Here is a 143,740-nt window from a genome sequence, read left to right as displayed (position 1 = left end):
GAATTACTCTACCCTGAGTGTTCTCTCCATAGACATAAATACTGTATCTCATGGTTCGCTCTTTGAAGATGCACTCTTGTCATGAGACATGGACACTCTTTCTTAATTTATCTTTCCACGATGGCATAAATACTCTACCAACCTCCTGCTCAACCCTATTGCAAGGGTTTTGAGAAAGACGTGAGGAGAGAAGATGGGAGGAATGAAGGAATTCATTGAGAAAGAAGCGTGCATGAGTTAGAGAGAAAAGTAGGGAGTCTGACCTTACAATATTAATGAATTGTCTTCTTAACAACTTATCTAAAACTACCCAGAAACACTCTTTCCTAATGGAATACTTGACCCATTTGCTAAGAAATATAATATTTTTCCCCGGTTGTCAAGGTTTTAGTTACCGTGGAAACAAGAGGGTAAACAAGGTAAGGAGGGAAGATAAGTGCCAGGTGTTAAATCTTATGGATTAACACCACAGAGGAGGAGGCAAAATGTATTACTTTGTTGTTGTTCCTTCCCTACATCAGGTCAATGGGTCTAAAGTTTTTAACTTTATCGCCAAAATACTCCCAAAGAAGACAAAGGAGGAAGCTAAATGGATCGCTTTGTTATTGTTTTATAGTTCACTTACTCTGACCCTACCTCAGGTCAATGGGCCTGCCTTTGGTAACTTTATCGCCAGAAATACTCCCAAAGAAGACAAAGGAGGAAGCTAAATGGATCGCTTTGTTATTGTTTTATAGTCCACTTACTCTGACCCTACCTCAGGTCAATGGGCCTGCCTTTGGTAACTTTCGCCAGAAATACTCCCAAGAAAAACAAATGGATCCCTTGCATTGTTTGGTCAAACCCACAAACTTTTCTGACCCAATGTTAGGTCCGATGAAATCATTAGGTGGTGATTGGCTAGTGACAGCAGGATGACCTCATTGATTACCTCATGTGTTGTTGACAGGGCGAGTCGTTGGGTCAAACACTCTATCCAGTCTCCTCCACCCTGTTCCTCTGTCTGTATGTCTAGAGAACGGGATCAGTTACAGCAGAGTCTAATGTGATTTATGGCAGTGTGCTGATAACTTCCTTCTCAACTCACTGTTTGGGGCTTTGGGCCCAGCTGACTGGTCAAACTTTCACTAAGACGGTGTGAGACGCACATACACATACAGTACATGTCCAGAGAGCATGCTCACACACATGATACGTATGTTTGAATACACATGCAAGCACACACGCACACACGCACACACACACACTGACACACACAAACACACACACACACACACACACACACACACACACACACACACACACACACACACACACACACACACACACACACTGGCACAAACCCACACCGTATTCCCTCTCCACCCGCAAGTACTCATACATCCTCAACCACACACACACACACACACACACACACACACACACTGACACACACACACACACACACACTGGCACAAACCCACACCGTATTCCCTCTCCACCCGCAAGTACTCAGACATCCTCAACCACACACACATACACCCCCAACCTACACACACTCCCTGTGCTACCCAGGCCCAAAGCCCCTAGACATTCCTTACAGCTCTCTATAATTGACCCAAGCCCCTCAGCTCCCTCTGGAATGACAGGCAGCAGTAGAATGTGTTCCAACTAAAACCTCACCTCACCTCACCCATTGTAAACAGACTGACACACACTCACGTTCACACCTCTGAAATTGCTCTCCTCACTTCCCCATCCCACCCAGGGACACATTGCCTGTGTCCCAAATGGCACTGTAGTCATCCTATAGTGCACTATTTATTGCATATTGCACTGCTATTGACATAGTCAAAGGTAGTGCACTATATGGGGTAATATAGGGGATAATTTGAGTCACAAGCCATTCTCACTGGACCAACTTCGATTCTCTCCCTGTCTTTATCCCCATTCCCTCCCATGCCCCTGTATATCCAACACATTGAAGCAACAGCTGCTTAACGTGGCCCTATCTATCTACCCCCCACTACTACCCCTCATACTTACACTTGGCTTTTCCCACAGTAGTTGAATCCCCCTACGGATCATCCCACTCTAGAGTGGCTGCGGGGATTTCCCTTGTCTCCAAGTGGAGCCAGATAAAGATCTGAGAGCTTCCACAGGTTCCTTATCTCCAACAGGGAGGCTCCGGCTCCATACTGCAGCTCTGGAGCTCTGCAGCCAGCAGCCATTTCAAAGGGATCCAGTCCGCAGTGTTGTTCACTCAACAGTGTTTACAGTGGCTTGTGAAAGTACTCACCCCCCCTTGGTATTTTTGGTCCTGGCTGGTTTGCCTCTGTCACATTCTAGCTGTGATAAGGAAGGGTTTGAGAGTGTTGTGGATGTGATGAGAGGTTTGGCCAGTAGAGGGTGCTGTTTTGTGTTTGTATTGGAGGATACGATTGGAATGGATACAGTCAGGGTATACATGCTGGCTTGAAAAAATAAAACAGATAAAATGGCTAACTGGGTGATTCCCGATACTTTTACCTCTGTGTTGCTTTCTAAGAGAACATTAACTGATTGAAATACTCTGCTTGTTGCAGTAGATATCTCTTGACTGGGAAATTCAAGGGGAGTTCTCCAAGGGATTCGTGACTGGGATTTACTGAACAGAAATGTTGATTCTCCCCTTTCTTTCTCTGTCCTTCCTTCCATCGACCCGAGTAGAAGAGAAGTACACGACGGTGCAGCCGTACGCCAGCCAGGGGAAGGACGAGATCGGCTTTGAGAAAGGGGTCACCGTGGAGGTCATCCAAAAGAACCTGGAGGGCTGGTGGTACATCAGGTGAGCATCACCTCCTCCCATTTGTCCTTACTGTGGAGGGACCTTAGCCATTGGAAAACATTGCTCCGGTTAAGAATTCACACCTATTAGTGATTTTATGTTGGATGGGTCCAGTTCCAATTACAATTAAATCCTTCACTCACTTCAACAGGACCTACAGGCTAGGGAAGTGGGTGAACGACCATATTGGAATCGGACCAAAAGTTCATGTACATTTTCTCACACTCTAATGAAATGAGTCCCCAGAGAGAGCGTTTCTATCATTATCTTCAGAGATGTGATCGAGGCTGAGGTCCATCTCATCTGTTGAATGTCGTCGTAAGCCATTAACAGATGTGGCTCGTTGGAGATCCGGTGAATGTGTTGTGTGTGACCTGTTCGGTGGAAGAGCGACAGAGTGTGTTGCATGCTCAGTAAATGTGCATTTCCTGGCCTGTTGTTTGTAGCTTCCTCATGGCCCCGAAGGCCTTGTGAGCTCTACTCTCCACTCTCCAGCTGATGATTACCACATGCTACTCTGGACTCTGCTCTGGCTTAAAGAACAGTCCTGTTACATCTCTCCTGTTACATCTCTCATATGTAATCCACAGACCACAGGCAGCCGGAGGCACCTAGATAGGGGAGGACGGAATCAATTGAATGGTGTCGCACACATGAAACGCATGGTTACCTTGTGTTTGATAACATTCCCCTGACTCCCTTCCAGAAATTAATATGAGCCGTCCCCCTGCTCAGAATCTTCTATGTGTATGAGGACATCTAGTGGTCGTAGACAGTCAGTGGGAGAATAAACAAAATAAAGACTCCCTCATGTTTTACTGCTGATGTACCAGTGTTATTACTGACAGGCATAAAGTGGAAGTAATTACACTTTGACGTCAACACACAATGCACTTTTTGACCGGTAAGGGTTACTATTTGACTGGTAAGGGTTACTATTTGACCGGTAAGGGTTACTATTTGAATGGTAAGGGTTACTATTTGACCAGTAAGGGTTACTATTTGACCGGTAAGGGTTACTATTTGACCGGTAAGGGTTACTATTTGACTGGTAAGGGTTACTATTTGACTGGGTAAGGGTTACTATTTGACCGGTAAGGGTTACTATTTGACCGGTAAGGGTTACTATTTGACGGTAAGGGTTACTATTTGGTAAGGGTTACTATTTGACCGGTAAGGGTTTATTTGACCGGTAAGGGTTACTATTTGACTGGTAAGGGTTACTATTTGACTGGTAAGGGTTACTATTTGGTAAGGGTTACTATTTGACCGGTAAGGGTTACTATTTGAATGGTAAGGGTTACTATTTGACCAGTAAGGATTACTATTTGACCGGTAAGGGTAAGGGTTACTATTTGACCGTAAGGGTTAATTTGGGTTACTATTTGACCGGTAAGGGTTACTATTTGACCGGTAAGGGTTACTTTTTGACCGGTAAGGGTTACTATTTGACCGGTAAGGGTTACTATTTGACCGGTAAGGGTTACTTTTTGACCGGTGAGTAAACTTCCATTCTCCTGCTAGGTACCTGGGGAAGGAGGGCTGGGCCCCGGCCTCATACCTGAAGAAGATGAAGGAGGACTTCTCATCCTCGGGCAGGAAGAAGACGCCGACAGGCCCTGTGGAGATCATCGGCAACATCATGGAGATCAGCAACCTGCTCCAGAAGAAATCCAGCAGTGAGAAAGTAAGGTTTTAAGATTTCACTTTTAACTTAAGATTTAATTTGATTGAACATTTAGCTTTTTATTTTTTTATATTTTTTTTACCCCCTTTTCTCCCCAATTTCGTGGTATCCAATTGGTAGTATCGCTGCAACTCCCGTACGGACTCAGGAGAGGTCAAGAGCCATGCGTCCCCCGAAACACGACCCAAGCAAGCCGTACTGCTTCTTGACACAACGCACATCCAACCCGGAAGCCAGCCGCACCAATGTGTCGGAGGAAACCGTACACCTAGTGACCTGGTCAGCGTGCACTGTGCCTAGTGCGCGATGAGGCAAGGATATCCCTGCCGGGCCAAACCCTCCCTAACCCAGACAACGCTGGGCCAATTGTGCGTCGCTCCATGAACCTCCCGGTCGCAGCTGGCTGCGGCAGAGCCTGGGCTCAAACCCAGAATCTCTGGTGGCACAACTAGTGCTGCGATGCAGTGCCTTAGACCACTGCGCCACCCGGGAGGACCAGCTTTTTCATTTTTTTAAAGCACTTTTTTCTATTTTATTAGCTTTTGTTTGATTTATGTCTTGTATTGTATAGCTTTTCTTTTACTGTGAAGTGTGTTGCTGTTTGAAATGCATTTGAAATAAAGTTTGATTTGATTCAAAGGATGTCCAAACGGATGGAGATTCCACCAGTCCTGAGCGCCACATCTCCAAGAGTGAGATCAGCCTGCCCATGCCCTATGCCCCAGGTTACAACCCCAGCCCCGACCACGGCCCAGGTCCCAGTCCTGGGGTGAGTTCTGGATCTGGGATGGGTACCTCCAGTCCTAGCCTGGGCCCTGGTGCTAGTGGCCCTCTACAGGACAGTAAGGGGAAGACGGAACCTGGTTCCCCTGCTGTAGCACGTGTCGCTCCACACAGAGTGTCGATAGGTGAGTGTCATCGATTATGGAGTTGTATGGTGATTCAAATTAGACCATTTACTCGGCTAATATCTATTTGACTAATATTTGGGTGCTGGGATATATTTGTGTGACTAATATTTGGGTGTAATAAAATGCAATAAAAACATATATAGTGCTGAGTGATATAACATTTTGATTGGGGTTTTACAGATATACTAAGGTTTGTACTCGTCTGTTATGTGTGTACAATAGACTACTAATTGCACTTCTATCATTTCTACATTTGACAGTAAATGAGGCTAATCTATGGTTCCATTCATTAGGCTCTCCCAACCTCCGACAAAAACCCCCTCCTAGAAGAGAAACAAATCTGGTAAGTCACTTTCAAATACAGTATGTATCAGAAAACGTTTTTTACACATAAACATAGAACATTGACCTCAAGATTGCTTCTTTTTCTATTCCTCTTGTTTGTGCAGGGCTTCCAGTTACCCAAGCCACCAGAGCCCCCTACTGTGGAAGCGGAGTACTACACCATCGCAGAGTTCCAGTCCTGCATCTCTGATGGCATCAGTTTCCGTGGAGGACAAAAAGCTGACGTAAGCACCCAGAATCATAGAGATACAGTATCTATACAGATATTTAGTTTCTGGATGGATGGATAGGCTACCGTCTATATGATCTATCTCTATGTTCAGAACTGCTGTACATATGTCGGTATTGGAATCTGTCTGAGCACATTAAATATTAATGACACCTGACAGCTCACCAGCGACACAACTGCTGAAGCTGCATAGATATGGCCTTGACGGTCTGTTCATTTTGATGATGCTTGCAAAATACTGCATAGAGGCCAACTGGATGTCAGGGTGGACATTTGACGTTAGAAGAAGGGAGCTTTTGTTTTGATTTCTCTAACCGTCGCACCAAGAATGTCACATTCGTCATAACGAGGAGACCAAGGCGCAGCGTGAGATGAATACACTCTTCTTTATTTAAACGAAGAACACTAAACAAACTAACAAACCGAACGTGAAGCTATAAACACAAGTGCTGACGTGCAACTACACATAGACAATAACCCACCAAACCAAAATGGAAAATGGCAACCTAAATAGGATACCCAATCAGAGACAATGTTGCTCTGATTGGGAACCAATTCGGGCCACCATAGACCTACGTTTACCTAGACAAACCAAAACCCCATAGATATACAAAAAACCCAAGACAAGACAAAAACACACATACCACCCTCATCACACCCTGACCTAACCAAAATAATAAAGAAAACAAAGATAACTAAGGTCAGGGCGTGACAAAGAATGATACCCAGAATATGTAGGATGTAGTATTTTAATTTGAGCAAGTTTGGTACAGCAGGAAAATAATCCTGTAACAACAGGAAATTGGGATTATTATGTGGATTATAATTAATATACACTTTTGTAAATTTGAAATTTGAAAGTGGAAATTTCCCTTCAGAAGCCTTTTAAAATCTCAAATACACTACAAGTTTTAAATGTCTTACGTTGCAGGAAAGTTGTCCTGCAACAGGGTGATCAAATGAAGGTCCAACATCTGTAAATGGGGAGAATGATGGTGTGATAGTGGAGGAGATGTTAGAGGAAGGGAGAGAACAGCAGTAGAGAAATAGGACACTATTACTCTGACCCTCTCCCTATGCATTATAGATTCCAAGTTCTCCTGCAGCAAGGTGATCAAATTAAGTTCCTACATCTGTATAACCACAACGCTCAAGAGATCTACATGTATGAGAAACATTGTCTGCTTCCAAAATGGCACCCTATTCCCTTTATAGTGCACTACTTTTGACCAGGACCCATTGTTATAAAAATGCTATTTTCAAAAATACTATTTTCATCAGTGTGAAGTTCAAGTGAGACTGAATGTTTATAGTAAAGCGATAGTTCCATCAAGTGTGTATCTGACTGTTGGTTATCTTCCCACCTGTCTTCTCTGTAGGTTATAGAGAAGAACTCCGGGGGCTGGTGGTATGTCCAGATCGGGGAGACGGAGGGTTGGGCCCCCTGCTCCTACATCGACAAACGTAAGAAGCCCAACCTCAGCCGACGAACCAGCACGCTTACCCGCCCTAAAGTCCCGCCCCCAGCTCCACCCATCAAAAAGCAAGACTCAGAGGAGACGCCCTCACCTTCACCCAGTCACTCCATCTCCTCATCGTCCAAAGCCCCAGAATCCCCTAGTCGGGCCGCAGTATACGAGGAACCGGAATACGACATTCCCGCCGTTGGATGCGAGGGCGAGTCGGACACAGATTCCCTGAAGGGAGAGACAATACATCGCCCCCTGGAGGTGAAAATCAACAATGTGGTCTATGAGAAGTACCGTAGTTCTCCTCCGGTCTGCAAGACCTCCCCTGTGATTATCAGCTATAGAAGAAGGTCCTTCAGGTCCGTTGAAGAGATGGCCAAGGAGGAATGTATCTATGAGAACGATGGCTTCAGGCGCAGTAGTGGTGATGAAGGGGCTTCGGCCAAAGGCTGCGGTGGTTCCAACTCCCCAAGGATCTACCACTCCTCGACTGTACCCCGCAAACCCTCAGGGTCTTCACCTCTAGCAGGGGGAAAGCCATTGCAGAAGATCGCCCCGGAGCTGAGCCGAAGCCAGTCCTTAGCCAAAGCCGACACCAGCCCCAGGTCGTCCTCAGACGAATCAGGTAGAGGTTCCAGGAGACCTCCAGGCATCAGGACGGTGGAGCAAAGGATAGGTCAGAGCCCCTCCACCAAGCTCAAGCCCTCGGTGAGGCCTAAACCTCTGCTCACCACCAAGTCTGAGCCACAGTGCTCCGAGAGGATGGACATCACTTCCCTGAGACGCCAGTTGAGGCCCACGGGACAACTCCGGCATACAGTCCATGGGCTCAAAGACACAGAGACGTCCTCTGTCATCTCGTCGGAGGACTCCCATTCTTCCCGCAACAGCACCTCAGACCTCTCTTCCATCTACTCCAAGGGGAGCCGGGGAGATTCTGATCTGGAGGGGTTCAACCTATACCGGACCACAGACGCCTACGACAAGGTCCAGGAATCAGAGCTGAGCTTTCCACCTGGGGTGGAGGTCGAGGTCCTGGAGAGGCAGGAGAGTGGCTGGTGGTACATTCGTTGGCGGGACGAGGAAGGCTGGGCGCCCACCTTCTACCTGGAGCCCATCCACCAAGGGAGGGACGGCGGTGGGTCCGAGTCTGACGGGCAGCGCTCTGGGTCGGGCAGCGGCACCGGGAGCAAGTCCAACAGCCTGGAGAAGAATGAGCAGCGCGTGCTGGCGCTCAACGACATCAACCTCCAGGGACTCACCAACCACCACCAGGTACACAACACGCCAGGGGGTCTGAGATCGAGGAACATTCCCCCCATCCCCTCCAAGCCTCCGGGCGGCTTCTCCAAGCCGGCTGTGCTGGTTAACGGAGCTGTGAGAATGAGGAACGGTGGGGTGAGACCGCAGTCCGCCGTCAGACCCCAGTCCGTGTTCGTGTCTGTGCCACAGCCCGCCATGGACAGTCAACACTACATGACGAGTTCCCTGAGGCGGAACGAGTCATTGGCCGCCCACAACCAGTACCGTACTGACCAGTACCGCTCCGGTTCCGCTACCCTCGGCGTGCGCCGTAACTCCTCTTTCAACGCAGTGCGTGCGCAACCCGTCACAGTCGAGACCCGATTGAGACCCTCAGAGCGCTCTATCACCACCAGGGATTCTTCGGCGGAACGATTTGGCGCCGGTGGCGGGACGGACGCCTTGAGCAGGGTTGGGGTTGTTGTGCAGCGTAATGGTATCCCCGTAACCACAGTCAGGCCCAAGCCTATCGAGAAGAGCCAGCTGATCCATAACAACCTGGGGAGGGAGGTATATGTTTCCATCGCTGACTACCGGGGGGACGATGAGACCATGGGCTTCCCTGAGGGCACCTGCCTGGAGGTTCTAGACAGGAACCCCAACGGGTGGTGGTACTGCCAGGTCCAAGATGCCCTGCACCCCCGCAAGGGCTGGGTCCCCTCCAACTACCTAGAGAGGAAGAAGTAAGGGCCTAATAATAATAACAATGTCCCCCTTTGATGTCACTAAGAATATTGGTGATGACATCACTCCATAAGAATGTTACCCCACAAGAGCTACCACAAGCAATATGCTCCAAATATGTAAACAGAAGATTGATTCTGAAAGACTTTATGTAAAAAAAAACAATATGTTGTTTTAACCGTATAATGAGAAAGAGACACTTTTATTTCTGGCTTACTAAAGTGTACACGTAAAAGACTAAAAGTTCAGATTTTTGCGTGCGATATGGGATATAACGAGAGACTGAAAACAGGGTTGGCCACCCCCAGTGTTAGAAACACAAAGAAGTTTTTGGCACTTTGGAACGATTTGACACGACACCTTCTAGAAGGGGTTTACATTAGAAAGAGAAGATGGCTGGGCAATGATGGCAAGCCTTATACCTGCCCTTGTGACTATAATGCCAAATAGGTGCCTTTCGTAGATGATCAACTGAATGGGGGTTCGAAGAAGCGGACGGAACACATCGGTGAATCAACGTCATTACCAAATGTATTACTGTGCCATAGGCCTATGAGCATGAATACCACCAAAATTATTTTTGTAACGTTCAAGAGAATCACTTGAGTAGGAGTGTTTAAGAGCGTTACCGAGTGAATAGGATCAATCTAGAGTGTTCAGAATCAAATAAGAAAAAAACAGGAGAACAGGAGAGATATCAGCGACTCTCAGTGAGTCACAATTGACTCACTGAAAATGACTAATTGTTTGATGATCTTTTTTAGACATTACTGTATGTTTTGTTCTTTAATGTCTTTGTGTGTCTTTCTGTCTGTCCTTAGAGATGTATTTCTGCTTTCTTGTGTAACACTCCACCGACAGCCCAGAATTGGAAAGAGTCCAAGTTTCCTCTCTCGGATATTCGATTCTCTGAAGTTTCACTGATGGAATATCTATGTTGAGGTACACGTAATTAGACAAACTTTGTTGTGTCACCCCATTTTTGGAGTCCCAACTTCTTATTCTATATTTTCAACCAAGCCTACAATATCTTGCACACAAATAAAGCCTAAACTTGTCAAGCTTGAAAACTAATCAATCACTAATTTTTTTAACCTACCACCAAGATATTACTTTACACAATAAGTTTTAGTATTGTCTGTCTGTATTAGTCCCAGACAAATATATTTGTATATATGCTTTACTGTATACAGTAAAGCAACCGCACTTGCACAGAAAATAAGTACTGGAAATATGGCTTCATAATGATCTTTGAATCCCAGGGATATATTTCCATAGCCTCGAGCCCGCAATGTGATCAAACCAAAGCAGAATATCATTGCATTGGCTATTTTGTATCTTTACTATTGTAACGAGTGCGCTGGGAGTCAGGAGGCAAGTTCAGGGAGTGTGTTTTAATCAATAAATGTAACATAATACAAAACACAAACAACGCACCTACAAGAAACAGAAACAATGGGGAAGGAACCAAAGAGAGTGAAATATATAGGGCAGGTAATCAAGGAGGTGATGGAGTCCAGGTGAGTGTCTTTATGCGCTAATGCGCATAACGATGGTGCCTTAACGAGCAGCCTGGTGACCTAGAGGCCGGAGAGGGATCACACGTGACAACTATTTATTTATGGATACAAATAGCCCAAACTAGTGTATTCTAAAAGATAACTAAATCGAAGTTTAAAAACTGAAGAATAAAAAAAATCTATATTTTGATAACATCTGGACTCAGTTAATGTTCTGAACCCACATGAAAGTATGTTGAAACATGCGGATATTGCTGTGCAGTATTGGTTTATGTGATATGCAATACAATTTATGTTCACTTCCTTGCTTTAAAAGTAGTTTGGTATCTACTGGATTTAGAATAGTACTGCAGGACTATTTTGAGTTATTACTATTTACTTATACGTTTTCCCCAAACACAAAACTGATATTACTTCAAAACGATCCCCAATTGAAAATCCAAATGAAGTACTATTTCAACTGGCTGGTGTTCAAGACTGCTGAAATATTTTTCTAACAGTGTGTGACATTTTTTCATGACATTTTCTGCTGGACAGTATTATAGTATTAAAGTATTGTACCTGCTAGATCGCAGTTATATCTGTTTTAGCCAACCATAGTTGTTTTTTGTTGTTACAGTGTGATCACACATAGACAATAATGAAGATTGAAGTTCCGTTTTTTGTGAATTAATGCACTTTAACACTTGTTTACAGTGCATTAATGTAAAGATGCAGTTGAAATACTCAGCATATTATTTATTGATTTAAAAAAAAAAACTATTTAATAAGAGTATTTTTTTACCTCAAGTTTTTCAACTCCTGTCTTTTCACAGGAAAATATCTCAGTCATTAGAGGATGCCAAAGCTCCTCACAATATAATAATTGGATACTGTACATGGTACTCTCTTGTGGGAGATGAATGCTACTGCAACATACTTTTTCCATGTTGCCCTACAAACCGGCAGTTACAATGCAATACCAAATGCACTGCTGGTCAGTGAAACTACCAACTACACAATGCCTGTACATAATTGAATGTTTTCAAATATTAATGCAGCTAAGAGTTGTTGTTTTTTGTAGTTTGTAAATTTTTTTGTTCACTATATTCTATTTGGCTATCTTTTTTTCCAACCTTCTAAATGACTTTTTTCCCCCCCCATGCTGTGTGCTGCAACTAGCAAAATCATGGACACTTCCTTTCTCCTTATTGGTCTGTACGTAATGCCTGATTCAAATCATATTTATTTTTGACCTAATGTTTATACCTCCCATTTGTGGTTTGACAATCAGATATGTATCCACTGCCTCACTAGACTGGACTAGACCTGTCAACCTAGTACAAAAGTCAATAATGTGTGATATACTGTATCATTTTTTCGACATTTCTACAGTCTATTTGGTATGAATTTCAAGCCGTTGCATACAGATCTATAGAAGCTGAAGTTAATTCTGCATCACAAATGGAGGGTATAAAATGCTCTTTATCTCACCCATCATATCCCATGTAAAGCAATGGAAATCAATAATTAGGTCTATGTCAAGTACAACTACAGTTGATACAGAACCCCTAACCCATCTCCCTCCTTCCCCTCGACGAAGGCATTATGTAAACGTGTTGAATCACCCATAACATTTCGCTTCAGCACATATTAATGCATATCGCTGTTGTTTAATTGAGTACAATTTACATGGCTTCTCTGCCTGCGCTTGCAAATTACAAGGGAATTGTAATGTGTCAAGCTTGACTTTTTCATATTTAGTATTATGTATTTTTTAAATATTTCAACAACAAAAAAATGTGTTCAATGTTTTGGTCAAAATGCTACATTTTGTCTTATTTGTTTTTCGTTTTCACCCCATTGTATTTGAACATCTTTCAGAAATGTAATAATGAGGAAATGTGCAATAGAAATAGGCATCTTTAAAAAGCATAGCTATAGAAAAACATGATCAACATGACCTCCTCTTTCAACATGCCTAAGGATATATGATACAAAAAGATATTGTATATCCCTTAATCCATTCAAGCCATCGGTCATGTAAACACCTTTAGGTCATCATTTCAGGTCCACTGCTTTTTTTCATATTAGCCTTTTTCAAAACAGCAACAATCTAATGGCACTAAATATACTCCAATCCCATTGGAGGTGCTTACTTCCATTGAGCTACAGCACAACATGTTGTGACATGATGGACATGATTTTTAACCAATGGTCACGTAAGAATCCCTTCTGGTCCTTCCTCCTGGCTAGCGTGTGTGGCTAGTGGACTGTGAATGTCACCGGCAGAAGCCAATGACCCGGGTTCCGACCTCGTTAACATCTAGCTGTTCTCTACCACAGATCCACAGCGGTAAGAGTTGTGTCAGCATCGAGGGCCTCTAGGTACTCACCAGACTGCCATCGAGCTGTCACGTTTGTGCCTGAACAAAATGTTTTTGTTCTTGGAGTATCTCTCTCCTCCAACTACTGTACGCAGATGCCTCCATGCCATTTGAACACAAGCCATGCCGGCCTCTTTCAACCCCCTTGCCATGGCAAAAGTGACATTTGGAACCATCACAGATGTCAACCGCGTAATGTAAACTGGGAGAGAGACTGTTAACCGGTAGTCTTGTAGGGAAACAGTGATGTGTACTACAGGGCCATCGTAGTTTAATCCATCCGCTTCCAAACCTATACCTACCACCAAATATAAGAAAACACCTTTTTTTTAATGTATCTCCATGTCCTCGATTAAGCCCCATGGGAATTCATTTCAGACTTGACCATGTTCCCGAATGTTTAGAATCTTCTGAGGAGAAAGAGAGAAAATACTACATGGGTTTGGTTCTTTGTCAACAGATTACAACAGTGATGTTCTTGAGGTCCACTAAAACTGGTTGGTTTAGAAGTTTCCTCTACAGATGATTTTCTTTCACTTATCCCCACATAACAGTTAAGGTGCTTTGGAAGGTCTCAGTTCATTTCCTTTCCCCTCCAGTGGGTTTTATAGGGAAGAAACACACACACCCTTGAGTTTTAACTTTGGTGGAGAGTGCCACAGATTTGTGGTAAAGTAGCACCCATGTACGGGGCGACACACACACACACACACACACCGACGAGGGATGCCATTCATGTCAGAGGGAATAGATTAGAGCCTCTACCATATTTGCGAACTCAGCCAAGTGAGACAGTCCCTACTGACGCCACACTGCCTTGACTCTCTGCCCCCGCCTCCTTTCTCTCTTTTTATTTGAACAAATTGACGGGCCTTCTCGAGCGTGACCTTCCCTTAAGCCTAGTAATCCTAGATAGCACCAGCCGGAATGTCCTTTTTCCTTCCCGGATATTTTTTTCTACTCTTCCTTTACTAGTGCCTCCTTGCTCACTCTTTGGCCTTTTCCACCAAACTTCCGCCATGTTCTTTTTCTTTCTTTCGCCTCAACCAAAGCTAGCAGTTCCCAGTGCCGAAAGCTAGTCACTTGAAGAATGAAGAGATTGGATGTGTTGAGTGTATCTAGTGTATGAGGTTTGGGTCGTAGAAGCATGTGATGTGAGATATAGTGTGTTGGTGTGTTTGAGAGAGGACGTGTGCACTGTGATGAGATGGATTGCGTGCAGGTGAGGTCAGGAGAAAGATAGGAGGAGGTCAGGGATGAGGTTAGTTGTGTGTGGGATGCGTCGGGAAACCTGAGATGGATCAGATTGTGGATCGTAGATGACATGGCAAGAATGAGAGAACGAGACAGAGATAGGGAACAAGAGAGAGTGAGAAAGAGAGACAGGAGCTGGATAGAGTTGTGGACATTGTGCTCCTCTGTTCATGCTGACTGGACTTCTATTAAAACCAGCAGCAACAGCTTCCATCAGAGACAATGAATAACACTGCATCATACTTCCTCCTCTTCTCCCATCTCCCACAGCTCGGGCTAATGAACTATCCAATGTACGATGCGTGGCTGTGAAATCTCATTATCAAAACACCATTTTAATTGCGGTAGTTAAAGGTTTGAAGGCCAGTAATTCTCGCGCCGGTGGCGCCCTGATAGCGGGGTAGCACAGCCACGAGGGGCTAATCTAAAACAAATGAGATTGCGGCTGTCGAAGATGGATAGATGCTCTCACTCTTTGTCGCTCTCGTTCTGTCTCTCTACAGCTTTTTAGCAGGGTGGCATATTAATCATGTGTCTGATTTATTCAGCTTTATATAATTTGCTGTGGTGAAGCTTCAACTTCTGTCTGGTGGCTTATTCTGTCCTGGTGTGAAGGGAGAGGCTGGAGAGCCAGGTTAATGAGAGAAAGGGTAGGAGATGTGATGATTTGAGAAAGTTAGTAGTAAGTGTTTGTGAAAGGGGTGTGAGGTGTTTAACTTAAGGGTTGTTTTTAGTAGGTATTTTTAACAACTTTTTTAGAGTGAATTTTTTATGTTGTTTGCTCATGAAGGAAGTCAATGAATGAAAGAAAAGAAGAAGAACAAGAGGGATGAAAGCTTACTCAGTGCTAGAACTGATGGTAACGCTTCAGACAGGTGGAATGGGACTGCCGACTACGCCAAGTGTTACTTAACACAACAGGTGGCGTTGGGGCATTGCTTAGAATGCTAATGTATTGCATGGCTGAGGAATAGTGCATGCAGGTTCTTTTTTGTGTTTCCTGCTGTGCTGAGACTCTCACTGTTTGACTTCCTGTTCTAATTACTATTTTATACTCTCTTTAATTAACCCTCAGACAGATACATCATGTCATATCACTCTTAGCAATAACTGCTCACACTGCTTAAAACTACCTTCCTTTTTTTGTATGGGTACCAATATGGAACATATTTATTGCCACATCCATATTTTCTGGAGGGAGGATTTGTCAGATAAAGATGTGTGTCATTTCAGGGGTCACCGAATAATTTTTAGTTGGCGTAGTCAAACGTCTTGTTATTACCTAAGATCAGGCCTTCATGAGCATTCTCTGATGCCAGTTATAGTCTAATTCCTATTTACAGTAGAACATTGTGTGGCAAGTCTCCAACACTGTCACAAAAACCTAATTTGTAGACAAGGCCTCAAACCAAAGTTATACTCTCTAAACCTATGCTCTGTAAACCATCTAGGTCCTTATACCCAAACTTGAAACAAGAATGACCCACTACCAGTATGTCAACTCTGTTACATCATACCACCAATGCTTCGAGTTGGACCAAAGGAGTTGCTATAATATCTGTTTTTCTCTCTTTTTTAAAATTTGCATTATTCTTATGCAACATTTGTGTTCAACTCTATAGAGACAACTATAGAGACTCGTCCTGTTTTCAAAAGAAAGGTGTCGTGGGAGGATGGAGTTCAAGAGAAACGTGTTTTCTGATTCCTTTTGTAAATGTCACTGACGTGAGTCATTCGGTGTGACAAAATCTAATGTTGTGTGACAAGGCGATAAAGAAGCAGGACATGTCAGGACATGTCATGATTTTACAATTTGCCATCAGTGAGTCAATAAGTGTATGTGAAAGTACAGCAAATGTACAAATAATCGAATCAGTCTACTCTTCAACGGGAAACATAGGAATTGGTCTGTGTGCCAGCGGTTCGTTTTGAAAACAGGGCCGTCCCTTTTTACCGTTTTCATTTTGAAAACCTTTTTGTTGTTGTTGTTGTCTTGTTCCTGTTTACATTGTATCTTGCATTGCCCCTAAAGAGAAACACTATTAAATGTATTATCTTTGTTTCATTCATGTTGCCTCTCTGTTTTCATTTGTCAGCCTGAACACTCACATGCCATACATTACGAAACAGAATATTTACAGCATTATTAAATGTTTCAGTCATTTAGCACTTTTATCCAAGCAACTTACAAGAGTAAATATTCATACTTTTCCCCCTGTACTGGTCCCCAGTGGGAATAGAACCCACAACCCTACGGTTGCCAGCACCATGCTCTACCACCTGAGCCACACGGAACCAACGGAGCTGATGTGACTCCTACATTCATATTTAGATTTATTTATAACTTTTACATACTGTAGGCGACAGTCATTTTCTGGAACGACACATATACCTTCATTTGTTGTATGGTATAAATCAGAATATGTATAATTAGACTTGGATTGTACAATTGAACAACCCTGTTTTTAGATGTATATTGTATGAGTTACGAGAGAGAATTGTAAGGGCAGCAAATGAAGACGAACTAGTATTGGTAGAGCCCTCCCTACCGCTAAGGAGAAAGATGGAGGGGGGGGAATCTATATACATGTAAAAAGATGTATCACATACACCTAAATGAACACGAAAAATATGCACACCTACCTCCCCTGAGGACAACCATCGAACCCCCACCGGTTACAAAACGCTCGCTTTCAACAGAACATGTGCAAGTTACCCTCAGCATCTAAAGGTCAGAGCATTCATCACATTGATCATGGGTGGTTGCGGGAGGTGTACAAAAAAAATGTAACACTCAGACTAACAACCTGTGAGAGGAGAAATACATAGAGGCATCATGTCCAACATAAAGACTGTATTGTAGTATGTCAGGAAGGTTCTAGAATGACAGGTATCAAATAAAGACTAACAAACACTTAGAGGCCAACAGTGTTTCTGCCACCTTTTGGTTGCACATAGACCATTGGGGAATATTTCAGAGAGGTATTGAATTAAAGGTCTCAGTGCTTCTGTTCATTCCATGTCACTGTCATCTTCAGGTGTGACGGTGATGGCATATTTAAGTGTGACAGTGTCGACAGCTGAGGAAAGCTCCCATAGGACGACCCATCCCTAAAACTGATTCTCATTGGTCAGTGGAACTATTTCTATATATCCACTAGATGGCAATCTTGAACTAGTCTGTTCTCCTCAGCCTTAGCCGGAGGAGTCAGACAGGAGGTTGAGCTCATGGTTTGCGGTTTTTGGCTGTTTATTTGTGAAGGTCTTACCTCAAGGGTCTTTGTAATGGAGGACTGCATTATGTATTCAAATTATTATTATTTTTTAACACATGGAGGTTTAATCCATCATCACAGAGTATTACCTATCGACATTAACTATGACCCGTCATGGTATAACAGAGTCATGGGATACTAATACATCTTGATGACAGATTTTATATATATATCGTCTAGAATATTATCAAACCTCATACCTGCTCCTAGCTATTACCATGTCTTACATGCTATTAATCCACTACTGACAGACATATTGGGGACATCAGAGGGATATTTGGATGGGGTGGTAGCTTCCTGCAGTGATTGGAGCCCCTGACCCTAAGCCTAGTGTCCCCCGGAGGACCCCGGTTGAACATAAACCACCTAGGCAGCTGGGGCCGTCCAAAACACATGATGTAACAGGTGCCACAAATCACATACCACTGAAAGCACCAAGTTCCACTGGACCACAGAAGGTCAGGGTTGTGTAGGTCTGGGTTAGCCTCTCTATTTGGATTCCTGTGTGTTTTACGACGATGCTGACGCAAACTGTGTTCATGATCCATGCAATCGGCGTGGCTGGGGGATGGTAGTCATCTTAATCAATGGATTGTGTCATTATTTGAAACCCTTGTTAGTGAACAGCTAAAATTGTTTTTATATACTAACTCTGTTTTATCAATGGACCAATCGGGCTTCAGGAAGAAGCATAGCACAATAACAGCAGCCATGAAGGTTTTTAAATAATATCACTCAAGCCCTTGACGAAAAAACAGCAATGTGTCTCGCTTTTTATTGATCTCTCTAAGGCTTTTGATACAGTTGATACTAAAGCAGAGAGTGTCGCGCGTTAGTCTTTCGGTGCACGCAGTTGCATGATTTGCTAACTACAGTTATAGTCGGAAGTGTACGTACACCTTAGCCAAGTACATTTAAACTCCTTTTTTCACAATTCCTGACATTTAATCCTCGTATAAAATCCCTGTCTTAGGTCAGTTAGGATCACCACTTTATTTTAAGAATGTGAAATGTCTGAATAATAGTAGAGAGAATGATTTATTTCAGCTTTTATTTCTTTCATCACATTCCCAGTGGGTCAGAAGTTTACATACACCCAATTAGTATTTGCTAGCATTGCCTTTAAATTGTTTAACTTGGGTCAAACATAGCATTCCACAAGCTTCACACAATAAGTTGGTTGAATTTTGGGTCATTCCTCCTGACAGAGCTAAGTCAGGTTTGTAGGCCTCCTTGCTCGCGAAAGCTTTTTCAGTTCTGCCCACAAATTTTCAATTGGATTGAGGTCAGGGCTTTGTGATGGCCACTCCAATACCTTGACTTATTTGGCCTTAAGCCATTTTGCCACAACTTTGGAAGTATGCTTGTAGTCAATGTCCATTTGGAAGACTCATTTGCGACCAAGCTTTAACTTCCTGACTGAGGTCTTGAGATGTCGCTTCAATATATCCACATAATTTCCCTACCTATGCCATCTATTTTGTGAAAAGCACCAGTCCCTCCTTCAGCAAAGCACCCCCACAACATGATGCTGCCACCCCCGTGCTTCATGGTTGGAATGGTGTTCTTCGGCTTACAAGCCTTCCCCTCTTTCCTACAAACATAATGATGGTCATTATGGCCAAACAGTTGTATTTTTGTTTCATTAGACCAGAGGACATTTCTCCAAAAAATACGATCTTTGTCCCCATGTGCAGTTGCAAACCAAAGTCTGGCTTTTTATGGAGGTTTTGGAGCAGTGGCTTCTTCCTTGCTGAGCGATATAGGACTGATTTTACTGTGGATATAGATACTTTCATACCTGTTTTCTCCAACAAGGTCGTTTTACTGTGCTGTTGTTCTGGGATGGATTTGTACTTTTCGCACCAAAGTCCATTCATCTCTAGGAAACAGAACGCATCTCCTTCCTGAGCAGTATGACGGCTGTGTGGTCCCATGGTGTTTATACTTGCTTACTATTGTTTGTAATGATGAACGTGGTACATTCAGGCATTTGGAAATTGTTCCCAAGGATGAACTAGACTTGTGGAGGTCTACAATTATTTTTCTGAGGTCTTGGCTGATTTCTTTAATTTTCCTATGATGTCAAGCAAAGAGGCACTGAGTTTGAAGGTATGCCTTGAAATACATCCACAGGTACACCTCCAATTGTCTCAAATAATGGCAATTAGCCTATCAGAAGCTTCTAAAGCCATGACATCATTTTCTGGAATTTTCCAAGCTGTTTAAAGGCACAGTCAACTTAATGTATGTAAACTTCTGACCTACTGGAATTGTGATACAGTGAATTATAAGTGAAATAATCTGTCCGTAAACAATTGTTGAAAAAATGACTTGTGTCATAAAACAAAGTACAGTGCCTTGCGAAAGTATTCGGCCCCCTTGAACTTTGCGACCTTTTGCCACATTTCAGGCTTCAAACATAAAGATATAAAACTGTATTTTTTTGTGAAGAATCAACAACAAGTGGGACACAATCATGAAGTGGAACGACATTTATTGGATATTTCAAACTTTTTTAACAAATCAAAAAACTGAAAAATTGGACGTGCAAAATTATTCAGCCCCCTTAAGTTAATACTTTGTAGCGCCACCTTTTGCTGCGATTACAGCTGTAAGTCGCTTGGGGTATGTCTCTATCAGTTTTGCACATCGAGAGACTGAAATTTTTTCCCATTCCTCCTTGCAAAACAGCTCGAGCTCAGTGAGGTTGGATGGAGAGCATTTGTGAACAGCAGTTTTCAGTTCTTTCCACAGATTCTCGATTGGATTCAGGTCTGGACTTTGACTTGGCCATTCTAACACCTGGATATGTTTATTTTTGAACCATTCCATTGTAGATTTTGCTTTATGTTTTGGATCATTGTCTTGTTGGAAGACAAATCTCCGTCCCAGTCTCAGGTCTTTTGCAGACTGCATCAGGTTTTCTTCCAGAATGGTCCTGTATTTGGCTCCATCCATCTTCCCATCATTTTTAACCATCTTCCCTGTCCCTGCTGAAGAAAAGCAGGCCCAAACCATGATGCTGCCACCACCATGTTTGACAGTGGGGGTGGTGTGTTCAGGGTGATGAGCTGTGTTGCTTTTACGCCAAACATAACGTTTTGCATTGTTGCCAAAAAGTTCAATTTTGGTTTCATCTGACCAGAGCACCTTCTTCCACATGTTTGGTGTTTCTCCCAGGTGGCTTGTGGCAAACTTTAAACAACAATTTTTATGGATATCTTTAAGAAATGGCTTTCTTCTTGCCACTCTTCCATAAAGGCCAGATTTGTGCAATATATGACTGATTGTTGTCCTATGGACAGAGTCTCCCACCTCAGCTGTAGATCTCTGCAGTTCATCCAGAGTGATCATGGGCCTCTTGGCTGCATCTCTGATCAGTCTTCTCCTTGTATGAGCTGAAAGTTTAGAGGGATGGCCAGGTCTTGGTAGATTTGCAGTGGTCTGATACTCCTTCCATTTCAATATTATCGCTTGCACCGTGCTCCTTGGGATGTTTAAAGCTTGGGAAATCTTTTTGTATCCAAATCCGGCTTTAAACTTCTTCACAACAGTATCTCGGACCTGCCTGGTGTGTTCCTTGTTCTTCATGATGCTCTCTGCACTTTTAACGGATCTCTGAGACTATCACAGTGCAGGTGCATTTATACGGAGACTTGATTACACACAGATGGATTGTATTTATCATCATTAGTCATTTAGGTCAACATTGGATCATTCAGAGATCCTCACTGAACTTCTGGAGAGAGTTTGCTGCACTGAAAGTAAAGGGGCTGAATAATTTTGCACGCCCAATTTTTCAGTTTTTGATTTGTTAAAAAAGTTTGAAATATCCAACAAATGTCGTTCCACTTCATGATTGTGTCCCACTTGTTGTTGATTCTTCACAAAAAATACAGTTTTATATCTTTATTTTTGAAGCCTGAAATGTGGCAAAAGGTCGCAAAGTTCAAGGGGGCCGAATACTTTCGCAAGGCACTGTAGATGTCCTAACCGACTTGCTAAAACTATAGTTTGCTAACAAGAAATTTGTTGTATTACCATGGAGCATTGAGATTTATTTTAAACTGCAAAATCCTTACACACCACTGCATGTTATATACCAGGGTTGGCTGGCCTTCTCTAGTCAATTGTAGGCTCAGTCACTGGTATACTTTTATTTACAAAGCCATTTTGAGTTTACTACCATTTCATTTGGGCATTTTTATTGTCCAGAAGGATGATTTGAAGCTGATTCCCTGACCTGTCAATGTTTTTAATTGTATGATTTTGTTATACTCTTGTGAATTCTATGTTTTATTACTAGATTACCTGTAGTTTGGCCAAGGCGCTCTTGAAAAAGAGACAATGAGCCCTTCCTGGTTAAAGGTTAAATAAAAAAATAAAAAATGACATTTACAGGATGAATTAAAATCAAGAGTATGGATATAATAAATAAGAATTTGTCATCAAGTGTATGTTATAGTTGGATATGTATGGGAGATAATCCAATCATATTAAGATGGATATTGGTGATGTGATAGAAAATATAGAATTAGTCTGTAATCAAATGTATTTAATTTATGTTCTATTTAAGTTTTATGAGAAAAGCAGGCACAGACACTTCCTTGAAACACGTATGGAAAGTTTATTGACACAATCGTCCGAATCACATTTAACAGAGCTCACAAACAGATCACTTGGAAACGAGTTTTCAGATAAAGACATGTTTGCAAAGTATCTCAAACAATGGATGAGTCACAACATAGAACATATATTCTTCTATATCATAGAAAATAGGAGCAATCGTGTTTGACCTAGCCTATGTTACGTTTCTATGTGTAGCGTTCTGATCGACCCCTGAACTCTGTCTAAATGATGGCCTAGGAGATTAAAAAATATATATATATTTTTCAGCTTGTCTTCTATTGGTCCCAAAGTTCACTAACTAGGACGGAGTGAACAAACAACTAAATGACAGAATATAAAGTATATTTCCCAGGTGAAACCTGTCTAGTGATATCTGAAGAAGGGGTTTTCTAAAAATGGAGGAGGGTAGAAGAAGAAAGCAAACACCCAAGTACAGTAGGATCTGAGATCCAAACACTTCAATGGGAAATAGATACAATACAGGGTCGACAAACAATCAGGAGAGATACCAAAAATATTTCTGGGGTAAATTGGTATCACACCGCAACTCGTTGGTGTTATAGTTAGGGTCTTGAGTTTTCCAGGTCACCAGTCCAGGAACAATTCTAGGCCCTAGTCATAGTATCTGTGTGGAGGGCTGAACTTTAAACCACTGAGTACTGACATGAGTCAGACCACTTCAATTAATCCTGTATGTAGTAACTCAATAAATACGATAGGCAGCAATGTAGGTGCCTTGTTGATTTTTGCATGATATTTAACTTTGACATTATTATAGGTTGTCAATGCCATTTATGACATGACCGTATGTCCAATGACTATTGTTTACATTAGTGGTTGTAGGTTCAATTCCCTGGATTAAGGGGCAGTAAAAAAACACGGTAAAAAACCTGTTTCAAACAAGAGGAAATGACGTGTGTTTAGCACAGAATTTGCAAATGACGAGGTGGATTAACACATACATTTTTTATTGGGTTTCGGATTTCGTCGGACACTTAGTATCAGCACAAATATTTTTCTGCGATAGAATATGCCAGAGATTACCTATAGACTACCTATAGACCATTTAAAAAGTACAATCAGGATTCTTATAAAGTGACATTTAACATCGCCATACAACGACGGCCTTTAAACTATATACTTGGTAAGGGCTATAAAAACAAACCTGGTTTGGACTCGAAAGGAGGCATAAAAAAACAACGTATAAATTACAAAATAATTCAGCGTCTGAATATTCAGGGTTTGTAAAATGATTCATCTGTGCTTGTCTTGTACTCAAACGCAACAAGGTGTTATGATTGTATACTGCAGGTACAAGATAATATCGTTCCTGGCTCTAGGATACTTGATTATTTCATGGTTTCAATCAACCAGAAAACAAACATTACAATCATGACTATCAATCAACAACAAAAAAGCTGACAAAATATGTTTTTCTCTCTCGATACTACCAACCACACCAAGAAAACGATTTGCCTCATTTGAAAACATAAATTAACATTCAAAATGTGAATTAACACTTCAAGCAGTAGCGTATAATGTCATAAAAACACAAAGTTCTGTTTGTGAGTGTAAAGAGGACGTATACGAAACATCTGTCAGTATTTGTCCCAAACACAGAGAGCTGGCAAATACCGTCACAGCATTACATTCCAGATTCAATTGTCGATTATCTATTAATTACACCAAGATGCAAGATAAACGTGTTAAAAAACGGCCTTTTCAGCTCCCGGCAGAAAGCTATGGCATATAGCTCCATGACACACAAGCGTGATGGGAATTTCAATGGGATATATGACACATACTGAAAGGGGAAAATTCTTACTTTTACAAAATCACATTTTCAGGTCGTCTTGCATTGATGTAATAATTTGACTTAAGTGGAAATTACGATTCCCCCCAAAGTGATAAAAGTCATATGGGGTAAGTGACAACATGTGTAACCAACTGTCTATCAACGTATAACATTGAGGAACTCCCATCTACCTCTCATAACCCTACATTAATGTGTGCAACTGTGAAGGGTATTTGTTGCTGGTTGAAGCACTATGCAGATGTTAGAATAGTACCGTGATAGGGCTTAGGGTTGTGTACATATTACTGACCGTATGTGATGCAAATGACCACTGACCAGTAAGTATTTTGAGTTATAAAAATAAGTTGGGGTCAATTCAGTTTTGTTTCATGTGCTTCTTATCCTCTGAGTTTATCCTCTGAAGTCCTGTTTCGGAAAGCTTTTCTTCGGACACACAACATCGTATTTGGTATTTTAGTAAGGGGTCATGGTGAAAAATCTGAATAGAAACAAGGTATTATTTATCACACATCCGCATGTAACAAATGAACTGTTCATAAAATAAGGCAGGGGGCTGTGTCACGGATCGACGGTGGACGGTATTCCATGGCAACAATCACAGTGCATTGGGCTGGTGTCTGCGTAAACTGTCACCATTTTGGGGCGTTAAACAGCTGGACCTGAGGAACACCCAATAAATGTACTTTCACTTCCTGCTTCCAAGTCACATGATGTGGGTACAAATTCTGGGATTGGATTGGGAGCTGAGGCTGCCAGTGACATTGTTTTGATGGTTGTTTAAATGTATTGTGTAAAATAATCTGTTTCTTCTCCTTTCTAGATGGGGCATTTCCGAGAGCGCAGTACTGACTTCAGTGCCACACACGACACTGCAGAGCAAGCAGATAGCGAGCTAGCGCAACAGGACAGCTACCACCAATGAATGTGCTATAGAACTACCACACAAATACATTTGGTTGAGAATATATGACTTACTATATAGGAGCAAGAGGTGATACAGCCCTCCTTCACACGTCATATACTTACGTCCCTATACTTCACAACTTTATACAACTGCAGTCATCTTCCTATTGATTAATCCTAATCATATCCTACTGCAGAAATGCATCCCTTCCCGGTCACGATGCTTGAGCAACAAATAAGTCCTCTCTTTTCCTCTGCAGTTTGCCTAAGTAACACACAGACAGAAGTTGTGCCATACTGAGACGTCATGTTAATAAAGAACTATCTGTAGACAAGGGCGGCTATTTTCCTGTTGTTTTGTTTTTCACAGACAGAGTTGAGTCAAGTTCAAAAAGCAAATGTTGGAAGTTAACAGTCCTTCTGCTCTTCAACATAGATAGATCACCTCAAGACCAAAAACGTTGAATTGAAACCACCTCGTTTGCTCCCATGCAAATGAGCAAACTCGCGGCAGTTGTCTGGAAGTGGCTTCTCTTTCCTCAAAGTCTGAAACTTCCTGAATCCTTGGAGAGAGCAAGAAGAATGACAACTTCTAGTTGAGAGAGGAAGCGCTCGCCGCGGTTGCAAACCCCCAAGCCACTTCAAAAGCCGTCACACACTGCGTCAGAGAGGGAAAGTGGAAATGTAAGAGACCTTTGCAGTGCAGGTCTACTAACTGTACCAGCCAACAAAAAAATGGGTTTTTGAAACAAAAATCAAGATTCTTCCTCAATATCCATCACACAAAAGTACCAGAGTGAACTGTCCATTGTCCATTTCCGTGATCTTAAAAGTTTATCAGTCTTTCCTCAACATCTTCCTCCTCTCCCCATTAACTTATGCCTGTGGCCCTCAGTTACGGGGCCCTTAGCTTCAAAGGCCCCCTACGTGCTACGGTAGGTCTTAATGATGTCTTTGATTTGTCTCCTGCAGATGGGGCAGCAGGCGTTGGACATCTTCTTGAGTTTGACGCCGCAGGTGTAGCAGAGACACATGTGACCGCAGGCGTAGATGACCGTGTCCACGTGGTTCTCGTAGCAGATGGAACACTCATCTCCAGTCGGCCACCCGGGCCCTCTCCCGCTGCCTGATGGGAAGGTGGGCGACTTGGGGAGGCTGATGGGCGAGCTGGGGGTCGTTCCTGTTAGGGGGGAGGTAGAGACGGAGGGAGGGAAGGAGGGAGAGGGAGAAAGAGAGAGACATTCTGCATGTACACTACAGGTCAAAAGTTTTAGAACACCAACTCATTCAATGGTCTTTCTTTATTTTTACTATTTTCTACATTGTAGAATAATGAAGACATCAAAACTATGAAATAACACATGGAATCATGTAGTAACCAAAAAAGTGTTAAACAAATCAAAATATACGTATTCAAATAGCCACCCTTTGCCTTGATGAGAGCTTTGCACACTCTTGGCATTCTCTCAACCAGCTTCACCTGGAATGATTTTCCAACAGTCTTGAAGGAGTTCAACTGAGCACTTGTTGGCTGCTGAGCACTTGTTGGCTGCTGAGCACTTGTTGGCTGCTTTTCCTTCACTCTACGGTCCAACTCATCCCAAACCATCTCAATCTGTTTGAGGTCGGGGGATTGTGAAGGCAAGGTCATCTTATGCTGCACTCCATCACTCTCCTTCTTGGTAAAATAGCCCTTACACAGCCTGGAGGTGAGTTGGGTCATTGTCCTGCTGAAAAATAATTTATAGTCCCAATAAGCCCAAACCACATGGGATGGGGTATCGCTGCAGTATTGCTGTGGTAGCCATGCTGATTGTGTGCCTTGAATTCTAAATAAATCACAGACAGTGTCATCAGCACAGCACCCCCACAACATAAGACCTCCTCCTCCATGCTTTACGGTGGGAAATACACATATGGAGATCATCCGTTCACCTATTCTGTGTCTCACAAAAACACGGCGGTTGGAACTAAAAATCTTCAAATTGGACTCCAGACCAAAGGACAAATTTCCACCGGTGTAATGTCCATTGCTTGTCACAACACCACTGATTGGTTATCTTCTGTAAACCATCCCTACCTTGTCACAACACCACTGATTGGTTATCTTCTGTAAACCATCCCTATCTTGTCACAACACCACTGATTGGTTATCGTCTGTAAACCATCCCTATCTTGTCACAACACCACTGATTGGTTATCTTCTGTAAACCATCCCTATCTTGTTACAACACCACTGTTATCTGGTACAACACCACTGATTGGTTATCTTCTGTAAACCATCCCTATCTTGTCACAACACCACTGATTGGTTATCTTCTGTAAACCATCCCTACCTTGTCACAACACCACTGATTGGTTATCTTCTGTAAACCATCCCTATCTTGTCACAACACCACTGATTGGTTATCTTCTGTAAACCATCCCTATCTTGTCACAACACCACTGATTGGTTATCTTCTGTAAACCATCCCTATCTTGTCACAACACCACTGATTGGTTATCTTCTGTAAACCATCCCTATCTTGTCACAACACCACTGATTGGCTCAAACGTATTAAGAAGGAAAGACATTCCACAAATTCACTTTTAACAAGGCACACCTGTTAATTGAAATACATTCCATGTGACTACCTCATGAAGCTGGTTGAGAGAATGCCAAGAGTGTGCAAAGCTATCACCAAGGCAAAGGGTGGCTATTTGAAGAATCTCAAAAATAAAATATATTTTGATTGGTTTAACACTTTTTTGGTTACTACACGATTCCATGTGTTATTTCATAGTTTTGATATCTTCACTATTATTCTACAATGTAGAAAATAGTAAAAATTAAGAAAAATCCTTGAATGAGGAGTTGTTCTAAAAATTTTGACCAGTAGTGTATGTACTGATGTAATGGATCTAATCTACAGTGTTGATCAATACATTCCTTACAATAAATACAGTACAAACCCATTTTACCACTGTTGTTCTACTATGAAGGCAGCCTCACATTATGTAACTCCAACAGTAGATGAGACATTGTGTCCTCCCGCTGCACAGCATGAGAAGCAATGTACCGAACAGACTCACCACCCAGGACATCTGCTACCTAGTGTCCCCCTCTCCTCTCTTAACCCCCTGCAGTGGGTTTGATAGTTTGATTAATAGAGTGGCTCTGAAAGGTACAGACCTCCCGCAGAGCCACCACAGTAGGCCGCGGAGCTGGGGCCTCCCAGGCCTCCGTTAAGGACCGGGTCGGAGCTTCCACTACCCAGGGCCAGGGCTAGGGCACTGGGGGTGTGGGGGGAGGAGGAGGGAGAGCTGGGGTTAGAGGGAGGCCGCGCTGGCTGGTCCCCAAGATGTGTGGAACCTGGAGCCAGAGAACAGACAGAGAGAAAAGAGATGGTTATGAAAGCATATAGAGTTCAAATATAGGCACCCCAACTATAGGCACCTCAACTATAGGCACCTCAACTATAGGCAGCCCAACTATAGGCACCTCAACTATAGGCACCTCAAATATAGTCACCTCAAATATAGTCACCTCAACTATAGGCACCTCAACTATAGCCACCTCAACTATAGTCACCTCAACTATAGGCACCTCAATTATAGGCACATCAATTATAGGCACCTCAATTATAGGCACCTCAATTATAGGCACCTCAACTATAGCCACCTCAATTATAGGCACCCTCAACTATAGGCACCTCAACTATAGGCACCTCAACTATAGTCACCGCAACTATAGCCACCTCAACTATAGTCACCTCAACTATAGGCACCTCAATTATATCCACATCAATTATAGGCACCTCAATTATAGGCACCTCAACTATAGCCACCTAAATTATAGGCACCTCAACTATAGCCACCTCAAATATAGCCACCTCAACTATAGCCACCTCAACTATAGCCACCTCAACTATAGGCACCTCAACTATAGGCACCTCAACTATAGCCACCTCAACTATAGGCACCTCCAATATAGCCATCTCAATTATAAGCAGCTCAAATATAGGCACCTCTAGTACTGTAAGTGGACTATCCAGTAGGTTCTACATTGAAGAATGATCCTATATCATAAAGAACCGAGAAAAATAAAGATTATTATTACTATTTTGATGTATTATTATAATTTTTTTATTCATTTAAAAAGAATCTCTGGTAATATTATATATATAATTTTTTCCCCCCTTTCTCGAATCACCATTACAATACTTTTTCAATACTGTCATTATTGGTGTCGTTTTCTCACCTGGTTTTAGCAACAGTGGCCTTGTTCATTCATGCTAATAAAGCTTATTTGCATCTGAAAGAAGAGTTGGTATGTTATGAAGACATGGGCCTACAAAGATCAGAGGGGGTTTTCTCTAAGTGTGCTATACCATAGACAGATGAATGATCGTATGATCAAGTGAATGGCTTTTCAATAACTTTTGGGGATTACTTGCGTGAAGTTTAGGGAGATATGTGAGGGGTTTGTCACGTTCCACTCTTTTTTTTTTTAAATTTATTTTACATCCCCTGTTTCTGTGGTGAAGGCAGGGAAACAAATGGAAATTCCAAGTCCACGTTTAAGAAGCACATATTAGGATGCCAGTGACGCCTGAGGTGAGGGGTCATGTTTCAGAGACCCCAGCCCCAGTGTGATTAACATGACATATTGGGTTCCAAAGTCACGGACATGGACACATTACGTAAGTCGGAATGCGACCCTGGCTGCGTCAGACATACAGTACATGCCTGTACATGGATGAAGAGGATACGTCAGACATACAGTACATGCCTGTACATGGATGAAAGAGGATACGTCAGACATACAGTACATGCCTGTACATGGATGAAGAGGATACGTCAGACATACAGTACATGCCTGTACATGGATGAAGAGGATACGTCAGACATACAGTACATGCCTGTACATGGATGAAGAGGATACGTCAGACATACAGTACATGCCTGTACATAGATGAAAGAGGATACGTCAGACATACAGTACATGCCTGTACATGGATGAAGAGGATACGTCAGACATACAGTACATGCCTGTACATAGATGAAAGAGGATACGTCAGACATACAGTACATGCCTGTACATGGATGAAGAGGATACGTCAGACATACAGTACATGCCTGTACATAGATGAAAGAGGATACGTCAGACATACAGTACATGCCTGTACATGGATGAAGAGGATACGTCAGACATACAGTACATGCCTGTACATGGATGAAGAGGATACGTCAGACATACAGTACATGCCTGTACATGGATGAAGAGGATACGTCAGACATACAGTACATGCCTGTACATAGATGAAAGAGGATACGTCAGACATACAGTACATGCCTGTACATAGATGAAAGAGGATACGTCAGACATACAGTACATGCCTGTACATGGATGAAAGAGGATACGTCAGACATACAGTACATGCCTGTACATGGATGAAAGAGGATACGTCAGACATACAGTACATGCCTGTACATAGATGAAAGAGGATACGTCAGACATACAGTACATGCCTGTACATGGATGAAAGAGGATACGTCAGACATACAGTACATGCCTGTACATAGATGAAAGAGGATACGTCAGACATACAGTACATGCCTGTACATGGATGAAGAGGATACGTCAGACATACAGTACATGCCTGTACATAGATGAAAGAGGATACGTCAGACATACAGTACATGCCTGTACATAGATGAAAGAGGATACGTCAGACATACAGTACATGCCTGTACATAGATGAAAGAGGATACGTCAGACATACAGTACATGCCTGTACATGGATGAAAGAGGATACGTCAGACATACAGTACATGCCTGTACATGGATGAAAGAGGATACGTCAGACATACAGTACATGCCTGTACATGGATGAAAGAGGATACGTCAGACATACAGTACATGCCTGTACATAGATGAAAGAGGATACGTCAGACATACAGTACATGCCTGTACATAGATGAAAGAGGATACGTCAGACATACAGTACATGCCTGTACATGGATAAAGAGGATACGTCAGACATACAGTACATGCCTGTACATAGATGAAAGAGGATACGTCAGACATACAGTACATGCCTGTACATGGATGAAAGAGGATACGTCAGACATACAGTACATGCCTGTACATGGATGAAAGAGGATACGTCAGACATACAGTACATGCCTGTACATGGATGAAGAGGATACGTCAGACATACAGTACATGCCTGTACATGGATGAAGAGGATACGTCAGACATACAGTACATGCCTGTACATGGATGAAAGAGGATACGTCAGACATACAGTACATGCCTGTACATGGATAAAGAGGATACGTCAGACATACAGTACATGCCTGTACATAGATGAAAGAGGATACGTCAGACATACAGTACATGCCTGTACATGGATGAAAGAGGATACGTCAGACATACAGTACATGCCTGTACATGGATGAAAGAGGATACGTCAGACATACAGTACATGCCTGTACATAGATGAAAGAGGATACGTCAGACATACAGTACATGCCTGTACATGGATGAAGAGGATACGTCAGACATACAGTACATGCCTGTACATAGATGAAGAGGATACGTCAGACATACAGTACATGCCTGTACATGGATGAAGAGGATACGTCAGACATACAGTACATGCCTGTACATGGATGAAAGAGGATACGTCAGACATACAGTACATGCCTGTACATGGATGAAGAGGATACGTCAGACATACAGTACATGCCTGTACATAGATGAAAGAGGATACGTCAGACATACAGTACATGCCTGTACATAGATGAAAGAGGATACGTCAGACATACAGTACATGCCTGTACATAGATGAAAGAGGATACGTCAGACATACAGTACATGCCTGTACATAGATGAAAGAGGATACGTCAGACATACAGTACATGCCTGTACATAGATGAAAGAGGATACGTCAGACATACAGTACATGCCTGTACATGGATGAAAGAGGATACGTCAGACATACAGTACATGCCTGTACATAGATGAAAGAGGATACGTCAGACATACAGTACATGCCTGTACATAGATGAAAGAGGATACGTCAGACATACAGTACATGCCTGTACATAGATGAAAGAGGATACGTCAGACATACAGTACATGCCTGTACATAGATGAAAGAGGATACGTCCGAGAAATGATGTTTGTATCTGAGGACCAAGTGGTTCCTTAATAACATTGGTTTGACGGTTGGTTAGTTAAATGGTTGCTAGTGATTGAGTAGAAATAATTTATATAGACTGAGGAAGATTGAGTGTCGCTATTGATTTTTTTAAAGGGGGATCACCTAATCAAAAGTGATACTACACCAAATAAAAACGTAATTTATTTCTAGACTGTATTTATGTAGACATACTGTAGTAGACATATTGTAGTAGACATATTGTAGTAGACATATTGTATGCATTCAGGCATTGTTAGTCTTGCGCTGACCCGCAGGAGTTGTAATATGAGACCAATTGTTTTATTTTTGGTTTAAGTAGGCACTAACAGAATGACTATTTAATGTTTAGTAAATTACTATGAAAATTGTCTGTCTTGTTGAGTGTACGTGTCATAATTAAAAGAGAAAAATTATTAAAAGATTTGCAAATTCGCTTGGAACAATGGAAATGGTTATAGTCACCATTCGGCCCGAAAGCCACACCATCCAAAAACAGGGACATCATCAGCAACAACAGCAACAAACAAGCCACAATGAACTACAATGAACCCTTGAACATTTCAATAACATGTTATTTTAAGACACAAGGGATGAAAGGAGGAATAGTTCATCAAAGCCTATGGGGACTGTGGTAACTGGGAGTGACCTCCATGGTCTTTCTCAGCTCACTATGTCTGTTTTTCTGGATGGCATGACGGAAGAATGTGAAAAATGAGTCGTCTGGTGTGTGGCCCATGGTCCATCATTAAGACTGCCGTCAGCTGACAACATGGCGACCGGCCACCGTTTCTGGCATCTCTCTGGGAGCGATTGATCTATGGCCAGATCCAAAATGGCTGTCTTTCTATGCTCACGAACACTGGAGAGGCTGTCGACTAGGCCAGTGGTTCCCAAACTTTTTCGCTTACTGTACCTCCAACTCAATTTACACACTCGTTACCCACTCGTGCATTTTATCAGTCGGCCTATGGTCTCATGAGTCTTCACAAGTACACCGTGTGGATAGGCCAAGTACCCCCAAGGGTCCTAGTACCCCTGGTTGGGAACCACTGGACTAGGTGGCCATTTTGGTTCTGCGATAATGCCAACATAATGCCTTGGGACCCATGTTGGCTGTAATACTGATCTCTGTTACCTGATGACTGACTGGCATGGAGCATTACGTCATGTGGTAGGCTGCACTGTACAAGTCTTGTGGAGTCTTTGAGGTTTTCTAAATGGGGCTGTATGTGCTGGTATAGTTGGAGAGGAGGGTTAAGACCTGGGCTGTTTGTTTGTCTAGAGGGTTGCTCTGGTGCCCCTAGGCTCTTGGTGCCTCAGTGTGTGTGTGTGTGTGTGTGTGTGTATATGTCTAAGTGTGTGTGTGCGTGTGTGATGTGTGTTTGTGCTGTGTGTTATTAGATGGTCATTTGTAGAATGTCTATGTATAACGCACACTCCCATAACTACCCTTAGTTTGTACGGACACACCCTTATCCTCCTTATAAACTACCCCTACAACTACTATTCAGAGTCCCCCTACGATCACACTACTACTACGCTGACAGGTCCCCCTGTGGACTCTAACCCAGAGGTGTGGTGGTGGTGCCGAGCCTCTCGCTGTCCTCCATCTCTCCCATTTTAATCCCCTATCTGGCTTGTCCTCAGCAGCTGACCTAGGATCAGTGGAGCCCGGCCCTGATCCTCCTGTTCACTCCCAGATTAATTTAGAGAGGGACTGTGGACAGCTGTGGCGGCTCACTCTCCGCTTCCCAAATGGCACCCTATTCCCTATGTGGTGCACTACTTTTGACTGCACTACTTTTGACCAGAGCTCTATGGGCCCTAGTAAAAAGTAGTGCACTATATAGGGAATAGGGTGCCATTTGGGACACAGAAGTTTATTAAGAAGAGTATGTTTGTCCAGATCCTCTAAAGCAGTCTGCTATGGGAGGATTCTGAGGAATGTGGGCTATGTGACACTGAGACTGGGACATACTTTGACTCAACAACACTGGGTCACACACTGTCGCAGCACCTTGATGGGGTTGTGGCTTCAAAATGGCCGCTTGGCCCTACAGTCATGGTTGTGACTGAGGATGTCCTTTGTTGTCATATAGTGAGTGACCTTAGGTCATCATAGTCTCTACATCTTAGAAGAGGAGTGTGGGAAATCCTTCTAGGGATCTGTTCAGTGGTAGACTGATGAATAGGAGGAGGGGAAGATGGGAGGAGGAAAAGAGGAGACTGGGGTTGTAAAAGTGGTTGCTTATCTTTCTACATCCATTGAGCTTTCTGAAACACGATATCCAAAGAAACTTTAAGAGCTTTGAGAGGTTTGGCGACTGTATATGGGTGGTCTTTAAGTTTGTTGTCAGGACCATTTTCTACATTTAGGCTCTCAATGGTTATTTGTCAAATCTATATATAGGATAGTATATACTGTATATATAGTTAAAGCTGCAATATGTCACTTTTTGGGCGACCTGACCAAATTCACATAGAAATGAGAGTTATAGATCTGTCATTCTCATTGAAAACAAGCAGTAGATCAGATGTGGTAGACAAGTTCTATGTGCAATATTTCTATGCTTCCTGTGCTTTGTTTTATTTTTTGTGTCTATTACTCACACCAGTTTCAATCAGCTGAAAACACAATATTTTTGTTTATGGAAATGATATTTCACAGCGGTTTAAATGGAACAATGATTCTCTACACTATACATACTATGTACTATACATACTTGCAGGCATGTGGAGAGTGTGTGTGAGAGACAGGATATTATCTGGCCCGACATGAAGTGAGTGATTTTATCAGTGCTCTGGTGCTGGACAATCTTTTGCAACATCCAGGTGTTTATAGCCCTAACATCTTAACATCCAGGTGTTTATAGCCCTGACATCTTAACATCCAGGTGTTTATAGCCCTGGCATCTTAACATCCAGGTGTTTATAGCCCTGGCATCTTAACATCCAGGTGTTTATAGCCCTGACATCTTAACATCCAGGTGTTTATAGCCCTGACATCTTAACATCCAGGTGTTTATAGCCCTGACATCTTAACATCCAGGTGTTTATAGCCCTGACATCTTAACATCCAGGTGTTTATAGCCCTGACATCTTAACATCCAGGTGTTTATAGCCCTGACATCTTAACATCCAGGTGTTTATAGCCCTGACATCATAACATCCAGGTGTTTATAGCCGTGACAGCTTAACATCCAGGTGTTTATAGCCCTGGCATCTTAACATCCAGGTGTTTATAGCCCTGACATCTTAACATCCAGGTGTTTATAGCCCTGACATCTTAACATCCAGGTGTTTATAGCACTGACATCTTAACATCCAGGTGTCTATAGCCCTGACATCTTAACATCCAGGTGTTTATAGCCCTGACATCTTAACATCCAGGTGTTTATAGCACTGACATCTTAACATCCAGGTGTTTATAGCCCTGACATCTTAACATCCAGGTGTTTATAGCACTGACATCTTAACATCCAGGTGTTTATAGCCCTGACATCTTAACATCCAGGTGTTTATAGCCCTGACATCTTAACATCCAGGTGTTTATAGCCCTGACATCTTAACATCCAGGTGTTTATAGCCCTGGCATCTTAACATCCAGGTGTTTATAGCCCTGACATCTTAACATCCAGGTGTTTATAGCCCTGACATCTTAACATCCAGGTGTTTATAGCCCTGACATCTTAACATCCAGGTGTTTATAGCCCTGACAGCTTAACATCCAGGTGTTTATAGCCCTGACATCTTAACATCCAGGTGTTTATAGCCGTGACATCTTAACATCCAGGTGTTTATAGCCCTGACATCTTAACATCCAGGTGTTTATAGCCCTGGCATCTTAACATCCTGTTGTTTATAGCCCTGACATCTTAACATCCAGGTGTTTATAGCCCTAACATCTTAACATCCAGGTGTTTATAGCCCTAACATCTTAACATCCAGGTGTTTATAGCCCTGACATCTTAACATCCAGTGTTTATAGCCCTAACATCTTAACATCCAGGTGTTTATAGCCGTGACAGCTTAACATCCAGGTGTTTATAGCCCTGGCATCTTAACATCCAGGTGTTTATAGCCCTGACATCTTAACATCCAGGTGTTTATAGCCCTGACATCTTAACATCCAGGTGTTTATAGCACTGACATCTTAACATCCAGGTGTCTATAGCCCTGACATCTTAACATCCAGGTGTTTATAGCCCTGACAGCTTAACATCCAGGTGTTTATAGCCCTGACATCTTAACATCCAGGTGTTTATAGCCGTGACATCTTAACATCCAGGTGTTTATAGCCCTGACATCTTAACATCCAGGTGTTTATAGCCCTGGCATCTTAACATCCAGGTGTTTATAGCCCTGACATCTTAACATCCAGGTGTTTATAGCCGTGACAGCTTAACATCCAGGTGTTTATAGCCCTGACAGCTTAACATCCAGGTGTTTATAGCCCTGGCATCTTAACATCCAGGTGTTTATAGCCGTGACATCTTAACATCCAGGTGTTTATAGCCCTGGCATCTTAACATCCAGGTGTTTATAGAACTGACATCTTAACATCCAGGTGTTTATAGCCCTGACATCTTAACATCCAGGTGTTTATAGCCCTGACATCTTAACATCCAGGTGTTTATAGCCCTGGCATCTTAACATCCAGGTGTTTATAGCCCTGACATCTTAACATCCAGGTGTTTATAGCCGTGACAGCTTAACATCCAGGTGTTTATAGCCCTGACAGCTTAACATCCAGGTGTTTATAGCCCTGGCATCTTAACATCCAGGTGTTTATAGCCGTGACATCTTAACATCCAGGTGTTTATAGCCCTGGCATCTTAACATCCAGGTGTTTATAGAACTGACATCTTAACATCCAGGTGTTTATAGCCCTGACATCTTAACATCCAGGTGTTTATAGCCCTGACATCTTAACATCCCTGCTATCAGATGTTGGTATCTGTAGGGCGGTGTGTGTGTATATGTGTGTGTGTGTATGTGTACATTAAGGCCCCTTTCATAATATTGAGTTGTACCCCCCTTTGCCGTCAGAACAGCCTCAATTCGTCGGGGCATGGACTCAACAAGGTGTTGAGAGCATTCCACAGGGATGCTGACCCATGTTGACTCCAATGCTTCCCACAGTTTTGTCAAGTTGGCCGGATGTCCTTTGGGTGGGGAACCATTCTTGATACACACAGAAAACGGTTGATTGTGAAAACCTCAGCTGCATTGCAGTTCTTGACACAAACCGGTGCGCCTGGCACCTACTACCATACTCCGTTCAAAGGAACTGAAATCTTTTGTCTTGTCCATTCACCCTACATACACAATCACATAAACAATCCATGTCTCAATTGTCTCAAGGCTTGAAAAATATGATTTAATCTCTCTCCTCCCCTTCCTCTACACTGGATTTAACATGTGACATCAATAAGGGATCATAGCTTTCACCTGGATTCACCTGGTCAGTCTATGTCATGGAAAGTGTGTGTGTGTGTGTGTGTGTGTGTGTGTGTGTGTGTGTGTGTGTGTGTGTGTGTGTGTGTGTGTGTGTGTGTGTGTGTGTGTGTGTGTGTGTGTGTGTGTGTGTGTGTGTGTGTGTGTGTGTGTGTGTGTAGTAGTAGAGGCTAGAGAGATCATGTTCACTGTAAGCACAGACCGTGCTGGATGGATGATACTAACTCACGTCATATGCTGCCCTTTATCGCTCATTAAAGTCCAGTGGTGAGTGTGTGTGTGTGTGTGTGTGTGTGTGTGTGTGTGTGTGTGTGTGTGTGTGTGTGTGTGTGTGTGTGTGTGTGTGTGTGTGTGTGTGTGTGTGTGTGTGTGTGTGTGTGTGTGTAACTGCTAGGGAAGAGAAGGACATCAGAGTCACTAGACAGGGAGAGTGAGAGAAGGTGAGAGAGAGAGAGAGGGAGAGAGGGGGAGAGAGAGAGAGAGAAATGGAGAGAGGGGGGAGAGAGAGAGAGAGAGAGAGAGAGAGAGAGAGAGAGAGAGAGAGAGAGAGAGAGAGGAAGAGAGAGCGAGAGAGCGACGTCAGGAAATGTGAATAAACGGCCAACCATGCCAGACCCAAGGATGTTTCAATGTTTCAGTCTGAAGGAGGGAGAAAAGAAGGAGGGAGAAAGAAAGAAAGAATTACAGTGGCTGGAGTAGCTGTGGGTGGCGGGAGAGACTTGAGCGTGAACGAGCTGACATTCTAATGGAATCTATAATGTATGGGGAGAGGGTCAGAGTAATAGTGTCCTATTTCTCTACTGCTGTTCTCTCCCTCCCTCTAACATCTCCTCCACTATCACACCATCATTCTCCCCATTTACAGATGTAGGACCTTCATTTGATCACTCTTTTTGCAGGACAGTTTTCCTGCAATGCAGGACATTTAAAACGTGTAGTGTTGATTATAATCCACATAATAATTCACAATAATTTGTTCTTTCATTTGCTTATCCAATCATCCATTCACTCATTTATTCATTACTCTTAATCATTCATTCGTGAACTGTTCAATCATTAATGAATTCATTCATTCGTTCGTTCATTCTCTCTGAATATCAAATTGTTGCTTCTTAGTGGGCACGCTAGCTAGGAGCCCTAATACTTGACCTTCGGTGTTCACTCACCATACCAAGGGCACTCCCCCACTAGGGGAGCTCAGGAATTAGTGGACCTCATGTCAGTGCACAACACACACAGCTTAAGCCAGTTTAAAGGAGCACTCCCAAATGTATACGCTGCCCCACGGGACACATTCAGGTAAACCTGAAAGCCTATAAAAACACATTCAGACCTGCCGTCACATAAACAGGTAAGACACTTCCTAAGGTTGAACAATTGGAACATAAAGGTGATTTACTATCTATCAGGGTCAAAAGGAATTCCTAGATTTGTTCGGTTGAATGATTGTAGTGCAGAGTCTCTAGAACGGTCGCTTCATGTTGCCGTAAACTCCTCGTAAGGTGATCCGTCCTAAAAGAAACTCTTGTTGTCAACAAGAGAACTTCCTTGAACTCCTTGAAAGAAACGGACGTGGTGCTCTAGCCAAATGTTTTTAAAAGCACGTGTGATGTACTAGTACAACAGACAATCAGAACAAACCACAACACCATAACCATCTCCCTATGCAGCTAACGAGTTCCTAGTAAAAAAAAAAGAGCGGTGAGAAGACCCATAGGGGTGCATTTCCTGTGCAGTTTTCATGTAGGCCCATAGTATTGACCGTTGGCTTAGTGCCACTGCGGTTGCCCAATCTATCAATACCCCAGAGCCACACTCCAGCCTCAGAATGTGTGTGGTGTGCGCTGCAGTCCTAAGTGTAATGTATTGATGTGGCTTTCATTGATCGCGCTGTCAGCCACCTCCCTGTGTGTCTCCAGAGTGCCTAAAGGAGCAGACCAGATCCAAAATGGTGGCTGTGTAATGTAATATAATGAGAACAGTGCTAACAGGGCGGCATGAGGGCATGTCGATGCCTCGCTAACTGCTGTGACCTCCATGGCTGCATGGAGAATAAGCGTGTTAGTATGAGGGCAATTTACAGGTGGGCAAACAAGCAGCACTTAATGAAAATACCATGTTAGCATTATATATCAGCACTGTAAGGTGTAGTTTATGTAACTCTCTCTCTCTCTCTCTCTGTCTCTCTCTCTCTCTCTCTCTCTCTCTCTCTCCATCCCTCCCTCCTTTACTTCACTGAGAGGATAGAGGGATATATTTAGCCGGAGCTTGATTCGTCCTAAGAAGCAAAACAATGATGACACGTTGATGAGGTTGTGCCTGATTTGGTTGTGCGGCTTCGTAATTGGACTGCTAAAATAAGACAGGCCATCAACCTTCCCAGTCCTTCTACATGATACACCTAACAAAGATGTGTCATTTTTTAATTTCCGCTTGTCCAATCTCCGGAAACGCTCTGCCAAATTTTCATTTGCATGTAATTATGGCTCAATAAAAAAAGCCATTATGTCATAGAAGGATATAGGAGTGAACATTCGCTGTTCTTTAGTTTTGACCGTTTGTCTGCCCTTTTCACAGACTATGTAAAGAGGGATCTTGTGCACCAGTTGGCTTGATAGGGGGCCTACAGATGTAGGATCTACATTTGATCATTTGATTTTTTAATTTCCACTTTGAGATTTCACACTAGATTTTCTTCGTATAACCCACATAATAATTAACATTTACTGTTGCTGCAGGTTGATTTTCCTCCGTGGCAAACTCGCTCAAACTAAGATCCTACATCTGTAAGTCCCAAAAAATATAAAGAGCGCAGCAATTCACCTCTCAAAAAGTCTAAAAGCACAGTTGTAGCTACTTTAGGCACACCTGCCTGCCACGGCAGAAATACATTATGTTTGGCATATTGCAAATGAAGCGTACGGCTTCCCGCTCACCCACACATCGTTCCCACTTCATGTTCATTATCTGTATTTAGAGTGTGTAATCAAGCATGGGGGCTCTCAGCATACTGCTGAGAGGTAGCGTGTGTCCCGCAGCGAAGACACGTTTCCTCCGCTGTGAGTAGGTCGCAAGCACATGCACACATATGCAAACACACACACACATACACACCATACAGACAGGAGAAGACGTGTTGCGGCCGCTAGGTTGCAGGGCCTGGCTCCCAGACGCCTCCTTTCACTTGTTCCCTCTCTTCCTGTTATTTATCGTGGCAGGTCGTGAGACAGCGTCTACTTTGCTCCCCATCGATACCTTCAGAAGTGCATTTGGATCTGACTTCCTGTGTCAAGACGCTGTATTGAAGCACATGACATAAGTGCACATCTCTGAGCTCTGTGATGCGGGTGGGGCCCTAAATCCATGGCTTACGATCGATCATGAATGGATAAACGAAAAAGTTTATACCATGTCAGATTCAACCTTCCTAGGGCCTGTAGTACTGTAGACACTGTAGTATTAAAGGCCAGGACCTGACCATGTGACTTGATCAGGAAAAGTCCCCTAGCCCCTACAGTCCATAGCTAGGGCCTGGAGTTTTCCCTAGTCAGGTAACATAAATAGGGAAAACTCCTGGCCCCACGCAGAGCATACAAGTAATAGTAGAGAGAAGTACTCTAAGTACACGTAACTGCCAAATTAAAGGAAACACGTGCGGTGGCCCAGCGGCCTATTAAGACAAGTTAGGTTAGTGTTTCCTTTATTTTGGCAGTTACCTGTATAACATAACAGTCATTCTGACTTACCCAGTATCCTGAGTTGAGTGACAGCTCCGTGCAGACCAAAGAACATCCATAGGGGCCGGGAGTTGTCCACACACACTTGCATCCCTGCGTTGGTGCCATTGTGGCTCAAGATCACCTCCCCTTCCTGGTTGACCAGGAAGCCCAGTATATCACTGCTCTGGAGCAGCGTGGGCACTCGGCACACGGCCCAGAATTCCTTGCGGTCGACTAACGCCTCCGGGTTGTAGGGCAGGTCGCTAGGGCGCAGCACAGCGGGGTCGCATGATGTCACGCCATAGGACAGCGATCCCGACCTAGCCGGGCTCGACTTGGTCACCTTGATAAACACGGTCTCGCCGGTACGCAGTGGCCGGTCAGTGAAGACAAGCGTTCGCTCCTCTCTGGCGTGCTCGGATCTCGCCACCGTCTGCTCGTCGAGCGTCTTGATGTGGGCACCGCGGAGGGCGTGGAAATGGAGGTCGCTTTCGAGGGAGTGTGGGAGGACAGAGGACTGCTGGGTGTTGAGGGAGTTCTGGGGGATGGGGCAGGAGGCGGAGGGAGGGGCCAGGTGGAGATGGGCGTGGTTATGTGGGTGAGCTGGGCCAGAGCCGTCCACTTGCTGCAGGTTGAGGTCACAGAGGCTGACAGAGAGGCGGGATTCATCTGCCTCGCGGCGGAGAGAGGAGGAGCGTACGGTGGTGAAGGAGCGGGGACGGAGGAAGTCGGGAGGGACCATCTCACTCTCTGGAAGAAAAGAAGAAGGGAGAGAGAGAGGGAGAGCGAGGGAGAGAGAGTGAGAGAGCGAGAGAGGCAATTTTAGTTTCTATAATCATTGTAAATTGTGTTGAAATATAAAGAGAAAGAGAGACCATCATATCTAAGAAAGAGACGAAGAGATAAAATGAGGGACAGTCAACTAATAATTATACTGCAGTGTTGCAGTGTTGTCATTTGTTAGTGTTAGAATTATTTGACAGTTTATACAGCCGTTTCTGTCGCAATGTATTGTTTTGCCAACCTTGGAATATTCCTTGAATTGAAAAGAGAGAGAAACAGAGAGAAACAGAGAGGAACAGAGAGAGAATTAAAGGAAGAGAGACAAGCCAAGCACTAAAGAAAAGGCTGAAATTGGCTGATGTCACAAACTAGTACGAGATGTAGGATATTGCTAATTAGCTGGTACAGCAGCAGAGGAAAGTGTCATTTAGCTTGTTTAAAGATGTAGAAATTAATTTGGAGAAAAAAAAACGACAGATTTGGTTGAGTGCTTTAATATCAGTAGGGAGCAGAATCAGCTCATTTCACACGAGGACAAAGTGCTTAATTAACCAGCCTTGGATGATACCAAGAAAGGAATTAGTGTTTGTGAGACCGTGTGTGTGTATGTGTGTGTCTGTGTGTGTGTGGAGCTCCCTCCTTCTGCATTCCCAGCAGTCCATAGTACAGTATCATCCCTCTACAGTGAGCCATTTATATCTGCCAACACATGTCCCCAGTTCACACAGTAGGGTGGGTAGTAGTGGCGCACACACACACACGCACACACACACACACACACACACACACACACACGCACACACACACACACACACACACACACACACACACACACACACACACACACACACACACACACACACACACACAGGGAGAGAATGCCCTGCTTATAGTCCCCCCTCCCCACCCCAACCCTGCTGGGCAGCTGCCTGCCTGAAAATAAGGTCTCTAAATGTGTAACCCCCTCTACTCCCCATCAGCCCAGCATTGGGAGAATTAGCCCTGGGGTGTATTCAATAGGAGCCAAAAATAACCCAAATGGAAGCAAATGGAACGAAATGGGGAGGCACCTACAGTACCTGAATTTGTCAAATAGAAACTCACGTTTTCGTTGCGAAACGTTTTCCGTTTGCAAGTGTTTCCTACGGTTACGACTAATGATTACACCCCTGGCGGCGCTGAAGAGACATCCCCATCACTCAGACAGAGAGAGCAGCAGGAGGGGGAGAGGCAGGGGGGAGAGGGGAAGGGAGGGACAAAGAAGAGGGACAGTCATTGCTCAGAGGGTGTAAGTGGATAAGGAAAATGAGTGACCAGACTGACTACCTTGTTGATGGAGAGAGAGAGAGAGATTGGGGAGATGGATAGCAAGGTAAGCGGGGGAGGGAAAGAGAAAGAAAATGACATTGTTGACCATCTCCTCTGAGAGGGCAGAAGATAGGGAGAGAGCCCATCACTCAAAGAGCGAGAGAACGAGACAGAGAGAAAGCGGGACTACCAGAAAAGGATAGCAAGTGACCACCTCTTTTGAGATAGAAGGAGACCCCATCATTCAGAGCGAGGGAGCGACAGACTGACAGAAAGAGAGAGAGAGAGAGAGAGAGAGAGAGAGAGAGAGAGAGAGAGAGGATAAAAGCCAGCATCCACCAGTCCTCCCAGGAGAGGTCTAGTCTGCAGCCAGGCCCATTTTACCCACTGCTCCCTCTGAGGCCTGTCCCAGAAAGCCTTTTAGAGGCCAGGACCAGCTCTGGACATAGATAAACCTCTTACCCCTTAATTACTACTCTCACGAGGCCTACCAGACAGCCTGCCTGAGTGTGAGTGTGTGTGTGTGTGTGTGTGTGTGTGTGTGTGTCTGCTAATAACAGCAGTGAAACTACAGAGAGCTAAAATCTCTTAGCCTGTCCCATCTGTAAGGGCTGAAAGGGACCCTGGCCAGAGTGGGATTATCTTCCATTCGAAAAAATTTAAATGTATTTTGTCCTAATATGGACACCGTACAAACGTTAATGCCTGGCAAGTCAATGTAGTGCATTTGAATGTGTGCCAGCAAACCAACTGCTGTCCATTTGTGAGCTATTCAGCATTTTGGTGTACATTCCTTTGTCTACATAAATGTGATGAACGGTATGACATTTAACTGTGTTCACAACAGCCAGAGAACCTATGCTGTCAAATGCGGTGAGGAAAGTCTAATTGAGAACCGGTTGCGACCCGTCAGGCTGACCAAGCCGGCTAGATTATCAGACCTTCGTCTTTCTTGTTGTTCACTAAGAAGATTATGTCCAGATTGTACAGGGAACATGAGAGATTTCTGTTTTAGTGCTGGCTGCAATACATGTTAGAGTCAAACCAGGATCCAACTCTTACCCAATACCAGATCATTCAATCAAACCTCACTAAATAATTTCAAAGAGGAACTGTAAGGGAACATTTCAGTGGCCTACTGAGAGGCAATAATTGCCTTCCTATATTAATTTTACATTTGAGTAATTTAGCAAGAGCTCTTATCCTGAGTGAATATGTTTTCACACTTTTTCCCCTCATGGGAATCGAACCGGCAACCCTGGGGTTGCAAGCGCCACACTCTACCAACTGAGCCACACTTGCTCCCTTCACATACTATACTGTGTGTGATTGACAGATGACATAATTAGGGTTTTAGGTGCTCATTCAGTCTATCAGAAGACCAGAGGACAAAGACACCTTACAGTGTGTGATCCTCCTGTTTGGTAGTGCTGATTCAACGTAGCTCATCCTCCAACTGCCATCCCTTTGATCAGTTCCCGCCTTTAAATCCAAGATGGCAGCTCAGTTTGCCTCAAAGTCATGTCAAGTGTCAATTAGCATTAGTGGCTAATGCACAGACTGCTCTGGAAACGGACTGTATTCCTGTTTCTCAGGACTACGGGACTTTAATTGTTCTATTTGATCTTTGTTGGGAGAACAACATGGATGGAACAGTGGCTTGAAAAAAGGGTGCACTCGTCTCAGTGACTGCTAATCGACCATTAAACTAACAGCCCAGAAAGCACGCAGTGCAGTTAGCACTGTTAGCGCCAATCTGATGCTTCCCACTTCCTCTACCCTCCCCTACTGTAGTGTCCAATAGGCCCTTAGTGGATGCCGCAGACCGGCTAATGTAAAGGAAGAAAATGATCAAAATCTATTTCCATTTCATAAAACTTTTAATTTCCCAAACAGTCGAACGCAGAGGGTGCTACCGGTCAATTAAGTATTTCCTAACGAGGCGAGGAGACAAAAGCACTTGGCAACATACTTAAGCCAAATGATTGGGGAAGGAAAGGGATTCTCCCTTGGCGGTGGGAGTATGTGTGCTGCTCAGGCATACTAACTTCTAACATCCCCAAAGCCAGCCCTGATTCCAATGCTGGATGAACTCTCACTCTCTAGACCAGGGATGGACAACTGGGGCCCGCGGACCAAAAATAAAGACATGTACAGTACCAGTCAGAAGTTTGGATACACCTACTCATTCACATTTAAAAAAAAACTATTTTCTACATTGTAGAATAGTGAAGACATCACAACTATGAAATAACACGTATGGAATCACGTAGTAGCCAGAAATATTATATTTGAGATTCTTCAAAGTAGCCGCCCTTTGCCTTTTTTGTTGATTTATTTCACCTTTATTTAACCAGGTAGGCAAGTTGAGAACAAGTTCTCATTTACAATTGCGACCTGGCCAAGATAAAGCAAAGCAGTTCGACACATACAACGACACAGAGTTACACATGGAGTAAAACAAACATACAGTCAATAATACAGTATAAACAAGTCTATATACAATGTGAGCAAATGAGGTGAGAAGGGAGGTAAAGGCAAAAAAAGGCCATGGTGGCAAAGTAAATACAATATAGCAAATAAAACACTGGAATGGTAGATTTGCAGTGGAAGAATGTGCAAAGTAGAAATAAAAATAATGGGGTGCAAAGGAGGAAAATAAATAAATAAATACAGTAGGGGAAGAGGTAGTTGTTTGGGCTAAATTATAGATCGGCTATGTACAGGTGCAGTGATCTCTGAGCTGCTCTGACAGCTGGTGCTAAAAGCTAGTGAGGGAGATAAGTGTTTCCAGTTTCAGAGATTTTTGTAGTTCGTTCCAGTCATTGGCAGCAGGGAACTGGAAGGAGAGGCGGCCAAAGTAAGAATTGGTTTTGGGGGTGACCAGAGAGATATACCTGCTGGAGCACGTGCTACAGGTGGGTGCTGCTATGGTGACCAGCGAGCTGAGATAAGGGGGGATTTTACATAGCAGGGTCCTGTAGATGACCTGGAGCCAGTGGGTTTGGCGACGAGTATGAAGCGAGGGCCAGCCAACGAGAGTGTACAGGTCGCAGTGGTGGGTAGTATATGGGGCTTTGGTGACAAAACGGATGGCACTGTGATAGACTGCATCGAATTTATTGAGTAGGGTATTGAAGGCTATTTTGTAAATGGCATCGCCGAAGTCAAGGATTGGTAGAATGGTCAGTTTTACGAGGGTATGTTTGGTCAATTTTACGAGGGTATGTTTGGCAGCATGAGTGAAGGATGCTTTGTTGCGAAATAGGAAGTCAATTCTAGATTTAACTTTGGATTGGAGATGTTTGATGTGAGTCTGGAAGGAGAGTTTACAGTCTAACCAGACACCTAGGTATTTGGAGTTGTCCACATATTCTAAGTCAGAACCGTCCAGAGTAGTGATGCTGGACGGGTAGGCAGGTGCAGGCAGCGATCGGTTGAAGAGCATGCATTTAGTTTTACTTGTATTTAAGAGCAGTTGGAGGCCACGGAAGGAGAGTTGTTTGGCATTGAAGCTCGTCTGGAGGGTTGTTAACACAGTGTCCAAAGAAGGGACAGAAGTATACAGAATGGTGTCGTCTGCGGAGAAGTGGATCAGAGACTCACCAGCAGCAAGAGCGAAATCATTGATGTATACAGAGAAGAGAGTCGGCCCAAGAATTGAACCATGTGGCACCCCCATAGAGACTGCCAGAGGTCCGGACAACAGGCCCTCCGATTTGACACACTGAACTCTATCAGAGAAGTAGTTGGTGAACCAGGCAAGGCAATCATTTGAGAAACCAAGGCTATCGAGTCTGCCGATGAGGATGTGGTGATTGACAGAGTCGAAAGCCTTGGCCAGGTCAATGAATACGGCTGCACACTATTGTTCTTATCGATGGCGGTTATGATATCGTTTAGGACCTTGAGCGTGGCTGAGGTGCACCCATGACCAGCTCTGAAACCAGATTGCATAGCGGAGAAGATGCGGTGGAATTCGAAATGGTCGGTGATCTGTTTGTTGACTTGGCTTTCAAAGACCTTAAAAGGGCAGGGTAGGATAGATATAGGTCTGTAGCAGTTTGGGTCAATGACAGCTTTGTACACTCTTGACATTCTCTCAACTAGTTTCACCCGGAATGCATTTCAATTAAATGGTGTGCCTTGTTAAAAGCTAATTTTGTGGAATTTCTTTCCTTCTTAATGCGTTTGAGCCAATCAGTTGTGTTGTGACAAGTTAGGATGGGCATACAGAAGATAGACCTATCCATATTATGTCAAGAACAGTTCAAATAAGCAAAGAGAAATGACACTCCTACCCATCTCTCCGATTTGGTCCTGCCGTACATACTGTACCTACACGTACGCTACGGTCACAAGACGTATTGTCCCTAGAATACAGCTGGATGCAGGGCTTTCTCCTACAGATATACATTTTCATGGAATGATCTGCCTATCCATGCGAGAGATGCAGACTCGGTCTCGACCTTTAAGTCTTTACTGAAGACTCATCTCTTCAGTAGGTCCTATGATTGAGTGAAGTCTGGCCCAGGGGTGCGAAGGTGAACGGCAAGGCACTGGAGCGACAAACTGCCCTTGCTGTCTCTGCCTGGCCGGCTCCCCTCTCTCCACTGGGATTCTCTGCCTCTGACCCTATTCCATGCCGTCCCTAGGATGGGTGTGTCACTTGAGTGGGTTGAGTCACAGATGTGCTCTTCCTGTCTGGTTTTGCGCCGCCTCTGGCTCGTGCGGTGGAGGAGATCGTGGGGTATACTCAGCCTTGTCTCAGGGTAGTAAGTTGGTGGTCTGTTGATATCCCTCTAGTGGTGTGGGGGCTGTGCTTTGGCAAAATGGGTGGGGTTATATCCTGCCTGGTTGGCCCTGTCCGGGGATATCGTCAGACGGGGCCACGTGTCCCCCGACACACCCCTGTCTCAGTCTCCAGTATCTATGCTGCAATAGTCTATGTGCCGGGGTCAGTTTGTTATATCTGGTATAATTCTCCTGTCTTATCTCGTGTCCTGTATGAATGTCAGTATGCTCCCTCTAATTCTCTCTCTCCTTTTGTCTCCCCTCCCGGAGGACCTGGGCCCTTGGCCCATGCCTCAGGACTACCTGCCCTGATGACTCCTGGCTCTTCCCAGTCCACCTGGTCGTGCTGCTGCTCCAGTTTCAATTGTTCTGCTTGCGGCTAGGGAAACCTGACCTGTTCACCAGACGTGCTACCTAGTCCCGGCCCTGCTGTTTTCGACTCGCTCTCTCTCTCTCTCTCTACCGCACCTGCTGTCTCGACCTCTGAATGCTCGGCTATGAAAAGCCAACTGACATTTACTCCTGAGGTGCTGACCTGTTGCACCCTCTACAATCACTGTGATTATTATTTGACCCTGCCGGTCATTAATGACCGTTTGAGCAATCTGGCCTTAAATGGCCATGTACTCTCCACCGGCACAGCCAGAAGAGGACTGGCCAACCCTCAGAGCCTGGTTTCTTCCCAGGTTCCGGCCTTTCTAGGGAGTTTTTCCTAGCCACCGTGCTTCTACATCTGCATTGCTTGCTGTTTGGGGTTTTAAGCTGGGTTTCTGTACAGCACTTAGTGACATCAGCTAATGTATAAAGGGCTTTATAAATACATTGGATTGATTGATTGATTAAATGTTTTTTTTCCTTCATCAATCTACTACACCCACTACCCCAGAAGGTGCAATTTAGAAACGTGGTTGTGAATCAGCAGTCACTCAATTAGCCCACGTCAGCAAAACATTTTTTTAGATTGATAAATTAACGGTCAGCTATCTTAATTTGTGGTAAGTATGATCGAATTATTGACTGGCGCGGGGCCCACTGATTATCAGATATCATATTGAAAACTGCAAACATTTGCCTTCACCCTATTGACAAAATGTGTAGAATTTCAGGAAATGAGTTATAAAATTGCTAAATCTTCTCCCCTCCCCATGGGGAAAAAAAGTGTAACATTCAAGAAAACTGTCTTTACAACGGCAACAGGGAATGAATGTTAAACCGTAGTTTATTTCTCTTTGCTGTTTCTAACTTTTTTTCTAGCGGGGGGGGGTGTATGGATGCGGCTGCGGCCCCTCATGTATTTACTGTAGTGTTCTGTTGTCCTGCCCTGCTCTAGGCTCACTCAAATCAAATCACCAGGCTCTTTGAGAATGACATCATGGCATCATCAAACGTAGCCGAGAGTGGCGTGTGGCTTTCTTTCATTACTGCAGAGCTCTGTCCTAAATTGGATTAGGGTTGGGGATAGACGTTTGGCATGCCGAGGAATAGCTGAGGAACCCACGGACACGGGAGAGGCACGGAGGAATGGAGTTTGGGAGGAGGGCATGATGATGACACGACTCAGGGGATAACGGGATTTAGGAGAAGAGACGGAGGGACGTGAAAGGAGAGGGTGGGATAGGAGGAGAGGAGTTGAGACAATGTCAGATTAGGAATGCTGAAAGAGGGGAGCAGCCCACCTATTAATTCTCTCCTCTCTCTCGCTCTCTCTCTCTCTCTCTCTCTCTGTCTCTCTTCCAGTCAAGTTCAGTGACGGTACACAGTGTGTCTACTGCATACCATATCTCCTGATTTGAGTCACTCTGTGAGTCAACAGTCTCCACTGAATGCAGAATATGGTGCATGATCTGATCTTACACTAGCTCTGGCCCAGGGTGTTCGCACGTTCCTCTACTTAGGGTAAAAAATGTGTTAGTTGAGGGACTTGCTAGTGCCGTGGACAAGAGCTAGTCTTACTGTATAACAAATACAGCAATCATCATGAAGATTGTACCATGAGATTCGATAACGGTAATTTTTTTCTGCCGAGCTGAATGTTGACATTCATGAACAAAGTTTCAAGATGTTAGGCTTTGGCCCAGTTCTTCATGAAAGGAGGTCTCAGTTCTCAGTTCTAAACGGCAGTGCATGTTTACCTTGTGCCCCTATTGAGACGGAGAGAGGGAGGGGAATATGAGAGGGAAGATAAAAGAGTGAAGGATGCTGTGCCTATGCTGAAAATGTGGAGTGTGTGTTTGTGTATGTTTGTGTGTGTAAGTTTGCGTATGTGTGAGTGTTTGCGTGTAACTGCACCAGCTGCTGCCCACTCATCATGGTGCACCTGCTCTTTAAGCTAGAGACAAACCCCTTTGTCCCCATTGGTCCTTGTCAGATAGGCTGCCCACAGATGTGCGTTCTCATTGGCCGATTGGCCGAGGGCACAGATTTGCAATTGCAGCTCTCTGAAAGAAGCTTCAAACAAAGTGGGCACTCTGGCCTCTCACTGACACTCTCTCTCTCTCACACACACACACACACACACACACACACACACACACACACACACACACACACACACACACACACACACACACACACACACACACACACACACACACACACACACACACACACACACACACCATCCCAATCTAACCATGTTAAGGAAACTAACTGTAATGGGGACACAAAGCGAGGCAGCTGTAGTCAATACACTAGGAGAGAGGGGGGAAGTATTTAAAATCCAAACACATTCAATTGAGAACCAAATGCAGCACTTGTTGGGCAAAACCAACAAGTATACAAAATGGAGGAGGGGAGGGGGGTGTTTGGGCTCTTTCTCTGAGCGCTTCATTGGGATTGCCAGTGAAGCTAGCAGGCTACTAATGCTGTGTGTGTGAGGGGAAGAGGAGGGAGAAGAAGGAGAGGGATAGGCTGGCTGGCTTAGAGGCTTTGCTAGCTTTCCACATGAAAAAATATTATAGTATTTACTGTAGTATACAGTAGTACTTACAGTTAACTATAGTATATATACTGTAGTAAAATAACTGTAGTATATACTATAGTAATTAATGTAGTGTTTTGATGGATTGTAGTATACTGTAGTATTTATTGTTGTTCTTTTGTGGACTGTAGTATACTATAGTATTTACTGTAGTGTTTTTGGGGACATTACTGTAGTTTTTACAATAGTGATCTTGTTTTATTATCTTTGACATATAAGTGGAGGCTTTCTCCTTAAGAAAACCTACTAGAGAAATACTAAGAGGATATTTTCTATAACCTGTAGGGAACACAATATATGGTCTTTATGTGGCATGTAGGTCTCTTACTTATGGATGGTATATATTGCGATATGGTGGAGGGGAATGGGCAGGGTATATGCACATTAACTACTGTAGTATTTAGTATAGTTTAAAAAGTGTAGTGTTTTTGGAGACTGTAGTGTTTTTGTGGACATTTCTGTAGTATTTGCTACAGTGTTTTTCTTGCAGATAATACTGTTGTATTTACTATAGTATTCTACAACATTCTATGGTAAGTACTACACATGATAGAGGGTTTCCACAGTGTGTAGTATTTTTTATGTGGGTTTAGCAGAGCGAACGTGCCAGGGCCCGTCCCTGTGAGAGGGGGGATTTGCAGTTATACATCTGGTCTCTCTCTCTCTCTCTCTCTCTCTCTCTCTCTCTCTCTCTCTCTCAGAGCTTGGCTTTATTTACAAACTCTCAGGGATTCATAAGAAGTGAGAGACTGATGGGAGTGGAGGATTGGGACGGGGCTGAAAGGAGGAGAGGAGAAGTGGAGTACGGAGGAAGGAGAGAAGCTCACAGCTGTGTTCTTTTAGAAGTAGAGCTGCACAGCTGAGACGGGTGGGGATGGATGGGGAGGAGAGTGCTCATGTTTGAGATGGTTCCCAGGAGAGACTAAGTGATGGAGAGATAAAGAGGGATGGAGAGAGGTGGAGAGAGAGAGAGGTGGGTGAGAGAGGTAAAGAAGTGTGTGTGAGAGGGATAGAAAGAGAGAGAGTGATTGATTGAGTGAGAGAGAGAAAGAAAGAGGGGTACAGTGAGTGAGTGGATAGAAAGAGAGAGAAAAGAGATGAAGTGGAGAGAGAGAGAGAGAGAGAGAGAGAGAGAGAGAGAGAGGGGCAGCGAGGGAGGGTTCGAGGGATGCTTGGGATGGTGCCGTATACCCTGATACTCCCTGGCTTTGGGCCAGTCGCTCCCTCGCCTCGCCGGCAGGTCGATTTCGAACCCCCAGGCTGGAAAGATCAACAGCCTTTTGGGAGGCAACACACGCCACATGGCTCCAAAACAAAAGCCCAGGCACAAATGCTCTCCATAAGTCACAAAAGCCCCAGAAGCCCCGGTCCCTTAGGTCATCGGCAAAATTCAGCATGTGCAACATCTCTCAACCAATCAGTGGTCAGGGCCTAAGCATTAATAGATGAATAAATCCATCATAAGGTTCTTATATTAAAGCCTCTCTCAGTCAGTTTTCCTCCTGCTCGACTGCTCCAACCAGACCGTGGCAGGTCTGGGTTCAAGTACTATTTACAATTTTTCAAATACTTTTGAGTGTTCGTTCTCAACTGCCTGGAATGCAAGATGGGCAGGGTTTGCAGTATTGGGGCTATTCTGTTGGTTCCATTAAGCCAGTCAAACTCAATTAAGCACAGATAAAGTTAAGCACAGATAAAGCATTTGAAGTTACTTTGAGTAGCATTTGAACCCAGGTCTGGATTGTGGTGGGTACAGAGCTGTTATTTGGCTAATCAATTATCGGGTCAAAAGGGGGGAATTAATTCCAGCCAATGTAAGGGACTGCCTTTGACTCGGATTGAATGTATTGTCTTGCAATCTTCTATGCATCACCTATATGTTTAGACAGGTGTCACGTTCGTCATAACGAGGAGACCAAGGCGCATCGTGATAAGAATATATTCGTCTTTGTTTACACAAAGACCACTAAACAAACTAACGCCACGAGTGCTGACAGGCAACTACACATAGACAATAACCCACAAAACCAAAATGGAAAATTGGCAACCTAAATAGGATCCACAATCAGAGACAACGATAAACAGCTGTCTCTGATTGGGAACCAATTCAGGCCACCATTGACCTACAAATATACCTAGACAATACCAAAACCCCATAGAAGTACAAAAACCCTAGACAAAAACACATACCACCCTCGTCACACCCTGACCTAACCAAAATAATAAAGAAAACAAAGATAACTATAATAAGGTCAGGGCGTGACAACAGGGCTATATAAATTGTGTTGTTTCCCACACTTTCCCACTGTACGGTGTCCATTTTAGGATGTGAAAGACATGAAGTACAACGTCAGGAAGGACAACATAAATCTTGGCATTACACCTCTGGTGTCTTCCCACTGGGCACAGACGACCAGTTCAACATCTAGTTTGGATTTACATTTGGTTGAGATGTCAACTAATGTGAATTAAATCCGGAAACAACAAAACATTTCACCGTGTTATTGGATTTAGGTTCAAAGTTTGGTGAAAAAAAGGACAACATTCCTTTACGTTGAAGACTTTTTCCCCAAATCCAATCAGTTTTCCACGTTGATTCAACGTCATCACACTGAATTATTTTGTTGAAATGACGTGGAAACAACATTGATTCAACCAGGTCTTGCCCAGTGGGTTTAATCGACTTCAAAATGTCCTACAAAATAGGAAATTAGTATTAAACTCAGTCAACATAATCTCAAATTGGTTTCACTGCCAAACCATACAGAATATTTTTTCTCTGTCTATCCAAACCACTGACCAAACAATGACCTTGACTTCTACAGTACATTTGACATTTATGTCCATAAACACAGCCAGACAATTAATTTGTATTTTGAATGCGGAGACCGTTGTGACATTCAAACTGCTCTTTCTACAATACATTTCCAGTTTGAACGCTTAAAACCACAAAGTTACAACATCATTTATCCTAGCGCGTATTATCCTTGGATCACCTGATTTGACCAGGGGACTTATAAGTGCACCTACAGTATTAGCTAGGAATTAGACCGTTCGGCCAAGTCAAACCTCAATGCCAGTCAAAACACGAAAATAATCAAATAACCATTTCACAGACAGGAGTGTGTTTTCCCCTCAGTGGATCGTAACCAGTAACCTCCGTGGTCTGTGTCTATGGTTTTGGGTAACGTTTGGATAACGTCCCTCAATAACTTCCAATGTTCCAAATGACTTCATGTTACCGCAGACATAAGATTGGACCAAGAACATAGTGGACGATTGGTCCAAAACATGGCAAGGAACCAAGGGTCCAATAATCTCGACTTCAGTATCCATCTTCTCTGTGCAATACCTTGATAATAACAATAATAGGAGATGTTTTTCATATGGGGACATATTGCAGATATTCCTTGAGAAAGTCCTTACTCCAGTGACACGTGTCATCTATATGTTTGCGTTTCAACCTTGGCCGACCTCTCAGCAGTTGTAAATCTTTTCTTGTTGCCATTAGAATCGTCATTAGTTTATATACAGATGTGGAATCTGAATTTGATCACCCTGCTGCAGGAGAACGTTCCTGAAATGTAAAACCTGTAGTGTATTTGAGGTTTAAAAAGGCTTCTGAAGTTTGTAATTTCCACTTACAAATTTCAGACCTGATTTCCTCTTATGAAAAATGCACCAGCCCCTACAAAAAATGTCCATTCATTATAATCTGCATAATAGTTCACATTTCCTGTTGCTGCAGGATTATTTAGCAAATTGTCTCAAATTAAATACCATCTCTCGGTAGTTACTCTCTCAGTATCCTTAGGGTAAAAGTAAGTGAGAAAACGTTGTGAGAGTAAAGCAAAATAGTGAATTAGCTTGCTTTCATGGATGTTCTTCTATGCTAATGCCTCTCTTCTCCCACTCATTTATTCTCTCTCTCTCTACCGCTCCTTCTTTCCTTCTCCCTTTCTCTCTCTCACTTTCTCCCTCACTCCCACTTTTTCACTCATCCCATCATTCTCTGTCCCTTCCTCTCTCTGTCTCTGTCTCTCCTTCCCTCCCTCTCTCCCTCTCTCTCTCCCTCCCTCTCTCTGTCTCCCTCCCCCTCTCCCTCCTCCCTCTCTCCCTCTCTCCCTCTCCCTCCCTCCCTCCCTCCCTCCCTCCCACCAGCTCTCCTTCTAATCATTAGTTTGTGCCACTACACAGCTGCACCACGACATATCACATATGCATCTTGGAACGAGCCAGCAAAACCCAGCCCAAGCAGACTGGTTCCATCCAGATCTCATATGTCATTAATACTTACGTTAATAGAGTAATTCTCTACAGCTGGTCACAAAGGTTTAAACTGTGTTAACTCCAAACAGGGACACAGTCAACTACACTGCAAGAGCCTCTACGTTTGTCTGCGATGTCTGAGATTATCTGTACTGTATATAAAAGTCCGATAAGGACAGGTCTACAGTTGAAGTCGGTAGTTTACAAACACTTAGGTTGGAGTCATTAAAACTTGTTTTTCAACCACTCCACAAATTACTTGCTAACAAACTATAGTTTTGGTAAGTTGGTTAGGGCTTCTACTTTGTGCATGACACAAGTCATTTTTCCAACAATTGTTTACAGACAGATTATTTCACTTATAATTCACTGTATCCCAATTCCAGTGGGTCAGAAGTTTACATGCACTAAGTTGACTTTGCCTTTAAACAGCTTGGAAAATTCCAGAAAATGTCATGGCTTTAGAAGCTTCTGATAGGCTAATTGACATAAATTGAGTCAATTGGAGGTGTACCTGTGGATGTATTTCAAGGCCTACCTTCAAACTCAGTGCCTCTTTGCTTGACATCATGGGGAAATCAAAAGAAATAAGCCAAGACCTCAGAAAAAAATTTGTAGACCTCCACAAGCATTTCGCTACACCCGCAATAACATCTGCTAAACACATGTATGTGACCAATCAAATTTGATTTGATACCTCAGCACAACAAATCATACGCGAAAGGTGCTGTATAACCATGAAGAGACGTCAGGTTTCTAACCTGCTGCCAACCAGACAACAGAGAAATATGAAAGATTTGAATATGTTTCCAAATCAGACCTGGCATATTTTCATTCTTCACATCTCTCCTAACACACACACACACACACACACTCTACAAGGTTCGGACAACCTTCTAGACATTGTGACACCTTGTCAGAGATAAGCGACATTTCTCTGACACATTCGCAAAAGACATAAACAAAAGCACCCATTTTTCTCACAACCTCATCCATCAAGCTTTCACAGCTTGTGTTCTCCCGTGTCAAAACTTTGGGCTCTTTTTTCACTGTTGCCCCTGCCGACATCTATAGAAAAGAGCACATTCCGCAATCACTGGTGTTTTGCCCTACAGTATAAACAATACATTGAGCCAAAATGGGAGAAAGTAAAATCTACTTGTATTGAAAACTTTTTAAACAGGTCAAGGAGCAGCTCGGCTTTTGAATGTCCTAGAGTATTCTCTGAAAACACACACACGCTTTGAAAATGTTCTCAGGGCCATTTGAAAAGTAACAGAATGTTCCCTTGCTTTGAAATGTATATTTACCTTCTGATTTTCTATCGGAGAGAGAGAGAGAGAGAGAGAGAGAGAGAGAGAGAGAGAGAGAGAGAGAGAAGGTTAGGCTGACCTGTCATTGACAACTGTGTTAATTTGAGATATTCCATAATTCATGTAGTATATTTATGTTGTGTTACTTTGAGATGTTCTATAATCCATACAGTGTGTTTATACTATGTTACATTGAGGATAGTTCAGACAGTGTTTATGTTGACGCATAGTGAAAGACAGTACTTACTGCACTTCAAGTGTACTGGAGTGTATTAAAACCTCTAGTGACTCCCCGTCCCGGGTGCGGGAGCGTAATCATCGACTGACTAATAAGCATAACGCAACGGACATGAGTATTCCTAGAAAATATCCCTATTCATGAAAATCGCAAGGGAAATATATTGAGACACAGCTTAGCCTTTTGTTAATCACCCTGCCATCTCAGATTTTCAGCTAGCAGCAGGTAACTTGGTCACGGAAATCAGAAAAGCAATCAAATTAAATTGTTTACCTTTGATGAGCTTTGGATGTTTTCACTCACGAGACTCCCAGTAAGATAGCCAATGTTCTTTTTTTACCAAAATATTATTTTTGTAGGCGAAATAGTTCCGTTTGTTCTTCAGGTTTGGCTGAGAAATCGCCCGAAATTGCAGTCACGAAAACACCAAAAAATATTCCAAATTAGCTCCATAATATCGACAGAAACATAGCAAACGTTGTTTATAATCAATCCTCAAGGTGTTTTTCAAATATCTATTCGATAATATATCCACCGGGACAATTGGTTTTTCAGTAGGACCGATTGGAATAATGGCTACCTCTGTATTTTACGCAAGAATCTCTCTGGGAGCATCAGGTGACCAGTTGCGGAATGTAGCCGCTTACAGGTATTCTTCAACATAAATGCGTAAAAATATGTCACAATGCTGTAGACACCTTGGGGAATACGGAGAAAAGGTAATCTGGTTGATATCCCATTCACTGCTCAATAGGGACGCATTGGAACCCAGCGCTTTCAAAACATGAGTCACTTCCGGATTGGATTTTTCTCAGGCTTTCGCCTGCAATATCAGTTCTGTTATAGTCACAGACAATATTTTTACAGTTTTGGAAACTTTAGAGTGTTTTCTATCCTAAGCTGTCAATTATATGCATATTCTAGCATCTTGTCCTGACAAAATATCCCGTTTACTACGGAAACGTTATTTTTCCAAAAATGAAAATACTGCCCCCTAGTTAACTACATAAATTCCCTAAGACAACAACTGAACAGTCTGTGTGTGTGTGTGTGTGTGTGTGTGTGTGTGTGTGTGTGTGTGTGTGCGTGCGTGCGTGCGTGTGTGTGTGTGCGTGTGTGTGAGACAGAGTCATTGAATATTGTTACGGTTAGAAGAACCTAAAATGTCTCTTAACTGTCACACTGTGTTTTGAAGTCAGTCTCCCTGCTTCATTTTCACTTTGGTGCCCCACTCTGATTAAGGTTCCACTGTGACCTCCTCACAGCACGGCCTGGCCCCCCTGTTTTCGAAACAGCAGCTGGAACTCCTCAACCTCTCTACCCCAGTTCTATGGACCTACATGTGTGTGTGTTCATACTTGTATGCCTCTGCGTCTGTACGTGCATGAGCACACGTGAACGGTGTGTGACAGACAGCCATGAAGCATTTATATTTATGAAACAACCTTTTTACCCTGCTGGATGTAAAGCCTCTGAGGGGACATCCGGCTCATTATTCTGCCCCAACCCAGAAGACATTGCATTTGCCCAGTTAAAGATGCACTACGCAGATATCGGCATTTCCTGGTTGCTAAAATTCGAATAGTTTACCTAATTTCAGTTTATGTGACAAAACAAGCAGTCGTTGTGTAGAGAATCACTGTACCATCTACACCCCTGTGAAATATCTTTTCCATAACCCAAAATATTGTCTATTCAGCTGTTCGAAGCTGGTGTACAAAACCTAAAGTAAAAGACCCAAAAACGAAACTTCGGAATGGGAAGCATAGAAATAGCACACATAGAACAGATCTACAGCTTCTTAGACTTGCTTTCAAAGGGAATGGAAGATCTATAACTCTTTCTATGTGAATTTGGTTTAGTCGCCCCAAAAAGTTACGTATTGTAGCTTTAAAGGCCTGAAACCGTAAATCAGTTCCTACCTACACTGTAATAGTAGAAAGTCTCAATACACCATGATTGTGTCACGAAACCATGAAAAGTCGTGCACCTAAGCTGAGATCTGGTGTTTGGAGGGGCTTTGAATGTAAACCCAATGTAAGTGTTTTAATACACAGAATGTTCTTTAAAACAGAAACCAAGTACCCTGAAATACCCAAAGTGGTTCATCACCTGAATATTGGTGTTTTTGAGAGAATGTGTGAAAACACTTCTTAGGGTTTCAGTGGATGTAAAAGGCAGCGTCAAAACACGAAAACTTTGTTTCTCATAAAATCAACGGTTTATAAATGCAAGTGGTTTATAGCCTAAATATTGGTTGATGATAAGAGACTACGGAGACGACAAAATCTCGAAACGCCAACAAAAGTTGATTTAAAATGCTTCCCCCGAAAGTTCTGCTCCTGTTTGTTGGTAAGTCCAGCAGACATGTAAAATACGACCATACAATACATTATTCAAAAAGGTACTAAAAAGTACAGGAAAAATATGGAATTGTGGAATTCCACCTTACATTTTCTTCATTAGACAGATTGGGAAAAGGACAGGCAGAACAGATGGTACATATCATTGGAATGTTACCCGCTGAACCACACAGCCACACTGTAGGAAATTACTCTGTGGTGAATTGAAATTGTTTGGCGGTAACGCACCCGGGTTAGTCACCCCTCTCCCCAACGAAGACCAGGTATAACTTCCCTGCTCCAACCCTTCATTCTGTTTATCCCACCGATCTCTATCCCCTCTAAGCATTTCAGAACTGTCTCAATAAAGTGTCAAAATGGATGCAAGTCGTTTCAATTATTCACTATTTCCATTTGACCAAAATAATGTACAAATACGTCCAACTTAATATGTTGTTGAAAATGTGTCTTTTATGAGGATAAACAAAGAAAGAGAACATTGAGTGATTGAACTCATTGGAAGTCTTTGGTTTGAATCACCTTGCATTTCCTGTCTTGCCACTTGACTCTGTTTTCAGAGGATTGTGGGTAATTCAAACAATTTGGACTTTGTGATTTTTTTTTCTCACACAATGTCGTGTGCATGTTTGAAGAAAGAAAACTCTACGTTAAGCTTGATGTGTAATGGATCATGACGAGCAGTTATCAAAACCGTCAGGCAAAATGAGGTTCAACGAAGACTGCACCCATTCCCACATTCATTATTGTTAATGAAAGAGGTAAAGGCAGAATCCTCAAGTTCTTGCAGTTCAACCTTCAGTTGGGTCTGACAAAGCCTGCCAAAATTGTATAGAAAGGCAAGTTCTCAAATATATAAAAGAACGTTAAACATTAAGACACTCCAGAAAAAGTGATCTACATCTGCACTAGACAGGATTCAAAACATCATAATGGTGTTTAGAAGCGTTAGAGAGAGGAAACTACACCAAAAGAGAAGGGATCTAATTCTGCACTCAACAGAACTTGAAACACCAAAATAGTGTTTTAAATCTTTTCTGTGAGTGCTCCCAGTCCCTGGCAAAGTGTTGCACAATGCTTGATTTAGTGGTGTTACAACACACCATGTAATATTTCAAAACACCTCAGGATGATGTGATTTAATACTCCAGCAAAGTTAAGGTTCCGTCTCCTTCAAGATGGTGGCGAGCTCATTGTTACAAAGCACTTCATTTTAACAGTGTTGGGTCAGTGCCTACCCAGGAGGCTCTAGCAGGAAGTGTCACGCTATCACCTTTCCCAAATTCCAGCGCCATTAAAGATATGGACTTGTTTATGGCTACATATATTGCCGGGGAAGGTGAGCTTAATGGTGCCAAAAAGGAGAAGGCAGTTAAGAGAGATGATAGATTGACAACCAGGCAGGCAAGCGCATCTACATTTCTATGGTCGTCATTGACGGTGTGTGTGTGGTGTGTGCGTGTGTGTCTATCTAAGACTGTGTGTGTGTGATGTGTGTGTCTCTCTCTCTCCATCCATGTGTGTGTTTGTGGAATGAAACTGTCACCCTCAGAGTAGCTAGATGTATCTAGCCTATAATTCTGCCTGTCTGGGTTTCATTAGCTAGAGCTGGGATCTTAAACTATGCTCATCATCCAACTGTAGGGTGGAAAACACTAAATCACACTATGCCATGTGCAATAATATCCCCAAAGGCTTTAAGACTAGTGTTCTGTGCTGACCTCAATACAAAATGTATTTTAAAAAACATGTACATTTGCATTTTTGCTAAAAATGCATTTAATGACTCAAAAAGCATATACAGTGCTTTCAGAAAGTATTCACACTCCTTGATTTTTTCACATTTTGTTGTGTTACAAAGTAGGATTAAAATGTATTTAATTGTCTTTTTTTGTGCGTAGCTCTATTCCGTTTTTTTTTGCCATAAAAAACTCCCTAGTCCTTGCCGATGACAAGCATACCCATAACATGATGCAGCCACCACCATGGTTGAAAATATGAAAAGTGATACTTAGTGTTGCGTTGGATTTGCCCCAAAAATAACGCTTTGTATTCAGGACATAAAGTTTATTTCTTTGCCAAAATTTTAGCAGTTACTTTAGTGTCTTATTGCGAACAGGAATGTTTTTATTCTGTACAGGCTTCCTTCTTTTCACTTTGTCAACTAGGTTAGGATTGTGGAGTAATTACAATTACAACATCCTACATTTTATCCTATCACAGCCATTAAACTCTGTCATTGTTTTAAAGTTACCATTGGCCTCATGGTGAAATCCCTGAGCAGTTTCCTTCCTCTCTGGCAAATGAGTAAGTAAGGATACACCATCCAACGTGTAATCAAAGAGATATTCAATGTCTGCTTTTTATTTATTTTTACCCATCTACCAATAGGTGCCTATTATTGCGAGGCATTGGAAAACCTCCCTGGTCTTTGTGGTTGAATCTGTGTTTGAAATTCACTGCTCAACTGAGGGACCTTAAAAATGGTTAAACAATGTAATTGCACACAAAGTGAGTGCATGCCTTCTTATTATGTGAGTTGTTATGTAAATGTGTACTCCTGAACTTATTTAGGCTTGCCATAACAAAGGGGTTGAATACTTATTGACTTTTCATTTTTTTAAATTAATTTGTGAATATTTTGAAAAACATAATTCCACTTTGACATGATGGGTTATTGTGTGGAGTCTAGTGACATAAAAAGGCTGCAACACAACAAAAAAAGTGGAAAAGGTATAGGGCTTGCTGAAATGCATGTAATGACTGACAATGTTCCAGAAATGAATGGCTGTGACATCTAGGCTACAGGGTGGCCAAAGTGTTTAATCATTTGGCTTCCTAGATTACCCTTTACATATTGATCGATGCAGATCATTGTTTGGCCACCAAGCCAAAACTTTGTCAGTAGCTAGGTTTCCATCTCATTTTCCCACCAGAGATGTGTTTCCATCAAACTGACTTGTTGCGGATAATAGTCTGTGTGTGATAATGTAGTGCACATAAACAAAATAACCTTTGCTGTTAAATTCCAATGTACCAAATAAAAAATACAAGTTAAATGGGTTTCCATCGCCTTTTCAACTCTACTGTACCGATGGTTTTGTCACAAAAACTGCTGCGTTATATAGAAAATGTGCCCACTCTGGACTTGGCACATGTGCTCCTCTAGCCAACAGCTTGCAGATACAGTACGGGTAGGCTACATGATGAGATCATTATGGATAAAGAGCGATAATATTTATATCTGTCAAAGGGCAGCCAAGCATCGATAATCTAGTTACCAGAACAAGACCCTCGATATTTATTGGAAAGGAGCATCAAGCTCATCACCTTGCACTTTCACCACCTTGTGAAGTTCATCATAACTTATCTCATCTGTAGCCTAATAAACTGCATTCTTTCCCGAGTCGTAGTGGGAGGACCGCACAACATATCATCGCGTGACTACAAGTTTCCTTCTATATGATGGTTAATATATCAATATTTGCGCATGAAGTCGTTTCCACCACTATGTCTCCCAAAAATAACTTTGCAGACACAAAAGATCCCACCATGTCGAACGAACAAATTGTCTTTCGGCATTTATAAAATTAGACCAGCATTTCATGTTTCCATCGGCCCGTTTGTGACTGTTTTCATGCATCGGGTAATTCATCCGCATGAATTGGTTGATTCGAAGCGTGGGCCGTGACAGCCTTTCAATTGTGATGGGGAGTAAAATCATTTCACATCAAAGGGATGCAGAAGGCACTCATTTCGTGGAACGACCCAGTACACGTTCATTTTATTACATTTTTTATTTAACCTTTATTTAACAAGTCAGTTAAGAATATTTTTTTTTATTCACAATGATGGCCTAACGAAAGGCAAAAAGGCCTCCTGCGGGGACGGGGGCTGGGATTAAAAATTAAATTATAGGACAAAACACACACCACGACAAGAGAGACAACACAACACTACATAAAGAGAGACCTAAGACAACAACATAGCATGGCAGCCACACGTGACAACACAGAGTGGTAGCAACACAACACGACAACAACATGGTAGCAACACAACATGGTAGCAGCACAAAACATGGGACAAACATTATTGGGCACAGACAACAGCACAAAGGGCAAGAAGGTAGAGACAACGACACATCACGCGAAGCAGCCACCACTGTCAGTAAGAGTGTCCACGATCGAGTCTTTGAATGAAGAGATGGAGATACCACGGTCCAGTTGGAGTGTTTGTTGCAGCCCGATCCAGTCGCTGGCTGCAGCGAACTGAAAAGAGGAGTGACCCAGGGATGTGTGTGCTTTGGGGCCTTTAACAGAATGTGACAGGCAGGACGGGTGTAGTATGTTAAGTTCAATGCTCTCGTCAACTTTGCTTGTTTATTTGTCATGATGCACAAAAAAGACACAGAGTCACTACAGGACTGAGAATGTATCACGTTTGAAGTCATTTAAATGTTAGTGCTGTTGGTATGTAGTTAAGGCTGTTAAGAAGAGATAGACAGAGAAGATAGACAGAGAAGGTTTGTCATGGTTGTCAGAGAAGGTGCCCGTCTGTCTGTGTATGAGGAATGAAGCTGCCAACACCAGAGTAGCTAGATTTATTCATCCCATAATTCTGCCTGTCTGGGTTTCATTATCTAGAGCTTGGATCCTAAATTATGCTCATCACCCAACCGGAGGTGTGGAAAACACTATATCACACTAAGCCATGTGTAATAATCGGAGGCCTTGAAGTTGTTGCTGGGTGCAACCGGCGTCATCCTGTCATCCTAACCTTTTGTGCTGACCTCAACACAACCCTGGGGACTTTAACCGATGTTATCGAATGACAAAATGCACTTTGTTTTTAGAAGTAGGCATGTGTATTCACTTTGGTGGTAAGATGGTAAATAACGGTTTCTATGTGTTTGTGAGTGTGTGTGTGTGTGTGTGTGTGTGTGTGTGTGTGTGTGTGTGTGTGTGTGTGTGTGTGTGTGTGTGTGTGTGTGTGTGTGTGTGTGTGTGTGTGTGTGTGTGTGTGTGTGTGTGTGCGTGTGTAATTATGGGTTTTGAAATAGCTCATATCTTGCAACAGAGTTTGTTTTTCAGTGATTAAGGATCGTTTACGTTCATTTAATAAATCTTTCGGGGGTTGGAATTTGATTAAACAGAACAGACAGTTTGAAACCTATTCTAGGTTCGTAACAGTAGTCTGTGGGAACACCAGGATGACTAACAGATGCCTCAGGTACCTCTCTATCTGTGCCGTTCCCAATAAGCAGAAACCTGTGATCAGTTAAACATTTCCTTAGCCTAACCGTAACCACTATCAGGTAAAGCTAAATCTGACCTTAGATGATTACCTCGGGGGCATGTTAGACTTTACAGTAGCAGCTAAACAGACGTGTCCTGGCGCATGTACAGTGCAGTGGAGCCATTAAGTTAAATGAATAGAATATGTAACATAATGTGTGTCGGCAGGCTTGGGGAAAAAAAGTGATTTGGTCTGACAGATACCACCTCTGATAGGGAATATGAAGTGAAGGCAGCCTGGAGGTTTGCGTGTGGTAGGTGGAAACAAATATAAGGCCCACGTTCATTCCTGTCACGTGAAATTTCACGAAGCCCTAATAAGGTAGAATGTTCCATGTAAATCCTTATAAGAGATTACTGTGCCTAAATAAGAATGTGTAGGCCTACAGTACTGAAGGGGGAAAAAATAGCTGGACTGCTGCATGTCTGTGTATACAGAGAGATAAGAGGACGCTGGTTTTATTGTAAACACGATGTATATATTTTGGATGTAGCTGGAAAACTAAAGCAGGAAAATAAAATCTTTCCCAAAGTAAAAAAAACAAACATCTAGGGAAGAAAATGTTAGGACTGTTACAGTTCAGATGTAAGCGACCAGTATGTTGAGGGCAGATGTTAGTCAGAAGGCCCCCTGAGGACCTATAGGAGCTCTGCACCCTAGGCTGCCCTGGCTATAGCCTGACTGTAAAAGGCTGTGTGTTGATTTAACTAGGACTGAAGAGAGTGATTGTAACAGCACTCCGAGCAGCATACGGTTTACCAAGACGCCAGGGATCTCCCCAAGTGACTTATAGAAGAGAGTTCAAACTGTCCAAGTATTGTAGGAAATATACTTTTAGCCAAAGGAACACACATGATTCTTGACATTTTAATCTTTTTTGTTTGTTTTGTTAACTTTTTTCTCTCCCCCCCGATGCTATTCTTGCTTTCCGGCGTCACGGTAATGCGAGACGACAATGTGAACTTTGGGCCAACAAATTGTGGCCCCGTTGTCTGACGTTGCTACTCTCAGGAGTCCGTGCTAGTCTGTTCAGGAATACAGCTAGGTTTCTATCGCTACTTGTCATCACTGCCTCCCGTCAAGACTAGGAGTGCAGGGGGACTGGGGGGGGATTCAGATAAAATGACTCCAACATCACACCCCTCTGCTATCCGAGACAGGAGATACCACTGTACTCCTGTCAATTGGCACGGCTCGCAATTAGGATCAAATGGTCTATCTGTGGAACATGTGACCAACCCCCTTGTCTATTTTTATCATAAGCGGGATGACAACATTGGCACATTGAATCCCTAGAGAACAGAAACATGCACACTATGCCATAGGCCCTGGGTACATCAAAGCATTGGCTAACGCTAGGTTATCGCATGCTATGTCTATCGCTATGGTATGTATGCTAAGCCTTGGCTAACGCTAGGCTATCGTATGCTATGTCTATCTCTATGGTATGTATGGTAAGCTGCATTGCATGCCTCGATAATGCACAGCAGGGCAGTTATTTTGCAGCCCATGTGCTATAGTGGTGCAGACATACTAGGGCCAAATGTTAGTCATATATAGATAGCATTTGTAAAGACCTTGTCATCAGATCTTAGAGTGGTTCACATCAGGTTAGAATAACTATCACTAACCTCATCCACCTTAAGAAAATATATTTCATTCCCAGTCAGGAGACACTATGTTTACAGTAGGTAAACATGTTACAATACCTGACATGACTTTGGAGTGGACAAAACGCACCATTACATTCTGTATGACCATAAGGTGCTCACCGTAAAGGCATGGGTGATCACCAAATGCCATAACCTCCTAATTCTCTCATTGTCCATCACCGTACCAAGAAGCTAGAAGTGAGGAATGGTATGGAGATGTATGTGTAGGTGTGCATGCATGCTTTCTTAACATACCTAGCAGTTGCACTCCACGGGTCAACCCATAGACATCTATCAGTCCCCACAGCGGTTCTCCTGTTCTCACCCCACTGAAGAACAACATCGGGTTGGACTCATTGATTCTATAGAAGACCCGGCCCTTCTTGTCCACCCAGAAGGCGATGACGTTCCCTTCGTTGGCGAACTCCTCAGGTAGTGCCTTGGCCCAGAAGCCACTCTGGGAGACCAGGTCAGGACAGGCATACTTGGGCAGGCTGTCTGGGTTGATACGGGACGGGTCTTTAGCCGTGAAGCCCAGACGGAGAGCTCCGCTCCAGCAACACTGCTTCTTAGTGATCTGTGGAAGGAGGACAGACTATGATAGGTCGATGGTCTTACAGCAGTTTGTCGTAGCATAAGAGTGTAAAGGTCTAGGATTGTACTTCATAAGGAAGTCTAAATGTTGCCTTGAAGTTTGAAGGTTCCCTTTGTGTATTGTCTGTCAATGAGATTCCATTTTGTGACCGAGGCCTATACAATGCTGACAGGTTGCAAAAGAAAGCAAGTAATGGGCCTATTTGGTTTGTTGAGTGAATGGCTTGCCTTGGTTGTATAACTGTACTAGGGTTTCCGTTAGTAAAATATGGTGGCAGACCTTTGACAGGCAGCATTTTAATTTACCAGACATTGCAGCATTTTCATTTTCCCGGACATTTAAGACATTTAACGGACCAATATGCATTGGGTGCGTAACCTGATTAGGGCGTCCACCCACAGTGACAGAAATCCCATTTAGATTATGGCAATTCATCTCAATGTAGATTTAGCTTAAAATATTGATACGTTATTATTTCTTCACATTATAAGCGCAGCAATGCGCACAAGGCAGTAGGAAACATGCAAATGTTTGTTTCATAATGCAATTAGCAGGAAAACACAGTTGTCAGAAGCGCACAGAGAAAAATATATACAATACAACATGAGCGGAATAGGCTACTGGTTTCAATGGCATATGGAAGTCTTTATAAAATAATTGCCTGTACGTTTGGTTGGATTTTGGCTAGGCTACTTCGAAGCCAGGTAAGACATGCCTCATAATATGCACTGCAGTAAAACGTTCAGGTTTCAAACAGTTAAGTATATGTTTTCAAAATTCATACTGCCTTCAGCTCATTGCAAAGTGGTGTGTGACACACTAATGCCTGCCTAGTTGCCTATGCACTTGACTGGCGAATGGGAAGCGCAAAGCAATTACCAGTTGAGAAATAAAAATAGTAGCTCTTTTTAATCGTGGCCATCAAAACTGTTTTTAACAGGCGATTGCATTAAGAATTGTTGCACAATGATTGGGCTTATAAAAGCACGTTTCACTTCAGCACCAACGAACCAGCTGTTTGATGAGCTGTAGCAGAAAATCTCACGCTACAGCGACTGGTATTTCAATGGCTCCGGACATTTGAGTGAAAACCTCGCTGAGCCAAAAAATGTTTTAGCAGCTTTTCTTTATTTTCTACAGGTTAACGGAAACCCTGAACTGTACCTAAATAAAACTAATGCAAGACAAAAGCCTACATTGTCTTGAGGTTTAAGTGTACTTCAGAGCAGGGGTTCCCAAACCTTTTTCACTCAGGCCCTCATTGCAGCATCGGGAACATCATGCGTTCCCCCCCAGCGAGCGAGCCAAGTCTATTTCTGTGGGCACAAGCACTGTTCTCTTCACACCCCTCTTGTTGGCGGAGAGAAAATATTGCAGGTTTAAAACGTATTTCCTGCAGTTCTACACATTTTGTCATAGGGCGAGGAAAGCATTTATCAGTTTTAAAGATCATTTTCTTTTAATTCTATATATATATATATATATATATATATATATACAGTGGGGCAAAAAAGTATTTAGTCAGCCACCAATTGTGCAAGTTCTCCCACATAAAAAGATGAGAGAGGCCTGTAATTTTCATCATAGGTACACTTCAACTATGACAGACAAAATGAGAAAAAAATCCAGAAAATCACATTGTAGGATTTTTAATGAATTAAAAAAATTTGGTTATTTGGTTTCATCTGACCATATGACATTCTCCCAATCTTCTTCTGGATCATCCAAATGCTCTCTAGCAAACTTCAGACTGGTCTGGACAAGTACTGGCTTAAGCAGGGGAACACGTCTGGCACTGCAGGATTTGAGTCCCTGGCGGCGTAGTGTGTTACTGATGGTAGGCTTTGTTACATTGGTCCCAGCTCTCTGCAGGTCATTCACTAGGTCCCCCCGTGTGGTTCTGGGATTTTTGCTCACCATTCTTGTGATCATTTTGACCCCACAGGGTGAGATCTTGCGTGGAGCCCCAGATCGAGGGAGATTATCAGTGGTCTTGTATGTCTTCCATTTCCTAATAATTGCTCCCACAGTCCCACAGTCTTCCCAGCCTGGTGCAGGTCTACAATTTTGTTTCTGGTGTCCTTTGACAGCTCTTTGGTCTTGGCCATAGTGGAGTTGGGAGTGTGACTGTTTGAGGTTGTTGGACAGGTGTCTCTTATACTGATAACAAGTTCAAACAGGTGCCATTAATACAGGTAATGAGTGGAGGACAGAGGAGCCTCTTAAAGAAGAAGTTACAGGTCTGTGAGAGCCAGAATTCTTGCTTGTTTGTAGGTGACCAAATACTTATTTTCCACCATAATTTGCAAATAAATTCATTAAAAATCCTACAATGTGATTTTCTGGATTTTTTTTTCTCATTTTGTCTGTCATAGTTGAAGTGTACCGATGATGAAAATTACAGGCCTCTCATCTTTATCTTTTTAAGTGGGAGAACTTGCACAATTGGTGGCTGACTAAATACTTTTTGCCCACTGTATGTATATATATATATATATATATATATATATATATATATATATATATATATGAATATATATATAAATAAATAAATAAAATACGTTTAGGAACCACTGCTTTAGAGCACTTGGCTGAATTAACTGTTGTGCTTGCTGCAATTCACTCATCACTGTTTAACCAACACCCAGTAAAGCCACAACCACTTGCCCTGGAGCCATAAGCAGTATTGACCCAGTGCTTTGACTGTGTTGACATGCTGGCTTGTTAGATGGAAAGCTGCTAAGCCTATTTGGGGAGACACAGGAACAGGAGGGGGAAGCAGCAGTAGACTAAAAGAAGGATTTACCTGGACAAGCTCATAAGCTAGATGTGTGTGTGTGTGTGTGTGTGTGTGTGTGTGTGTGTGTGTGTGTGTGTGTGTGTGTGTGTGTGTGTGTGTGTGTGTGTGTGTGTGTGTGTGTTCGCATCACCATCCTGACTTAGTGTGTTTACATTATATATACCGTGCATACATCAGATACTGTACACATCAAAGCTAGTCTCACCTATTGTACAGATCCGTGTTAGTATCTCTCTCCGTATCTTGCGTCACCATCTTTGGAGCCTATGGTGTCATCATCCCACCATGTATAGAACATCCTACAAATGTTCCCTACAACTGGATGTTCTGGTGCCTCTCTGGCAGTTCAACATGTTGATATGGGACCTCGTTGAGGGATGGGCTTTTTTGTTGTTCTTGAAAATGTTCATAAAAATCAACAAATAAAATGAATCTACCGTTGTTAGAATACTTTGAACACTGTAAATAAACCTCCTTGGGTGTGGTGTTGTGTCCATCTAAATCTCGACATACCTTGATCCGGACCTGCTCGTACAACGCTACGGGTCTGTTGCTGAAGGTGATGGCGTTACAGAAGCTGGCCTGCCTCTTGACAGTCCTCTGGGCCAGGTCCATGGCGATCTGGGAGCCCTTGGTGTTCGGGTGGAAGAGCAAGGGACTTATGGCCAGGCCTCTCCTCTGGCCCCCACCCACAACGCCACACTGCTGGATGGGCAGGCAGCGCTTGGGCTTGTGGTGGCATCGGTGGGTGGTGGAGGGGAACGGACCGCCCAGAGAGTCTGATGGATAGACAGAGGGGTGCCATCAGAATGATATTCAACCCCTTCTAATCCTTTATACAGCATGGGTTTGTGTTCTATGTTGCTATGCGTCTTGTACTGTATGTAACACTCATCACCACGCATGAAGGTCCCTACCAGGAAATATCTAGGATTAAATCTAGATAGATAATTTAGTCCATTAGTGCCTCACTAGGATCATCTGCAATAGGGAAGCTTCAATATAAGTGTGTGCCTGAGTCCTGACTACTGGTAATAAATAAGATGCAGAGTGAATGAATGTGTTTACCAATGACTCAGGGAGCAGGTGGTGGTTCTAAAAATGGGTCCCCAGTCACCTACTACACTGCAGCAGCCAGCCATGCTCTCAAAGACACACGTCTCGTTTCAATTTCATGGCTCCTTCAACTGTTCTGGCTATAATGTGAGATCTTTTTCATGTCATGTGAATGGGACATTTGCCTGTTTTCCCCCCATGAAGTTCCCTCACAGAAAATAAAAGTTGTTTGAATTGAATTGAATATAAATACAATCATTAGAATAGGCGTAGTTCTTGCTCGGCTTTAGATGAAGTTGGATGATTGTCACATATTAGAATGTGTAAATTGCCCCATGATGCCGATCTAAGCACAAGGTCACGTTTCCCCATGTTTATGGCAAAGGTTATGATTTAGGGAGGCTATAGCTGATCCCAGATCTGTGCCTATGGGGGACCGTCTATGGATTTCTAGGCCTCTTCCTACTAGTTCACCTCTCACTACAATCTGACTTGTCTGATTCACATAAACAGCAGTTGCTCAGTAATCCTGTCGGTCCTCCAGCGAAAACCAATTGCCCATGCTAATGTTTAACGTTTTACAATGTTTGAGTAGGAAATGACATTTCCCTCCCTGTTCATTGCTTTGTGCCTGACCTTATGACCTTAGGACTGGCAAATACAGTCAGTGGTTGATGTGCACCATCGCTGACCCAACATGATCATCCTGTTGTGAGTATTGATGCCAAGCCTGAGTCCGTGACAACGTGGCATTCTCAGTTAGGATAAAGCATCATTACTGTACAGTGTAGGATATAATACAATACTATTATAGTGTCCATGTTTATAGTATAAACCATGTATAAATGAACTTTGAGTTTAATTGAATATTATTTATTGATATAAGGAGGGGGGGTGTCCAATAACCTCGTATTGTCTTGGGAAAATGCATACAGTTCATCATGTGACTCATATAAACAAGTACAGGGAAGTACAAACGGACAGGAAACTACAAACTACATGATTTAAATCTAGTAACGGAATCCAAATAGATATTCTGGCGCATCATTAGGAACTGCAATACTAGGAAAGTTCCAGTACGGTACAATATATCATATGACTCATATAAACCAACTCAGGGACGCACAAACTACATGAGTTGATTACTATCTGCAAATATAATGTAAATAGAGAACCTAGTGCATTAGGAACAAACCATAGGATTTCACTTCTATCTTGTGCAGCCACATCTGTTATAACACATCAGTAGCATCTGCAACGGAAAGCTTCAGTATTATCATGACTATTAGGAATTACATCTAGATAGATAATTTAGTCCATTAGCGCCTCACTCACATCTGCAATAGGGAAGCTTCAATATGAGTGTGTGCCTGAGTCCTGACTACTGGTAATGAATAAGATGCAGAGTGAATGAATGTGTTTACCAATGACTCAGGGAGCAGGTGGCGCTTCTAAAAATGGGCCCCCAGTCACCTACTACACTGCAGCAGCCAGCCATGGTCTCAAACACACACGTCTCGTTTCAATTTTATGGCTCCTTCAACTGTTCTGGCTATAATGGCCTACACTGTGTACAAAAAGGTAGGAATACCTTCCTACTATTGAGTTGCACTCCCTTTTGCCCCCAGAACAGCCTCAATTCGTCAGGGCATGGACTCTATAAGGTGTCAAAAGCGTTCCACAGGGATGCTGGTCCATGTTGACTCTAATGCTTCCCAAAGTTGTGTCAAATTGGCTGGATGTCCATTGACCATTTTTGATACACACAGAAAACTGTTGAGTGTGAAAAACCCTGTAGTGTTATAGTTCTTGACAAAAACCGGTGCGCCTGGTACCTACTACCATACCCCGTTCAAATTCACTTCAATCTTTTGTCTTGCCCGTTCACCCTCTGAATGGCACACAAACACAATTCAAGTCTCAATTGTCTCAAGACATAAAAATCCTTCTTTAACCTGTCTCCTCCCCTTCATCTACACTGATTGAAGTGGATTTCGCACTACAGTGGGTAGTGTGAACGGCCCAGTACATCACTGGAGCCAACCTTCCGGTCATCCAGGACCTCTATACCAGGTGGTGTCAGAGGAAGGCCCTAAAAATTGTCAAAGACTCCAGCCACCCTAGTCTTAGACTGTTCTCTCTGCTACCGCACGGCAAGCAGTACTGGAGCGCCAAGTCTAGAGGCTTTTAAACAGCTTCAACGCCCAAGACATAAGACTCCTGAACATCTAATCAAATGGCTACCCAGACTATTTGCAGTGCCCCCCCCCTCATCCCCTCTTTACACCACTGCTACTCTCAGTTGTCATCTATGCATAGTCACTTTAATAACTCCACCTACATGTATATACTACCTCAACTAACCGGCACGCTAACTCTGTACCGGTACCCCCCTGTATATAGTCTCGCTATTGTTATTTTACTGCTCCTCTTTAATCACTTGTTACTTTTAACTCTTATTCTTATCCGTATTTTTTTGAAGCTGCATTGTTGGTTAGGGGCTCGTAAGTAAGCATTTCACTGTAAGGTCACTGCATGTCACTAATAAAATTGTAGTTGATTTGATTGGATTTAACAAGTGAGATCAACAAGGGATCATAGCTTTCACCTGGATTCACCTGGTCAGTCTATGTCATGGAAAGAGCAGGTGTTCCTAATGTTTTGTAGACGCAGTGTACATAATGTCATGTGAATGGGGTATTAGCCTGTTGTGCCCTTTCAATTAGCTAACTGTGTTTTGGTTCTATTCTATATTCAAATCAGGGCATCTTGGTTGTCCTCACCAAATTGTACAAAGCACAATAACCCAGCTCTCCTACTTTTTACCATTGATAACCTCAACAAAGGCTGCAATAGCAACTGAGGTTCTGGAAATCACCGATAAGGCCTGTATACAGCGTTCTACATAACAGCTAGCCTACGTCCCAAATGGCACCCTATTCCCTACACAGTGCACTACCTTCAACCAGAGCCCTATAGGGTACTGTCACGGTCGTCGTATAGAGGAGACCAAGGCGCAGCGTGGTAAGCGTACATAACTCTTTTAATGAAAGAACAAACACTGAACAAAACGTGAAGCTATATGGCTAGTGCAGACAGGCAACTAAATATAGAATAACAACCCACAAAATACCCAAGGAAAATGGCTACCTAAATATGGTCCCCAATCAGAGACAATGATAAACAGCTGACTCTGATTGAGAACCAATCTAGGCAACCATAGACATATAAACCCCTAGACATACAAAACCCCTCGACATACAAAAACCCTAGACAATACAAAAACTAAACAAACCACCTCGTCACACCCTGACCTAACCAAAATAATAAAGAAAACAGAGATAACTAAGGTCAGGGCGTGACAGGTACGGCCAAAATGAGTGCACTAAAAAGGAAATAGGGTGCCATTCGGGAGGAAGACACTACTTTATCAATAGATACCCACTCCCAGTGATTAGCCTATACAACCACTTACTCACTCACGCCCCATAATCAAGCATCATGTCCTTTGTCTTAGCGTTGGGGCAAAGGGAGAGCATTCATTGAATGGGGCATACATGGTCGCAGCAGATTGGACAGTGTGTGTGTGTGTGTGTGTGTGTGTGTGTGTGTGTGTGTGTGTGTGTGTGTGTGTAGTGTACAGTATGTGTGTGTCAGGCCAGATTGAACTGAATGCATTAGCGACAACTAGCGAAAGGAGAGCCGCAGCTGTTGGTTGAGGGAAACAGGGGTTAAGTGTGAATTCACGTTCCTTAGCAACCCTCAATCCCTGCGTCAAAGGCTAGATTTGCGGGAACGGCTCAGGCTTGATACGGACAGATGCTATTTGTTTGCTAGCAGACAACAGATGACTGATAATTGCATTTTAGTGCTATGGTTTATCAGGACAGCATTGTAGGCTACAGTAGGATCACTAATATTTCCAAACTCATCTCAGCCTATCTGAATGAAAGTCATTTTTCCATAAAGGATTGCTGTGTTTTATGCTTATTGAAAGGCTGTCTGTCAATGCTTTGGAGCTATGCCTACAGATATAGGATATTAATTTGACCAGTTTCTAACGCAGGTTGGCGTTTCTTGTCATGAGTCTTGTCCTGGAGGCAGAACGGAGCGATTTCCTTTAAATAGCCCAGCAGTTAGCTTTTTGGTCTGAATTTAAAGAGGTGCCCCAGTCTCATCTGACATCACAGATTCCCATCAGCCCAACTCCTAGAATGCCCTACTAAAAAAAACACTCATTTGCTCAGATTTTGTTGTTGTTTGTTTACCCTTTACTGTCTATACTTTACTGTCTATACTTTACTGTCTTCATACTTGGGATATTGCTTTTCAACAGTAACAGTTCTAACCATCGCTGAAGGACATTTTTAATGATAAGGTTAGGCATTAGGGACAGTTTGAATGATGAGCGATGTTTGAACTTCTACTGTTGAAAAGCAATATCCCAAGTAGAAATCGAGTAGCAGTGTGGTGTTGTGACTTTCTAGCTGTGCCAGCTAGTGAACACTCCGCAGAGCTGCCTCCAGAAGAATATTCATGATGAAAAATGCTAACCTGCGTTTCGCAGAAAATAATCCTGCAGCAACAGGAAATGTGAATTATTATGTGGATTATAATAAATGGATATTTTCATTGTAGGGGTTGATGCATTTTACATTACGGCAGATTAAGTTAGAAATGTAAAAGTGGAAATTACAACCTTTAGAAGCCTTATTAAACTTGAATAAACTACAAGCCTCCATTTCCTGCTGTACAGGAAAATGATCATAAAGTGGTCAAATGAAGATCCTACATCTGTACCATCGGAGGGATGTTATTCAGAATGACCAACCTTCCCAGAGAATTCCACTTCCACACGAGTGGTGCAGTGGTCTAAGGCACTGCATCTCAGTGCTAGAGGCGTCACTACAGACCCCGTTTTGATCCCGGGCTGTATCACAACCGGCCGTGATGAGGAGTTCCATCTTAACTGGCTTGCCTAGTTAAATAAATACAACATTCCCAATGCCTGCAATTTGACCTCAAGTAACATCTGTGGAAGGATGGAAGCATAGTGGGTGACAAAGCCGATGATTACGAAGCTCCAAGTCCGGTCATGTGTAACAGGTCCTTCCACCTCATACATACATACTGTTGATAGGATTTCACATGCCTAATTTGTGCTCTCGCTGTCATTGGTTACACTCTTAGAAAAAAAGGTGCTATCTAGAACCTAAAAGGGTTCATTGGCTGTCTCCATATGAGAACCCTTTGAAGAACCCTTTTGGTTCCAGGGAGAACCTTATTGGGTTCAATGTAGAACCCTTTCTCCAGAGGGAAAAATGACCTGTAACGAAAAAGGGTTCTCCCATGGGGACAGCCAAAGAACCCTTTTTTCTGAGAGTGTAGTTTTAGAGTTGAGGGTACAATTCCTACAGTATAATAGTGAGATGAAAAAGCCCAATTATGGCAATTGTTTCGGTGATGTTCTGTGTGCGCACATAGTTCACACATGGAGCCACTCTCCTATTCAAGCTCTGCATTGAAACATTGTTTATAATGATGAATACCTCATTTTGATTCCATTAGCCAAAGATGATTAATTAGCTGTTAGCGAGCTATTTTCGAAGGCGAAAAGCGAGCTAGGAGCCTAAGTTAAGTGTCCAATTTGATTGATTTCTTTCTGTACACAAAAGAGGTAACTCTATGAATCAGGTAGAGAGGAATGCAAGACACAAGGGGTATTTAAATGAAATAAAAAGTTATTTGTCACATGCTCGATAAACTAATAGTGAAATGCTTACTTACGGGCCCTTCCCAACAATGCAGAGAAAGAAAATAGAGAAATAATAGAACGGAATAACACGTAATAATAAATACACAGTGAGTAATGGTAACTTGGCTATAGAGTCAATGGGCAGGGATACGAGGTAATTGAGGTAGATACTGTGTGTACAAATACCGTGCATTTGGAAAGTATCCAGACCCCTTGACTTTTTCCACATTTTGTTACGTTTCAGCCTTATTCTAAAATGTATTAAATCATTTCCCCCCCTCATCGATCTATGACAAAGTAAAAACAGGTTTTAGACATTGTTCCAAATGTATTAACAATAACAAAATTGAAATATTACATTTACATAAGTATTCAGACCCTTTACTCCAGTCTGTGACCCTTCGCCCCAGTCTGTGGGTCTGAATGCTCTGGAGCAGGTTTCACTCAAGGATCTCTCTGTACTTGGCTTGGTTCATCTTTCCCTCGATCCTGACTAGTCTACCAGTCCCTGCCGCTGAAATACATCCCCACAGCATGATAGTGCCACCACCAGGCTTCACAGTAGGGATGGTGCCAGGTTTCCTCCCGATGTGACGCTTGGCATTCAGGCCAAAGAGTTCAATCTTGGTTTCATCAGATCAGAGAATCTTGTTTTTCATGGTCTGAGAGTCCTTAAGGGGCATTTTGGCAAACTCCAAGAGGGCTGTCATGCCTTTTACTGAGGAGTGGCTTCAGTCTGGCCACTCTACCATAAATGCCTGATTGGTGGAGTGCTGCAGAGATGGTTGTCCTTCTGGAAGGTTCTCCCATCTCCACAGAGGAACTTCTTCCATTTAAGAATGATGGAGGCCACTCTGTTCTTGGGGACCTTCAATGGTGCAGAACTGTTTTGGTACCCTTCTCCAGATCTGTGCCTTGACACAATCCTGTCTCGGAGCTCTATGGACAACTCCTTCCACCTCATGGCTTGGTTTTTGCTTTGACATGCACTGTCAACATTGGGACCTTATATGTTTGTGCCTTTCCAAATCATATCCAATCAATTGAATTTACCACAGATGGACTCCAGTCAAGTTGTACAAACATCTCAAGGATGATCAATGGAAACAGGATGCACCTGGGCTCAATTTCGAGTCTCAGAGCAAAGCGCCTGAATAATTATGTAAATAAGGTATTTCTGTTTCTTATTTTTAATACATTTGCAAACATTTCTACAAACCAGCTTTCATTTTGTCATTATGGGGTATTGTGTGTAGATTGATAAGAAAAACAATTGATTAAATCCATTTTAGAATAAGGCTGTAACTTAAGAAAATGTGGAAAAAGTCAAGGGGTCTGAATCCTTTCCAAATGCACTGTAGGTAAGGATAAGGTGCTCCTATCAGATCATGTAGTTGCTCCAGCAACGTGTCCAAAGATGGTGTCTGTCACACACACCAACACAGGCATGCACACACACACACACACACACACACACACACACACACACACACACACACACACACACACACACACACACACACACACACACACACACACACACACACACACACACACACGGTGACCGTCATGGCTTTAAAATGGCTCTATTTAACCTTCTAGTCCGGAAGCTGCATCCCATAACACAGCAACATCCTCATTAGTGTGTGTGTGTGTGTGTGTGTGTGTGCATGTCGGTGTCCATTTAAAATCCTTACATGACTGCTCTCTCCCTCTCTCCCAAAGGTCAAGGATGTCTCTTTATGGATAAACATTGTGCATACTGTGGTTCTCCTTCCGTAGCCTGGAGAAGTGTGTGTGTGTGTGTGTGTGTGTGTGTGTGTGTGTGTGCGCGGGCGCGCGTGCGTGCGTGAGAACTTATTTCGCTAATGACCTCACAGTAATGACAAGTCTAATCCCTGTCGGAACACACACGGCTTCTGTGTGACTAAGACATGTCATCCTTCAATGAACATCTTTGTAAAAGTGTAAACTAATCTTCCTGCTGTAGTTGTATAACTAGACTGAGTGGGCTGCGTCTCAGTTGACTGCCTATTCCCTATTTAGTGCATGTACTGTATACATCTATGTAGGGAATAGGGTGCCACGACACACCCTTGGAGCAGTGTGAGGGAATGTAATTCTTATCTACATACTGCACAGGTTACTGACAGTATAATGGCATAGAATGTGAATAGTGTTCCATCAGCTAGGATAAATATTCAAATATTTGTTCAGGAGAACAAACTGACGTTGGATTAATGACTTCCTGGTTGTATCTTAGCATCGGGCACTTTCAGTTATAACTGTCATTCATATAATAGCACTTGAGTCCTCATTATGGTATTGCCCACATAAAACAGAATTAGTCCTCATAATACTATTGTCTTCATAATACACATGGGACTAGTCATCATAATGGTATTGTCTTCTAGGCTTGGGCGGTATACCAGACATCGTATACCGGGGTACTTGGAAATAGCCACGGGATGGTTTCTCAATACCGTTGAAACTATTTAGTTGAAGTTTTTCATAGTACATGGCCTCACACATGAATCCAAATAAAAATATTTGTAGCTACTTTTTGAAGTAAATACCTGCAGTCAACTTGTGCAATACGTTAGAAGATAAAACAGATCACGTTCCTCATTTCACCTGTCACATTCATTTGTTTCCGAAAGTCGTTTTCATTGCAAAGTACCAGCGTACTGTTAGCTAGCTAGCTTACGTTAGCTGGCTGGCTGGCTAGCTAATGCTACGTGCATGAGCTGTGCAGTAATAGTATTTGTATCTTTGAAAGCCATGTGCATTGCTAGTTATAGCCTCATGTTAGCTAGCTAACATTGAACCTAGTTGATTAGCTTTAGCTACCTGCAGATTTATGCATGGTGCATGATAGTATGGGTTGGCATTATGGGTCTAAAAAAGAAGACTCCACTATGCAAGTAACCATTTCAATGTACCGTTTACAACTTCTGTTTCCTCTATATGTGACAAGTAAACATGGATTCTACTTGATATAGTATCTGTTTACCAGAGACGGTCATGTGAAGAAGAACACCAAAGTCAGATTAGGATATAGACCAAGGATTAGATCAAGTGTATTTTTTACTACTACTTTTTGCTACTACTCTCACCACTTTTAGTCTTAATCTTTGGTTGTTTACTACACTAGCTGATACACTCTGTTTAGTACTGTCACGAACCTCGCTGAAGAGGTTGCCTCTTCCTGTTCGGGCGGGGCTCGGCGGTCGTCGTCACCGGCCTATTAGCTGCCATCGATTCCTTTTTCCGTTTGTGTTGGTTATTGGTTAATTGGGTACACCTGTTTTGTATTAGGGTTTGTTTGTAGGGTATTTAAGGGCACTAGGCCCGCTGGGTATTTGTGCGGGCTTGTTAATTGTTACTCTATGTTTGATGGTGTGATTTGTTTTGTCACGCCTGGTCAAAGTATTTTGTGTTTATCTTTATGTATTTGGTCAGGCCAGGGTGTGGCATGGGGTTTTGTAATTGTGGTGTGTTTCTTGGGGTTTTGGTGGGTGGTATTGGGATTGTACTTGTGGGTTGTATTGTTTTGTCATATCTTTATTCTCCGGTCTATTTTGTCCTGTTGTTTTGGACTGGCAACTTATATACGCCCTGTGTGTTGGCGTGATCGTTTTGGTTGCACCGGTGAAATAAATTTGATAAACGACAGAACCCTGCTCTCTGCGCCTGATTCCACCCACCACTCATAGTTATTCGTAACAAGTACACGGCCTCACAAGTGAATCCCTAAAGACATGGGTGGGGCTAAGGCTTAAGAGGGTGTGAACGATGCTAAATTGGTGTAGATAAAGAAAAGCTCTTCAGTAGGTGTACCAACCCATTTACGGGCCATTTTCTAAAAAGTGGGTTTACAAGTTGATCAACTTTCAAAGAATAATTCATTTCCCATAGTTCCCCAACTACAGTGTATGATATACCATTTTCTAGCTCTGAGCCTCTACTTTTTTTATCAATGTAAAAAACACCATTTCAAATTTTGCTACATAGGGAACGAATCAAGGTGGTGGGTCACATATGAACATTTGGTTACCGCCCAAAAACCTATTGTCTTCATAAAACACATAGTACTAGTCAACATAATACTATAATGTCTTCATAAACACATAGTACTAGTCAACATAATACTATAATGTCTTCATAAACACATGGTATTAGTCCTCATAATACTATAATGTCTTCAAAAACACATAGTACTAGTCAACATAATACTATAATGTCTTCATAAACACATGGTATCTGTCCTCATAATACTATACTGTCTTCATAATACACATAGTACTAGTCCTCATAATACTATGTGTTCATAATACACATAGAACTAGTCATCATAATACTATAATGTCTTCATAATACACATAGTACTAGTCATCATAATACTATAATGTCTTCATAATACACATAGTACTAGTCATCATAATACTATAATGTCTTCATAATACACATAGTACTAGTCATTATAATACTTTAATGTCTTCATAATACACATAGTACTAGTCATCATAATACCATAATGTCTTCATAATACACATAGTACTAGTCCTCATAATACTATGTCTTCATAATACACATAGTACTAGTCATCATAATACTATAATATCTTCATAATACACATAGTACTAGTCATCATAATACCATAATATCTTCATAAAACACAGGGTATTAGTCCTCATAATACTATTCTCCTTATAATACACAGTTACGAGTCCACAAGAAAACGGGTATTGTGTCATACTATTGTCATACAATGTGCCAATCAAAGCATAATGAAGCCATAAACAGAATCGCTGTGGCAACATAGGGCAAGCAGGATTCTAAGAATGCAGGGACAATGGAGCTTGCCAGGGTGTCTATCAGCAACTGAGACCCACAGCAAAGCAATAAGAACCTCCCTGCTCTCCTCTTCATTGAAGTGTGGGCTGGGTGTTAGCCTAGCAGTTAAGAGGTTCAGCAAAGGAACCCAAAATTTTGCAAAATCTTCCAGAGATCTGGGACCAACACACAGACATGCACGAGCACGCACACACAGGCTTGAACGAATGCACACACACACACACACACGAATGCACACACACACACACTCTGGGCAGACGTTTAGCCTTATGATCGACCCACAGACACTTCTTATTTCACCAGAGCAGCACCAGGAATAGAGGATTTGAATGTCTGCTTACAAATACAGGAAATTGGGGGATTGAAAAAGTTCTATACAATTTGTGTTATAGACAAACAATTTGTGTTATAGACAAACAATTTGTGTTATAGACAAGCAATGTGTGTTATATACAAACAATTTGTGTTATAGACAAGCAATGTGTGTTATATACAAACAATTTGTGTTATAGACAAGCAATGTGTGTTATAGACAAACAATTTGTGTTATAGACAAACAATTTGTGTTATAGACAAACAATTTGTGTTATAGACAAGCAATGTGTGTTATATACAAATAATTTGTGTTATAGACAAACAATTTGTGTTATAGACAAGCAATGTGTGTTATATACAAATAATTTGTGTTATAGACAAACAATTTGTGTTATAGACAAGCAATGTGTGTTATATACAAATAATTTGTGTTATAGACAAACAATTTGTGTTATAGACAAGCAATGTGTGTTATATACAAATAATTTGTGTTATAGACAAACAATTTGTGTTATAGACAAGCAATGTGTGTTATATACAAATAATTTGTGTTATAGACAAACAATTTGTGTTATAGACAAGCAATGTGTGTTATATACAAACAATTTGTGTTATAGACAAGCAATGTGTGTTATATACAAGCAATGTGTGTTATATACAAATAATTTGTGTTATAGACAAACAATTTGTGTTATAGACAAACAATTTGTGTTATAGACAAGCAATGTGTGTTATATACAAATAATTTGTGTTATAGACAAACAATTTGTGTTATAGACAAGCAATGTGTGTTATATACAAACAATTTGTGTTATAGACAAGCAATGTGTGTTATATACAAGCAATGTGTGTTATATACAAACAATTTGTGTTATAGACAAACAATTTGTGTTATAGACAAACAATTTGTGTTATAGACAAGCAATGTGTGTTATATACAAGCAATGTGTTTTATAGACAAACAATGTGTGTTATAGACAAGCAATGTGTTTTATAGACAAGCAATGTGTTTTATAGACAAGCAATGTGTTTTATAGACAAACAATGTGTGTTATAGACAAGCAATGTGTTTTATAGACAAGCAATGTGTTTTATAGACAAGCGATTTGTGTTATAGACAAACAATTTGTGTTATAGACAAGCAATGTGTGTTATAGACAAGCAATGTGTTTTATAGACAAGCAATGTGTGTTATAGGCAAGCAATGTGTGTTATAGACAAGCAATGTGTTTTATAGACAAGCAATGTGTGTTATAGACAAGCGATGTGTGTTATAGAGAAGTAACTTGTGTTATAGACAAGCAATGTGTGTTATAGAGAAGTAACTTGTGTTATAGACAAGCAATTCCATTTTCTGGAGGCTGGAGTTGCTAGTGTTCATGTGTGAATGACATATTGGTAATATAAGTTAGACTGAGGTATACGAGGCTGAGGTTACAAAGTGTAAATGTGTAAACAACATATTGGTAATATAAGTTAGACTGAGGTATACGAGGCTGAGGTTACAAAGTGTAAATGTGTAAACAACATATTGGTAATATAAGTTAGACTGAGGTATACGAGGCTGAGGTTACAAAGTGTAAATGTGTAAACAACATATTGGTAATATAAGTTAGACTGAGGTATACGAGGCTGAGGTTACTAAGTGTAAATGTGTAAACAACATATTGGTAATATAAGTTAGACTGAGGTATACGAGGCTGAGGTTACTATGTGTAAATGTGTGAATGACAGCTGCTATGACAGAGATACAGATCAAGTGGATAAAACCCAACACTATCCTCCTGGGTTTACAGGTAGGAAGAGATTACTGCCAATGATACTGTAGCTATGGCTGCCTTCTGCTCTACTGCTCTTCTAACTGGGCGCCAGCACTTATGTTTGTGGTAACCTGGGCTACCTCATCTGCTGCTAGGCAATGACATGACAACACCATTGTTTTGCACTTGATAGACGCATGGCTCGCGAGTCGGGACTGAGCAGATGTTCAAGATTTTCAAGATTAAAAGAGGAAAACTATTCCTGTGCGCAATTCCATAGATAACACACGAAAAAATATATACAAAATATACTACTAACACAAGCTAAATTTAGCGTCATTGCTAGCTCCGTTCTCAAATAGCCTTTCCCTCTGCTTCAACCGAGACTGTGTCAGCTGAATAATTTAGACATCCCCGTCATGGCGACCTGAGAGTGCAAGGTGAGCTGTCCAACTTAATAAAGACCTCACGTCGTGACTCTCGTCTCGCTAAGTCGTACACCTGAGCTCACCCATGTTGCCACATTCCCCCAGAGAACAGTGTTAAGCAGCTGCAATCAATAAGTAATCACCATTTTAGCTTCGATATGGTGTAGTATGACAATATAATGACTCTATGCTCCTCCACAGTAGGTTTGTAGAATGCTTTGTGGAGGAGCCTGATGAGAGTATATTGATTGCAAGCAGGACGCTATTTTTACTGACGCACATGTAGGCATGCACACGCACTAACACACACACACACACAAAGTTGTTATGCGCCGCCTCAAAGGTGACCTGTCAAGTCAAGAGGAATATGGGGTATGTGACAACAGGGGTATGTGCATTGTCACAAAGTGTGTATGTGTGTGTGTTGCTATGTGTGTGTTGACTCACGTTAACCCAGTCTGAATCCACAGGGAGGGAGACACTGGTGGCACCCACCAATGCCGCTTGACCCCCTAGACATGTGTTCCTGTCACACCATGGCAAGAGGCCATGACTAAACACACTGGGCACTACTCTGTTAGTAGACCCTGTCTTACTGCTGGGGTGGCAGGGTGGTGGTTAGAGCATTGGACTAGTAACCGAAAGGTTGCAAGTTCAAATCCCTGAGCTGACAAGGTACAAATCTGTCGTTCTGCCCCTGAACGAGGCAGTTAACCCACTGTTCCTAGGCCGTCATTGAAAATAAGAATTTGTTCTGAACTGACTTGCCTAGTTAAATAAATAAAAATAAACTGCTCCCTCTCTTCTCCTACTTGTTTCTTTCTCTCTCCCTATTTCTTTCATGTTCTCCCTCTCTCCCTCTTTGTGTCTCTCTCCAGTGACTTGAGACAGATGATATGCGTAATACCACTTTAGCCTTTAATCATGAACAGCCTCTGCATGATGAGTGATCTGTGTGCATTTCTTCCGTCCCATGACTATATCCAAATGACATTTCATATTCGAAAGGACAAGGTGAGATACGGAACCTTGATAAGCCTTTCACATCAATCAGCAGCTCGTATTTGGAGACTGAACTTCCTATAGAGGATCTCTCTCTCTCTCTCTCTCTCTCTCTCTCTCTCTCATGCACCGGGGTGAAAGGCTGGCCCACTTTGAGTTGATAAAGAGCCTCAACAAGTGCTCCCAACACATTCAGCAGAGAACTCAATTACGCAATCAAGCCGCAACACAACATTGTCCTGATGTGTTCTGCTACAGAACTGACTTTCCTGCAGCAGAACTGGACTTTTCACCACTTCACACTAGCCTTTACACCGAAACTCACTCACTTAAAATCATACTTCCGGTTAGATTTCAGCTAACTCCTTTCATATAGAAACAGCAAGTGCAGTGTAAAACCAAGAAACTAGGCTAGTAAACATGGACTCCTCTCCCTCTCTCTTTAAGGCCTTTGACCTTGATCCTACAGTGAGAAGCCACGCACACACACCTACATGCAAACACACACACACGCGCACACACAGTCATTCTGCTGTCCTGTCCTGTTGTCTCAGGCGCCACTGTGTCCTTATCTACCTAATCGGATTCATCAATGGGCTTTGATTAGACCTAATGATCAGGTGGTCTGACTCCTGGGAGGCTGTGCGGGACTTGATGTCAGTATGGTGGAGGTAAGCCACTCCACAGCTACAGGTCCAGACAACTAAGTCAACATGTGTTATCTAGACAAGGCCTTTAGTAACCTGATCCAATGCATCGCTGCAGCATTGTGTTTTTATGAACTGTATATTGTATGTATTATGTTACTTGGATGGATGTGACTGTACGTGTTATTACACATCTTCTGACCTACATGTGTGACAGCCCATAGACTTGAATAATAGAACACGTAGCTTATGCTCACTGATAAACGATACGGCGTTCTATTCATTTTCTGAATTACAGCCTTGCAGCAATTGACTTGTTTCCCCTTGCACTGAAGGGTCCAAGCGCAATGAATACATGTCATGTTTATTGTTAAAATACCATTTCATAGGCCCACGGAATCCTTTAAAATGTTGTTCTTCAGAGACATTTACTGTAATTCTGAGACTTGGCAATAAAGCTATGCACAGGATGAGCTAAGCTGTGATAGCATACATAAACACAAGTTGATTTATTGATTGGTTTGGTTGGCCCACTAACAGCACAGCTGGATATGACTGACTTCCCCCAGTGCAGAGTGTGGGAAACCCCCACACCAACGTGAGACAAAGAGGGGCTTGGGAGGGTGGGGGAGGAAAACTCCCACACCAACATGAGACAACTGAAATACACCGAGGAGCTTGGGGGGAAACCCCCACACCAACGTGAGACAACTGAAATACACCGAGGGGCTTGGGGGGGAAACCCCCACACCAACGTGAGACAACTGAAATACACCGAGGGGCTTGGGGGGAGGAAATCCCCACACCAACGTGAGACAACTGAAATACACAGAGGGGCTTGGGGGGGAAACCCCCACACCAACGTGAGACAACTGAAATACACCGAAGGGCTTGGGGGGGAAACCCCCACACCAACGTGAGACAACTGAAATACACCGAGGGGCTTGGGGGGAAACCCCCACACCAACGTGAGACAACTGAAATACACCGAAGGGCTTGGGGGGGAAACCCCCACACCAACGTGAGACAACTGAAATACACCGAGGGGCTTGGGAGGGGGGGACCCCACACCAACGTGAGACAACTGAAATACACCAAGGGGCTTGGGGGGGAAACCCCCACACCAACGTGAGACAACTGAAATACACCGAGGGGCTTGGGGGGGAAACCCCCACACCAACGTGAGACAACTGAAATACACCGAGGGGCTTGGGGTGAAACCCCCACACCAACGTGAGACAACTGAAATACACCGAGGGGCTTGGGGGGGAAACCCCACACCAACGTGAGACAACTGAAATACACGAGGGGCTTGTGGGGAGGAAACCCCCACACCAACGTGAGACAACTGAAATACACCAAGGGGCTTGGGGGGGAAACCCCCACACCAACGTGAGACAACTGAAATACACGAGGGGCTTGTGGAGAGGAAACCCCCACACCAACGTGAGACAACTGAAATACACCGAGGGGCTTGGGAGGGGGGGACCCCACACCAACGTGAGACAACTGAAATACACCGAGGGGCTTGGGAGGGAAACCCCACACCAACGTGAGACAACTGAAATACACGAGGGGCTTGTGGGGAGGAAACCCCCACACCAACGTGAGACAACTGAAATACACCGAGGGGCTTGTGGGGAGGAAACCCCACACCAACGTGAGACAACTGAAATACACCGAGGGGCTTGGGAGGGAAACCCCCACACCAACGTGAGACAACTGAAATACACGAGGGGCTTGTGGGGAGGAAACCCCCACACCAACGTGAGACAACTGAAATACACCGAGGGGCTTGGGAGGGAAACCCCACACCAACGTGAGACAACTGAAATACACGAGGGGCTTGTGGGGAGGAAACCCCACACCAACGTGAGACAACTGAAATACACCAAGGGGCTTGGGGGGAAACCCCCACACCAACGTGAGACAACTGAAATACACGAGGGGCTTGTGGAGAGGAAACCCCCACACCAACGTGAGACAACTGAAATACACCGAGGGGCTTGGGAGGGGGACCCCACACCAACGTGAGACAACTGAAATACACCAAGGGGCTTGGGGGAAACCCCCACACCAACGTGAGACAACTGAAATACACGAGGGGCTTTTGGAGAGGAAACCCCCACACCAACGTGAGACAACTGAAATACACCGAGGGGCTTGGGGGGGGGGGCGCAACTTTCCTCTCTTACAAACTGCGTCTACAGTTACTATCATCAACAGAAGGCGACTGAGAAAGTACGCAAACGATGGCATCAACGTGGAAACGGATAAAGGGATGATAGACGAATATTGACATCAGCAGGTTTTCCTATGAATTGCTATAAATTATTCACCTGCATTCAATACAGAATATATCCAATCGACCCAAAGGAAAAACCTCAATGTTTGTATTTCTACTATAACACTGATCAAAGGGAATAGTCTCCTGTAGCCTAGCCAATGTATGCACATGTCTATAATGAACTGTCTCCAGTGTGACACCTGTGTGACATCAGAATTTGGGTAGCCTACCTGATACACACGCAACGTTGTTTTACGCGACAGGAATTGCACTCTCCAACTATTCTCCATTGCATTGCATATTGAACGAAACGATAACCTACAGTGTGTACAGTATAAGCAATGGTGACGTGATCCATGTGTATCTAAACGTTATTTTTCCTTACCGTACAAGGCATTTCGCGTTATCTGGCCTCCCATGACTACAATTCCAGTCGGCAGCCCTTATATCCCGGCTCTCAATATTCAAACACTTGCGGTATTGATGCACATTCCAACGCCGACAACATGATTGGAGGCTACATCCAGAACGGTCGATTCTTTCTCCCGATTGGAATATAAACACAGTGCACTCCAGCTTCCCTAAGCACCAAGCAGAGCGGTAGTGAAGGCGGCTCCCCCATTCACTGTGCGCCCTCAGCGCCTTGAGCCCCACTCACACACAGACATTTACATAAAAGGTGGAGTCATTACAATGTGTTGTTAACGCGCTCGCTGCCAGTTTCCAACAATCATAAAGGATATGAGTAACATTGACACTTTGACAATTTCATTGTAGGCTATACAGAGGAATAGAATAGAATCGAACATTGCATTGCCTTCCAGAGAGGATGTGTCTTGCAAATCATTTTACAGAACTGTCAATATAAAATAAAGATGGGCATAGTATACAATGGAGAGTGTGGACATAGGCAGACTATGTGAGAGCTATAGGCTATGCTGGAGCGCTAGTTCTATGGGCTTATTTATCTCTCACAGTGTCCTCCCGTCTCTCTCATGAGTAACCGCACTATGTTTGGGTCCAGAGTGGGGCAGAGGAACCAAGCGGTCACATTCTTTACCCTCAGCACTCTGCCTTTCACCTCAAATGAGTCCCGTCTGCTTCCTGGTGTGCCTCGGTGCCCCTCTGCCCCTGGCAGACAGCCTGGGTTACCCCTCAAGAGTCACGCCTCTGACTTAAGCTGTCATCGCGTATCCACGGTGACATCGGAGCCCCTCCGCCTCGGAGTAGTTTACATTAGCCTCAAGGATGTTCGCTGCTTAGATATCTCTTAAGGGTGATAATGGCTTTGTGAATAACTAGGAGTGACATATGTAAGTGATATTGGCAAAAAGGGTGAATGAAAAGGCTTATGGGCTGAGTGTTTCTATCGGGGGTTAAATTGGGGTGGGCGGTGGGGGATCTTGGGAAGGCAACCAACGTGAAGAATAGTTGAACCGCATATAGGCCCACTATCTTGACCTTCTGCGTTGTACAATGAATGGAAAATTCCCCTCCAATCACTCATTCCCGATTCACACGTGGCAACACTATTATTATCGACTGAAAAAAAGAAGGACTAGCGAACGAACCATATAGAGCCTATTAAATGACTACTGCATTCTAGTTCCTAATTCTATGGAGCCAACACTGTTCAAAATAAGACATTTATGCTGGGGAATTCTATTCATTTGACCCAGTGAGACATGGCATTGTTGTGTGAGGGTGGTGTCATAAAGGTTCCATCTGGAGTATTCAGAGGAGAGGGATGAAAACAACTGGTTAGCTAAGCCCTTCTTGTTTTGAGTTGAAAACATTGCCATTGAATCATACTGACAATAATATTGACCATTTCCCCCTTTAACGATTCCGGCTACGTAACCATAACAAACACTTGAGGCTGGATGGTGGCTTCAATCTAAACTAAATCAGGGCCGCAAACCGAAGGTTCGTTTTTTGTAGATCAGGTGGCATACTCACACATGGTGTGCACATTTTGAATATAAACATAAATGCATCGAGTCCGATTCAATTGGTGGAATGAATTGGAGAGGAGTTTTCAATGGCCTGGATGCTCCCACACGACCACTGGGCCTAAATAAGTAAGAATGGGTGTGTGTGTGAGTGAATGAATGAGGAAAACTGCTGTTGTCTGACACGGCTTACTTTCAAATGTTCGTCACGTCACCAATTGACCAAAGTCTACACCAGGTGGTAATGCTAGTACCTAGGGTGATCATGCCAAGCTTGACCCCAACCAAGTTCCATGAGTGGACTCGGACGGACTTCCTGCCTGCTTTCCCCGAAGGCCATCATGTCTTCTTAAAGAGCGATGCTAAATGTAGCCTAATTACAGTTCAACACCGGTTCAACACTTCCTTTAATTTCCTGACATTCATGAAGACACGCTCGGCAAAAACACTTCTGTCCCTTGGCTTCCTGTTTTTAAGAACAGACCTCCTCCATGCGTGCCATCTTAACCTTTTAAGCGATCCTCTTTGACCATGGCCCGCAGTCCTATATCTGTTACATGACTAAGTCTGTAAAGTTGGGTTCTTTGTGAATCCAGGTGTAGATACTGTATCCTTATGTAACTCACTAAAATAAATAAAAGTGGTCTGGTTCTGGGATGTGGACCTACAGTCACACTCATCTGGCAACTGCATGGATCCCCCCCCCCACACACACACACACAAACACACTTACTCCAACAGAAACACACTTTTATTTTAGTGTCTTTGGGAAAGCTTTACGCTCCTTATTGTCTTGACTCAAAGGGAGAGCCCTGACAGCCCTGGCTCGTTCCATTAGTAAGTACCCCAGCTGTCCTGGTCCGTCCTATCCCACAACATATTTTTGGGCTACGTCCTGTTTAGCCTCAGCAATGGTTGCCAAACACACGCACGCTCACACACACACACAGCGTTTAGGATTTACGACTACTCCATTGTGTGTTCGTTATCTGTGGTTGCACCAGACTACAGGCGGTGAGAATTGTTTGTCCATAATAACGGGAATATGGGTTGGAAAAACTGTCTTCTGTACATCTGTCATTCTCAAATAAAACTAAAAGGAAGAAAGAATCATTAATAATAGGTCTTATCTCTTTGTTGAGTTTGATTAGTTTCTGCCTCTGTTTATTATCCAAAAGATATTGAGGTTGTGTCTCAGGTCAATGTGATTGACTGTACCCTAGTGATTGATTTCAAATGGATACTTCCTATGGGAAATTAGCCTTAGTGTAGACAAAGGTGCAAGCACAAACACGCGCGCACGCACATACACGCACATGACCTAAAGGGGAACATGAACAGTGTTAAGTTACACTGTATGCTAACAGAATGTCAGTTGATCATTAACTGTCTGGTTCCTAGTTATGCTACAAGAACAAACACGTTTGTTGGCTTCTGGCAGTTTGGTTGTTTGAAAATCAAATATCCCATGTCTATTACCAGTGAAAAGGTTAAAAAAACAAAAGATATGAGGGGGATTTGTGGGAATTGATTGGCGACGTTTGACTGATGATTTTAATTTCCAATACCAGTATAAGGCCTCATCACTATGTTAAGTAAGATTTGTAGATTTGACTGTATATAGATTTTTCTATTGTGTGTATGTCTGTTTATCCCATGTGTAACTCTGTGTTGTTGTTTTTGTCGCCCTGCTTTGCATTTTCTTGGCCAGGTCACAGTTGTAAATGAGAACCTGTTCTCAACTGGCCTACCTGGTTAAATAAAGGTGAAATAAAAATTTTTTAAAAAATGAAGTATCTGATTCAGTTGATGACGTTATCTGGTATATTAACGAGGGGACATTAACCTTGTGGGAGGTATCTGTACCTTGATCAGTCAATCAGTCGATTCTCTTACCAGTCTGTACCAAATCGATAACAGTTTGATAGATCAAGAACAGACGGCGCTTTATGATATCAAACTATAGCTGAAAAAACATCAACAGATCATTTTCATGGCACCTGGAAACCAGTCGGACATGTTTCCAAGAAAATCGTAGCATTCGGCTGCAGCCTGGGTTATTATATTAGCATGATCCTGCCCTCCACTAACAGACACACATCTTCTCCCACCTCCTGACCTAAAAGTGTAACAAAAATGAAATTGTGTCCGTATATAAACAGCAATCTCACCAAGACAAATGAGGACACAAAGACTATCCAATACAATACAACGACAAGGCAAGCTACACACACACACACACACACACACACACACACACACACACACACACACACACACACACACCTATCCCTGAGTGCCTGGTGAAATGGAATACGCCAGCAGATGCTTGAGGAGGGACATTGGACTGGGTCTCCTGCGGAACGTTTATTTTAAAAAAAAATTCTTTTATTATTCATAATACAAAAATCATCTTACATTGCTACATAAAACATGTCTAGCAAACCAAACACAGGTATTAACAATACTCAAACATACAACAAATATATATTCTGAGAGGGCCGTGTGACGCGTCTGGTGCAAACATTAGCCCTTTTCAGAGCCAGCCTCCAGCGTCCCATCACTGGGTCATGTGCAACATATTACTGGGTTTACACGACAACATCATATGATCTGAGAAAGAGGGGATGAGAGAAAGAGAGAAGAATGGAATGGGTATCAAATAAACATTGTATAGCTCTGTCACTATGTACGGAACATTAACAGTTATTATATTGTAGCAAAACCATATGGTAATAGGTGGTATATTTTACAACATCATATGATCTGAGAGATACAGGTAACTGCCAAAATAAAGGAAACATCAACATGAAGTGTCTTAATAGGGTGTTGGGGTTCCCACGAGCCAGAACAGCTTCAATGCACCTTGGCATAGTTTCTGCAGGTGTCTGGAACTCTATTGGAGGGATGCGACACTATTCTTCCATAAGAAATTCCTTCATTTGGTGTTTTGCTGGTGGAAAACTCTGTCTCAGGTGCAGCTCTAGAATCTCCCATAAGTGTTCAATTGGGTTGAGATCTGGTGACACACAGACACACACACACACACTAGGAGAAACGCATCCCAGTCATTCAAATAGTTTGATATTGTAATGAAACAGCAGGGAGCAGGCTTCGAACCCTCGACCTTCGAGCCCGGGGTCCGGCGTGCTATCGACTGTACCGCAAAAGCATGCTCAAGCGGCAGAGTCGATTTCCGCACTTATAAACCCAGGGTCGTTACAATATTTACGGACACGACCCAATTGTTTGTCCTTTATGTTCCATTACCATGCTCAGTAGCGATGTTCTTATCCCTTGCTTGCTGCTAGCTAGCCAGACAACTCGCTATGGCTACACAGTCACGACCTCTGCAGCCAGAATAACAGCAAAGTTTATTCCATTGCGTTTGTTTAAGCTGTTCATCCCACTTATACCACAGTTGACAAAGAAAACAATACTAAGCACACATTTACAGGTAGAAAAAAAAACAATTCTCATGTTTTGGTTGCTAGAGATCGTTCGTTCGATTAGTTTGATAATTATGGACGCGACCCAGTCAATGGTTCTTTATGTTACGTTGCCATGCTCGCTGGTAACGTTCTTATCCCTTGCTTTCTAACTAGCCACGTAGCTACGGCTAACAGTCACAATTCATTTGCGCACAACAATGAGCTGATAATGCTAGATTTCTCCTGGCATTGCTAGAAAACGTTGCCTTTTCGTCAGGACACTCGTCAACACTGGCTGTTAAGTATGAGGAGATTGCGTTGCATATCAAACACTAGGCTACAAGCTAGCTAAGTAGTTTAAAAACTAGCAAACCTGCCAATACTGCATGACAACAGAATTCAAAAATATCAGTTGCTGAAAACAGCTGTCAAACTAGAAACATGTGGGAGGATTTGACATCTGTAGCGGCGGAGAGGACAGGAGAAATTCATGTTTATCGCTCACCACTTTACGTCATCAGATGCTCCCCAAAAAACATGCTTCTGCAAAAACAAATCAATGCTACGTTTTTTACTTGTTGAACCTGCGTTTACAATGTATCTGATTTGAGTTTGTGTAGTTGTTTGTTTTAGCCTTCTGTAACTTTGTAGCAAGTACAGTCTGCATGTGTAGGCGCGTATTGCGTAATGATTGCGAGGTGTCCCGGTATCTTTTCCAACTGTCCCATTATCTGGTTTTAATGTCCATTCTAGAACGCCAATCAGAATCAAGTATTCAACAATGCTGTGGTACAAAATGGTAATAACTCTGCACATCAGACTGTCTTCAAGGGGAAACCATTACTATCCTTCTTGCATGATTTCTGTCTCGTACAGAAAATCAATGGGGTTCAAAGGTAATAGTACAATATCTTAGGGTTCAAACAGTACAGTATGTGGTATATCCCCACCATAATACAACCAACCCTAAACCTTGTCTTGTCAGTGTATATTACACCACTATCCAACATGCCCGAGAGGGCGAATGACTCCGTGACATGTATTAGTGAAGGTGAACGTTTGAGCCGATTACGTGTCTTGTGTAACATAGTTGTCATCAGAACTGATGGAAGGGAAGTGGAGAGGTGATAATAAGATCTGTCTGTCTTCTTTAATATCTTGCTGAGTCGCTAGGCGGATTACTGTTAAGAAACGGGGTCCTGCGATTTAACAAGAGAATGTCATTTCCATGTCTATGGGGCTACAATGAAATGTTTTGGTGTGGAGGGATATCTCAAAATATATTACGGAAACAGAACACAGGTTTAAGTGGACGTAAAGACTTTAGGACATCACTTGCTTCTCCGTAATATAGTACAGTACCTAAGGTTCAGTCATGTGTGATGGAGCGTTTTCAAACGTATTTAAGTAACTTTAATCGAATCAACTGAATTACTGAAATTATGATTGACACATATTAGTATCAAAACAGGTTAACTGTTGCAGGAACATAATTTTGTAGACTAAAACCACAAAGGCCGACATCGTCCTCTTTCCTTTTCCCACTAGGCCTACACTAGATACATGTGGCTGTAATTCCTCACCAAATATACCAAGACAGCTTTAAATTGCAGTTCTGATCATAATAGAGTGTTTATTGTTCATTACAATAGTGTAATGCAGAACAGCTGTTCCAACCAGGAAGCATATTTTCGTACTTTTGCTTGAATGGACTACATTTTCCATTAATCAGTGACCGTGCTGAATTAGCGGTTTTCAAATCCCCCGTTCGTTGAATCAGCGTACCTGTGTGTGTGTGTGTGGGGGGGGGGGGCTCCCGTTGGCCACATGTTAACTTTGGCTGGCGGATGGCGATGTGAGTTGGCCCTCTGTGTGATTGTGACTGCACCTCCCCATTTGGCCTCTCCTTCTTCCTCCTCCTCCTCTCTTTTATCACTCTATCTATCTCTGTCACTAATCTCACCCCTGGTTTGATCCCCTCTTTCATCTATACTTCGGATCATCATTGAAACCGATTTGATCTGAGACCAGATCAACAGAAAGGGAAATGGTGTGACTGCCTTGTGAGAGCCAATAGTGACATTTGTCCCATAGAGAGGATTGCCTTGGATGCAGCAACAGCATTCACTCCCTGTTTCTAATACAACAGCTTTTTTAATTAGGCCCTGGAAAGGCCACCAATAGATTTTTCAAGGGCCCCATCTGGCCCAGGCCCCCAATGGGAAAAAGAAACAGTAGCAAGAGACAGAGTGGCAGATCGGGGCATTTCTTCAGGGTATGGTTCTATTCCCAGTGCACTAATTGGAGGAGCTGATGTATGTATCAGTTTTTCTCTGCCGGATGCACACAAACACACAGGGAGACATCTCATCTCGTCTCGTCATTCAGTCAGTCAGGCAGCCAGCCTGCCTGCCTGCCTGCCTGCAGGAAGGAAGGAAGGAAGGAAGGAAGGAGGGAAGGATGTGAGAGAAAGAGAGAAGGAGTCACCGTAAATGAGTGGAAGCGGCCTCTAACTTAGTGGCAGAGAAGAATCATGAGGACTTGGGGGGTGATTCAGGAGGGGACTCCCCATGTCCTGTTGTCCGGTTTGATCTAAATCAGTCACTTTTTCAAGGACGGAATCAGATTAAATGTGTGTGTGTTGGTGCGTGGCTGAGTGTGTGTATGTGTGTGCGTGTGGATTCTACAGATTAAAAGACAACCTTTCTGTACACTCCACAGTTGAGACAGAGTGAGTATCTGGGAACTGTATGATTCAACTGAACCTGACTGCATTTCTACTTTCCCCTAAAATGATCCCTCTCAGCAGGAGGGTTAGAAGGGGGCTTGTTCTGTCATAAAAGTGGCGTAATCTAAAAATGCAACCGTCACAGTGTGTCTGTGCGTGTGTGCGTGTATGTGTGTGTGTTTGTGTGTGTGCGTGCGTGCGTGTGTCTGTGCGTGCGTGTGTCTGTGCGTGTGGATTACATCAGAGCTGACTTTAATCACCCTGGGATAGGGTGATCAGAGGGATAACAGGGTCGCAGTAGAGCAATAGAGAACTGCAATAGAGAACCATGGGAAAAGTCCCATATAGGATCTAATAAGGAAGAGTGAACGGGCCAGATAGGACCTGTATGACACAGAATACCGTAGCTATTAGGGACCTCAGGTTCAGTCTACAACGGGGGCCTCTTTAGGGGTTGGGATGGGGAGGGGGTGATATTGTTCTCTAGGGGTAAAGGACGTTAGGGCTTACTTATCTCTATCTCTATCTCTCTCGCTCTCTTTCTCTTCTGCTCTCTCTTTTACCACTGAGCACCGTGCTGTAGTGTGTTTCTGATAATCTGCCATGGCCCATGTGAGCAGTGGATTACATATTTATTCAGGGAGTTTTCATCCCGGCTCTACTGCCATCTGTCACCCACAGCACGGCCATGGAGAGTTACAGTAGTGTGTGTGTGTGTGTGTGTGTGTGTGTGTGTGACAGAGAGAGAGAAAGAGAGAGAGGGGTATTTAGCATGCCTGCCAGGCTTAAAGAGTCTTATGTTGACACAGGGGTGTTTCACTGCTAGAAAGAAGATCTGGATAGATCAGTTGAGTTGGATATTTTACAAATCAATGAATTACATTTATATTCTTTTCACCTTTCAACAAACATTTCTGCTATAGAGACTCAACGATTAGAGCTGACCATGGAGTGACTGTTTCGTACCATTTGACCAGCATCAAGTGATTGGTCAAGTGTTGACGTATCCATAAAACTATGTTGTCTGTTTACATACTACTGTTTATTTCATTTCTATTTTGACCGTAGACTAACTCTATGACTGTGTTTGTGTGTGACAGCTCTCGGTCTTCCCACGCATTGGCCTTCTCTCCCCTAAGGCTGGGGATATGTGGAAGTGAAAGAGAGAGGAGATGAAAAGAGAGAGAGTCTGAGCGAGAGAGTCCGAGAGAGAGAAAGAGAGAGGAGATAGACAGAGAGAGAGAGAGTCTGAGCGAGAGAGTCCGAGAGAGAGAGATTTTATACTCACTCACACAGGGGACTGTATGTTTTTGACCACAACACTGCCATCCACCCCCAAGGCAAGACTGCCTCTCTGGTTGTTGGTAAGCAACTGACAACCTGCAAGTCTTTCTGTTTTTAGCTTTGATGTAGCCTTACAGGAGTTCACATAAACACACACACACACACACACACACACACACACACACACACACACACACACACACACACACACACACACACACACACACACACACACACACACACACACACACACACACACACACACACACACACACACACACACACACACACACACACACACCCCCCTTGTAAGGTGCCTCTCCAGACTGATCAAGCGAACGAATCCCACAAGAACAAGAAATGCAGCTTATGTCCTACACTGAACCCATCTACCCCATAGTGTTACTGAATAACAAAACACATCATTAAAATCATGCCGTCAATTGTTTCAATGTTCTTTCCTGTAAGCCAAACAAACTTGTGGTCTGGGTAAAATACATATTATGACTAATATGGCGTCATGCTGTTCTCAGCTGCATGACCTGTTCTGGCTACATTGTGCAGAGCCTGGTCTATGACACACGGCATGTGTTTGATCATTGAGCCATTTATGCAATGCCTGAATACATGTGGATGAATAAATGAATAATGCATTCTGTTCATACAAAGAGAGTGAGTGAGAATGAGAGAGTGAGAGAGAGGGGGGAGGGAGGGAAAGAGAGAGAGAGACGGAGAGACAGAGAGAGAGAGGGGGAGAGACAGAGAGACAGACAGACAGACAGACAGAGAGAGAGAGAGAGGGGGGAGAGACAGAGAGACAGACAGACAGACAGAGAGAGAGAGAGAGAGAGGGGGGGAAGAGGGGAAAGAGAGAGAGGAGGGAGAGCCAGACAGACAGAGAGAGAGATTTTTTTTTTAAACAGAGCAAACTAGAATGCTATTTGGCCCTACACAGAGAGTACAAAACGGCAGAATACCTGCCCACTGTGACTGACCCAAAATTAAGGAAAGCTTTGACTATGTACAGACTCAGTGAGCATAGCCTTGCTATTGAGAAAGGCCGCCGTAGGCAGACATGGCACTCAAGAGAAGACAGGCTATGTGCTCACTGCCCACAAAATGAGGTGGAAACTGAGCTGCACTTCCTAACCTCCTGCCCAATGTATGACCATATTAGAGAGACATATTTCCCTCAGATTACACAGATCCACAAAGAATTCGAAAACAAATCCAATTTTGATAAACTCCCATATCTACTGGGTGAAATTCCACAGTGTGCCATCACAGCAGCAAGATTTGTGACCTGTTGCCACGAGAAAAGGGCAACCAGTGAAGAACACACACCATTGTAAATACAACCCATATTTATGCTTATTTATTTTATCTTGTGTCCTTTACCATTTGTACATTGTTAAAACACTGTATATATATATATAATATGACATTTCTAATGTCTTTATTGTTTTGAAACTTCTGTATGTGTAATGTTTACTGTTAATTTTTATTGTTTATTTCACTTTATATACTCACTTTATATGTTATCTACCTCACTTGCTTTGGCAATGTTAACACATGTTTCCCATACCAATAAAGCCCATGAATTGAATTGAATTGAATTGAGAGAGGGGGGAGACAGACAGACAGACAGACAGACAGACAGACAGACAGACAGACAGACAGACAGACAGACAGACAGACAGACAGACAGACAGACAGACAGACAGACAGACAGACAGACAGACAGACAGACAGACAGACAGACAGACAGACAGACAGACAGACAGACAGACAGACAGACAGACAGAGAGAGAGAGAGAGAGAGAGAGAAACAGACAGAGAAACACAGAGATAAATCATACACATACTCATTTCCATAAGAGAGACAGAAGCGATGGTCAAGAGGGAGGTTTGTGGATGATCAGTCAATAGCAGGACAAGTCCCAACTCCACCTTTGCCTACACTATGGTCGCTCGGTTTGTTAAATTATCTCACGTCTCTTTGGTTTGATCAAACTCCTTAACAAAAAGATATACGCAGTCCTTTCTATCGAGCTGTTTTCCCTACCTAGCTCCTGCAAAGAATAACCACATTCACTTTCCTATCAAACTCCATGCCAATTTTGCCAGGTGCAAATTCTTTGATCATCAATTTTGGCTCCTGAGTGGCGCAGCGGTTTAAGGCACTGCACCTCACCTAGTGGATAAAAGGACAACTAGGCACATCTAAAGAAACGTCTTCGTTGGGGGATAAGGAGGCAGGCTTTGGTGCAGGCATTTACGTTACCAGTCAAACGTCTGAACACACCCAGTCATTCAAGGGTTTTTCTTTATTTGTACTATTTTCTACATTGTAGAATAATATTGAAGACATCAAAACTATGAAATAACACGTATGGAATCATGTAGTAACCAAAAAAGTATTAAACAAATCAAAAGATAGTTTTGATTTGAGATTCTTTAAAAGTCACCACCCTTTTACCTTGATAGAAAACAGGGAAAAATAAAGAAAAACTCTTGAATGAGAAGGTGTGTCCAAATTCTGGACTGGCACTGTACATATTAAGACAGACATCCACCGTAAAGCAAGGCATGCACTTCAGTTTCATAGTTACAGAAAGTACAACCGGGACACCTTTATCTAGGGGACTGCTTTGCGTATCGACTAGTCTCTATAGAGAAAGGGGCCACGACACATCCATATTGCTTGGGTAAAATAATACGTTCACAGGGTTCCGTCCCAAAAGTGCATTTAAAAAGGCAGCGGGTTTGTTACGTTCAGGCTTGTTTATCAGTCGGCACCCCTTTAGTTCATTTGCTCTTTAAAAGTGCCGATTCAGAAGCATTACGGTCATTTCTAGAATACACTCTATTTGTGTCAGTGAGTCACATGGACGGAGTTTTACAAAAAGGGCTTTGACATATAGAACGTTTATTTGCAGTTGCAACATCACAAGCCCATAGAAATAGATGTTTACGTAGTCATTCATTTGGCATGCTGCAAAATCTCTGCCTCCTTTTGTTTTTACAAAGACATAGACACTTCGTGATGCAATAGAGTTCTCCAGCCCAAATCGCCTTGAATCGCAGCATTTAGTATTTACCCACAACAAGGTCAAATCTGCACCCATGGTTAAAAACAGCATTAAAACCAGTACAGTAACATTTCTGTGCCCCCATACTGCTGCATTATAATTCATAATAGCTAGCACCAAACAGTTTATTGAAACATTTTTTAAAAAAGGAGCACACCCAAGTATTTACACTTTGCAATAATGTGACCGAGGGCACCATTCACATGGTTAGCGATGTACTTAACAGACACATTGTAATCCACAAATTCATTCATAATCAACCCCAAATACTTGTCCTCACTGACAACATCTAGTATGACAGAGCCACGGGACAAACTAAAAAGTGTACTAGGTCCTGCTGACGAAATACATGCTGTCTCTGTTGCACCTACTGTTGCACTTTGCAGGACTATAGACGGCAGTCTGTTATTATGGCCTCTGGTCTGCATAAGGCCCAGAGTTGTTCTTAGTCAGGTCACATGGTCAGGGAAACTCATTGCCTTGCTCATGGGTTATGTCCTCAGAGGGTTGGAATGTTTTCAGTGAGGCGTGATGTCAAGCGTGTGTAAAACCACATTTCAAACAAATAAGAGACATACAGATGTAAGATCTTAATTTGAGCTAGTTGGCTACAGCAGGAAAAAAATCCTCCAGCAACAGGAAATGACAATTATGTGGCTTATAATTAATGGATTTTTTTTGTAAGGCTTGATACAGTCTGAAATGTTGACGTGGAAATTACAAACCTTTTAAACCCTTGGACACACTACACGTTTGCATCTCCTGCCGTGCAGGAAAATTCTAATCAATAAATGAGTGATCAAATTAAGATCCTACATCTGTATTGCATGTTTAGCTAATTACATCATGTCAGCTTACTTGTCATGTTGTTGCTCCTTTCTCTCTGCTTCCATTTATTCATAATAATCCTCCTCAAAACTATAATTCATCCCATTTCTCTTTATATTGTTAATAATAATGTGATTTTGGAAATATACATGTTTCGTGAAAAATGTTAGTATCAGGTTACTTTAGGACAAGCAAACAGTTACTCTCAGTCAATAGTTCCTCTTTCCAGAGCTGTCCACAAAAATGTCACATGTCCAGTTCTATTTCATAATTCACAGAATTCACCAAATTGGAAATTGTGCAGATTAAACGCTTAAATTTCAAACACAACACAGGCCATTCAGGGGATGACAAAACACCAGGCAAATCCAAAAATGAGTTCTCCGAGAACGACACTTGAATGAAAAGACAGAAAGGGCAGTCACATGGGGAGATGCAGAGAGTGCATTGGCAAGGAGTTAGTCTAGTGTAGTGATTCAATCTGTCTGGGCTGTAGCGTGTCGTCATGCATGTAAACGTCCCTTTTTCAGGACCCTGTCTTTCAAAGATCATTCGGGGAAAATCCAAATAACTTGACAGATCTTCGTTGTAAAGGGTTTAAAACACTGTTTCCCTGCTTGTTCAATGAACCATAAACAATCAATGAACATGCACCTGTGGAACGGTCGTTAAGGCACTAACAGCTTACAGACGTTGGGCAATTAAGGTCACTGTTATAAAAACGTTGGACACTAAAGAGGTCTTTCTACTGAGTCTGTAAAACACCAAAAGAAAGATGCCCAGAGTGCCTGCTCATCCGCATGAATGAGGACTGCAGATGTGGCCAGGGAAATAAATTGCAATATCCGTACTGTGAGACGCCTAAGACAGCGCTACAGGGAGACAGGACAGACAGCTGATCGTCCTCGCGCTGGCAGACCACGTGTAACAACACCTGCACAGGATCGGTACATCCAAACATCACACCTGCGGGACAGGTACAGGATGGCAACAACTGCCCGAGTTACACCAGGAACACACAATCCCTCCATCAGTGCTCAGACTGTCCGCAATAGGCTGAGAGAGGCTGGACTGAGGGCTTGTAAGCCTGTAGTAAGGCAGGTCCTCACCAGACATCACCGGCAACAACGTCTCCTATGGGCACAAACCCACCATCGCTGGACCAGACAGGACTGGCAAAAAGTGCTCTTCACTGACGAGTCGTGGTTTTGTCTCACCAGGGGTAATGGTCGGATTTGTGTTTATCGTCAAAGGAATGAGCGTTACACTGAGGCCTGTACTCAATTTGGAGGTGGAGGGTCCATCATGGTCTGGGGCAGTGTGTCACAGCATCATCGGACTGAGCTTGTTGTCATTGCAGGCAATCTCAATGCTGTGCATTACAGGGAAAACATCCTCCTCCCTTATGTGGTAACCTTCCTGCAGGATCATCCTGACATGACCCTCCAGCATGACAATGCCACCAGCCATACTGCTCGTTCTGTGCGTGATTTCCTGCAAGCCAGGAATGTCAGTGTTCTGCCATGGCCAGCGAAGAGCCTGGATCTCAATCCCTTTGAGCACATCTGGGTCCTGTTGGATCAGAGGGTGAGGGCTTGGGCCATTCCCCTCAAAAATGTCCGGGAACTTGCAGGTGCCTTGGTGGAAGAGTGGGGTAACATCTCACAGCAAGAACTGGCAAATCTGGTGCAGTCCATGAGGAGGAGATGCACTGCAGTACTTAATGCAGCTGGTGGCCACACCAGATACTGACTTTTGATTTTGACCCCCCCTTTGTTCAGCGACACATTTCTGTTAGTCACATGTCTGTGGAACTTGTTCAGTTTGTGTCTCAGTTGTTGAATCTTGTTATGTTCATAAAAATATTTACACATGTTAAGTTTGCTGAAAAGAAACGCAGTTGACAGTGAGAGGACGTTTCTTTTTTCGCTGAGTATATGTCATGATAATAATCAAAGAGTTTTCTGCTGTACCATATGGAAACTGGCTATAGTAGTATAATACTGTAGAAATGTTGAAAGAGTATCTGAAAGATTTGTAAAATGTCAACTTTGTATCCAGAATAAAAGAATGTCCAAGGAAGTACAGTATTCATATGTGATCAAGAGGGAATTCCCTAACTGTCAGCCAGAGCTTTGTGGCAGCAGTCCCACAAAATATCACCACTGCACCTGACTATGAGAAACCCACACAGGAATCCATGTGTTACTCAGCACTCCATACAGATTCAATTCTGACTTTGCAACTAGCCCTTTCAGATATTGGATTGTTACTGTGCACTGTATGCCCTTGTTCTTGCAATTCAGTCAGGCACTTCCTCTAACACTACGTAATACCTTCATAATACTTTCTGGATTTTTCCCATCAAGCAATTCAAAATACACTACATGACCTAAAGTATGTGGGCACCTGCTTGTCGGAAATCTCATTCCAAAATCATGGGCATTAATATGGAGTTGGTCCCTCCCCCCTTTGCTGCTATAACAGCCTCAACTCTTCTGGGATGGCTTTCCACTAGATGTTGGAACATTGTTACTGGGACTTGCTTCCATTCAGCCGCAAGAGCAATGCTGAGGTTGGGCACTGATGTTATGCTATCAGCACTGCCTCAAAGTCGACGTTCCAATTCATCCCAAAGGAGTTCGATGGGGTTGAGGTCAGGGCTCTGTGGAGGCCAGTCAATTTCTTCCACACCAATCTTGACAAACCATTTTTGTATAGACCTCGCTTTGTGCACAGGGGCATTGCCATGCTGAAACAGGAAAGGGCCTTTCTCAAATGGTTTCCTCAAAGTTGGAAGCACAGATTAGTCACTGGAATTAAGAGGCCTAGCCCAAACCATGAGAAACAGCCCAACCATTATTCCTCATCCACCAAACTTTACAGTTTGCACTATGCATTTGGGCATGTAGTGTTCTCCTGGGATCCGCCAAACTCAGATTTGTCTGTCAGATGGTGATGCGTGATTCATCACTCCACATAAAGCGTTTCCCTGCTCCAGAATCCAATGTCAGCGAGCTTTACACCACTCCAGCTGACTCCAGCCGACAAGCCTAAGCTGCACTTAGACTTGTGTGTGGCTTCTCGGCCAAGGAAACCCATTTCATGAAGCTCCAGACGAACAGTTGACGTTGCTTCCAGAGGCAGTTTGGAACTCGGTAGTGAGAGTTGCAACCGAGGACAGACAATTTTTACGCGCTACGCGATTCAGCGTCTTGTTCTGTGAGCTTGTGTGGCCTACCACTTTGCGGCTGAGCCGTTGTTACTCCTACACGTTTCCCCTTCACAATAACAGCACTTACAGTTGACCGGGGAAGCTCTAGCAGGGCAGAGATTTTATGAACTGACTTGTTGGAAAGGTGGCATCCAATGACGGTGCCACATTGAAAGTCACTGAGCTCTTCAGTAAGGTCATTCTATTGTCAATGTTTGTCTATGGAGATTGCATGGTGGTGTGCTCAATTGTATATGCCTGTCAGCAACAGGTGTGGCTGAAATAGCCAAATCCACAAATTTGAAGGGGTGTCCACATACTTTTGTATATATAGTGTACATTACATCAAGTATTGTATTGTCGATGCCAATGTTACCAATGAACAAGGCATGAACCATTGCCATGAACCCTATGGTGTTACATTGTACAGATGTAGAATCTTCATTTGATCACTCTTTTGTTGATGACTATTTCCCTGCACAGCAAGAAATGCAAACTTGTAGTGTATTCAAGGTTTTAAAAGCCTTCTAAAGTTTGTAATTTCCACTTTAAAATGTCAGACTTCATTTGCCCTAACATAAAATGTATCAACCCCTACAAATGTTTTTCCGTGAATTATAATCCATACAATAATTATAATTTCCTATTGCTGCAGGATTATTTTCCTGCTGTAGCAAACTGGCTCAAATGAAGATCCTATATCTGTACGTGGACCTAAAGCTGTTTGTCTCATATTACTGTACCATCTGCTTCTGTCAGTTTAAACAGTTTAACAGCCAAAGTTCCCACTTTTACAACCCATTGTAAATACACCTGTGTACTCAGATAACAGTCACAAGGCTGCCAATTGCTGTAGCACCATCTAGCACTATAATTCAGCTAGAGTCATACAAGCGGGGGGAGGAAGAGAGGACGGTCGTGTCCATAGTGCCACCGAGAGGAACTGAAGTCATTATAGATAACCTGACTTCAACAGTCCCTATTACCTTGAATTATATGAAGCCATATGTCAGTGTACTCGTGACCGATAACTAATACATCAACTTAGGTTATAACTATAATGGTTAAACGTCACTATTTTTTGGCATATTCTAATGAGACCGTGTTGAAGCAGAAATAAGAAATTATTTTCGGGTTAAACCATAGTGCAGCTAGAAGGTGTATGGAGAGCACTGATGTGTAATCAAGGCCTGACTTTGACACCAAAGATTTGAATGGAAAGTTACGGGCTATGGTCAGATTTCTTGGTTGGTCCCTCTGCGTCACTGATCGCATATCTTTGTAGCAGCATCATTGTTAGGCTAAACATGTCCTCTTGCTTAACGCTGATGTAAATGCTATTTACAGGTCGCTGGTTGTGTGTAGGTCATTGTGGTCGTGGTCATTTTGGGGTTTTGGGGTTAAGTCAATAACATAGCTCTCCACTTGACCTTGCAGTTTATTGCAGTCACTTTGGTACAATTTCCACACGTGTGCGGCACAATACAACGTTTTGAATATGAGACTTTCAGTGTGGAGTTCCGGAAATCCACTACAGACTTCTGAAAATAGCACCAAAGCGATTGAAGAAAACTGTGATGCCCAGTAAACTGTTTGAAATGAAGAACAATCACAGTAAGTCCATTTAGACATTGAAATGTAATGGTTAATAATCGAAATGTAATGGATAATAATTTAAATGTAATGGATAATAATTGAAATGTAATCGTTAATAATTGAAATGTAATGGATAATAATTGAAATGTAATCGTTAATAATTGAAATGTAATTGATAATAATTGAAATGTAATGGATAATAATTGAAATGTAATCGTTAATAATTTAAATGTAATGGATAATAATTGAAATGTAATGGATAATAATTGAAATGTAATCGTTAATAATTGAAATGTAATGGTTAATAATCGAAATGTAATGGATAATAATTTAAATGTAATGGATAATAATTGAAATGTAATCGTTAATAATTGAAATGTAATGGATAATAATTGAAATGTAATCGTTAATAATTGAAATGTAATGGCTAATCACATTTATTTATAAACTTCTTACATCGGCTGATATCTCAAAGTGATGTACAGAAACCCAGCCTAAAACCCTAAACAGCAAGCAATCCAGGTGTAGAAGCACGGTGGCTACGAAAAACTCCCTAGAAAGGCCAAAACCTAGGAAGAAACCTAGAGAGGAACTAGGCTATGTGGGGTGGCCAGTCCTCTTCTGGCTGTGCCAGGTGGAGATTATAACAGAACATGGCCAAGATGTTCAAATGTTCATAGATGACCAGCAGGGTCAAATAATAATAACCACAGTGGTTGTCGAGGGCGCAACAGGTCAGCACCCCAGGAGTAAATGTCATCTGGCTAATAATAATTGAAATGCAATGGTTGAAATATAGTTGTAATGTGGTTTACATAATGGCCTTAGATGAGATATGAATATAAATATATCATGTTTAATATGTGGTTTGTTTGTCGATAGCATTTCCAGGCTCTTTTAACCCCACTTAGCTGTTAATAGGTCTGTGTCTCACTGATTGCTCAAGGCACAGTAATCATAAACAAGAACGTTCTATTAAATGAGTACTCACCAATGACTAGAAAGGTTATCTTTTGATTCATTCATGAATAAAATGGAACTTGACCAAGTATGTCCTAAGTCTACAGACATGACAATGAACACTTGAGTAGAACAGCATGCACTGTGTGTGTGTGTGTGTGTGTGTGTGTGTGTGTGTGTACAGTAACAGCCATGCCCCTCCAGTGCCCCAGCAGCAGTAATGAAAGGGCGATGGTATACTCTCATTCAGACAGGAGCTGCCTACCCACCGTTCATTCTCTCTGGTATCACTAAACAGCCTTGGATACAACTCAATGGAAAGCACTATAACAGACGAGTACAGCAGCAGTTTAAAAGGTCAACATAAACCTAATTGACCCTATAGTGTATATATACAGTATACGAGTGTAAAATAGCATATGGACTATACGCATATGGGGGGGGGCTCGAAGTATCGGCTTTGCTAGTGGTGTTGACTGCCGTTGTCCTACTGGTGTCACCTGTTTATCCTACTGAACAACCAGACCTCACCGAACACCTGCTCAGCTTAATGAAGTAGAAAGCTCTTTCAGCAACCTGCCTTCAGCTATTAAGTGAAATGAATATGCCTACATATTTTACTCATCCTGACTGGCACTACTCTCTAATGCTTTCCCAATCCACCTAAATGTGTCTAATGCATGTCTCCTAGCTCTGAGATAGTATTACTTATTAAGACATTAATCATTATATCCAGAACAGACACAACTTTTTCCCCAGATAAAAACATTATTCTCCTTCCAATTGGCACCCTATTCCCCATGTGGTGCACTACTTTTGACCAGAGTTCTATGGGCTCTGTTGAAAAGTAATACAGCATAAAGGGAATAGGGTGCCATTTGGGATGCAGGCAGGGAGAAGTGGACTGGAAGTAAAGTGTTGTTTCCCCAGAGGGATCAGTCTACAACTTGTTACATGGTCCAGAATACATTTGCATGTTATTTTTCAGCCTCTGAGTCTGAGTGTGTGTGTGTGTGTGTGTGCATCCTAATACCTGACCTGTCCAAGCTGCTGTGTGTGTGTGTGTGTGTTTAAACAAAGACAGATAGTCTCCCCGAGGAAGTCTCTCTACTCCCTGTCACAGTGCCTTCCTGCCACACTTTCACACATTCCTAGAGTGTTCTCTGCTATTCCCAGAGGCTCTGAGCCTGAGGTGAAGAGAGCATGGTCAACCTCGGGGGTCTGTTAGCTTAGAGACATCTGTCTGGATACATCTACCTACCCAGGGTCGCCGGCAGAATGAATCAGTTGGACGGGCCTTTGTTTTCCATAGGGGGGATATTTTTCACGGGACCTCATAGTTGTGCATGTGCTTGTGCGTGAACACATTTTTTATATGGGTGTTATTAAGACTACAGGCGGCGATACCAAATCTGACAAATGTTCTGCAATTGTATGTAATGACTTACAGTATGTTCACTACTTAGTCCATTGATTAGATGATTTAATCAATATAAACCAATGACATGAATTGATACAGTAGTTCACCTCTCTGTTTTCTTTTATTCTGCAATAGAGTATATCGTAACCATGTGTTCAAGCTAATCAAATCAACATTTATTTATGATCAAAATGCAATGAAAGTCCCACTCGCAACCAAAGCTCTCCTCATAGATAGTGCAATGATATTAAGACCAAATGTATTTACATTAGGCTATAGAGTAGACATAGCTATACCATGTAGTCATAGGCCTATACTGTAAATTAGAGTTTTTTTCCTGAACTTGTATTTATTTAACCAGGCAAGTCAGTTAAGAACAAATTAAGTTAAGTTAAGAACAAATTCTTATTTACAATGACGGCCTACCCCGGTCAAACCCGGATGACACTGGGCCAATTATGCACCGCCTTATGGGACTCACAAATCACAGCTGGTTGTGATACAGTCTGGAATTAAACCAGGGTCTGTAGTGACACCTCGAGCACTGAGATGCAGTGCCTTAGACCGCTGCGCATGGCAGAGCTAACATTCAGCTATCCTTCAGCACCGTAAACTGGTTCAACTTCTTTAACATCATTGTGCGCTCCTGGCGCTGTCCTTTTAGAGCCACGAAGGGGCGTTCCAATCGTTTAAAATAACAATCAGCGAAATCTGTTGCCTACGACTAATAGACCTATTCATCACTTATTATTATTATTATTATTAATTATGACAAAAAGAAGATTCTCACTTCTCACAATGAGGCTCGTTTAGTAAAATTAAATCAAAGCTGAATCAATGTCTCTCAAGATCACATAAAGATTCATCTTGGTGACCTAGAAGGAAAATTATTGTCATTTCCTGTTTTACTTCTGGGAGAATGCCATTAGCAATTGTGATTACCTTTGTGCACAGGAAGGAAGCAAAGTTTCCTCCCTTACAAATGGAAACTCCCTTCCGCTAATTTCACCCGTGTTTATCATAGCCAAATAGCTATAGATTTTTGAGATATAGGTAATTTTGACTTTGTGGCTGTGGAATCTAGTGGGAAAAACTTTATCATCCGCACACGGGTTTCAAAATCATCACGCCAGTTAAAGCACCGCCTTTGCCCAATCCTGATTTGTCCAAATCATCCACGACGAAAACCTCAAACCAGGAACGACTGCTGCTGGTAATCTCCTTGAGCCTTGACAGATTCTTATTGTTTCATGTCCTCGAGAATCTGTCCGTGAGAGATTACGTCACGAGTAATTAGTATTTTACATAACAGAACAGAATATAATAGCATAGTGGACCTATAACGTTACTGCTACAACAAAAACGCCTCCTAATGACAAAGAGATTTTAGGATGGTTATCTGAAGCTGAATAGTAAAAAAAACTCTACAGAGTGCACCACTAGGGAGAATGTAGGCCTAAACTTTGAAATAAAATAAATGTTCTCATAGTTTGTTAACACTATCCGCTCTAATTTGCTCACGAAAAAGTAATTGAAGAAGATGTAATGGCATAGGCTACTCCCATGAAACTGATTGAAAACAACCAAATGATCGGCGTGCATAGGCTACTCCCATGAAACCGATTGAAAACAATCAAATGATCGGCGTGCATAGGCTACTCCCATGAAACCGATTGAAAACAATCAAATGATCGGCGTGCATAGGCTACTCCCATGAAACCGATTGAAAACAACCAAATGATCGGCGTGCATAGGCTACTCCCATGAAACCGATTGAAAACAACCAAATGATCGGCGTGCATAGGCTACTCCCATGAAACCGATTGAAAACAACCAAATGATCGGCGTGCATAGGCTACTCCCATGAAACTGATTGAAAACAACCAAATGATCGGCGTGCATAGGCTACTCCCATGAAACTGATTGAAAACAACCAAATGATCGGCATGCATAGGCTACTCCCATGAAACCGATTGAAAACAACCAAATGATTGGCGTGCATAGGCTACTCCCATGAAACCGATTGAAAACAACCAAATGATTGGCGTGCATAGGCTACTCCCATGAAACCGATTGAAAACAACCAAATGATTGGCGTGCATAGGCTACTCCCATGAAACCGATTGAAAACAACCAAATGATCGGCGTGCATAGGCTACTCCCAAGAAACCGATTGAAAACAACCAAATGATTGGCGTGCATAGGCTACTCCCATGAAACCGATTGAAAACAACCAAATGATCGGCGTGCATAGGCTACTCCCATGAAACCGATTGAAAACAACCAAATGATTGGCGTGCATAGGCTACTCCCATGAAACCGATTGAAAACAACCAAATGATCGGCATGCATAGGCTACTCCCATGAAACCGATTGAAAACAACCAAATGATCGGCATGCATAGGCTACTCCCATGAAACCGATTGAAAACAACCAAATGATCGGCATGCATAGGCTACTCCCATGAAACCGATTGAAAACAACCAAATGATTGGCGTGCATAGGCTACTCCCATGAAACCGATTGAAAACAACCAAATGATCGGCGTGCATAGGCTACTCCCATTAAAACCGATTGAAAACAATCAAATGATCGGCGTGCATAGGCTACTCCCATGAAACCGATTGAAAACAATCAAATGATCGGCGTGCATAGGCTACTCCCATGAAACCGATTGAAAACAACCAAATGATCGGCGTGCATAGGCTACTCCCATGAAACCGATTGAAAACAACCAAATGATCGGCGTGCATAGGCTACTCCCATGAAACCGATTGAAAACAACCAAATGATCGGCGTGCATAGGCTACTCCCATGAAACCGATTGAAAACAACCAAATGATCGGCGTGCATAGGCTACTCCCATGAAACCGATTGAAAACAACCAAATGATCGGCGTGCATAGGCTACTCCCATGAAACCGATTGAAAACAACCAAATGATCGGCGTGCATAGGCTACTCCCATGAAACCGATTGAAAACAATCAAATGATCGGCGTGCATAGGCTACTCCCATGAAACCGATTGAAAACAATCAAATGATCGGCGTGCATAGGCTACTCCCATGAAACCGATTGAAAACAACCAAATGATCGGCGTGCATAGGCTACTCCCATGAAACCGATTGAAAACAATCAAATGATCGGCGTGCATAGGCTACTCCCATGAAACCGATTGAAAACAACCAAATGATCGGCGTGCATAGGCTACTCCCATGAAACCGATTGAAAACAATCAAATGATCGGCGTGCATAGGCTACTCCCATGAAACCGATTGAAAACAATCAAATGATCGGCGTGCATAGGCTACTCCCATGAAACCGATTGAAAACAATCAAATGATCGGCGTGCATAGGCTACTCCCATGAAACCGATTGAAAACAATCAAATGATCGGCGTGCATAGGCTACTCCCATGAAACCGATTGAAAACAATCAAATGATCGGCGTGCATAGGCTACTCCCATGAAACCGATTGAAAACAACCAAATGATCGGCGTGCATAGGCTACTCCCATGAAACCGATTGAAAACAATCAAATGATCGGCGTGCATAGGCTACTCCCATGAAACCGATTGAAAACAATCAAATGATCGGCGTGCATAGGCTACTCCCATGAAACCGATTGAAAACAATCAAATGATTGGCGTGCATAGGCTACTCCCATGAAACCGATTGAAAACAACCAAATGATTGGCGTGTAGATGCAGTTTCATCGGTAAAACATGAAGAGGTATCAATCCCGATTGACAGTAATGATGGCCTATTTTGAAATTAAGTATGCCTAACTTTGTGTTTGAGGGTATTACAAATGTTACATTTTCTCGAGACAATATGTGTGGGCATAGGCAGGCGTTGTAATTGGATGATGCATTTCACGCATATTCCATAACAGGGCTCTCCAACCCTCTTCCTAGAGAGCTACCATCCTGTAGGTTTTCGTTCCAACCTTAATCCCGTGCAACTGATTCCAATAATTAGCTGGTTTATAAGAGGAATCATGTTAGTTAAAACTGGGGTTGGAGTGAATGCCTTACAGGAGGGTGGTTCTCCAGGAACAGGGTTGGAGAGCCCTGTTCTATAATGATTGGCTATTCAATAGCCTACAATTTAAATTGTTCTCCCTTACCTTAAAAAATAGGACTAAATCACTGCCAATGGGCCAGTAGCCTAGGCCTATAACTTCCATCGTCAACTACGTAAAATACATAGGCCTAACGCCGACAAATAGAAAATAGTAGAAATAACCTGATGAAAATGCAGGTTATTTCAGTGGCATTCACCTCTCTGCTCCACCTGTCCAACTCTCTTTCTATCTGTCTTGACTTGAGCTATCTGCTAGTGAAGTGCAACATTGTGTGAAATAAATCAACTGGGTCCACCCTGAAGCTGTTGCTAGCGGACTTGCAACATTTTATCAACTAGCCTATTCTGGGCCCCTCAGAGATTCCTGCACCAGTGAGCTTCGGACAGACAGCTGTTTTTGCGGGTTCAAATCAGACCTCCCCAAATGCGCATTTTCCTACATTTGCGAGCAGCAGGCCAGGTACTTCTAATCGTGCTCAGGTGCCCATGCTCTCCCAACGTTACCAGGACAGAGAAACCAGACACATGCTCTCCCAACATTACCAGGACAGAGAAACCAGACACGTGCTCCCTCAACATTACCAGGACAGAGAAACCAGACACATGTTCTCCCAACATTACCAGGACAGAGAAACCAGACACGTGCTCCCTCAACATTACCAGGACAGAGAAACCAGACACATGCTCTCTCAACATTACCAGGACAGAGAAACCAGACACATGCTCCCCCAACATTACCAGGGGAGAGAAACCAGACACATGCTCTCTCAACATTACCAGGACAGAGAAACCAGACACGTGCTCCCTCAACATTACCAGGACAGAGAAACCACACACATGCTCTCTCAACATTACCAGGACAGAGAAACCAGACACATGCTCCCTCAACATTACCAGGACAGAGAAACCACACACATGCTCTCTCAACATTACCAGGACAGAGAAACCAGACACGTGCTCCCTCAACATTACCAGGACAGAGAAACCAGACACGTGCTCCCTCAACATTACCAGGACAGAGAAACCACACACATGCTCTCTCAACATTACCAGGACAGAGAAACCAGACACATGCTCATTGCACATACATAAAAAAAGGTTTTGTCAGTATTGTCATATTACCTGTTAATGATGCTTATGAAATCAAATAAAACTTGTTCCTCACAAGTGTAGCAGGTTGTGAACTCCGCAAACAATGTTTCCACCAAGAATGAGAATGTAAATGACTGTAATTAATGCATGCATTTACTGAAGTTACTGTAACCAAATTAAAGGAATTAACAGTACATTTACTAGGACTACTGGTGAAATATGTAATGGGGAATAAATGATCAAAATGTCAATATTTTATTTGGATGGGCAAGGAGGTACGGTAGGGTGTGCCAGGTCGCCTAAGGCCCACCCATAACGCTGGCCCTGCACCCACCAACAGATCTCTATCTTTTTGAGTCAGCATAGACTAAACTAGACTTGAGCATCCAGCAGGGGTCAGAAGCAGGCAGCAATGTGTTTTGCCCCTTTCACAATTATTATAATATTTTTTTTGTGTGGTTTAAAAACAACAACTGTGAAATCACTGTGAATTCAACAAAAAATGTGATTAATTTAGGAATTCTGTTCCCAAATATTGCCACAAAAAAAAAATGTGTCTCAATGTATTCAAGGTATGAAATTATTATTATTTTCAAATACAAATGATTTTTGGGCTTAGTTGTGGTCAATTTGCATCGTACAAAATATTGTTGTTTTGGCCCCCCCGGCCCACGGCTGAATGTACAGTAGTTGCCTACCCCTGTTATACAGCATAGGCTATACATTAGACCATACTGCTATTCCATACACCCCCACCAACCCATTTCCCCTAGTGAAATTACATAAATCAAGTGGTTGAATCGAGTTGTTAGTGTGTTTGTGTGTGTGTGTGTCATCATTTACTGCCCAATCAGCATTTACCAGCATGGGCCTATATGCAAATCACAGGTGATTCAGAAGATAATGACAGTAAATGTGTTCTGAAACAAAGCCATATTGGAAATGTACATCTGTCTTGCATTTCCAATATGGCTGGTCTGACTAATACAGATCTCTCTATCCACCTCCAGATCTATTATTACCTCCCACTGATCACACTTAGCAACCATCGCCATGGGAACCGCTTTCATGTTAGACATAGTCGTCAAGGAGATGTGGATGAAAGCATCACGGGACCCCCTCTCGTGCTCCTCCTGCCTTCTGTTCTGTGTCCAGTACAAACATAGCCTGGTCCCAGATCTGTTTGTGCTCAATGACCATAAAATGTCTGTATACAGAACAAACAGATCTGAGACCAGGCTAATACAAACACTGGTTGCTCAGATTTAAAAAAAAGTTTGTCTTTCGGATGTATAAGAGGCAATCACTGTATGTTTCTGGTGATTACACACACACACACACACACACACACACACACACACACACACACACACACACACACACACACACACACACACACACACACACACACACACACACACACACACACACACACACACACACACACACACACACACACAGCTCTGAATGTCTCGCTCCTTTATCCACTCAATTATTCCCACAGTAAGGTTATGCCCACAGGTTGCTGTGTGTGTGTGTGATATTAGCCACTCGATTGTGTGGCCTTGACGTCTCATCTTGTTTCCGATAAAAAGGGAACACTGTCTTCCTTTGTAAATGTGTCAAGTGAGAAAGTGCAAAAATATATATTTTTAAATACAACTGGCACTCACACACACAATAGACCCCTACAAATTGTGTATTCTCCATTAGTGTAGTATTTCCCTGTCCTTTTATCCAGTGGTGCTAAAAGTACTACATTCTAATACTTGAGTAAAAGTAAAAAGATACCTGAATAGAACATTTCTCAAGTAAAAGTAAAAGTAAAAGTCTAAAAGCATTTGGTTTTGTCACCCATTCATTTCAATATAATTACTATAATCTAATGACCAGTTGCAATTGCTATTGTCTCCCATGTGCTACAGCAACAGAAACGAGTATAATAGAATCCTCATTATAAAATAATGCATTTCATAAATCGACATTATGCAGAGATAAAGTAAAAGTATCCCGATTTGTATATAATAAATATAGTGAATTGTGGAGTCTATTGTGATTATAGTCTAATGAATAAAAATAAAAAAAACCAGACCATGCGAGTTTAATGTTTAATACACCCATTGAGTGTTGAGTTTGACAGATGGCCTGTAGCGGTCTGCTACAGGCGCTGTTCTTCAGCACCACACCACTATTCACACTGGACTGGAAAGGCATGCAGGGATTATCTACGGGAGTATGGATTCAAATAAATCCATCCATTCAGAATGATCCCTGCACATTCCTGATTTCCAAATGCATTTAGGCCATTTTTTGTGTTCGTGTTGCCTAGACTACAGGCCTACTTTTCCATTGATAATGGAGGATGCTCATGTTAGAACCACTTGTATGTGTGTTCACAGTAAAAAAAAAAATAATGTTAGATCTAATTGGTTTGCTATAAAGTGGTAAATCAAAAAAATATTAAACTGAATATAACATTTCTCAATAGTTACTGACCTTTCTGAGAGCTCGGAAGTCTTTGAAATCTTTTCTGACGCAACGTTGAGATGCCCGAGACGTTATTACCCATTTCGGATTTATGTTCACCGTCCTGATGTGCGCTCGAGCTCCAGTGGTATTAGGGAAATTGTCCACTTTAGTTTAATTTCCAAAGAAGCGGCCATGTTGTGTTGAAGGGGGTACATGCTACACTTTTGCCTTTGACCAAAGAGCAGAGCTTCTTTTGTTGAGGACACGTCCTCCAAATGCCAAAAGACACCGTTTTAAAAGTGGGACAAGCGGCGGCGCAGGTGTGCTGCTTAGAACACCGGAGAGAGCAGTTGGAGGTGAAGCACCTACTTCCTAGACAGTATTTTCTCTGTAGGCCTACAACCTTCACCTAAACTCATGAGTTCTACAAAAGTAAATGATTTATGAAAAATAGAAATACAAACATGCAACAGCAAAAACATCTCTCTTTGTAACCATATGGGAATAGGAACACTCACCATGTCCCCACTGAATGGAATTTGAGTAAAGTAAATGATTTATGAAAAATGGCAACATGCAAACAAATATCGCAGGAATGAATCATTCAGATGAGAAAACATGGAGATGGAGATGCTATATTTATCACCAAGCCATGAATTGTGTAAAACTGCCATCTAGTGTAAAAACAATTACAACTAAATAAAGACTGACATCACAGAGCAAGCGGACCTTTACAATTAGTAAAAGTTAAGACATTGATATTTAGGTCATGTAGCCTATTGATTCATTATTTTATGGGAGCCCCTGGAAAATATTTCCTCGGTTTATGCGTAAAGGCGGTTCTTCCAATAATTAATGAACACACCGCCATGCCCGCCGGCAAAGAGCACTAACTCTGCCAAAGTCAATACCGAGCGATTGTTGTCCCAGGAAGACAATCATACGACCAACTTTTCACTTTTAACCAAAGTCTACATTGCGAAAAAAGTAGCTGCAGTCGCTGATGTGTAGTACAGCTTAATTGTCATGGTTATGGTGCAGGTTGTCATTAGTGTTGAGCTATGAGTGCACCAACTTGCATTATTCAGTAGGCTAATTTTGAGCAGTGAAGAGAATCATATTAATTATGTAGCGAACCCTGATTGCTCTTATTTCTATGGCCATCACCAGCAAGCTTGGGAAAATTTTTCTTGAATTCCTTCTATGAAAGGAAAAAGACTATACATGGAAAATGGTTAAAGCTTTACTTGAAAAATGGTTGATGCATCACAATGCATCACAGTCTGTTTAGGCCATGGCACATTAGGAAAAGAAAGGTATATTGAATGATAAGGTAGTACAAAATGAAGGTTAATAAAAACATTTGAATATATGCATTTTATATTAAGGCGAGAAACAAAAAACTTATCTGGGACTCTGGAGTCTAATGCACTGCTTGAGACCCAGGTTAGATCCCAAACTGTTACAACCGACTGTGACCAAGGGTCCCATAGGGTGGTGCACAATTGGCCCAGTGTTGTCTGGGTTAGGGGAGGGTTTGACCGGGGTGGGGGGGCTTTACTTGGCTCATCGCACTCTAGCGACTCCTTGTGACGGGTAGTCACCCTGCAGGCTGACTCTGGTCATCAGTTGAATGGTGTTTCCTCTGACACATTGGTGCAGTTGGCTTGCGGGTTAAACGGGCGGGTTTTAAGGAGCGCGGTTTGGCAGTTATAATTTGATAACAGTTATTTTCAAACACTATGAGATTCGTGGTGATGCGAGGAGCATGAAAATAATGCACTCCCTTAGGCTAGGAACTTGATGCACGTTTTTGAAAATCACTGCTTTTTAAAAACTTTTATTCTTACCTTGTGATGTCACAGAGAAGCATTTTTTTGAGGACCGTTCTTCTTATCTTTTTAATCACAGATTATAGAAACATGTTTTCCAATATGTAGACACCAGTGGTGGAAAAAGTACTCAGTTGTCATCCTTGAGTAAAAATAAAATGACTGGTTACATTATTTCTTATACATCAGAAAGGAAGAAACACGCCAATACTAGGCTGAGAGAAATTGAAAGAGAGTTAGGGGAACAGGAGAACGTTTTTAGGACGAATTCCTTGTATACAGTCCTTGAGAAGATCACAAAGTTAAAATATGAATACAATACCATCTTTTCGAAACGGGTGGGCTCTTTACTTGCTAGAACGCAACAAAGTTATTTTGAACTGGGTGACAAACCACATAAATTATTAGCAAGACAGTTAAGGCATGTACAGGCATCTAGAGCTATTCACAAAATAAAAAGACAAGAAGGGTAAAATAGTAACAGATCCGCAGGATATTAATAAATGCTTTGCGCAGTTTTACTCAGAGCTATACCAATCAAAATGCAATGCTACTGATCCACAAACTATGGAACGCTTTCTCGCTGAATGTGAACTTCCTAAACTAGACAGGGGGGCAGCTTCTGCACTCGATGCAGGGATAACTTTCGAGGAAATTAACACAGCGATAGCACAATTTCCATACAGCAAGGCCCCTGGGCCCGATGGATATGTAATAGAATTCTATAAGAAGTACTGCGCCAGTCTATCTCTCTACGTATGTTGCGAATGTTTAAACAATCCAAAGAAAATGCCAAACTCCCGCAAACACTGTATGAGGCTACAATAGCACTGATCTTGAAAAAATATAGAGATTCCATGGAGATGTCGTCTTATCGCCCCGTGTCGTTACTCCCCATAGAAAACAAGGTGTTGACAAAGATATTGGCAAACCGATTGAAAACATACATTTCCGACATCATACACCTTGACCAGACAAGTTTTATCCCGGGCCGACATATATACTACAATTTGAGACGCCTTTTCAACGTAATGTATCACGATCATAAGGTTGAGGCAGTGGTAATAGCTCTTGATGCAGAGAAGGCGTTTGATCGGATTGAGTGGAAGTATATGATGTCTGTTCTGGAGCACTTCGGGTTCGGAAAGGAATTTATTAATTGGATAAGAATTATTTATGCACACCCAATGGCGTCCGTGGTAACCAATCAAGAAATGTCGCAGTCATTCCACTTGTTCAAGGGGTGCCGACAGGGGTGCCCTATTTTGCCTGCTCTCTTCGCTATAGCCATGGAACTCCTTGCTACTCGCATTCGGGCATGTGCCGATATAGCTTCTGTTAAAATAAAGGACACACAGCACAACATTTCCCTATATGCAGACGATGTTCTTTTGTTTTTGTCCAAGCCTAAAACTTCTATTCTACCCTTACTTAACTTAATAAACACATTTGGCTCCTTCTCTGGCTACAAGATAAACTGGGAAAAAAGTGAGTTGATGCCAATATCACGGCTTGTGGATATGCAATTTCTGCAATCTACCCCGTTTAGAACAGTGATGGACAAGTTCACAAGCCTTGGCATTGTAGTGACAAGAGACCTTGATCAGCTATTGAAAGCGAATTGGGACATGAAAATATATCAGCTTATCAGCTGCCTATCTCCTTGGTTGGTCGTATAAACGCTATTAAAATGGCTGTCCTACCCAGGTTTCTTTACCTCTTCCAATGTCTACCCAATTTCATACCACAAATCTATTTTAAGAAACTGGATTCAATAGTAACTCCATTTTTATGGGATAACAAGGCAGCCAGAATTTCAAAGAAGCATTTATGCAAGTACAAAATAGAGGGGGCTTTGGCCTTCCTCACTTTAAACTGTATTATTGGGCTGCAAATCTGAACATTGTGTCTTTCTGGAGGGAAAGTTTACCTGCGATGAGACAGAAGGATATGCCTTCATGGCTTTTGATTGAGCAGACCTCCTGTCAACGTTCCTCACTCCCTGCAATTGTTAATAGCCCATCAGATGTGAAAACATCCACTTATGACTCTAACCCAGTCATTTGTCATACGCTTAGGATCTGGAAACAGATTAGGTATTTTCTTAACATTACCCACTGTTTACATTGACAGCCCAGCCTCCAAATCAGGAATTTCATAAGGACACATATCCCACAGTAAGGCATGAAGCAAAATAGTCCTACATTAGTTAGCTTGATCCTTGTCAAACCCCATTCAAAAGGGTCGGTCTCTAGACTGTATGATGTGCTACAGGCCCACATAGAGGTATCCACAGACACCATTAAAAGGGCTTGGGAACAAGAACTTGGTTCAGAAATCTCAGATGAGGACTGGGTAGAAACTCTCAGGAATATAAACCACACTTCAGTGAATGCCAGACACAACCTTGTACAGTTTAAGGTGATACACAGGTTACATTACTCAAAAGTAAAACTGCATAAAATATTCCCGGACACCTCACCACTGTGTGAGAGGTGCAAGCAGGATGAGGGGACGTTGACCCACTTATTCTGGACATGTCCTAAATTACATGTTTACTGGGCTCTCATTTTTGATTATTTATCTAGAGCCTTTGATAGAGTTCTAGCCCCAGACCCAGTGACCGCTCTGTTTGGTACAGTTGATGGGAATAACCACGAAGGGAAAGCTGTCTCTCTTTGTACTCTATTAGCCAAAAGGCTCATATTGCAATTTTGGAAATTGGAGACTGTACCTACCATTGAAATGTGGTTACGGGATTTAGGGAATGTAATACATATGGAAAAGATTAGATACAATACCTCCAATAGAAGTCCATTGTTTTACAAAATATGTCAGCCGATACTGGATAAATGGTCTAGTCCCGCTTCATAACTGGGTTGACCATCTGCTGCTACTCTGTGCTGCACTCCACTCAATATTTATTTTTGGCTTAACTACACTGCTTGTAATGACTATATGCTGTCTTCTTATACATGTACCACCTAATAGGATTTAGTTTTATTTTGTGTATGTGTGAGTTAAGTTTTGTTTTGTCCTCTAAATTGGCCATCCCATTCAACAGTACAATGAATGTCATTGTTAGTATTGCTGTCTTTTTAAATTGATTTTTTATTGTAAAATAATAAACATATTATTATAAAAAAAGTTTAAAAAAGTAAAATGACTCAAGTAAAAATGAAAGTCACCCTGTAAATTGTGAACTTGAGTAAAAGTCTGAAGGTGTCTGGTTTTAAAAGTACTTCAGTATAGTGGTGGAAAAAGTCCTCAATTTTGATACTTGAGTAAAAGCATGAAGTAAAAGTAGTCGACACTATTATTATTTACAAAAAATGACGGTCAGTCGGGCACACTCCAACACTCAGACATAATTTACAAACACAGTATTTGTGTTTAGAGAGTCCATCAGATCAGAGGCAGTAGGGATGAAAATGCGTTATATTGATAGGTGCGTGAATTGTACCATATTGTTGTCCTGCCTGAGCATTCGAAATGTAACAAGTACTTTTTGGTGTCAGGGAAAATGTATGGGAGTAAAAAGTAAAAAGTACAAATATTTTCTTTGCAAATGCAGTGAAGTAAAAATAAAAGTTGTCAAAAATATAAGTAGTAAAGAAAGTACACATACCCCCAAAAACTACTTAAGTAGTACTTTAAAGTATTTTTTACATCGTTACTATACACCACTGGTAGACACGGGTTTGGTGCTGATGAATATGAGGTTGGAAAGTGTCAGAATTGCCCTTTAAGTTGGCAACTTAACAAGCTTAGACAAAGAGAAGCACCTTATTTTGATGCACTGGTTTATGCAGATTTTCTTAGGCCTAGGTATGCCAGGCACATAATAGTGCTGTGTGCATTATTTTATTACCAAGGATAGTGAGATAAAGCTAAAGCATAGGGCTGTTTCTTCTCAGCTGAACCAACTGAAGTCAGCAAATCAAATATATAATACAATTGCATCTTGAACAGTGCATTTTCTCTTCACGGATGTTACTATGACTACAAACAGAAACCTGAACAGTTATCTGGATCCTGGCCCTGCAATGGTTGATAAATGAAGGACTCAGGCCTCGTCTGTTGCAACTTCAAACCTGTAATGCTTTGTTTGTGGTACAGTAGACAGACCTTTTCACATCTCTAAATAGATCAGGGCCTTAGCATACAGTGCACTTCAGTGTCTGCCTGTCAGAATACCTGCTAGGCTGCATGGTCTACTTTTTTGAAATATCCTATTTACATCTTGTGTCCATCCACCCACAGCTCCAGCAGAACACCTAGGTCTGCCTAAGACGCGGCGGAAGGAGACAGAGGAGAAGGAGGTGAAGCAGCCGGTTGCACATGGACCTACCTGGGCACCAAGCAGTCATCCGTAGGCTACAGAGCCAAGACCTATAGAGCCAACTATTGCAGAAGAGAGGAAGCTGTTGAGGCTGTGGCAGCAGGCAGCAGAGAGGAATCAGCAGAGGCTGGAGCAGCAGGCAGCAGAGAGGAGGCAGCAGAGGCTGGAGCAGAGGCTGGAGGCAGCAGGCAGCAGGCAGCAGCAGGAGGAATCAGCAGAGGCTGGAGCAGCAGGCAGCAGAGAGGAGGCAGCAGAGGCTGGAGCAGCAGGCAGCAGAGAGGAGGCAGCAGAGGCTGGAGCAGCAGGCAGCAGAGAGGAGGCAGCAGAGGCTGGAGCAGCAGGCAGCAGAGAGGAGGCAGCAGAGGCTGGAGCAGCAGGCAGCAGAGAGGAGGCAGCAGAGGCTGGAGCAGCAGGCAGCAGAGAGGAGGCAGCAGAGGCTGGAGCAGCAGGCAGCAGAGAGGAGGCAGCAGAGGCAGCAGAGGGCAGAGAGGAGGCAGCAGAGGCTGGAGCAGCAGCAGCAGAGGAGGCAGCAGAGGCTGGAGCAGCAGGGCAGAGAGGAGGCAGCAGAGGCTGGCAGCAGGCAGCAGAGAGGAGGCAGCAGAGGCTGGAGCAGCAGGCAGCAGAGAGGAGGCAGCAGAGGCTGGAGCAGCAGGCAGCAGAGAGGAGGCAGAGCAGCAGGCAGCAGAGAGGAGGCAGCAGAGGCTGGAGCAGCAGGCAGCAGAGAGGAGGCAGCAGAGGCTGGAGCAGCAGGCAGCAGAGAGGAGGCAGCAGAGGCTGGCAGCAGGCAGCAGAGAGGAGGCAGCAGAGGCTGGAGGCAGCAGGCAGCAGAGAGGAGGCAGCAGAGGCTGGAGGCAGCAGGCAGCAGAGAGGAGGCAGCAGAGGCTGGAGCAGCAGGCAGCAGCAGAGAGGAGGCAGCAGTTGAGGCCACCACAACCAGGGCTGTCTCTCTCTCTCTCTCTCTCTCTCTCTCTCTCTCACTCTTTCTTTCTCTCTCTCTCTCTCTCTCTCTCTCTCTCTCTCTCTCTCTCTCACTCTCTTTCTCTCTCTCTCTCTCTCTCCACACCCTTTCCCTCCCCTCTCCTAATCTCCCCTTTCAATTCTCTCTCACCCCCTCTCCCCCTCTCTCACCCCCTCTCCTTCCTCTCCTATCCCTCCATTCTCCAGTCTGTTCAAATGGGCACAGGCTGGACAGGGAGTGCCAACTTGGCCTTTGGTGCCCGTTGGTTGTGCCTGGTTCCCACTGCCAAGTTGGATGTTGATAAATGCTCAAGCCTTTGCCATGGTTTGGCTTGTATCAGTGTGAATACAGCACTTTTTTTTTTCCTTTTTTGGCATTAGTTATTGGTGTTTAGTGCCATTTGCAAGTTTCTTTCAATTGGTGTTTGTCCTTTGTGACTAATATTTTGACACATTGCATTGCTGCTTATCAAACACATTTCAAACAAACAGGCACTTTGTGTCTCTGTGTTTCTTTCATCTACCTACACTCAATGGAATGAAGAATGAAACTGTACATCTACGCTGTTGGGAGTTTGGATTTGATTTGTGCCCCCTTTACCCCCTTGCAGATCCTCGATGAGCGATCCACAAAGGACATAGAGCAGTTGCAAGAGAGAAAAAACAAATTACAACACACACACACACACACACACACACACACACACACACACACACACACACACACACACACACACACACACACACACACACACACACACACACACACACACACAGAGACACACAGACACACAGAACGCCCTGAGTATGGAGCTGCTCAGCTGTCCCTCGACAATCAACACAAAGGGCATCCAACCTGAAGGTAAGGCGGCCTACTCACTGAAAACACACCCAGGAGTGTGTGTGTGGTGTGTACGTGAGTGTGTGGATCTTTGCTCCTGTATGTGAGTATGTGCCCCTGTGTGTGTGTGTGTGTGTGTGTGTGTGTGTGTGTGTGTGTGTGTGTGTGTCTGGAGAAGACTTCACAGATGAAAGCTCCATCCACAGAGAGATGCCTCTCAAAGTGTTGCCTACTGCGGATCAAAACACCATGGCAGCAGGATCTTACATAATAAGAGTTCTGGGAACCCAAGGTTGTTTTTTAGGTTGCTTTCCACACACCCTATATTTGCTCCAAATGGTACCCTATACCCTTTCTAGTGTGCTACTTTTAACCAGGGCCCATAGTCGTCCCCATAGGGCTCTGGCCAAAAGTAGTGTACTTTATAGGGGTTAAAGTTGCCATGCAGTTCAAAGAACATTTTTTTATTTTGGGAAAGTGGGAATTGAAAGATATTTGACTTATTCTGAAGGCTTCAAGAACTTCTAATGCAATTCACTTCATTGTGCACTTGTGCATAACCTAGCCTCCTCTCGCCTTAGGCAACTCTGTTTGTGGAGATGTGTGATGAAATTTCGGTTTGACTACAGTTTTTTTCCCAATCGTTTTGGCACCTTTTTTCCCCCCAGATATAAGTGTTATATTTTCAAATCTTTAAGTACAAAACTCTAAGCTGATAACACTTGTCATACACCATATGTCATTTTCAGGACATTTGTTTGTGCATTCATTGAGGTTTCACGCATCTTTCACCCCTGAGTCATACCATGAGAGCATTCAGTTTAGTCACCAATACATCAGATAATGATTGGCTCACCATATCGTCCTTTTAACTACCATTACAATCCAATAGCAAAAATGAAGCGCTGAATAGAAACAATAGTAGATGGTAAATATCATTTTACGTACAGCGTTTGACTATAACTTGACAAGCGCCATTTAAAAAAAGAAATAATTTGGATCGAATGGCAGGTTGAGGGAAAAAACGTGTCTTACAGCTTCATTATCCTTATACAGTACATACGTCGGATAAATCCTCAGCAACAGGGGTATTGTCAAGCATTTGGCGACAGCAAAAACGTAGCATGGCGTTGGATGCCGTTTCTGCCCCACCTTTTCTCCCCGACTTGTCAACGGGTACAGCACTACCTGTCTCTGCTTGAAATTCTGCAGCTGACAGTGTATCAATGAAATTCAGATGATGAGTGGAATATATTGTTTTATAAACTGGGTGGTTTGAGCCTTGATTGCTGATTGGCTGACAGCCGTGGTATATCAGACCGGGTATGACAAAACATTTATTTTTACTGCTCTAATTACGTTGGTAACCAGGTTATAATAGCAATAAGGCACCTCGGGGGTTTGTGGTATATGGCCAGTGTACCACGGCTAAGGGATGTGTCTAGGCACTCCGCATTGTGTCGTGCTTAAGAACAGCCCTTAGCCGTGGTATATTGGCTGTATACCACACCTACTTGGGCCTTGTTGCTTAAATATACATTATACACTACACTATAATCCCCAAATCTCACTTTGTCCCATTGAAGCACACTGGCTGATGGAGAATGATGATGTGGTATTTAGAGACACACATATATATAATTTGGCTGTACCTTCCAACATCAATTATCAAATTGATACAATTATGAGGTCAAAATATAGAAATGTAGTGAAAACTACTGTATATGTTACAGTAACTAGACAGACACTACATCATTGTGGTTTAGTAGTTATCCGTTTTGAGCAGTTTGATTAAGTGATAGTTAATTGTATTGTTAACAAATTACAAGACATTAATATAAAAAGTAAAGTGAATATTGCATTTGGAAAAAGCAGATACTTAGATTGAGTATTGTATGTATCCAAATTCAAAGAGTGATTTGGTGCATTGAAAAGTGACTTTGTGAATTTGTTGGTTGAACTCACTCAATTGAAAACGTGGAAAATTACACCAAAGTGATAAAAAAAATGTAGTTTGGCTTCATGTCTTCACAGCTTTTCGTTTGTATCAAATGCTTGATATGGGGCCTACAGGTAGAATGAATACTACATATTGTAACGGCTTTCCTCTTCCTCTTCTGAGGAGGAGTAGCAAGGATCGGACCAATACGTAGGGTGGTAAGTGTCCATGATACTTTAATAATACCTGAACACGACTCAATACAAAAATAACAAAGTGAATGGAAACGAAAACCGAAACAGTCCTGAATGGTGACACAAACAACAAAACAGGAAACAATCACCCACCAAACACAGGTGGGAAAAGGCTGCCTAAGTATGATTCTCAATCACAGACAACTAACGACACCTGCCTCTGATTGCGAACCATACCAGGCCAAACACAGGTGGGAAAAGGCTACCTAAGTATGATTCTCAATCAGAGACAACTAACGACACCTGCCTCTGATTGCGAACCATACCAGGCCAAACACAAAACACAACATAGAAAAAAGAACATAGACAACCCACCCAACTTACGCCCTGCCCATACTAAAACAAAGACATAACAAAAGAACTAAGGTCAGAACGTGACACATCTCCTATCCATTGCAATTCTCTGTACTTCACTCTCCACACTCAATGGAAAGCCACACTCAAAGTCCTTCCACAGCTCTGACATTGATATCCAGTGCATTAAATCATGGCTAAATAGAGACAGGTTACTTTGCTACTGAACTAGACATGTCTATCTGTCTATCATACTGAACTAGACATGTCTATCTGTCTATCATACTGAACCAGACATGTCTATCTGTCTATCATACTGAACTAGACATGTCTATCTGTCTATCATACTGATCTAGACATGTCTATCTGTCTATCATACTGAACCAGACATGTCTATCTGTCTATCATACTGAACTAGACATGTCTATCTGTCTATCATACTGAACCAGACATGTCTATCTGTCTATCATACTGAACTAGACATGTCTATCTGTCTATCATACTGAACCAGACATGTCTATCTGTCTATCATACTGAACTAGACATGTCTATCTGTCTATCATACTGATCTAGACATGTCTATCTGTCTATCATACTGATCTAGACATGTCTATCTGTCTATCATACTGATCTAGACATGTCTATCTGTCTATCATACTGATCTAGACATGTCTATCTGTCTATCATACTGATCTAGACATGTCTATCTGTCTATCATACTGAACCAGACATGTCTATCTGTCTATCATACTGAACTAGACATGTCTATCTGTCTATCATACTGATCTAGACATGTCTATCTGTCTATCATACTGAACTAGACATGTCTATCTGTCTATCATACTGAACCAGACATGTCTATCTGTCTATCATACTGAACTAGACATGTCTATCTGTCTATCATACTGAACCAGACATGTCTATCTGTCTATCATACTGAACTAGACATGTCTATCTGTCTATCATACTGAACTAGACATGTCTATCTGTCTATCATACTGAACTAGACATGTCTATCTGTCTATCATACTGAACTAGACATGTCTATCTGTCTATCATACTGAACTAGACATGTCTATCTGTCTATCATACTGAACTAGACATGTCTATCTGTCTATCATACTGAACTAGACATGTCTATCTGTCTATCATACTGAACTAGACATGTCTATCTGTCTATCATACTGAACCAGACATGTCTATCTGTCTATCATACTGAACTAGACATGTCTATCTGTCTATCATACTGAACCAGACATGTCTATCTGTCTATCATACTGAACTAGACATGTCTATCTGTCTATCATACTGAACCAGACATGTCTATCTGTCTATCATACTGAACTAGACATGTCTATCTGTCTATCATACTGAACCAGACATGTCTATCTGTCTATCATACTGAACCAGACATGTCTATCTGTCTATCATACTGAACTAGACATGTCTATCTGTCTATCATACTGAACTAGACATGTCTATCTGTCTATCATACTGAACCAGACATGTCTATCTGTCTATCATACTGAACCAGACATGTCTATCTGTCTATCATACTGATCTAGACATGTCTATCTGTCTATCATACTGAACCAGACATGTCTATCTGTCTATCATACTGAACTAGACATGTCTATCTGTCTATCATACTGATCTAGACATGTCTATCTGTCTATCATACTGAACTAGACATGTCTATCTGTCTATCATACTGAACTAGACATGTCTATCTGTCTATCATACTGATCTAGACATGTCTATCTGTCTATCATACTGAACTAGACATGTCTATCTGTCTATCATACTGAACTAGACATGTCTATCTGTCTATCATACTGAACTAGACATGTCTATCTGTCTATCATACTGAACTAGACATGTCTATCTGTCTATCATACTGAACTAGACATGTCTATCTGTCTATCATACTGAACTAGACATGTCTATCTGTCTATCATACTGAACTAGACATGTCTATCTGTCTATCATACTGAACTAGACATGTCTATCTGTCTATCATACTGAACTAGACATGTCTATCTGTCTATCATACTGAACTAGACATGTCTATCTGTCTATCATACTGAACTAGACATGTCTATCTGTCTATCATACTGAACTAGACATGTCTATCTGTCTATCATACTGAACTAGACATGTCTATCTGTCTATCATACTGAACCAGACATGTCTATCTGTCTATCATACTGAACTAGACATGTCTATCTGTCTATCATACTGAACCAGACATGTCTATCTGTCTATCATACTGAACTAGACATGTCTATCTGTCTATCATACTGAACTAGACATGTCTATCTGTCTATTCTTTGACATATCCATAAAGATATAGCCTACAGTTGGACGTCAGTCTAGAGACTGTGATTCTGATCCTAAATGTACCATATCTTTCTTGATGTGATATTGAATCAACTTGTGATTTATCATAGGAATGGGATGCACATATTAAGACAAGCACAAGGGGGCACTGGCTAGACACAATTCATCACGTCAAGCACATCAGCACTGAAAGGCTTTTACTCCATCCATCAGGCTTAGGGTTGCAACGCTACCAGTAGTTTATCAAACTTACCGGTAACTTTAGTAGTAACTTTTTAAAAAATGTATTCATATATGGTATTCACTTTTTTAAATATCTGATATTATCCATGAGTTTCTAATGGATAGAACATTTGGTTCAAGAGAAAATAGCCTGAAAAAAAAGCATCTAATCAACAATGGCATTATTTTCAATTAACTCTGCAAGTCTTCCAATTTTTCCATATATTTCTTTATTAGAAAATAATTGTATTTGGTTATTTCATATTTTTGACATGTGATTAGGTCACACAGAGGGCCAGAGATAATCACAGACACACAAAATGGCCTCTAGATGTCTTGTGATAGATCACATTAAATACTAAAAAGATACCAAAAATCTGGTAGTTTACTTGTAAACTTCGGAAGTTTCCAGTAATATACCCTCCCTTTGCTAGCATTATCAGGCTACAGAGATGCAGCCATTTGAAATGAAGCATACATGATTTTGAAGCATAACATTATTCATGCCATGAACATTCTGACCCTACTTGTGTTTAAAATGAGACATGTGTAACCAAGTGAAAACTATAGCAGCAGGACAGCAGCGTAGCATTCTCACATGGCAAGCCTTTGTCAGGTTGACACCAAGAGATGCATCCTGATTTCAGCTAAAAAGTTTCCCTCATGCTTGAAGGATCATTGTCATTTTCGCTGAAGTGGATATGTGATTTCCCGGGCAGAGAGAGAGAGGGAGAGAAAGACAAGGGAGAGGAGGGACAGGAGGACAGAGAGGGAGGGAGATAGAACGAGGGATAGGGAGAAAGAGCAAGAGACAAACAAACAAAGTGAGCGGTATTGGGGAACAAGAGGAGGGAGAGAAAGAGGAGAGAGCGAGAGAGATAAGGGAGGGATGTAAAAAGAAGGGACGGAATAGTTTGCCCAAACCATTGTAAAACACTCGTCTTCCTCTAGCAAATCCTCTTGAGAATGGAAAGGTCTCTCCTTGAGTTGAGACAAAGAAAATTGAACAGGAGCCCTAATGCCAGCAACACAATAAATACCTCTTCTTCACCCCCTTTCTCTTTCTCACTCTGACTCTCTTGCCCTCAAATGATTTCTCCCTCACTCTCTCTTGCTCTCTAGATGAAAGAGAAAGAGGTGAATCGGATGTGTCAGGAGATTGCCTAGCCAAGGAAGATGAGAGGCCACCCAGACGTAGTTAGACAGACAGACAGACAGACAGACAGACAGACAGACAGACAGACAGACAGACAGACAGACAGACAGACAGACAGACAGACAGACAGACAGACAGACAGACAGACAGACAGACAGACAGACAGACAGACAGACAGACAGACAGACACAGACAGACAGACAGACAGACAGAAGGGGATTCGGAGCTGGAAGAGGAGCCGAGCTGCAAAGGGACATTTTAAAAACCAGGTATCTGGCCTGGAGAGGCAAGGACACGCACGCACACACACACACACACACACACACACACACACACACACACACACACACACACACACACACACACACACACACACACACACACACACACACACACACACACACACACACACACACACACACACACTGGCTGGTTGCGTTGAAAGTTAAACGTCTCCTCTGTGTCTGTTTCACTGTCCTGACAGAAGCACTCCGTTTGAGCGACACTGAAAATATTTGTTAATGATTTTGTTTGAGTGCCCTTCTAAGAACAAAGTACCAGAATTGATCTCTGTGTCACATGAAAAGAAAAACAGAAACATAATTCAGTCAATAACATTTAATCATAAAGCCCTTTCTACATCAGCAGTTGTCACAAAGTACTTTCACAGTCACCCAAAACATGGCATCTGACATGAGACTAACCACAATAATTCTGTGATGATGACTCATTACTGACATGATGATAGCTAGGTGATTATGATTTAAGGAAGAGATGGCTATGTGATTAATCAGGTGGGACCGTTGGGGTCGACACACTAAGTCGTGTGTGGTGGCTGGCTTGTTTGACATGTGATGGATGAGGTTTGAAAAAGCTGGTGTCACACTAATCATTTACCTTCGGAGTGATGGATTGAAAAGGAACCGACAGAGGGGTTGGAGATCTCAGTCACCACACAGGGACCCCAGGATGGGGGAACATGGAATGTACATTTGCTATGACAACACCCAGAGGAGGCTGGTGGGAGGAGTTATAGCAGGACGGGCTCATTGTAATGGCTGGAATGGAATCAATGGAAGGTATCAAACACATCAAACATATGGAAACCGCATGTTCGACTCATTTATTCCACTCCAGCAATTAGAATGAGCCCGCCCTCCTATAAGTCCTCCCACCAGCCTCCTCTGGACAGAACTGATGCTCACGCTTTCTGACGCTGTATGCACTTAGCAATGCTCAGTACCTTCCCTTTTTCTCTCTATCCTACTTTTCTATTTCTCCCTATGTGTCTCTCTTCCTGCATCTATTTATTTCAATCTCTTTTTGTCTCTCTCGGGTCTCCCCTTTTCTCTCCTCTCTCTTCATATGCCTTTTTTGTTCTTCTTTTTCTCTCTCTCTCCTCTGTTCTTCTCACTTGTGTAATTATTTCGTATGGGTTTGATGTGCCTCCACAAAGTGGTTACCATCTGCACCTCCCATTTCAAACAGATTTTAAAAAAGTAGCAATTATCAAAATATCCCTACTAGCTTTGAATATGAACATGAAACATGTGTTTTCACCATAAATGCAGTTATCCAAAAGGTAGACAGAGATTGACACAAAAGCCGTTGACAAACTGACGCGGGAAATCAGCGGGAAGAGGCAATATGGGTCACGCTCGTTGGGGCACAATGCAGCAAAATGTTTTGCAACGGATAAAGAAACGTTTCTTATCGCAGTGGTTCCCAACCTTTTTCGCTTACTCTACCACCTACTGAATCTACCACCTACTGAATTTAGCTCCACCCGGAGTACCCCTGAAGTACCCCCTCATGTGCATTTTACCAGTAGGCCTATGGTCTCACGGGTCTTCTCAAGTACCCCCTGTGGATAGGCCAAGAACCCCCAGGAATCACAATCTCATTGGACAAGTTCACACAGTCCCCCGTCTGTTTTGGACCCCATTTCCACCATTCCGTGCGTGCCGAACACAATGTCGAGAACTGGTGGAGGAGTGTGCGAACAATGTCACACCTCTTCGCCCGTTCCTGTCAGATCTGAGATGAAGTGCTCTCCTATCAAAAAGGTGGGTGGCTTCCTGCACATCGCTTCGTGACACATCTGTTACATACTAACGAGATGCTCCTGACGTGCTATAACACACCTGCCGTGTCTCGTGTCAGATCGGATATGGGATCGCACACACACAGTCTCAGCATTGTTGAACGGGCCTCCGACGATACTTCCGAAGCCTCATACGTGAACACGTTCCATGGCTTTCACTTAGTAAGGCTATATGACCTAATTTGGGTTGTTAAAAAAATGCCATTCACAGACCTGTACTTTGAGTTTGAATATAAGGCTAGCGTACTTGTGGATGCCTATTCAAGCCTTCTCCCCTCTATAATTATAGTAATATTAACTCTAATGGCCTTTCATTGGTTAATATGAGGAGAGGACAGGAGAGTGTTCAGACTGATGAGGATCTCCTGAATATTGCATTGTTGTTGTTCATGAGGAAATTAGGAGAGTATTCATTTTTAATATGTTGAGGATACGCTGCACTACACACTCTCATGCTAAGAGTGAGACTGAGGCCCCTTCGGAACAGATTAGTCATGGAAAGAGAGGGGAGAGATGTGAGGGATAGGAAGGTATTTGATAAAGGGAAAAATATTAAGGATTTGAGGGAAAAGAATGACGGAAGTGGGAAAATGTATTTCATTACCTCATTGTGGTTTAAAGTAGGATACATAACAAATCAAATCAAATTGTATCGGTCGCATACACATATTTAGCAGATGTTATCGCTGCTGTAGCGAAATGCTTTGGGTTCCTAGCTCCGACAGTGCAGTAGAGTCCGGCAATTCACAACAATACGCACACATCTAAAAGTAAGAGAATGGAATGAAGAAACATATAAATAGTAGGACAAGAAATACACATCTGAAATGAGTAAAACAGTATGTAAACATTATTAAAGTGACTAGTGTTCCATTTAAAGTCACCAGCGATTTCCTTGTACTGGTTTCTTCTTTTCTTAGTCTACTGCTCCATGACATCATCTATTGACAATGCTTTCCTGTTTTGTTGTTTGCCGGTTTTGCTTGATTACCTTAATTAGACTTTCTCAACGGGAACAATGTGCACAACACCAAACCCTCACATCCGCTCTTAATCCATTATGCAAACATCTGCATTTAGGTACAGCTGTTTGCGGTGATGCTCCACAAGCTTCTCCAAGAAGAACCAGGACTAGAAAATCATGAACTACTGTGAGACGACCAAGAAGCAGCACCCAGATCATACCAGCTGGAAAAGGAGTGTGACCTCAACAAGGCCAGTCACCTTGCATGCAAGGCGGGTCAGTGTGGGCAAAAAAACACTAGGGTGGGAGGAGGAAATAGGGTTTTAGCCTCAGCTATATAATTGTGCTATTTTACATACCATTACATGCAGGAATGTACAGTACAGTATCTCGACACATGAACGCTGTTGATATTGTGCTGTGTAACTTTGTGTTGTTGTTTTTCTGTCGCACTGCTTTGCTTTATCTTGGCCAGGTCACAGTTGTAAATGAGAACTTGTTCTCAACTGGCGTACCTGGTTAGATGAAGGTGAATATATATATATATATATATATATATATATACATATATATATTTATCATTTATGACTACACCACAGGGAGGAGAAACCAGGGGTGTGATGTAGCCACAGTATTAACATACCATACATGCAACGTGAGGTATATAACATGCAACATGCAGTACATAACATGCAACATGCAGTACATAACATGTAACATGCAGTACATAACATGCAACATGCAGTACATAACATTGCAACATGCAGTACATAACATGCAGTACATAACTTGCAACATGCAGTACCTAACATTGCAACATGCAGTACCTAAAATGCAACATGCAGTACATAACATTGCAACATGTAGTACATATCATTGCAACATGCAGTACATAACATGCAACATGCAGTACATAACTTGCAACATGCAGTACCTAACATTGCAACATGCAGTACATAGCATGCAACATGCAGTTCTATATATGTAACTTCTTTACATTGGTTGATGAGGCGGAAAGAATGTGAGGGAGCTCAATTTAATCACGTATCATTTTACAGTGGTGTAATGTACTTAAGTAAAACTACAACTTTTACCCCTTCTTTGTGATATCCAATTGGTAGTTACAGTCTTGTCCCATCGCTGCAACTCCACCATAGACTCAGGAAAGGCGAAGGTTGAGAGCCATGCGTCCTCCGAAACACGACGCTGATAAGCTGCACTGTTTCTTGCTCATCTAGCCCGGAAGCCAGCCAACTGCCGATCAAAGTCAGCTTGCAGGCACAGCTTGTAGGCACCCGGCTGTCACATGGAGTCGTGGGATCGAACCCGGGGCTGTAGTGACGCCTCAAGCCTTAGACTGCTGTGCAGCTTGGGAGGCCCTTCATTTTTGGGGTTGTCTACACTTTCTTTACCATTTATATTTTTGACAACTTTTACTTTTACTCCACTACATTCCTGAAGAAAATAATGTACTTTTTCCTCCATACATTTTCCCTGACGCCCAAAAGTACTTGTTACATTTCGAATGCTTAGCAGGACAGGAAATTGTCAAGTTCACACACTTTTCAAGAGAACATCAATGGTCATCCCTACGGCCTCTGATCTAGTGGACTCACTAAAAACAAATGCTTAATTTGTAAATTACGTCTGAGTGTTGGAGTGTGCCCCTGACTTGCCGTAAATAAGAAAATCATGTCGCCTGGATTGCTTAATATCAGGAATGTGAAATTATTTATACTTTTACTTTTACTTTTGACACTTCAAAGTATATTTTAGTAATTACATTTACTTTTGATACTTCAGTATATTTAAAACAAATTACTTTTAGACTTTTACTCAAGTACATTTTACTGGACGACCTTCACTTTTACTTGAGTCCTATTCTCTTTTTAAGGTAGCTTAGGAACTTGTTCCAACACTGATCATTTGTGACGACAAAACGTCAGTATTATGTCTAGGTTTTGGTTTGACATAGACTGTTATTCTGCCTGGTAACATCCCTGTCACATTTGCATAATGTTTCTATCTAATTGATTCATGGAACCTCTCAAACCTCTGATAATGGCAGAGAATAAAATGGCAGCGATAGAAAGAGAGTAGACAATAATAGCAGACGATTGAAGTACCAGACAAGTTAAATCAGAGAGCTTTTGGTGCACTCACTTTATTCCTGTCTGTGAACCAGTCTCACTGAGAGTAAAAATCCTAACCTTTGAGGACGCTATTGCTCAGATATCCAGGTAGAGGGTTTACATCTCATGTCGGGATTTCATCCAGTGTTGTTTGTATGATGCTTCAAGATTACCAGGTGTCACACTGTACCGAGAGTAAACCCAGCCAACCCAAAATTGGTTCCCAGAACATTCATTAGGCTGCCCCAAAAGTTCCAATAACACAAAAAAGTGTCCAGTTGTGCGGATAAATATACAGTGTTTGTATAAAACATTCGCCTGAACACATTTTGTTCCCGGAACACATTTAGTCTGTTTCTTTAAAAGTTCCCTGAATGTTTCATTAGGTTGTGGGAACAGTATAGGGACATCACAAGAGATATTCCCACATTTTGTTGCAGCACTATGTTCTAAAAACATTACTGGGACATTGTGTTATTACAGTACATGGAAACCTAACAAAAAACCCTGGGGAATGTTCTGTGGTGTTTGTTACAGATGTTGTGCACATTTTAGTGAAAATGTTAGGAGAACATTCCAAGACTGCCAATACACCAGCATTCCACTCAAACAATGCAGTCAATCCACAGCCAAGCACTGGCTCATATCAGTGGCTGATAGGACTTATACAAGTAGTAACTGCAACAAGTACTGATATTGCGTCACATAAAAGCACTCCAAGAAAACGCTTTCCAAGAAAACAAAATCTGAGACATTTGTGGTCTGTTTACACATATTTTTGAGGCTATTTATACAGAAAATTGGTATAAAACCTGTATTAACTGTATTTATAATTATCTTTAGGTTGACTATAATTCCACGACACAATTTCTGATACGTCACATGCCTTACTTTCATTTCCCTGAACAAGTAGAAGCAGGAAATGCATCACCGATGCCTCTACTGCCATTCATTCCAATTAGACTGGTTTTGGATTTTCTCCCTGACCAAGATGGCTGCCATTTTCGTCCCATTAAAGAATTTGATGGTTTATGACCGAGCCCGTCTAGTAATTCTCTATGATTTGGAGCCTCCTCTAGTGCCACTGCAGCTAAACGACGATAACTGTTCAATATGGAAGATCAATTGCTTTTGAATGAAAATAATATATGATAATAACCATTATTAAATTTGGTCATAGACGGGGCTGTTTGACATGCCCCAGAAGATATTAAACATTGATTTTTCATCTCAACTCCTCAGTATCCTATCCACAGTGGCAGTTTTATTTTAAAGCGGGTACTAGCTTACACACACACACACACACACACACACACACACACACACACACACACACACACACACACACACACACACACACACACACACACACACACCATGCAACTGATGACTCAACACTGCACTAGGACATATCAAAATGATGTTTCTTAATCAATCATGTTACATTATTCGAATATTGCAGAGAACAGCACACATCAATGAGAGTCCCAGACTCACAGTCTCAGTATTTCCTCATCTGTCAGGGAACTGAACCAAGCCCGTCTTTTCACCTCTGAGATTAGATTAAATATAATATAATCAGAAGTGTAATTTGATTTGGAAAGGATTGATAATGTAATTTTACATTTTTTATCTCAAGACTGAGAATTCGCTAGATAGGGAGAAAGACTGACTACAGTACATGAATCCCAAGTTCCGTCGACAGTGTCTCAATGCTTGTGTCTCAAATGGCACCCTATTCCCCACAAAGTGCACTACTTTTAACTAGAGGCCTATGGGCAGTCAATGAGATCTTATTGAGAAAGTCCTCGGACTTTAAACATGTTTTTGGAGGAGATTTCCAGCACTTTTCAAAGGGATGACGTTTAAAAGGTATTATGTTATTGTCACAGCTCTCTGCTAGGTCTTGTGCTTCCTTTGTGTGTTTGTCAGAGTGTCAGAGTTTGGCTAGAGAGAGGAAGAAAAAGATTGAGATATTGAGCGAGTGTTAGTGTTTAACTTAAGACAGCTATCAGCCCTCTGGTTAACGCATCCAAAAATGGTAACCTGTCGCTTTATGAAGTGTCATTCCTATATAGGGCACCTTTGACTGCTCTCTCCACCCCCCCATCCCAAGCAGATACAGTGGCAGTGTCTTCATGTTGTCAAGTTATTTTCTCATCCCCTGTCCACCATAGTAGAGAGACAGACTACGACACCAGAGGGGAAGACTTGTATAGGTCATTTGTAATAGTGCAATCAAGCTCATTCATTTAACGACTCATTTATTTTGTCGTTCGTGTCTGTTCCATTGTGAGCCCCGCTCATTCAAGTCCAACTTTGCCTGCCAAGTCTGACTCTTGCCACTGCCAATATTTGTGCAGTGCTTCCGAACACTAGTAAACGAGAGGTGGCTAGAGTGAACGTGTCAACGTCGGGAAATGTCATTTTCACTGGGAGGTTTGTGATTCAGCACCTATCAAAGATTCATCCTCAACTTTTTATTTCGTCATATTTTCATTTTCCCCGACTCAAGATACTTTGATCAAATGAAATAATAAATCCAGCCCGTCTGACACTCCCTGACACTGTCCTCGTCTGACAAGCTGGTCAATCTTGTTACAGTCTTTGTAACTTTTTGACTGCATATGTACTTTTTTTAATGCCTTATATCCCCCCCATCTCTCTCTCTCTCTCATTCTCTCTCTCCCTCTCACCAACCCTTGCTCTCCTTTCTCTCCTTACTTTCTCTCTCTCTCATACCTACACTCTCCCTTTTCTCTTTCCCTCTCATTCTCCCATTCGTCTCTCCTTCACTCGGTCTGTCTGTTTGGCTAGAGAGAGGAGGAAACGGATTGAGCTATTGAGTGCTTGTTACTGTTGGTGTCTAACTCAGACAGCTATCAGCCTCTATTTAATAAATCCCCAAGTGTCTTATACTTCTTTACTTCATGCTTATTGGACAGAGACAGTGAAAGAGTGACAGGAAAGAGAGGAAGAGAGATGTTTGAAGTGTATTGGATCGAGCACATGCCAACACGCATGTGGTCTGAAGGAAGCGTCACTCACCCTCCCGCCATTAACGTCCCGAAATGACATTCACTGAGAGTTTTTGTTCTTCCTCTTATCCCTCTCTCCTATACTCGGACGGTCTCTCTCTCTCCCTCTCTCTCTCTCTCTCTCTCTCTCTCTCTCTCTCTCTCTCTCTCTCTCTCTCTCTCTCTCTCTCTGTGTGAGTAAAATAATGAGGCGCTGGCTCTGAAGGTCATTCTATGCCAAATACAGAAGGATGACAGTGACGGAAAACTGGATCTAAACTTGAAGGACGGCAACATATCAGTAACTCTTATCATGTTGTTGCTGTTCAAATAAAAAGCCTTCATTAATTAAGTTAACAGCACATCCATGCATGACAGTTAGAACGAGGAAACAGACCAACTGAAGCTCGGGGGAAAGTGATTATAACACTATAGTGCACATGGTGCAGGTGAATTGGTCCAACAGTCCCTCACTGTGCAGAGGATGCTGTGTCTGTGTGTGTGTGTATGTGTGTGTGTGTGTGTGTGTCTGTGTGCATGTGCATGTGTGTGATGGGAGGATGTTACACAGTATGCCGGTGGTCTGAACAGATGGATTTGTGGGGAGCACCGGAAGGTAGTTGCAGAGAGAGCAGTCCTGATGTTCACGGGTAGCTGACTCAACCACTGGGGGGCCAGGAGAGGGGAACAGGGACCAGAGAGGGGGTGAGAGGTAGGGGGATTGGGAGGTGGGGAGAGAGCAGGTAGTTAGAGGGGTAGCTAGTTTGGTTTTTAAATATATTTGTCTACCCATCTGACAAAATGTCTCATGGCTGTGTACAGTACATTGCCTCCCTTCCCACCTCCCTCCCACTGCCCCTTAGCAGACTACCCAGCATGCCTCAGGAGGAAGCCAGCGCCTCGGGTTCGCTCGGTACATGGCAAACCCTCAGATCCCAATGGTCCCTGATGGCTATCGCTCACCCTTTAACACTCTCCAACCGACTACTGTGTCTGCTGTCACTGATTAGTACAGAGGCTTCCTGTGGGCGCCACGGGACACTGAGTCCAGTTATCTGAGGAGAGAGAGAGAGATATAGAGAGAAAGTCAGAGAGAGAGGCAGAGAGAGAGAGAGAGAGAGAGGCAGAGAGAGAGGCAGAGAGAGACGCAGAGAGAGAGGCAGAGAGAGAGAGAGCGAGAGAGAGAGAGAGAGAGGGAGAGAGGGGGAGAGGGAGAGGGAGAGGGGGAGAGATTCAGGGGGAGGGAGAGGGAGAGAGATGCAGAGGGAGAGAGAGGGAAAGGGAGAGGCAGAGGGAGGGAGAGAGAGAGGACATAATGATGTCAGGGGAGCTCAACCTAACCTCCAAGCCCCTCTCCTCTTTCCCACGAGCCTTAGAAGAACCCATCTCGCTCGCTCCCCAAAAATCCACTCCCTCCTTCCCTCCCCTCCATCGTTTGATTGCTGAATTAATGAGAGTGCAGGAGAGTGTGAAAAGTAGAAAAGATGACTAGCGGCCAGGCGGAAAGATCCGGAGCTTTCCTTCGCTCTGATCACATATGGACATTTTGGATGACAAGTTGAAAAGGGAAAAGCGTTGGTGGGAATAGGGGATAAAGGAGTCCTTTATTTAGTCAGAGACTTGGAGCAAGGCTATGGAATTGCAACATTTGTGTTCATCATGACTGTAAAGAATCATCCAAATGTGTATGCTTTGAATTGAGAAATTATATTTCTTCATGCTCGTCGTCTTCGTTTTTTTCTTCTTCCCCCCACACCATAATGTCCTATATTCCGCTACCTCATCCAATCAATATCATAATTGTTATGGAATACGCCATTGTTCTGATATTGCTCTGATAATTAAATCATAAGTTACGCTGCAATCAAAACAACATTAACGGCAGCGAGGCGGCTTCAAATGGCTCTTCCCAATGAGAATTAGGAGACGCTCAGTCACGAAGGCCTGCTTCAGATCCTTACTCACAGCTCACTGCCTTTGAGTGTTAAGCACCGGTGCATCGTATAATTATGTATATTGGAGGAAATGAACTACTGTAATAGTTGAGAGTACAATGACATCGCGTCATGACAATGCTGAAAATGGTTACGCAAATCATGTTCACGAATCACACTTCTCAAGATCCCCGAACTTCCGCTCGAAGTATCGTCTTGGAAATGTTGTCAGTGAGAGAGGGAGGGAGAGAGAGGATGGGAAATAACAGGAATACTGTATATACGAGTGTTTCGTGTTCGAGGGTCCTGGGGGGGAAATGATGCAGACAACAGTGAATTAAATAGGAAGCTGCACAACAGCCTTAAATAAACCAGATATTTCCATACACTTTTAGAACATTTCTTTCATTTTTTATTTTGATCTTGTGTTTGTGGTTCAGTTTTCAAAGGCTCAGCTCGCCTGAAGTATCCGTCTCTCCGTTTCCCCGCCATCTTCAAGTCATCTTGTTTTTCAATCACTCTTCCTGTCTTAACATCAGCGTCATTCATTTCACTCACTCACCTGTGGCATGAAGACTTTTCTCGAGCTCTCTGACACGTTCCACAGTCTCAGTTGAGTATACTCTGTTATCTCACTCTCTCTCCCTCCCTGGCAAGACTCACCTGTAACTGTAAGTGGAGGGAAAGCCACTTAGCACAAATGTTCAATACCAACACAGTTATACATGACTTCCATGCATTCACTTTCTATGAGGGGGCTCTAATGGTAGATTATCACCCACATGTTATTTAAACAGCTTCCAGGAGATTGGAGTAATACACTATGCTAATTAAGAGGTCACTGGGATCTGCCTCCCAAATGGCACCCTAATCCCTTTATAGGCCACTACATTTGACCAGATCCTATGGGCCCTAGTCAAAAATTAGTGCACTATAGGGAATAGGGTGCCATGTGGGACGCAAACTGTGTTTGGAAATCCATTACAGCCATCTATTCACTTAATCTTAATAGCCTGATGGACGTTTACCTCTACGATATGCTGTAGTAGCCCGCAGGACCACCCACCAGTGTTTTGCCGTGTAGACTATTCATCCATATCTCAGTCTGTCTTTCTGTTGTTTCCGCCTGTCCTTTTCTGAGTGTCTGTAGCTGAGATTGGTGTAGGTTAGGTGGACTTGGTTGGTTATACAAGGGGTTTTTGGCGGGTGATGCAGGGAGAAGGTGGATGCCGAATTAAGGAATAAGGCTTATCACGAGAGTCGAGGTTTGAGCTCTGACAAGCTTTCTGCTCAGCGAGCCATGACACCCACGGTCTCAGATTGTTCTGAAGTCATTTCAGTGAGCCATAACACCCACTGTCTCAGATTGTTCTGAAGTCATTTCAGTGAGCCATGACACCCACTGTCTCAGATTGTTCTGAAGTCGTTTCAGTGAGCCATGACACCCACTGACTCAGATTGTTCTGAAGTCATTTCAGCGAGCCATGACACCCACTGTCTCAGATTGTTCTGAAGTCGTTTCAGTGAGCCATGACACCCACTGACTCAGATTGTTCTGAAGTCATTTCAGCGAGCCATGACACCCACTGTCTCAGATTGTTCTGAAGTCATTTCAGCGAGCCATGACACCCACTGACTCAGATTGTTCTGAAGTCGTTTCAGCGAGCCATGACACCCACTGTCTCAGATGGTTCTGAAGTCATTTCAGCGAGCCATGACACCCACTGACTCAGATGGTTCTGAAGTCATTTCAGCGAGCCATGACACCCACTGTCTCAGATTGTTCTGAAGTCGTTTCAGCGAGCCATGACACCCACTGTCTCAGATGGTTCTGAAGTCGTTGTTTTAGTTAGAAATCCTCTTTCTTTGTGGTTTGAGGTGGAATGACCCAAGTAACGACTCGACACAATCAAAAAGAGAGAAAAATGGCAACGACGCGTGTAACGTCCCCCTGTTCAGATTGCTTCATAAAAACTGAGGTCTGGCCGTTAGTACACTTTAGTTGAACTTGACTCAGAAGTCTGCTGGCGTTACATAGCTCACATGGCATATCGCTCCCACTGTCAGGCTACCGTAAACCATGGACCTGGAATCCCACAGTGCCAAGACAACTGGATTATGGCATAATGTTTACTACATTACAACACTAACAAAGATTCTTGTCGGATAGGGCAGAGTCAACCAGGACTACAACTGGGTACAATGTCATGGAAACAGAACACACATAACCAAGATTCAAAAACATATTGTTTATTACAATGTTATAAATAGGTAATAGATGAAATGACTCAAGCAATGGTAGGTGTTGAAGGCTGTACCAAAGATGTTGTCGGTTGCACAAGGAGCTTGCTGAAAGTAGCTAAGTAGCGGCTGAGTAAAATACACACCCGTCCAGTTAAAAGGATACCACACACTTGATATGCGTTCTTAGGTAAGACAGTGCAAACAGTGAGAAGCCACACAAGGCTTCAACACTTAGTTCAATACAAATGTCAGCCTTCCCCTTTAATCATATACATATCAACCATACAAACAATCATATAGGTTGCACTGTACCTTGTTGGGCTTCAAGCTGCCACATCAAGATGCAACCAATGACTATGTCTTACTTGAATATAGCTTACCAATGGTCATCTACGATACAATTAAAAACCTGACCGCAACTGGAGTGGCAGCTTGGCGTCCAGCAGATAGAAAACACTGAGGACTTGGACCAGTAAAGGGGGAAGTCCACCCCGTAACACATGGTCTATGTTTAATGTATAACTAGGTCTCGTCTTTAAAAGGTCACTCACATCCAGGCCTGAAATATGATTTACACCTCTTTAAAAAAAACAACAACATTAATTTGTCAACCACGGCATGCTCTGTCAACTCCACCATATTGTATTTAAGTGATTGTCAGCATATTACGGGGATGACAGGAAGTCAATAGCTCCTTCTGTAAATGGTGACAAATGCAGGTTCCTCTCGGCTCTGACGCCCTGACGTGTAAAAGCTCTCACACATTGTATCTCTCTCTCTCTCCCTCTCACACACACACACACTCATTATCTCTCACACACATTCTCTCTCTCTCTCTCTCTCTCTCTCTCTCTCTCTCTCTCTCTCTCTAATAAACAATGACAGAGCACCTCATACTGTAAGAATCCATTAATATTTGAATGAATGAGATGCAATTCCAATCATACAAAACAAGGTG

General features: G+C 42.6%; 2 protein-coding genes across 5 annotated transcripts in view; one reads left to right on the top strand and one right to left on the bottom strand.

The window, feature by feature from the left end:
• The window catches only part of LOC112230108 (SH3 and PX domain-containing protein 2A), a 120,658-nt gene extending 104,016 nt beyond the window's left edge, over window positions 1-16,642 (top strand). For all 4 annotated transcript variants that reach the window (XM_042310951.1, XM_042310950.1, XM_042310949.1 and 1 more), the window contains 6 exons: window positions 2,689-2,806; window positions 4,331-4,493; window positions 5,134-5,401; window positions 5,698-5,747; window positions 5,854-5,973; window positions 7,358-16,642. In XM_042310951.1, the coding sequence (XP_042166885.1) occupies window positions 2,689-2,806; window positions 4,331-4,493; window positions 5,134-5,401; window positions 5,698-5,747; window positions 5,854-5,973; window positions 7,358-9,436 (2,798 nt within the window). In that variant the 3' untranslated portion in view covers window positions 9,437-16,642. The remainder of the gene's footprint in view (window positions 1-2,688; window positions 2,807-4,330; window positions 4,494-5,133; window positions 5,402-5,697; window positions 5,748-5,853; window positions 5,974-7,357) is intronic.
• Window positions 16,643-22,458: 5,816 nt separating this feature from the next.
• On the bottom strand, window positions 22,459-88,707 carry LOC112230109 (E3 ubiquitin-protein ligase NEURL1). The gene is made up of 6 exons (XM_042310756.1): window positions 88,445-88,707; window positions 70,466-70,731; window positions 66,813-67,134; window positions 41,593-42,315; window positions 28,372-28,551; window positions 22,459-26,379 (listed from the first exon to the last, which is right to left on the bottom strand). Exons 1-6 carry the CDS (start codon window positions 88,476-88,478, stop codon window positions 26,123-26,125), a joined length of 1,782 nt encoding a protein of 593 aa, XP_042166690.1. The 5' UTR covers window positions 88,479-88,707; the 3' UTR covers window positions 22,459-26,122.
• Between the last annotated feature and the right edge of the window lie 55,033 nt (window positions 88,708-143,740).

Source organism: Oncorhynchus tshawytscha, linkage group LG32, assembly GCF_018296145.1.
Source record: "Oncorhynchus tshawytscha isolate Ot180627B linkage group LG32, Otsh_v2.0, whole genome shotgun sequence".
In the NCBI taxonomy this organism is placed as follows: domain Eukaryota; kingdom Metazoa; phylum Chordata; class Actinopteri; order Salmoniformes; family Salmonidae; genus Oncorhynchus; species Oncorhynchus tshawytscha.
This window is presented reverse-complemented; position numbering and strand designations above follow the sequence as displayed.

Excerpts from the sequence above, each read along its gene's own strand:
- LOC112230109 (XM_042310756.1), bottom strand. The coding sequence starts at position 88,478 with ATGGGAGGCCAGATAACGCGAAATGCCTTGTACG. Across the intron at positions 67,135-70,465 it reads ACGAGCAGGTCCGGATCAAG|ATCACTAAGAAGCAGTGTTG; the intron begins GTATGTCGAGAT and ends CTCCTTCCACAG. Across the intron at positions 28,552-41,592 it reads CACTCAACTCAGGATACTGG|GTTCCACACATCTTGGGGAC; the intron begins GTAAGTCAGAAT and ends CTCTGGCTCCAG.